We start from the raw sequence: 144,179 nt of genomic DNA on the forward strand, positions 1-144,179 counted from the left end.
TTCACCCGCAACCTCGCGCTTGTTGTTCTGGCATCTGAGAAGTTGGGTTATGGGGATATTTATACAGCGTGTAGTTGGTCAGCCATTAAAGTTGCGACGAGTCACACGCTGTAGATGAGCAATTTAGCCAGTGCCGTACAACTGCTAGCCTGGGGTCTTTAACGTGCACCACGCAGTAGTGATACACGACCGCACGCCGGTACGATGCTCATCCAGATCGAAACGGGCAGGGGTACACACACAGCGAAAAAGTAAACCCCTGGACGTGTAAACCGTTGTCCCAGGGCGGACTCCCCAAATGGTGTTCGTTTTACACGCGAGGCTCGGTGTATTTCGTTTGCACCCGAGGTCTCGTGTAAAATGAACATCTTTGAACGTGTACTTCGTTCTGCGATCACACGTCTAGGGGTGTTTTTTTACAATGGCGGCCGTTTGACGCAAGACTGGTTCTACGAGCGAGGCCCAGCGCTTTACACGGCTTTTCGCCGCAGCGAAAGCGTAGTTTGCACGTGTTCGTTCGTAATCGTCCATACGTGCTGAACTACCGCAAGCATTCACCCCCAAGCGCCGACGCCGTATCCACTACGGCGATTACGCGACAGTGGGAGCGACCGTCGACTGCATCCAGCAGCGTGCTTCCCCATCGAGCAGGTCTCGTTCGCGTGGCGGTTCAGCCGATCGCCGAGGCCTCAAGCCGGTTGCATTGTCACCGACGTTGGGTAATTTCCACAGCAGTTATCTTTTCGCGACCACAGACATGAACTTTATTGAAAAAGCCCGTTTGCCGTGAGCGACGACGAATAGCTCCGACACGGACCCGACCCGACCCGACCCGACCATACCCGACCGGCGTTACCGACGTCCCGCTCACCTCTTTACCGCGAGCAAAGTTGTACGCGACGTTTCGACGTATTCACTCATATCTCGTGTGTACGCAAATTTTGCGGCTTTCCGGGTACGAATCGGCTACCGAGACGGCCAGCGAACGAAGACGAACTGAACGCCGGCGCTATGCGCCATTTAAACACGCGGTTACTTTTCTACTAGACTGTAGCTATGTGGTGTGGTTCCTTACACATAAATGGACTACGTACAAACAAAGCTAAAATAAAATTGGGCGGCTGCTTGCGCCACCTAGTGAGTATGCGGAAAACTACAAAAATGAAGGACATTTCGGCATTTGTGGAAGTGACACGCTCGAACACGGACGGCAGCATACCAACACATACATCACAGAACAAACCACAAGATCAACATTCAAGCATGTACATACACAAACAACGAACAGAGGCACTAACAACCCGACACTCCTACTCAAATATAACAGCAACCCGCTCGGTATATATAGCAGACTTTTTGTTTCAGACGAAGGTCCGGTGACACCCCCCGTATTTTATATGAACGTAACGATATTACACAATTATTACTTCTATAGTACGGCGACATAAATATAATTTGGGAAGGTACACATTTCTCTTAGTCTAGATTATAGCTAAAAGACACCCTATATTTAAAAAAAATGTTTTCAGCTAGCCAAAATGTAGCAAAATCTGGTTTCGTTTTCGGAAGTTCGAGCGCTCAAGGCTGGAATGCGCTAGCGAAGTGTGTGCTTGCTTCTGTCAAACTATAATCTATTGTATGACGCTCTCAAAGCTGCTGGCTGCAGCCCCCGTCTTGGTTTAGGGTTTGATTTACACGCGCTCCCGTGGAAATGAAATTATGCGCGCTCGAGTCGATATTATTGACAGCGTGAAGTATAAACCGAATGTAAACGATTTTGCGAGCGACGAGAAAAGCGACGGCGACCCGCTTCGCTGACGCTCGGTCACTCGCGCGACGACGCAAGCCGCATGAAAGCGGAACGATGTTTTCTAGAAATCCAAAAACCGAGTGACGCGACGAGCGATAGTAAGAAATCTTCGTAATACGTCGCTGACTCGTCGCTGTCGCCGTCGCTCGCTAAATCGCTTTATGCAGTTCAGCCTTTATACTCACGCTAGTGCCGACCTGCATTACCCGCTGAGCCCAAGCAAGCGATAAGGATATTCAAATATGTCACAACAGTGGCGTGCATTCGCTAAGAAAACATATATCTCAAATTCCTGCAGTTTGACGTCGGGATCCGTTACTTGTTCTGCTGTCACCTTGGCGAAACGGTCACTAAAGAGAAACTAGTCAGTTTGTTTTATCGGAGATTATAAAAACCTTATCTAGCCACTGTTATGCACAAAAGCACTCTGGAATTTCATATAAATAGTTTAGAATAAACTGAACACAATCGGTAACTTAATTTTCCAAGCATAATAATAAAAAAAAATCTTAGAAAACAATGTATTTTTAAGGTGTTTCAAATAAAAAAACTGAAAAAGCTTGAGCCTTATTTCAGCTGCACTATCACGTAAATACTTTGGGAAAAAAATATCTATTGAGAAGTAGGTTTTGCAATCTCTAATTTGCTTCTTTCAACTTTCCAGTTACTTTATGCGTACTTGCAGATTGTATCCTGACAAATCTAGACAAAATTGTATAAAAAGTAAGTCTATATAAAATTTATAGCTTAATTAAATTCACATTTGTTTGATAATGTTCAATCTTAAATATGAGTTTTAAATTTCACATCTATTATTACAAATGATTGAATTACATGCTGCTTGATGCATGCTGTGCCCCCCCCCCCCCCCTTTAAATATATATATCCTGTATATTTGCTGGTTAGTTGTTGTAAACCTCTTAATGTCGTGTTACTTGTTTGTTGTTGTAGGTGTGTGAATGCATATGTTGTACCCCACTCCTACTTGGGCCTTCAATGGCCACTAGTATCCTCTAAATAAAATTAAAAAAAACAAGTGAGCAGTAAAAATCTGGAAGACAAAAGTAAACACAGAGCCGTGCAAAAAGGCATTCAGTATATGAAACAGATACAGATATGGGCCTCTGGCGGTCCATCGGTTCAGCCTCCACACCGCCTAAAGACGGCAGTGTTGCAATATTACGAACCAGCGCACAGGTAGACAGTTACCCAAAATCCAAACACAAAAAACTCACATCGGCGCTGTGCGAGTGTATATTTTTGTGTATTTGGATTTTGAGTAACTGGTCTACCTGTGCGCTGGTTCGTAATTATGCCGTACCAACTCGCCCAATCTGCCGTATTAATAGTGTTGCAAAATACTTAGATCAACTATAATGCTAATGACTGCAGTGTATAAAAGCAAGCTACTCGTCGGAACGAGCTTGACGGTACGAGAATAAAGAGAATGTTTTCACAGTTAAACTCAGAGTCTGTTGCACCGTCTCTTCCGTCCTCAAGATCGAAAGTGCTACAGATTGGTGACCTGGACATGATGATTGACTCCGAGCACCTGCTATCCAGGGGAATGTTCTTCGTGGCCAAGGGCACGGCAATGGCTCTGCCTTTTCGGACGAAAATGCAGTAGGCACATATTCAACTTTCTCAGCCTCCACATCTGCAGCGCCTCCGCAACCACCTCTGCTCTTTCGCATCTAGCACCGGCATCTCCCAGCAATGGGCTGCGACCACCTTGCTTGCCCCACCGGCTTGGCAAGTGAATATTCATCGACATCTTCACACTGTTCACAAGGCATGTTGCTAGCCGACCAGGGTCTCCTCATCGTTGCCATGTCAGGCATTCGCTCTCAGTTCGGTTCCTCATCTTAGGGGATGTTGCATCGGCCCCGCAGTCGGCCGGCATCCCCCTTTCAGTCCGAGGCTGTACACTCCAAACTGATCGAGCCGGACTGAAAGCACGACAGGGTCGATTTCCCCCGTCTGCTGCCTCATTTCCTGACCTCGGCGTCAACTACCATGCACGGCTTCCAAACGCTCTCTTTCCTGCTCTCTAGTATGTCATCCTGCTTGCGGTACATGTCAACAGCAACGACACCTCCCTGGAGCCGCAATCACTTCAACAAAATCGTGCCATTCCTCACAGTGCAGAGCTGAGGGCGATAGCTCTGCGGCAGTCTATCGGTTCAGCCTTGGCATCGCCAAAGATGACAGTGCTACTCATACTCGTCGCCACGAGCTCAACGACATGAGAATAAACAATGTTTTTATTGCTCGGAGTCGGTCGCAGCATCTTTTCCGTCCACAACATCGTATACTCTATAGGTAGTAAGCAAGAGACACACTTCAGATGAAAAGAACAAATGCTCAGATCACACATGCTGCGGGTGTCCAAAATTATCCATCATGTTGAATATTGTTTTGGTTTTTTTTTAATTCTAACAGAAGACAAACATCATTATCGCGCAATCAAAATGAATACTTACGAAACACCTAAGTCGCAGTGTAAGTGCTCATCGCTGAGCTGCGGCTGTGGCATATATTTATTTATTTAAAAGTGCACCAATGATAAAACCTTCAGGTTTGGCAACAATACCGAGATTACAACGGTTGTTGTCCATTATAAAATACAAAAGAAATAAAAAATACCGGAAACAATGCAAGGTACAAATCTGCACAACAGGCTTCCGAATTCAACTACTTCGTCGTACTGGAGTTTGTTACAGTAATAACAGCTTTGGATGGGCTGTGAGGACAGCATTCACACTGAACTGGGTGCCTTGGTGACTATCACCAGTGTTGAGGAGTTGCCACTCCAGAGTTGGAACGATTCCGCACTTCCACAACCCTGGAATCGAATGCAAATAAAATGGTGGCAGCACTGGAATGGAATGGGGATGAAATTAGTTGTTACATTTTGCCCAGAATAGAGTAGGAATGGAATAGGCTTTGTTCTAATGCGAGCTGCTTAGATGCCGTCAAAGGGGCTTTCGAAACGGCATTATTGCACTTAGGTAACTGACGGTTTGGTTATCTGACTGCTTATGTTCTTTCGAGGATGAAAGTGGCAACCCCAGTGAAGCAACCCAAACTGTAGAGTTGTAGGCTGACAAGGGCAATTTACTCGATCTTAATCCAGGGTAAGGGTTTTGTACCTCAGCGTTCCAAAAACTACCCGTGCCCAGCACTTTTCAATCTGTGTTGTCACGTGACACGACCCACCGGAGTAACTCGGATCTATTTGGGTAAGATTTGGAACACAGCCAAAGTGTCGTTCCTGGTGCTGCGAGATGCAACCATAAGGCTGTTGGGACCATGTGTGATTACAGCACCAGTTGCAGGCCACCAGGCAGGGACAATGTCACACCGCCCGCACTTCGTTAATACACGTGACTCCTCACTTATTATGTATCTCGTAAAAGTGGAGGACATATACGGTTCTTTTGTGGAAAAGATGGGCGACTTAGATTTCCTCTCTGTTATGAGGCTTTTACACCTGGTGGTGCGATCAATATCTGCAGTGCCCCCATACCAATTGCCACTAGTGCTATGTGCGACCAAAGCTCAACTTAGTAAAATCAATGATTGTGGGTAGGGTTTTGAATTTTGCAGTTGTCTACGCATTTCACAACGCCAGCTTTACGCCGACGTTATTTTCCGGTAACCTAGTACTAGCTGTCAAGTGCCATTTTCACAATTGGGAGGGATTGAGAGGAATGGAATGCAGCAGTTCAGCCATTCCAGGAGTGGGGATGGGCCCAGTTTTTCCTTTCCAGGAGTTCAAAGGAATGGAATTAGTATTAGAAAATTCCAATTCTCTGCAATGGAGTTGGGTGGAATGGGGAATCTTTTGTTTGTTTGCACGCCTAGAATGTTTGAGATGACTCGAGAATCTTGTTTGTTCGAGCTTGGAACCTTCTAGATACCTACGGGCTTACAAAAAGAGCTTCGCATGGCTGCTCGAGTCAGTCGTCCTTTTGTCACTGTCAAAGTATGTGCGGTCTTTGTTACTTTATGTTTCTCGGCACAAGTTCGCTGCATTTAACATTGATCTGAAGTTTTATTAATGAAGTTTGTCTTTGTTCATGACATATTGGTGGATGTGCAGGGTAACGCAGTCTATGTCCATAAAGCGTACCATCTGTGAACACGATAACTCTGGAGACGACGATCGTGAAGGCGACGTCCTTGAAATCATCCGAGGACGACTCCAACTGTGACATCAACGACGACCTCAACTATGGCCTCGGAAGCGACCCGGACAATGAACTTGACAAAGCCCCTGGCTACCACACTTAGACGAAAACATCATGACGACTTCTACGCTGATGATGAAACGGACGACAACTCCAAAGACCAAACCCGGCTACAATGTCAACTACCAACCTGACAACGGCCTCGATGACAAACAGTCTTCAACCGTGGTGACGAGACTGATGACGACACTGATGATGACCCAGGCGAAGACTCAAACAATTTCATGGAAGACGATCCCGACTACGGCTTTGACAGTTATCCAAGGACAATCCGGACGATGACTTTAAAGGGCAACTCCGGCCAAAACTCGAAATTAAAGAAATTACTGGTATCGCTGTAGTGACACAAAATACGACCCCAGCCAAAATATTACGTCCGTGGGATGCCGCATTCTCAACTAATGCCGATAATTAAAATGTGACCCGCCGCGAGCCGCTGCACCTTAGCGGTCGGCTAGCGGGTTGCCGATCACTAAAGCAACATTGGGCCGTGACGTCAGTATCGTTCTTTTTTTCCTCCAAGCGTTACGCGGAGTGCGCTTCTTTGAGCCGCTACCACCGCTAATTGGACTTGTGATTGTCATGTTTAGCCATTGCTTTTATCTGTAGCCCGTGTAGCTTCGGTATAGCCTTTTGTTTATTTGCGTGTGAGGACTCAAAGACTGGTTTTAGCGAGCAACTCGTAGCGCCCAAGACTGCCCAGCTGTTCCTCGAAGGATGCCGAGTAGAACTTGTAGTGCTGTGGGCTGCTCAAACAACCCGCTGCACAACCCGGAGGTGCTTTTTCACAAGTTTCTAACGTACCAGAAATTGAAGAAGGTGTGGGTAAACGCTGTTCGACGAGTGGACTTTGGCTTTTACGCGCCCAAGGAAAAAAGAATGCAAAAACAGACATGTACAGCCCTAACGCAGCAGCCCGTGCCGGAAAGCCTCAAAGCTTCGTGTCTGTTACTGACCCACAGCGCGAAAGCGAGAGGGCCCCCAGTAGTGTACTTTACTGGCAGCGCGTCGTAGAGCAACGCCGCTCCATCCACGGAGCCCCGATGACAATTTAGGCCTAGCGACTGAGTACGGAAGACTGCACACACGGCGACAGCCGCTGAGTACGGTACTGAACGAGTTCACTCGTTTTCCAGTCGCTACCTTTTGGGTATACTAGCGACAAGTATGGCATGGCACACGCACGGCGGCAGCGGCCGCCGAGTACGGCACTGTACGAGTTTACGGGTTTTCCAGTCACTAGCTTTTGGGTATACGCACTAACTCTTCCTACATGTGCTGGATAACTACCACATATACAGAATTGAAATAAAATAAGCTTACCTCCTACCTTTAGACGGCTAGCGCAACAGAAGTAGCTGCTGATCAACCTGCGTACTCGTTGAACGAGAACGATCCTGATGTCACGTTCACATAGCGGCCGATTTCTAGTGCTGCCAGGGCCTCGAGCGGCTAGTTTCGGTTTTGTTGGCCGTGCCCCAAACAAAACTTTGAGGCGTCCATATCTTTAAAACTACGCACAATAACGAGGAAAAAATTACACCTTGCAATTCAGGGACGCTGACTGCACTAAAAACAGTCATAATCCCAAAATTGAAAGTATGGTCCGGAGTTGCCCTTTAACGACAACCACGACTACAAACTTGACGGCGACCTTGATGATGAACCCGATGACGATACCTACGGCAAGTGTGGTATCTGTCACGAAGACGAACAGGACGACGACGCCTGGTATGTCGCTCAACGAACCGAGGAAGTTTGCCAGCTTGGTCGCATTTTGATGCAAGCCACAACTTCCTGACGATGACTGCTACAATCTTTGTCACCACGACGCCCAGTTTCAGCCTGGCTACCCACTGTGAATCTAAACACCAATTCATCGTCGCAGCAAGGAACTGTTAAAGTGGTGCTTCGACCTCAAGGTTATTTGCTACATGAGACCTAAGTTGTAAGTCGTTGGCCAATGGCACATCAACATTGTCACGCTGCCCTCTGCGACCCGTAGGCGATTCACGTCTTCCGACTCAACTGAACTAGGTATGCTCGGTAGGACTGTGAAAATCTGCTATTTACGAGACTCTGTATTTTGTCCTAGTCTTGTTTAAGCTGTTAATTTAATTTTGTGTTGCATAAAGACGATGAGTCTTTCACAAGAGGGGAGTAATGCCACGTGCAAATAGCCGAGTCAGCAGCGTGATCGACTCACATGCCGCTGACCCCGCCAGCGCATGTCCTTCTTTCTTTTGTTTGCGTGACTGGAATGATGAGACGACTCTAAATTTTTTTTTTGTTCGAGCTCAGAAACTTTTAGATACCCACGCGCTTACAAAAGTACCTTCGCTTGGCTGCTTGAGGCAGTTGTCCTTTCGACACCATCAAAAGTCTTTGTTAATTTATGTTTCTCAGCACAAGTTCGGCGCATTACACACTGATTTTAAGTTTAAATAAATAAGTATGTTTTTATTCGTGACAATATTTAGATGAATTTTGATAATTCAATCTTCTGATATTTCAAACTAAAGTGTGTGGCTTCCAGGGCCCGTTTGCTCAAGCGCTAACTGCGGCTAAAGTTAACCGCAGTACCTAGGAGAGGGATTTTGAAATCACGTGCCTGGCTCGGCAGGAATGCAGGGAAACATGGCGGTGCCCCGGTGACTGAGCGCCGCTCGCTTTGAAACTAATATGTCGTTGTAGCTGCAATATTGGGCGCGTTAGTCAGCAATGAATGGTGCCAGAGGCTTTCGCTTTGCCTTACCTCATTTAAATCGCAAAGCATGAGCATATGACCTCGCCGCATTTTTTAGATAGTCTTTCGATTCTGGCCATTCCTAAGCCTAAATGAACGCGATAAATGTTAGCATGGCAATGTCTTTGGAAAGTGGATTGCCTTGACTCAATCGGCCGGGTATTAATAGCACACAAAAGCAGACAGCGTCCCAATAGACCATATTAGACCTTTCTCTAAATTTCCCAAGCACCGAGGTGCATGCTACAAGTGTAGTTACACGCGTTGCACGTGCTGGCGTCTGAAGTAGTAACTGTTCTAAAGCAAAAAGTCTAAAACAAATTTTGTTTTGCACGTGCGTTGGTCAAATATTTATTATGATTATTTACTTCGAATCTTTTATAAGAGGAAGGCCAGTGCGCGCGGACCGCAGAATTATACTTCCAGCGTTCTTCTCGATGCTTGGGTAATTTAGAAAAAGGTCTATACCCGCTGTTTGCTTTTGTGTGCAATCAATACCCGACCGATAGAGTCAAGACAATCCGCTTTCCAAAGATGTTGCTAAGCCGACAATTACCACATTCATTTAGGCTTAGGAATGGCCAGAGTCGAAAGACTATCTAAAAAATGCGGCAAGAGCCTTGCTCGTGCTTTGTGATGAAGTGAGGTAAGGCAAAGCGAAAGCCTCCTGCACCATTCGTTGCTGACTAACGCGCCCGGTATTGCAGCTACAACGACATATTAGTTCCAAAGCGTGCGGCGCTCACTCACCGGGGCACCGCCACGCTTCCCCGCATCCCTACCGAGCCAGTCACGTGATTTGAAAATCCCTCTCCTAGGTACTGCGGCTAACTTCAGCCGCGGTTAGCGCTTCGAGCAAACGGGCCTTGGAGTTTGAAATAATGAGAGTCGACTGTAAAACACTATTTTTGCTACCCCAAGTAGCAATTTATTTTAGTGTAATTTCTGGAATCTTTTATTCAGACCGAACACTTCTTTTTCAATAAGCTTGTCGGCATAAAATTTAGACTATTTTTTATAGCCTAAACGTAGCAAGCGTTCAAAACAAATACAACCTAGTGCATCAGATACACAGAAAACACAATATTAGCAAATGCTACTTTTATTGAACACATCTGGAGTTTCTTTTGGATACATACAGCGCTGTGAAGAAGCACACCATTCTTATATGAAAATAAGCTTCCCACCAGAGAAATTTCTCAAGTTGGACAGCCTTGTTGTAAGTCAGGCACGTTAAAGAGAACCCTGCCAAAGTTTTCATAGACACTCTTACAAAGTTGTTTCATCCGTACAATAGCGGCTTCAAGGTATATGTGTAGAAACTTCCCAAAGTGCAAACATTATGTGAAGAAACTGCATTTCAAAGTTGACGTCCTCGCAACCCCCCCTATCGGTAGCTGCTCTACCGGCAACAATGAAAAGAACTATACAAAGACCGCTGAGGCCACATAACGTAAGACATGGTGTCCAAGATTCGCCATGGACAGCATTGTTGGTAATTGGACTTGTTTGTGCTCACTCTATAGGAACTATTTGTGCTGTAGACATAAAAACATGTACATGCTGCCCCCCCCCCCCCCCCCCCCCTTTGAATCTGGCAGGCGAGACCACTCGAAAATGTTTGAGAGTAGCTGTGTAGAACTGACATGTTCTAACATTCTGATGACACAATTATTCATATTAAAAGGTATGCTTAACCGAAATTCGAAGCTTCCAAAACAACACTGGGGCGGTAGGCGGGACGCTGCAAAACCCCCAAAACATCACACACAGAGCATTATTTCTAACGGATGGCCGTATTTTTGGAAACATGTGGGATTCAACAAGGCCGACGAGACATGTGATGTCGCGATTCTCATTCCCTCTCGCTTCTTCCCCTTAAGCAGGTGAACCGAAGCGGGAATGAGAAAAGCGAGGCCGCTTCCCCTCATTCTAAAGTGTACCAGGAGAAGTATGATGTCACATTTCTTGTTTGATTGTGCCCTTTCCTTTCCAAGAATACGGCCATCCGTTCGAGATATTAATGTATGAGTGATGTTTCGGAGTTTGTAGAGCTCCCATTCAAAGCTTCCGCGGCCTTATTTTATGAAATCCAAATTTTGGTCCAGCATCCTTTTAAACAAGCTTTTTCAAATATTAGCATAATGAACATACAATTGGACAACTTGCTAACTTACAACAGCATCCTCCTGATGATGCCGTACAAAGGTTCTGTCACACGCACCAACCGAGGGTATTGCTGCAAGTCCATCCACCCTCAACTTTTAGTCACCTTTGAGCCTGAAGAACTGCTGTATGAGGCCCGTCCAGCTACTGCGCACACAAAGAGAAACACGGGAAATAACACTCAGTGACGAGCAAAGTCTCTGGGCGGAAAGCCCTCCATGACAAATGAGCACTGTTGGGTTACGGCAACGGCGTAATACACAGGTTCTGCTTCTTCGATGCCTTCACCGCTGCGGTGGGTGGTCGTAGCTAGTCGTAGCAGATAGTGTCACGTTTGTTGCTCGTACCAAAACACCAAAGCCGTGTAGTATTCTTGTTGCCGAAGTTCATAAGCCTACGTTCCCGGTCTACACACACTACACAAAGCCAGCCACGAGCAAAGCTAGCTAACCCCGTTTCTGCTTCGGCAACAAGCCGCCAGGGCGGTGACACCGCCGCTGAAACTTCTGCCTCGGCTCTTCAAACCAGGGCCCCTCAGTGCACAAGCATGACACTTGCTAGGCTGCTCTGCCTGTACCAAGTGACACGCGCCCGCATGTTCCCTCTCATAATTCCTCTGACTGTACGTGCCCCGTCTTGTACATGGCCATACTGTGCACATGGCGAAAGTTCCCTTTTGAAAGTGCTCCACGGTCGGCCTACAATGCTGCGAACACATAGCACATGACCACTATAGGTGACGACACTTGGGACACTTGCCATCCGTCGTTGTGGCGCAAAGTCGCTTTCTCAGTCGTCCTCACAAGGGGCAAGGAAAGGCAGGCACTGCATAAAAAATCAATACATATTATAACACTGGCTGTGGCAAACTAGTTTCAAAGATGATACAGTCATGTCTTCTTAATATGGACACCTCCGTACTATAAAAAGATTTTTTTTCTATAATGTAAGGTGTTTATATGAGAAAATTAAATTTAAAACAAAAATTGGATAACAAGCATAACCAAACAAACAGTTTATTCAGCTAAAAGATAATGAGATGTGAGTTTGCTCTATCGCTTTAGAGCCGTTTAACATGTAGCACTACTTTCGTTTACAAGAACAGATACCCAGGCTGTAAAGTGATGATCGGCTGAATAGCAAAAGATGTTGCACTGTGTGCACAAGCCGGATGTAATTGACACTTAGCTGCCGTCAGTTAGGATCCTATAATCTTATGATCGCAGACGGGAATTACATCTGGTGCCTACGGCTAGAATAATGTCTCGCTTCGTAATAGAAAAAGCACAAAAAAAAAACACAGGATGGAGAAACCGGGTGTCACAAATTCAGGCTTCTCTTCATTTTTTTAAATACTTTTATGATCTTTTTTTTGGACACTTTAAGTGTTGGTACGGTCAAAAAGGGGGAGTGTGGTGCCACTTTTAATCTCAGTTCGTCCCGTCATAGTTCCTTTCTAAGTCCCCAACGAATTTGCTCGTTTGCGGAATGGGTTTTTGTTAACGGGCGACGTAGATCATCCCAGGTCACAGTTTGTGGCTTTGACCTCGCGGACGGAGGGGTGCATATGCTGGCTCGCGTATGGTGCCGAATTGACATGCGGGGGCGCCGCCGGGATACAAAGATGTTTACGCTGGCTAGCGCGCTTTTTGAAGGCGGCGGCTTTGCTCAGTCTGCCGCCTGTCGTGTTCTATGTATCGGCGATAATTTATGTTTTTGGACTCGTACGGGGGAATGGATGGGCACATAGGTTTGGTTGTCTGAAAAATGTAATAGGTTTTGCCATTTGGGTCGTTGCTGTGTAGCTTTGTTTTTCTTGAAAGTTGACTGGCCCGAAAGGCGGGGAAACGGGAGGTTGGTCGGTAGACGAGCCTATAAAAGGGGGTTCGGGAACAAAGAAGGTAGTCCAACCCCAGAGCTGGCTGGGTCGCTGCTCAACGCGGTTACTCCCTGCAGATGAGTCTTGGAACGTGTAATTTTTGGCTTCTGCCCTGCCTGTCGGGCAAGTGTTTGAGTTTGTTGTGCTGAAGCGTGTGTGGCTGTGTGGTGCGCGGTGTCGACCTCATCAAGCCTCTAATTGGACCGCTGGACTCCTAGACGCCGTTCTTCGGCCGACAACTCCAGACAACGGACTGCACTGGACTCAGCACCTACCGGAAAGCTAAGCCTGGTTTTCTAAGACTTGTCTACTGCATTCTCTGGCTCTGAAGTATGAATTGTTGAATGTTGGGAAGATTTTTACACAGTGCTACTTTCTGTCGCGACTGTTTTGGGGGATTATCCCTTGTGTGTAGCGGTAACGTTCGAGCTCCATCTCGGTTTGCTCTCGTTGTTAGTGTCGGGTTTTCGTCACTGTTTTGTTGGCTTATTCCGGTTTTATGAGCGTCGAGTCTTTTTAGTATTAGTTTCTGGCTCGCAGGGCTCCATAGCTTTGAGCTGGAGTGTGGTTTGTGTTGAGTGCTCTATTGCCGTGTACAGCTTAGTTTTTCACTGTATTAAATCTAATCTTTTGTTTGCTTATCCTCCCTGTGTCATCATCTTTCTCTACTGATTATACACCAGGCGTGGACCTAGCGCTAGTCAATGGTCGAACTTAGCTCTCTTGTTCTTTTCCCGTAATTTCTCGTTTATCCTCAGAGTGGATCATTGAATTATTTTTATTAATTTGAACCCCACTCCGTGACACCGAAACAGATGGGAAAGCACCACAACGTATTAAACTCGTCGAACATTAAATGTTGAATTATACCTCACCCATGCTTGCTACGTGATGAAGCCCGAAGGTTAGTTCAATGCCAATCAATATTAAATGTCTTTAGATGGGCACCTGCTGCCCGATCATGGCCTTTATTGCAAAGCACTGTTCACACATTTGCGAGTCCTGCAGTGCCTTGTGGAATGGTGGGCGATACTTGCCGTTCCACAAGGCACTGCAAGACAGATCAGGCTCAACTTTTGAATGTCGACGTGCTTACGGAATGCTGCAGCAAACCAATCATTCGCCGAGGGAAAAAGAAAGGAAGCTGCATGCCTCCGTGTGCTCATTGCCAGTGTTTTCTGCTCTGCTATGTACCCTGCTTGTGTGCTGTGATTTGCAAGCCAGCGCGGGGTATATTTCCTTGATTTGTTTGTCTGTTCAGCTGTGCGAGGTTGTGATCTTTTCATGAAGCTAAGGCTTCGCTCATCCGAACCGGGGACGATGACTGCTGTTGTTTACACGGTTTTCGACAGCTATGTGGAGTGGCTTTGTGTTTAAAATTGCAATCCTAAGTGCAAAAAGAAGTTACCGCAGACTATATTGTTAAAGGTTGATTTCAACTGGCAGGCTCTGGCTACAACCACCTTAATATTCATTCAACATTGTTTGCATTTCTACTTACCCGTGATCGCTTCATTTGCCAAACACGTTAGTGGCCGGTCACCTTACCAATGAAACTAATGTGCTGGTGTCTCCGGCGAAGAATTCCCTCAGGGCTACATGCAATGCACAACCCAGTTTGTAGCCCGTTGTGACTGAAAGCTTTCACACTGGGGAAACGTTGTTGTCACAAACGCAGTCAAAGAATGCGATAGGATTGAGGGAACACGGGGATTGTCCAAGTTGACTGACTGCATGAGCATATGTTTCTATCGCCACCGTGTTTCCTCCACGCAGGCGACGGAGAAAACGATATAGAGACTCCTCGCGCTTGCCAATGCCAAGTTTCTCTAAAACGTCGAAATACGAGACACCCAGCAGCGAAGTGTCGATATTGCCGGAGAGAGCGACGGGACAACGATCAGCGCAGGATCGCGGCTTCGCCACTCTTATGCGACGGTGTCTTCGGTTTCCGCTCTCTGCAGCTTCCACCGGGACGCTAGCCGTGCCTAATTGTGCTAGCTTTGAGCACCACAGTTCATAGGGTTCACAGCGCCAGAGCGAAAGCTCGCGCAAAAGAACCGGCGAGCAGTCGAGTCGTTTCCAATCGACGGGGTGGCTAAACGCCGGTTGTGTGAATCGGGCTTAACGCCTGAGCCAACTTGCTCAATGCAAATCTAACGTTCTTGAATGGCATGTAATAAAAATCTGAGACGTGCTACATTCTATACAAACTTGATAAAAAAAAATCAAACCCTCACCTTCGGCTGCTACGTCCGCCGTACCGCTTCAAGGCAGAAGCAACATGGCGCTCGACGTTTTGGGGTGTTGGGCTGGGGTGTTTTCAGTGTTGCTTACACGCCTAGTCGTGTAAACCGAAACCGAAACACCAATTTTTACTACCCCAAGTAATTTTTTGACGATTTATCACTAGCAGAGCGTGTAAGAATATGCTAACGAGTGAAAATGGGGTGTAAACAGGCGAAATATTACATTTTCGCTAACAGTGTAGGGCTCAAACCCAGGATCCCTGGGTTCGGCAGCGCGAGCTTTCGCTCCACGCGCGTCGAGCTGGGTGTGCGCTTTAGACCACTCGGCCACCGATCCCTGCTCCACCGCCGGAGGACCCCAGAGCGACGTCATCCGCGGTACGAGTTGTCGCAAACCACGTGAACTTACCGCCGCGGTTGAGTGTTTTCGGCTCTACAACACTAGAGCGCACGACACTTGAGCGCCGACATTAGAGCGCCGACAGTAGAGCGCCACGACGTTAGCGCGCGCGACACTAGAGCGCCGCGACGTTAGAGCGCGCGACACTAGAGCGCCGCGACGTTAGAGCGCGCGACACTAGAGCGCCGCGACGTTAGAACGCGCGACTCGAGAGCGCGGTGACGTTAGCGCGCGCAGAGGTCGCATCGCATTTTGAAACGGGGAAGATTATGGGAAGGCGCTCGCTGCGGGAGCTAGTGAACAGCTGACAACATGGTGGCGGCCAACCTCGTCGGCTGCGCGGAGAGCGGTTCCGTATGGTCGCCCGCAATTTTTTTCTGAGAACAAACACGAGCTTTCATTGCGATCATAAGTAAGCGGAATATAACGGAGCTGCTCGATGAGGGCGGCCCCCGTCCAAGCCTTGCGAAGTACGACTTGTGCGTCCGAAGGGGTCCCAAAGGCTTCGGCGCAAGCACGAACGACACCGAGAGCTCCGAGCACTTTAGAGCACTGCATGGTAGCGCAGAACGAGCAGCTCCTACCTCGGTGCCGTTCCTGGCTGCGCAGGAGCCTTTCGGACTCGGGGTCCGGTTGGTCCGGTCGCGGCGAGGTCTGGCGCGGCGAAGCGCGGTGGCTGCGGAAGCTTCCTCAAGGCGAGCGCACACACGTCGCCTTTGGTCCTGAGTGACCCGGTGGCCCGGCCTCGAGCCCGAAACGCTTGGGTTTTGATGTCTCTTCCATCTCGTAACCTTTTCCACAGCACCGAAGACAGCGGGCACGATCTTTACGTTCACTGAACGCGTCCAAAAGCCTCCAGTGCGATGGACCGAAAAACGTAGTGCGGCTGGTGCCGGAACTGCATAACTTCGAGCTTTGACACGGCGTGCGCCACCTTCGTGTATTTATTCATTTATTTAGAACATACTGCGGACCTGTCGAGGTCCATGCAGGGTGGGCGGTAAACATAAATAACGCTACAAAAAACAATGGTTGCACATAAAACAAGAAAACAATGGTGGAAAAACTGCTGCGCAGTAATACAAGATATAAAAAATATACATATATCAAAATCTAGTAAATCACAAAGTTATAACATTGACCCATCAAAATATACTCGGTGCGCATTCATGTAAACGTTGCCGCGTCGGCTTCGTTCAAATATGGTGCCTGGAACGCGTCTCCGACTGGTGTGCTTACCCCCTCCAAAAAAGTGGTCCCTCGATTTCCGCCTGATGACGTCATAGAAGTGTCATGCTGTCGCCGATCCCGATCCTGGCGGCGTCTCAATAGTTGTGGTATGTATGGCAAACGCCTGTTCTGCTGTAGGTCGCTCTGCACTGTGACAGTCCACGGAAGTTAAAGCAGCCGGAAGTTGGGACGACATGACGACAGCGACACTCACGTTCGCTCGTGCTTTTCGCCAGCATTTCTACGGCCAACCGCCAGGATCGCGACAAGCAATAGCATGACACTCCGGCTTCTGTGACGCCGTTCGTTGCCACTTTGGGACCACTTTTGATGTATGGGCGGGATAGGACGCTAAACACACCAGTCGGAGACGCGCTCCAGGCACCATAGTTCGAAGAACGAGTGAAGTCGATGCGCTGAAGTCGCTTTCATGTAAACGAGGCTATATATGCAGTGCTTGCACTCGTCGCGACTGTTGATGAATCTGCACCGCGCCACCAACCCGTACAGCTAAAGCGCCGTTACCTGCAACCGAGCAGGAACAATACTCGTCACCCGTACGCACCGCTTCTCCGGTTGTCGGTCGCCGCGTTCGCTTTTTTTCTTTCGGCTTTGGCTCGGATACGGAATCGGCCGAAAATCAGACTCCTCCAAAAGCTCGCTCCTCCTCGAAGGTCAGACGTCATAGCGAAGTCAAGCGGCCATTGGCGGCGTCCGCGTTTCTTCTTCGGGTGATTGACAGGCCTCGGTGAGGTTTCAGCGAAAAATTGCTCCAGAAGCGAGGACCACGCGCCACTTATTTCGAAGGCGCGCCACTTTTTCGGTCGCGTTCAGACGGGGAATCTGTTTCCCGAAACCTAGTTTCGCGACAAGATTCGCCAACAAGGTGCATCGTGTGAATAGACCTTTAGAGCGCCCGTCACGAGAGCGCAGAACCAGTCTAGCGCGAGAGGCCCGACCGGACCGACCACTTCTGCGGGCATCGCGTGTTTTATGTACAATTGGCAGGGATGTATGCCGCGGACTTTAGCAATGACATTGCGAAATGAGTCGACGAAATGTTTGCATGTGACAAACCAAAATGTGTTACAAAACGCTAACAGAAAAAAAAAGAATATCTGTAGCGTGCATTTTTGCAGAAAAAAAAAACAAAAAACATTGCCGGTGACCTAGCCAAGGTCAGCTGTCATGTCTTTCTCTAATTTGTTTTTTACTTTTTCTCTAACGTTTTCTAAATCAAAGAACTAATGAAGGCTTCAATAGTTCTTTGATTTTGTATATCACAGATTTTCAGGGGAATTTTTCCTGTATCTGTTAAAAGGCTGGAAAGATCTGAATGCGATAAAATTGCACTGAGCTTTTCTTTGATGAGTTTTTTACAGATACTTTTTTAGCGGTGATCTTTCTTCATTACGGACATCGACGTCAGAATACCATTTAAGCTTATGCGAGAGGTGTCTAAATAGCCACCAAATAGATCGAAGCCCAAATACATGTCAAGAATAGACAGAATATTGGAAAAAGTAAACTATTTATAGAATATCCGAGAGGCGCACCGCAGCACTGTGAAGAAATCTTAAACTCGCTGCTGCACTCAACTGCAACCTTTCCCGGTGCCAAAATGCCCCAGCTTACTCCCCTGCCCCCTTTTCTCTCCAGTCTCAGTAAACAATTGGTTAGAAAGAGTCGTACCCTTTTTATTTTTATTAAAGGCATACTTAATGAATCAAAAATCATCAATGCTTCAATCCGATGATCGCACCATTTTGTTCTGTCTGTGGAGCTGCGGGTACATCATATAAGACAGTTTTAGTATAGCGTTGCTGGCTCTTACGTACGCAATACGCAATAGTATAGCGTACGCTAAAAATGACCTGCTCGGACCGAATTTAGCTGTGCGTTACGTTTTCGAGTGAACACCGCGCATGATCTTGGTTAGATTTGCTAGAGCTGCAGAATTCCGCGTGCTTATAGCGCAACCATGCTGCTGGAAAGAAATATTGAAAATGAAAACGTGTCAAATGATTTTATTTCAAATTAAACTAAGCCGCAGCTGCCTCGTCAAGCGCGCTTTTCTGCGGGGTACAGAGGCTACGAGTAAAGGCCGGTTCAGACGCTTTCATTTGAGTGCGTTTGACTGCGTTGCGTCGAGAACCGAAAGCGAGTCACCGGCACATCGGTGCTTCGTGTGAAGCGTGCAATCCAATTCAAAGAATCATCTTAGCACGCGATATAAGTAGCAGGGATGTCCTGGTTTCTCGCTGCCGCAACGCAGTCAAACGCAACTGTCTGAACCAGGCTTAAGAGTGCGTAGCCAAATTCGATCACGGAGCCTCCGTCAATCTTCCCTTTGAAACGGCACCTTTTATCAATGCTATCACGGAATGAAATTCATGACCTACTGATGTCCAGTACATAGCGAGAACTTCGGCGATTTCTTTTAGAGTCGCTCGTCCGTCGGCGATGAACTGGGCGAATAGGTTTAGCGTTGAGCAGATCGCAGCGTTGACGCACATTCCAATTGTATTGTATTGTATTGTATTTTTATTGCACTTTTATTGTAGAGTGCCGCCTGGTGTGCAGGTATTCAGGGAAAGGCAGTGTGCCCATACACGTTTAGTGCCCCTGACACCGACCGGGCGGCGCCATAAATTGAGACTAAAAAAAGAAAAAAAGGGGGGGGGGGACGAAGATAAGTATCGGTCAGGAACAGACAAAAGGGTCCAGGCACACATACTGTACAGTACCTAAAGAGGACATATATGTACACACACGCACTATATGGGAGACGCGATTGCTCTGCACAGCTCCCGAATGTCATCACGGTGGTCGGGGAAAGTTTCTGTCATCTTTGAGGGGAGTGACCTCCAGAGAGTTGCAGCACGTATGAGCCACGACTTGCTGTGGCGCAGGGTCCGCGATAGAGGGGGCTGCAGCCTGCCGGTGCGTTTGTTGAGGCGCAGTGGAAAGGGGACTTCAGGCGGACCAGTGCCCATAAAGAGGCAGAGCAACCTGATTGTTGCCACATCCCTACGGTGTTGTAGGCTCTGCCACTTGGCATGCTGTAGGAGTCTTGCGGTGTGGAGGTCCCTCGAGGCCGTGTGGCACGATGATGGGAACACACGTCTGTAGAGCGTGAGGGCTGCTCTCCGCTGGATACCCTCAAGGGAGCTCTTCAGGGCAGTTGAGGGGGGATCCCATATAGCTGAACAAAACTCGAGTTGAGGGAGCACCAGAGCCGTGTATAGATCTCTAAGTGATGCCGCCGGCATGCCGCGGGTGATGTGAGTAATGAATCCCAATGTGCGCCTTGCACGGGAGGTGGTCTCGTGCACGTGCCTACTGAAATTTAGGTGCTGGTCGAATGTAACTCCGAGAATTTTGCTGTTGCTGACGTTGGGTAGGGGGATGTCACCGAGTGTAAGACTGCAAGTAAGTGATCTGTTATATGATGACACGCTGATCGTCATGCTTTGGCTTTTTTTGGGGTTTATCGGCAGCTTGTGGACCGTAGACCAGTGGAGACAGGCGTCGAGGTCACTTTGTAGGGAGGTAAATGCGTCAGGTGAGTTCAGGGGCTGTATGAGCGTGAGGTCATCGGCATATAATATGGCTTTGGATTGCATCCCCTCAGTGATGTCATTCACATAAATGGAGAACAGCGTTGGTCCCAATACGCTGCCCTGGGGACGCCGGCAAGCACAGTGCAAGGCGGCGAGAGGTGGCCATGGAAGGCCACTCGTTGGGTCCGGCCACTGACGAAGTTCATCAGCCAGTTGGCCAGGGTGCCCTCAATGCCAACCTTCTCCACCTTTTGGGGAAGAAGCGCATGGTCAATCCGGTCGAATGCTTTGGAGAGGTCCAACTGGACTAACTTGCAGGGAGTTCGCTGATCAAGATACGTGCTGAGTGTATGGACAGCCACGGCCAGGGCGGTCTCGCAGCTGTGCCTTCGTCGGAAGCCATGCTGTTCAGGGCTGAACAGTCCATTGTCCTCCATGTGGTCCAAGATTTTCTTATTGATTATTCTTTCGAGCGTGCGGCACACTATTGAGGTTGATGCGATGGAGCGATAGGAGTCCGTGGTGTCCATGTCAAGTCCACCTCCCTTGTGAACAGGTGTTATAATGGACCTCTTCCAGGCCGACGGAACAGTGCCGGAATCCAGGAGTCGCTGGAACATCATGGTCAGAATAGGCTTGATTACAGGGGCAGAGAGCTTGAAAAATGCAGGATGCACTTGGTCTGGCCCAGGGTTCTGGGCTGTGCGGATGGAGGACACTGAGTCATGTACATCTTGTTCTGTGATTGATAGTGACGAGAGAATGGGCTGAGGGGATGATGCAGGGCTGTTGATGATTGAGGCTGGTGCTGGTGGTGGTCTTGAGGGGACTGGGGGCAGGGACGGGGTAGGTGGTTCAGGGGGTGACCAAATGGATGAGAAGTGTTCGCTAAATAGGGTAGCTATTGTGGAGGGGTCGGATACCAATCTATGGTTGTGCTTGAGGGATGGGTGACTGGGAGAGGAGGATTTCCGTTGGGAGCGTACATAGGCCCAGAATAACTTGGGCTCTTTGGCTGCTCGGGCTGCGAAACTCGTGACATAATCCTGATGCGATATGTGCACGAGCCTCTTTACTTCCCTCTGCAATTTCTTGGCTTCAGTGTAGCTGGACTGGCAGTGTCGTTCCCGTGCTCTGTTGAAGAGTTGGCGCTTTCTTCGTGCGATCTTTACGATGTCGTTGGATATCCATGGCGGCCTTCTCCTCTTGGAGGTATGAAAATGAGGGACAGTCTCGGCTTGAATAGCGGCCATAAAGTCGAGCCAGAGCTCGTACATGTCGTTTGGAGAGGGTTCAGTCCCTTTTGAATGTACGAATAAAGTTTTCAACAACAACAACAACAGTCAGCACCATTGACCATGGGGCAAGGTGGAGGAGCTTGCAGAGGTGGGTAAAGTCTGTCTGTGCATAGCGGTGTACCATACGGGCAAAGCGACCCTGGCGGGGAAATGAGGTGTAACTATGGATATGTATGGCCTTGTGATCACATCCAAGTAAACTGTCCTGGGCGTAGCAGTCTGATACGAGAGTGGGATTTGTGGTGAAACACAGGTCGAGTTGGGACTCCTTTCCTGCTGGCGACCGGTATGTGGGGTCGTTGCACAGCTGGACAAATCCAGCAGGTTCCATCATCTCGAGGAGCTGCTGGGACGCTGGGGTGGACGGGATGGGGGACGAGAGATCACTCCAATCGATGTGCACGTTAAAGCCTCCAAGCAGGTAGATGCTTGTGTACGATGAGCGCTGTTCCACAAGTTTGTCGATGAAAATTTGGAGGCTTTCAAATACCAGTGTTTGTTCGTGAGGAGGAATGTAGATACAGGCTAGGAGAAATTTGCTCCGGGAGTTCCGAAATTCTACGAAGATGGCCTCCAATGTATCCTGTTCGAGGTCGTATCGGCGGCGGCAAGCAAGGTGGGATGGGGCGAGCACCATGACCCCACCTCCGCGGGATGTCGAGCGATTTTTCCGGAACACCTGGTACCGGGTGGTGTCGACGATCTGGCCGTCGCATGTCGCCGAGTCCAGCCATGTTTCGGCGAGGGTAAACACAGTGTCGTCTGTTGATTCAAGTAAAGTGTTTAACTCTTTTATCTTGTTTCTCACTGATCTTAGGTTGGAGTACCAAATTTTCAATTGCTTTGCATTCCTTCTCGTTGACGCAGTCAGGACGGTCGGGCTGGGTCTGTCCCCGGCTGTGGTAGGTGATGCGATCGCCGTTAGTGCAGGCTGCTTCGGCGCTGCAGGCTGCTTCGGCGCTTCGAACAGGCTGTCGTCAAACGATGGCAGCTGGCACACGCCGCAGTACCATGGTTCTGTGCAGTTCGACAGACGCCGATAGGTAGGCAGTGAGAGCTGCTCACATTTCCTGTGGACCCAGATGTTGCACCCGTCGCATTGTAATGCCGCTACGCTGTCGTAGAGCGGCCTGCAGCAGCGAGGGCAAGTAGGACACGGTCCGGGGTTGAGCGGTACATCGCCAGCACAGAGTAGAATCAAGCACGCATGAGGTTGAAGGACGGAGGTCGGGCGGCAGTACGTCCGGTTCTTCGCCGGTGACGGGTTCGGGCCGAAGCGGGTAGGCTTAGCGAATCCGCGAGTGAGTGCCGCCGCTGTGCTCCACTCCAGACGATCGAAATATGCTTGACGATGGTCATGTTGCGTCGCGAGGTGTTTGCGTGGAAAGAGCGCCGCAGGCGAAGAGTACCGAAGCGTTGAGAGCGCAAACCAAAGCATAAACAAGCGCACACATTTCAAACCGTGACCGTTCGTCATGGCGCGCGCGTACACGCGCGTACACGTTGAGTACGCGCGTACAAGAGATCCAAGCGGCGAACATTTTCACTGTGCACTCCTTCAGCTGCACGGCGATTTGATTCGACCGCCGTAGGTCCCGGAAAGAATTGCCGAGCTGAACACCACGCAATTTCACGTAACACAGATCTTCGAAAACACCACGTCGCCTTTGCTGCGCCAGTCGAGGTAACCGCCATCTTGAAACTCGCGCTCTCGTTGGGTCCGAGATCTCTCGAGAACGTCCCGCAGAGCCCGCTAGCCCGCCACGCAAAATCCCCTGCGTTGCGTGCGTACGCAATACGCTAGCTCTTCTATTGCGTTCTGCGCACGCGCACTCCCGACCCGCAATTTTATTGCGTACGCAAGGCTTTAGCGTACGATCCACTAAAACTGTCTATATTTTCGGTGTTTGCTCAAATGGGGTGCACTCTCGTGTCGCGCGCTCAACTGGTCGTGCGCTATCGTGTCGTGCGCTCAACTGGTCATGCGCTCTCGTGTCGTGCGCTCTAGTGTCAAGCGCGCTACTGTCGCAGCGCCCACGTGTCGTGCGCTCTAACGTCGGCGCTCTAGTGTCGCGCGCTCTAAAGGCGCTATCCCAGTGTTTTCGTACCCGTTGGGGTCGACGAGACTTTCTGCGGCGACGTTCTGCTCGAAGAAAGCCTCCAGTTTCTTCTAGAAAGAGGGATCGGCATCGCAAGAGGCGTCGCGGAGCTCCAAGACGGACACACAGTCGCACTTGTAACGAACTTCCGACAGGAGGCCCAGCACCTTACGAAAGGCACCGCCGTGGGTCACGCCGAGGAACTCCCGGAGTCAGCTGCAATCGCAGGAATATCAGAAGACCTCTCTTCGTGGCCACCGAAGACAACGCCACCATCGCAGTTTGACATCGACCCAACCCTGCCTACCCCACAGCGACGACAACTCAGTGACCTTCTCGCTGAGTTCAATGAGTGCTTCTCCACGTCGTCAAAGGTGCGCCAAACGAACGTTGCGGAACACCTAATTGTCACTGAAGACAACGAGCCTCTTGTACATCGGTCGCCGTACCGTGTCTCTGTGAAAGAGAGAGAAGTCATCCAGAGGCAGGTCCAAGAAATGCTCGATGACGACATTGTCCAGCCCTCAAGCAGTCCGTGGGCTTCATAGGTAGTCCTGGAGAAATGGAAAGTCGGGGCTTTTCGGTTCTGCGTGGACTATCGCCGACTGAACGCCGTAGCGAAAAAGGACGTCTACCCGCTATCACGCATCGACGGTACTGTGGACCGGCTGCGCCAAGCCCGATACTTTTCGTCGATGGACCTGAAGAGTGGGTACTGGCAGATTGAGGTGGACGAACGTGATAGTGAAAAGACTGCCGTTGTCACGCCGGACGGGCCGTACGGATTTAAAGTGATGCCGTTTGGACTGTGCACAGCACCGGCGACGTTCCAGCCCGTAATGAACACCGTTCTTTCCGGCTTGAAATGGCAAAGTTGTCTCGTCTATCTCGACGACATCGTGGTATTCGCAAACAACTTTGACGAGCACCTGAGATGTTTGCAAGCCGTGCTACAGGCTATCCAGAATGCCGGACTGACGCTGAAGCCGTCAAAATGTAGGTTCGCTTACGGTGAGCTCAAATTCCTGGGCCGTGTCTTGAGTGCTCAAGGTGTAAGTCCTGTCCCTGCAAAGACATCCGCTGTCGCCAAATTTCCGAAGCCATCAGACAAGAAAGCCGTACGAAGATTTTTTTGGCTGGGCGCTTATATAGAGACGTTTCATTTGCGATTTTGCCATGGTTTCTTCACCTCTCACTCGTCTGACGAAGGACGAAGTGAACTTCCAGTGGGGGAAGGAGCAAGAACAAGCGTTTAATGAACTGAAGGGAAGACTCCAGTCGCCCCCTATCCTTGGACACTTCGATCCATCAGCGGAAACGGAAGTTCACACAGACGCCAGCAACGCCGGGCTAGGCGCGGTGCTCGTCCAAACAAAAGACGGAGCAGAGAGGGTGATTGCTTACGCAAGCCGGGCACTGTCCAAGGCAGACTAAAATTACTTAACAACCGACAAGGAATGTCAGGCTGTCGTCTGGGTGTTAACGAAGTTCCGCCCCTACCTGTACGGTATCCCGTTCCGCGTAGTCACGGACAACCACGCTCTCTGTTGGCTCGCCAGCCTCAAGGACCCGTCAGGACGCCTTGCTTGCGGGAGCGTTCGACTGCAAGAATTCGACTTGACCATTGTGTACAAGTCTGGCCGCAAGCAAAATGACGCCGATTGTTTGTCTAGGGCCCCAGTCGAAGCTCCTCCCGACAGCACCGACGACGACGATGACGACCGTTTTCTCGGAGCAATTACAGATACCGACATGGGAGCACTTCAACGAGACGACCCCGAACTTCGCGCCGTGATCGACCACCTCGAAGGCCAAGAAAGTTCCGTTCCACAATTCTTGGCCAGAGACTTTTCAAGCTTCGTTCTGCGGCGAGGCGTGCTCTTCAAGAACAACTTCGGAACCAGCAACCCTGCCTGACTGCTGGTTGTTCCTGCCAGCCTGCGAGAAGGAATCTTTCAAGCATGCCACGACGACCCGACGGCTGGGCACCTTGGCTATAGGAGGACGCTCGCCCGGATTCGTGAGAAGTACTATTGGCCGAGACTCCCGAAAACCGTCCATTTGTGTACATGGTCGTGCCATGAGTGCCAACGACGTAAGAAGCTTCCGACGAAGCCAGCAGGACTCCTGCAGACGGTGTCTGTCTCGACTACGCGCTTCCAGCAGGTTGGAATGGATTTACTTGGACCGTTCCCACATCGACGCAAGGAAACCGTTGGATTATCGTCGCGACCGATTATCTTACACGATACGCCGAGACGAAAACCCTTCCGTCGGGAACAGCGGTGGAAGTCGTCAAGTTTTTCGTCGAATCTATTCTCCTTCGACATGGCACCCCCGAAGTCTTGATAACCGACCGAGGGTCATTGTTGTTGGCTCAGCTCACGCAAGAGATCCTTCGGCTCAGCTACACCAGGCACCGTCGGACCATCGCGTACCATCCGCAGACTAACGGGCTAACGGAGCGACTCAACAAGACGATCGCCGACATGATCTCCATGTACGTCGACGTAGAGCACCAAACGTGGGACGTGCACACACGCCTTCCTCCGCGACGACACCGTCCGCATGGTTTTTCAGCCGCCTTACAACGGAACCTACCGGGTTACCCGTCGCGACGAGAAAGATTTCACTCTACACGTGAACGGGAAGGACATCCTAGTTTCTATCGACCGGCTGAAGCCAGCATATATCCTTTCGGACGAATCAAACAACCCGAGTGCATCCTCAAGCGTCCAGCCACAACCCCCGACACCGCAGCCCACGCCAGTTACTACACGTTGTGGACGTCAAATACGCTTCTTGGATTTTTACAAGCCCTGGGGGCTCTCCACTTCGCGAGGGGGTTATGTGGCGACGCACAATCACCAACATTTTGGCGCACTGCAACTTCGTCGTCGTCTGCTTCGGGGAAGCGCGACACACGCACGCGGGGCACAGGAACGTCCGTTTACCGCCGCCGCCGAGGCAATGAAACCGGCGATCCTTTTTCTATGTTGGGATTCGCTCGTCACCACGACACAGCACGACACGTCACGTTCGCCTACAATACCGCAGCTCAAGAAACAACCGGGTTTACAGCATTCGAGCTTGTGCATGGCACAAAAGTGACGACCATGCTGGACGCGATGCTGCCCCATGAGCCAGTGGATGACGGATGCGACGATGCGCCTGCGGTCAGTCAGAGAGCAGAAGAGGCTCGCCGGCAGTTTGATACTTTAAACCCATGTTCCGGATAAAAAAAACAGGACGCGGGATGGCCAAAAAAACATGCTTTTCGTGCAAGGCTCGTCAAATTATGAGGCGCTGGTGAAATGCAGCCTTCTGCGTTAAGTCCTTATTTCGAACTCTTTTTGTTCGCCTTCCGCCCATTGAAAAGCATGCGGGAAGGGCCTTAGAACGCACCTGGTATCGCTGCGCCGCAGCGTTCTTCCCAACGAGGTAGAGGGCTTTAGAGTGATAAACCGGAAGTTCGGAAGTGGCACCCCCCCAGTTGCCGCCATATTTTACGCAAATGTGACCACTCGTCACGTGACCTCCCAAGAGCCGTGACGTCACAGGTAAGATGGCAGCGCCCAGAGCTGGCGGATGCGAGTTTGTTCGGTGCGCGGTAGCCGTGATGTGCAGCTGCTTTCCGACGACTTCGGGCTTCTTCGTGCTCGCTGACGCTGGTATAATGTGAAAATATGAAGGAATGAGACTTTATACCGTTTTTGCGCAAGATCGCTATGGATCATCTGGATATTAACGCCTGTGAGACAGCATCAGCTCTGCATCGCCGTACCGGTGCTTGGATTCCGGGATGTGTCCGAGGATTGATAGAACTTTGAGTGCTTTTAACATGAAATTTTCGCATTCTCTTAGCTCTGTTTGAACGTTGAAATATCTGAGAATCTACGCGAAATGTATACGTCGCGTTAGGGCCTAAGGGAAGTTGTTTCAGCCCTCCGTCACCGAACAACCATAGCAACTTTTAGCAAGGAAGCTCCTGCGATTTTAACCTTTTGTGCTAATCCACGATTCTACATTCGATCGCTTTTCTTCCTTTTTTTTGTGTGTGTGTGAGTGCGAAGTGCACCCTTATTTTCAGCTACGAGGTTGGCGTTTTATTGAGTATGGGGAAGAATAAATCGTTGCAGGCACCTGCTTCAAAGCTATTCGACTTGCTATAAGAACAACTGTTTTGGTGCATGCATAGATTAACTGCGCATTTTTTCTGTTTTGTAGGATTTATTGCTGCTATACTCTTTTCCATCAAGAGTGCATTGTATTAGTCGCTCAATTATTTAGTTGTTCTAATTACCCGGATAAGATGATTCATATTTGTGTTCATCCCTTGCCTGGAGAGCAGTCTTGTTGAAAAATGTTGACTACCATTCCTTTCGGTCTCTTCAATAGACTCTTTGTAAAAGTGTGGGCTGTCTATACTTCGCATCACCGTAACTTGGAAAAGGCCAACCGCCACAGCCCCCTCGAGCCAATCAGAGAGACGGAGCGAAGGTGTGTGACAAATCTGTGCAGACGAGCACTTTGATGATATGCTGTCATGTGCCTCTCTCCAATGTGCATATCGACTGACCGAGACCGTAGCCTTTGCCGTCTGCCAAATTCTGATGAAACAAATTACAGTAGCTACTACTGTAATTACCCCAGGCTTTCATACTTTGGGTACTTGTTCGACAAGAATGTTATGTCCGCCATCCCTGTGAATTCGGCTCAGCACCTATTGGACTCGAATGCTGCATTGGCGTTCGACGTGAACTGGGGCCCATTCGTGTGCTTTGCGCCGAAAAAAATGGTGACGGTTGTGTTGCTTGATAAGGTTCTGCAAAGGGTCTATTGTGTCATACATATAGGAAGTGTCATGCTATATAACAATGCATCGACACATACTATTGAACTATATGCTCAGAGGTGTGTTTGTTTTTCCAATTAACAAGTTACAGCAGTGTGCTTTAATGCTATTATCATGTGTGTAGTTTTAAGTATCCTCTCTGCAATGCCTACGAAGGCCCCTGGAAGGAATAAATTAATAAATAACATTTTCACATCACTGGAGTTTGTTTTCGGATGCACCACATGTTCAGGAAAGGTTGAACGAGTGCAGCCCCTTGCAAGAAGTCTGCCAGTCTGGTATGACCCCTGTTCGAGGCGGGGTTTGAGCCGCACGTCCGGAAGCTTCCTGGCTCGAGACGACGTCCATTCCCCGAAGTGAAGAACCCAGGGGTCCAGTGGAGGTGGGAGACTTGGTAACGTAACGAACGGTTTAATTACATGGTAGCGATACAGTCGTCAAATCCGAGAGAACAACGGAGCAGCCTCGCGCTCCGCCTTATATAGGGTCCGTTTCTCCCTCACTCTCCGCCAGGGCAGCAGGTGCGATGCAGCAACCCGCCGACAAGTGCGATGCAACAAAGTCCGCCGTCCAGTGCGACGTAGCCAAAGTTCTCCGCAGTTAGGCCATGCCTCTCTCCCTTTCCCGAGCGCACCAACCACCACGCACACACACACGTCCCGCCAAGGTCACGGGCGCGTTGAGACTTGTTGCCGCAGGCCCCGTCACGCAGGCGACGGTCCCAGACTCGTCGGGACTCGTTTCGCGCAGGCCCCGACAAGCGGGCGACGGTCCCGGACTCGTCTTGACTCGTTTCCGCAGCGTTGAAACTCGGAAGAAGGTCGCCGAAGGTTCCATTCTTAACAGCCCCTCCGGGGCCAGGGAAACCTCGAATGGCCGGTGATACTATCGCTGGCCTGAAGAGGTGGGCTTGGAGTAGGCCTTGAGAAGATGCTGCAAGCACTAAGCAAACTCCCAAACCTCTCACAACGGAGGCATCAGCGGAAACGTCCCCCACAACACCACGCCACACCGCAGTCAAACGCTCGGAATCCGCCAGAGACCCGCCAGACTGGATTACGGATTACCAAAATTTGCCAAAACAATGCAATTTAAAACCTTAGGACAATTTCGGGTATCGAGACCCGCTGTCGCCAAAGCAAAACTCATTTTTCCAAAGAGGTCACTATGAACAAAATACAAAAAGACAAAAACTCTTCGCAATTTGTGAGGTCATTTTGGGGTTTTAACGAAGTGCCCCCACTTAGATCCTCATTCCCGTGGATGACGAAAACCTCTGAGATCACCCCTACTCTTTTTGGTGATATCAGAAAAATCTGCTCAACCCATCGGCATTGCTGTTAAATTTGCCTTTCCTCTTTCTTACGCTGAAGTCATAGTGATCGATTTTCACGTGATTTCTAGACGTGAAAATGCGGTCCTTATAGCGCCGATAAAACAATCCGCCTTTTTCATGCCCCGTCACATTGGTCCTAGCAATCTCCTGAGCTGTACCGCGAAACTTTGACACACTAGGGTCGCTCTTCTGCTCGACTGTCAAAGACACTCTGTCTACTCGTAACGGAGGACCAAAGTTACGTGACGCCGGAGCTACGAGAGATCCTTTAATGATCCCGTCTTCCTCCGCCTTTTTCGCCGGCGCGTTGGGACGGCGTACGCTCTTTAGTGCTACGAGGTCGGGCTGTTCTACAACCCGGACCCCCTCATTCCGTTTCTCTGCCCCCAACTTTGGGAGTGCTTGCTCCCAGTCAGCTGCTTCTGGCTCTGGCTTACTGGTCAACAAAGGGGCGAGCTGACGCGATTTGGACCTCGTACATGACTGAACGAGTCCTTCTCCCAGTTGTTGACACCTTTCGCGCAGCAGGAAATCTGACCGGTTAGAAAACAAATAGGGATACTCCAACGGGACTGTTTGCGAGACAGCCGCCTCTGTCACTAGCTCTCCGAACGGGCCAGTTATCCTTACTCTCGCCATAGGCAGACAGACACTGTGCTTCTCGAGCAGCTGCTTGATCCAAACTACCTTTCCAGTAAAGTCGGATGTCGTCACATACGACGGATGAACAACGTCCATCGTCGCTGCACTGTCCCGAAGCACCCTGCACGGCTTTCCGTTTACCTGGAGCTCGTGAAGATAGGGACGAAGAGGGTCCATATCACAAGAGCGAATGACATTTTAGCGAACGGCGACATTTGAGCGAATGGTTGTTTTAGCGAATAACGGGGGCGCGCGTTAACCCATCCGTCGCGCTGCGCTTTACGCCGCTTCGCGGCGACAGTCTGCGGCAACTCATTACAAAAATATGAACTCACTTGGCCCACCCGAAAACGCCGCTTCGCGGCGTCCGACTCTTCGCTAAAGTGTCATTCGATGAAACGTGGGCGTTCGCTAAAACGTCATTCGATCAAGTGAGTGCCTCCCGGACGAAGAAGCTCCAGGTCCCTGTCACTACCGCTCACGTACGAGAACACAACCCGCGGTTTGGTACACCTGGCCGCTGTGTGTCCCGGCTCCTGACAGTTGTAGCACAGGAACGGCTTCCTTGCCTCGAACTGCCCTTTTTGGCTTTTCCGTGCCTCGTCTCCGTTCGAGGGATCTCCGTTCGAGGGATCTCCGCTCTTTTCTGGGACCTTTTGTCCTGTTTCTGGCTTCTCGTGCCTTTTTTCTCGCGAGCCGTTTCCCTGTTGGAAGGGCTTGCGCTGATCGCTCCGGCCGGGTTCGCTGTCCTCTCCGCTCAGCTTTCTACGCGTTGCGTACTCTTCGGCTAGCTCAGCAGCCCTTTCGACAGAGTCGACTCCCACCCTATCCTGCACCCAGAGCTTGACTGACTGCGGAATGCTACGAAAGAACTGTTCGAGGCACACACACTCGACTACCTTGTCGCGGCTTTCGTACACTTCCTCGCTCTTCAACCATTCTATCAAGTTGGTTTTAAGCGCGTACGCGAATTCCGAGTAGCCCTCGCTGCTCTTTTTGGATGCGTTTCTAAACCTTTGACGGAACGCCTCGGCAGAAAGGCGATACCGCTTCAAAAGGCTCGACTTCACCTTGTCGTAGTCGTCCGCGTCTATAGTACTAAGGCGCGCGACAACCTCTGCAGCCTCACAGGGCAACAAAGTCAAAAGCCGTTGCGGCCACGTTTCTGGGGCGAAGCTCAACTTCTCACATGTCCTCTCAAAGTTAACTAAGAATAGGCCCACGTCTTCCCCAACTTTAAACGGCTGCAGGAGCTTCTTCATTTGATACGACTCGGCCTCACTTGCTCGTACAGGAGCCCCAACTCTACTGTTCTGAGAGTTTAATCGCTGTTGTTCAATTTCGAGCTCTAGCCTTTTTAGCGCTCGTTCCTCTGCCGCTGCAGCCTGCGCTCGTTCCTCTCTCAATGCAGCCTGCGCTCGTTCCTCTCTCGCTGCAGCCTGCTCCTGTTCTCGTTCCTCTTTCGCTGCAGCTTGCGCTCGTTCCTCTCTTGCTGCAGCCTGCTCCTGTTCTCGTTCCTCTTTCGCTGCAGCCTGCTCCTGTTCTCGTTCCTCTTTTGCTGCAGCCTCACTTTTAGCGTTCTGAAGTAATTCCCACGCAATTTTAATATCCTCTGCTTCCGCGCTCTCTGAAATTGCTTTACTGATCTCAGATTTCTTCATCTTTTGCTCCACCTCCACACCAAATTCTTCACATAAACAGAGTAAATCTGTTCTCAGTAACCTCATTAGATCCATGATCGCTGCTCTTTAGCTTTGGCTTTGCTATAAAACTTGTCGCGAGGTTGTACACAAACCTAGCGCACGAGTCAAACACTAAGGATTCCCAGCAGTTCAAAATTAATTACCCATAATCTGAAGCCTGGCGAATCTCAAAGCAAAGTCCAAACGCTCACCCACAGATGTAGCACGATGTCGCATGGTCCGATCCCAACTGCTGCCAACCAGTTGTTCGAGGCGGGGTTTGAGCCGCACGTCCGGAAGCTTCCTGGCTCGAGACGACGTCCATTCCCCGAAGTGAAGAACCCAGGGGTCCAGTGGAGGTGGGAGACTTGGTAACGTAACGAACGGTTTAATTACATGGTAGCGATACAGTCGTCAAATCCGAGAGAACAACGGAGCAGCCTCGCGCTCCGCCTTATATAGGGTCCGTTTCTCCCTCACTCTCCGCCAGGGCAGCAGGTGCGATGCAGCAACCCGCCGACAAGTGCGATGCAACAAAGTCCGCCGTCCAGTGCGACGTAGCCAAAGTTCTCCGCAGTTAGGCCATGCCTCTCTCCCTTTCCCGAGCGCACCAACCACCACGCACACACACACGTCCCGCCAAGGTCACGGGCGCGTTGAGACTTGTTGCCGCAGGCCCCGTCACGCAGGCGACGGTCCCAGACTCGTCGGGACTCGTTTCGCGCAGGCCCCGACAAGCGGGCGACGGTCCCGGACTCGTCTTGACTCGTTTCCGCAGCGTTGAAACTCGGAAGAAGGTCGCCGAAGGTTCCATTCTTAACACCCCTTAATTAATATTGAAGGGTCAGAGAAGCGAGTGTCCTCGTAAGGTCCAGAGCGTGCAATGGACACAATTCTCGGTGTGTAGACTCTCAAGGCATGAAGGCAAGCGGAAATATGTTTATCTGGTTAGTGTATCAAATATGTTTATTTCCACTTCATTACATAATTATTGATTCTTAGTAAATGGTTCCATAACGAGTTCTTTCTGCGACAGTCTCGTGTCAGGCGTTCAGTCGTAGTACCTGTGGACCTTGTTGTCGGATGACGCTCCTGGCACGTCGGTGTTCAGTTTGGTCGAGTGGCAACTTTGACCGACTGATGCTGTCTTGTAATCATACGTCATGTGCACTGAAGCTGCAGGGCTGGCTTCTAATCCGAAAAATTTCCTGGTAGTTTTTGGCATCAATGTAGCAAGCTCGGGCATGTATTGCTTACGTGGCTGTGCCTTTTGCTGTACCGTTGACTTGAAAGCTGGCAACAATTTTTGTTTGCTATCCAAGTCTGGTGATGCTTGCAGTTCACTTTTGAGAGCAACCAACCATTCTATTCCTTCAAGTCACTCAGGGGCATTCTCCCTCAAAGTTGGAAATTGTGTGCTTCGTGGAGTGGACACAGAAAATTGGTGTCAGCAAATTTTTAGGTATTGTCCTTGGACGACAACCGACACCAAATCCACTGTCACTGCATCGACGCTCACCTGCTTTGTCGTGCTTACCTCTTGTTGAGGTGATGGACATGAGGAGCTTTGGGGTAATCAGGGATTCAGAATCTTCGATTCAGCACCTTCGGCATCAGGGACAAAGGTCGCCGCAGGTAATCCTTAATCTCCCGTGGTCGCTCCTCGAGACGTAATCGAGGGTCTTTTGGCACGAACCCTCGCCGACCAATTCATTGGTACGGGCTGCTTTGGTAGACAAGGTCGGCTTCATGCAGTGGTAGCAAAGTGGTTTTCGGTCGCACATTCGCATCACCTACGTTTTCCTCGGTGTACTTTGTTGAGCACAGTCCTACACACGATGTCGGGAATGCTTCGGCGTTAGACTGTCTCATTAAATTGGCATTGAATACTAAGGGGCAGCCGGTGGCGGTCGTCGTGCCATTGTGGCGTAAGTTGCCCTTAATTTGTCAGATGCCGCTTCGCTCGCAGAAGTCTCGGTTGAAATACCTGTCAAACTTGTTCCGAAACAATCTCGGCAATCAAAATAAAAGCCGGGCAACTGATGGCAGGAAGTAGCTTCCTGATCTCCTCCCAGACAACGTCGTGGGTGATGTCGTGGATGCCTGGGAGGCTGGCGTCGAAGTAGTAGCTGGACAACTCGAGTGTCGAGACGCCGGGAAGTTGTTCATAGGGGCAGGCTCGGGCATGAAGTGCACATTCCATGTTGGAAGCCTCAGTGATATGAACACTTCGACTGTTGTTGGGGGGTTGCGGACAAGGCTACCGAAGGTGTTGTCCCTCACGTGAGGCGCATGGGATTCTTAGGTTCTTGTCTTCTGTAGCATCAAGGTCGGCGTGGGCGTGGGCGCTCGATCAAGCGCAAAACATCCTCCACAAGTGCGGTGGCGCTCTCATTGGGGCAGTGTCCTGGACAGAATCAAGAATGCGGCTCTCTTTCGTTGATGTTGGCTGACGGATGCGCGCTTCAGCTTGATCATGCAAACTTCCCATGACGTTAAGGAGGATCCATGGTTCTCAGACCAGCGCCGGCGGTTGCTTCCACGAGAAGTATAGGTTCTGAAGGAGCTGGTTGTCTGTCCACCCAATGTGGCGGGCGACACTGTCATATTGTTCAATCCCGTCCTTGACGTCTTCATACAGCTTGCGTGAAAAAGCGTCAGAGTGTGATTTGCGACGGACATGCAAACAATGGTGGGAGGGGACACGGTTTGCTGCTACAGGTTTGTCATTGTTGGCTTAGTCAGCTTCGGATTTTCTGACAGGAGACCGAATTCCGGTGGTTTTTCCTGGTAGCAGCAACTGGCTCGGATTTCAGGTGCTTCGTGGTGTATTTCCGAGGTTACTCCTTGCGGTACTCGGTCGTCTTGCGGTTGTTCTGCCAGGCTCGGGTCAGGACTTTGCCTACGGCTCGACAGGGGTATAAAACGCAGAATAGTCCGCCAGCCGTGTCCCATTATCGGGTAACTCGGCTGAAGAGCCGCCGGGTTCACACAGAGTGAAGGGCTACGGGTAAAGTGCCCAGTACCTCTACCTGAACATACGATTACAGCTGAGCATGACCTGCAGCGTCCCAGAATAGTGAATATTGATAGAAGATAGGACTGGAACAAGGATCCGTGACAGTATAACAAAACTAGCAGAAGAGAATCTATCCTGACCACTGAAGAAGCTGCATTGCTTTAGTGGCATTCTGTCCGAATAAATCCTCTTCTTCGGGGTTTGGCGACTGCCGTGGACGAACTGAACTGAAATGGATGTGGGACCACTTTTCTGGTAATGAGCCACTGCAGACTGTTGCCACAAAGCGGCGTGAGCTGGGTACGTAACACGCTCGGTGAAATGTCCGGACAGCTTGCAATTCGCGTAACGAGTGTGGATGAAACGTTTGTGTTGACGAAACGTGCGACAGACCAGCGGGATCAATACCAACTGCAACACCTGTGCTCCGTGAAAGTGCACGTCTACGCCGGAACAATTTCGGAAGCAGCACAGCATCACCTAAAGCATGGCACAGGAACTACGAGCTTGAAGGCAGCTCTTCGGTGCGCCGCACACCTGTGCTCCGTGAAAGTGCACTTCTACGCCGGAACAATTTGTAAGCAGCACAGCATCATTCAGCACGGCACGGGAACTACCAGCTTCAAAGCAGCCTTCCGGTGCGCCGCACAACCGAAGTGAGCCCTCGGTCATTTGATCGAAGCTGCACCGCGATTGCACACCGCCAAGCACGACTCAGGCAATTTCCGTCGCTAAACTGTGTATCCAAATATATTGCACACGCTTCACTGCAAACCTCGAAGATTCCGATGGTCAACGAGAGCACAGAAACGTCGCCTTAAATTTTATCCTAGCGGTATCCGAATCAACCCGAGGTCCGAGCAACGTAGGTCAGATTGTCTCTTCCGTGGCAATATCCCGGTCGGTCACCAGCGAAATGCACACCGTTTCTCCGTATTTTCACGTTATACCTACGTCAAACACCACGCTGAACTCTGAACTCGCTTTCGACCGGCCTCATACACTCTAATCATGGTAACCTTTAACGTAACTTTTAGTAGTGAGTAACCTATAAAATAAAGGTTACAAGTCGTTTATTTTTCGTGTTTTCGTTATTCTTGCGGTGACTAAAGGTTACAACAGCCAAAATTTGACGATGCAAAGGTTACCATAAGAATTAGAGCCATGTAACTTTTGTGCAGTAACGTATGAATAACGTAGTAACCTATGCAATCTCGTCCGAAAAAAAAAGAAAAAAAGAAAACATCGCCTGATGAGAGTCCCTCTTTCACCAGGAGAGGGAAACAGCAGAGGAGCGCGTCGACAAGGCAACCAAGGCTCCGAGGTTTCATTTTTATAGTTTTAGTTTTAACGCGAAAGAAGTATACTTCTTTCGCGTTGTGTTGCGTTGTTGTTTTTTTTTCGGACGCCTTGCTGGCAGCATTCTTTCGCAATAAAAAGAAGAGCAAAGAAGAACAATGGCTGTGAAAGCCTGAGTTGCTTAGCGGTGTTGCATGCTGGGAAGTCAGTACGGCGGGAATGAGTGACCGCTGTCGCGGCTGTCTCGCGTGCGCCCGGGCCGTTTGAGCGCCATTTTTTGGCGGCACATTTCTTGCGCAATACTCTGTTCGGAGCGAGTTGGAAGACTCTCGGTCTGTTTCGAGAAACCACGGAAGCAGTTATGTCGCTAACCAGCAGGGACATGTGGGGTGTAGTGCGCGGCAGTTGCAGGGAGCCTTTGTGTGACTGTCAGCGCTACGTCGTCGTGTGCCCATCAGACGAAAGCGCGGCAAAGATTCGTTGTGAGTTCTGCAATCACTGCCCAAGCATTCACAGAAGAATCACCGATTTGGGTAAGTGACGTTTCTTCCTAGCGGAACCGTTGCAGTAGCGACGTGCGAGCTCTCATTTTCAAAGCTCGTTATTTGTGTGCATTTAGGACCAAAATGATTCTGAGCCGTTTTATACGAGCGCATGTCTGTCCTCGTGGCACTCTGTGTCGATTTAGCTCTTTTTATGTGTAATGCCTGTAGATGAGCCCTGCCGTAGCTGTCTAGTGTCGTCAGTGAACGGTGTGGTGGTAATGCACGACTAATTACTGCAAGCGCGGTGGGGATATGCGTGCTTTTGTGCATTTTACATAGGCGCAAGCTTGCAATGCACGGCTGCGGTATTATTATTTTTGGTAACTGAATTTTGTAACTCTGTATGTCTTATCACTCCTTGCGGAATGGCTTTTGCACCGAAACTTTTCGCACTACGTTCAGGGTACAAGAAAATATTTAATGTGTGGCATGCAGAATTGATATAGGCATATATCCCTGTTTTAGTCAAGAAATAAAACATCCTGCTCGTTTAAGGTGTGGTGCAGAATGAACGGTGTAGGACAAACAATTATCTCGTTTTGTGGTGCAATTATTCCGTCACGTTTATTTATTTATTTTTATTCTACCAATAGGTGACACAGAGCAAGGACTTACTGTGCCACCTATTCTACCAATAGTTGGCACAGGGATAAATGGACCGAGTGAAGTGCAACAGCCGTATCATCCTGATTGTTCGAAAGGTTGGTGGGCGCAACATGCTCGCAAATATATATTAAAAAATCCCGTTATTTTACTGAAAGTCGCGCCTTAATAGCCAATCACTGTGTCCTAAATGAACCGCTAGTTCGATGCAGATTTTTTTTTTATTGCTTTCTGATTTTTAAGTTTACATTTTACCGGTACGATAATAATTTACCACTAATTACTGCCAGATCACATGCCTTTGAGAAAAGTGGTACCGTGCATGCTTTTAATGCTTGATTTACGCAAGCCTTCAGTGTATCGCTATATAAGTGTTCAAGACGTAAGTTCTAGAATTACGTTCATATTTTCGATGCTTATGGGCTTATTTATGCATGACAAGTTCTTGGTGCTGTATTCCGCGCACGAGGAAAATATTTCTTGCTTGGCTACAGAATGGATGTATGCATGGACCATGCCTTATTTAACATGCAATCCAGCCTGCTCGACTGAGTCATCAGTGCAGCATCGGCGGCGTGAAGCAACCAATAGTAAAGTAGTGCAATTTCCCGCTTCGTTGTGAACTGATCCCATCTGTTTTTACCCTTTGTTCTACCTACGCAACACACACCACGAGAGAGAAGTTGCCGAAGTGCTGCAAGAGAGTGCACAGCCTGGCTGCTCGAAAGATGGCTCACTATGGGTGGAAGCTCCACCTCCTTCGGACCTTCCTGTAGACATGAGCCAGCAACTTGCCATTAATGAAGCTCCTGCGCCATCAAAACCTGCACCCAAGGTCAGCAAACACGTTTGTGTGGCGTGCAGGTTCACCAGCAGGCATTTTTATGCCTTTATGCGACATGTTCGGGAAGTGCACATGAACAAGGTTGCTTTGGTGTGCACTAGGTGTCGGAAGCGATTTGTCTGCATGGTGCTCGTCTTACTGCAGAAGATAACTCTACCTGACACAAAAGTGCCCCGTGGACTGCTCACGAACCGGCTGAAAAATTTGCTCATTATGTTGAAGAAGAACAATTTGTGTTAACTTTTCGAAAGCAAATACCGTTAAAAATAGGTTGCGTCCTGAGATGGGGAAGTAAATGTCGTCTGGTTCCTTGACTTCTTTCTTCTGAATCGCAGAATACTTTTTCTTGTCTTGCAGTGAATGTTGTCATTTTTAAAGTGCCGTTCACTTTAAGTTCACCTTATTCTACCGAATCATGGTTTAGGTTTTACTAACAGGTTCATGTGTTATAGTATAGGGTAAGAGACCATAAACAAATTAACAACTCTATAGCTCATACACTTGTGTTTTCCGTGCTGCCTATATATCCATTTCAGAGCTCTTATTATAGTTTCCCTTTAACAACTGTGATGTACTTTATAGTTACAGTTTTGAATTATTTTTTAGCACTTGTATTTTATGTTCATTATGTCTATCGTACAGCAGCTAAACTGTGTTTACACATCGTTTTACATCAGTCATTTTTTTTCCTGTTCGGTTCTGTTGTACGAGTGCCAGTGTGGTTTCGTAACTATAGATGTAAAGGCCATGCTGGTTAAGCCGAAGCTTCTGTCGAAGTGAGATTTAACGTGAGTTTATTTGCTTTCTTTAAGCGAATTTTCAACTTTTTTGGTGTGCGGCTAGCACTGATATAATATGGCCTTAGATTCTAAAGTGCTTTGTACACCGTTCAACAGCGCTCTTTGTGATGCATATATGCTACGATACCTGCTAACCGCTTACGATAATAGTGCCTTTACATTATGGACGTAATTTATATCACAGCTTTTTATTGATGTATCCCAGACTCGGGAATTTGTGATTATGTATATTGTGATACTTCGGAATCAATTGCCGTTTTTGTATATTACAGTATTTTTTTTTTTGTTCTCTTGTTTTTCACTATTTTATGGGTTGTCCTATTTTTGTACGGGTCAAATCACAAACGAGCAGGATGCTTTTTGGGAATTTTCGCCAAAAATGCCATTTTTAATAAAAGGATTTCTTATTCCAGCTGTTGCTTCACTCAAAGGTTACACGAACACATGGAAGTTACCTATAACTTTCTGGCGGGCAGATACCTTTATAAAGGTTACAATGCTAACGAGATTGTAACCTTTCTATAAGTAAATTAGAGGTAACCTTTGCCACTGTAACTTTTACAAAAGTTACATTAGCAAAGGTTACATTTGTGTAACCTTTAACTTATAGGTGCACAAAAATGTGAAAACGTGCACCTTTACAAAGGTTACCATGATTAGAGTGTATGACGGCTTCCGCGTCTGAAATCAACTCGCCGAGACGAACGACAACCAACAAGGCATCCGACAAGCTCCGGCCCAGCTGGGGCCAGCCGCTGCATGGGCGCTGCCATCTTTCCTGTGACGTCACGTATTTGGTTTGGTCATGTGACGTGTGGTCAAATTTGCGTACAATGGCAGCCTCCTTATGGGGGTCACTTTCGAGTGCAGACCGGAACCCCGGTTTATCGCTCTAAGCCCCTCTACCTCGTTGGTTCTTCCGCATCAAAAAGTTCGTCTGCTTTCCTCGCCGTCACCATGGCAACGAACGACGAATGAATAGAAGCACGGACGGTACCGCCGCGTGAAGCCAGCAACAGCTGACGCCATTTTACGAACGCCGTCTGCTAGCCAAAGCCGAACGCGGTGTGTCAAATCAACCGCCTCCGCCGGTGCGCCGTTGGCAAAGACGACGAAGCTGAGACACGCCGACGGCGATCGAGCAAGCAACAACACCGCGGGACGACTGCAACGGCGGCATTTATTCGGATCAAAGGCCGGCTCCGCCGGTGCGCCGCTAGCAAAGACGACGAAGCTGAGCCACGCCGACGACGAATGGGCGAGCAACAGCACTGCGGGACGACTGCAACTGCGGCATTTATTGGGTTCAAAGGCGCGAAATAAGCAAGAACAATTTTTATTTGAATCATAACACGCGATATCCAAGTTGGGGACCACATACCTTTGCTGGGTCTTTCCTGTGAACTTTTTACAGAGACACGGGGTACCGCATTCAAAACACAGCTCCGTTTGCAAAATATGGGGGCCCTGGAAAGGACCGTTTAGACCGCTACCAGAACCTCTAACTGACGTAACGAGCACTTGACGAGCGGTTGGCGCATAAGTCGTCTTTATGCATGCAGGCGGGTGACGGGCTCAGCGCAGCGGATCCCTCGAAGTCACCGGGGCCGTCAGAATCCTCGCCCTGTCTGCGTCGGGGCTCTAGATTTTGGCGGCGGCTGCGACGAACGACTGGAATCTATCAGTGATTCCGCGCGCCTTGTCTCTCCTTCAAAACATGAACTTTGAGATCTCATCATCTTTCGGTTTCGTTTTTCGAGCACATCGCGCACGTTGTTTAATAAATTAATGTTCAGTTGATTGAGCTTCAGCGGCAGCGAAGGCCGCCTGTAATCCCGTCTTCTAGTCCAAACGGGCAGAACATTTCGGTTGCATTGACGTTTTTACCACTAATTTTATCAAACGAGCTAACGAAGCCGCTAGAAACAGCGAAGTTCCGGAGCAGTGCCAGCAGTGCTACATACACTGGGTAAGACGGCCGCACGGCCGTTTCCGATTTGCGGGACACGCGGAACTACAGCAGTGAAACCACAAGGAATTGTGTCGACGTTTTCGACGTTATGGAAATCGCGGGAACTGCGTCCAAGCCTCAGGCAGGTTTTCCTACCGGCTGCCTGGGTGCCTTCCTTGCCGAGTTCGGTTCTGTTGTCCCGTGCCGAGTGCCAACCGGCGTTCAACGTGATTCTGTATTTCTGCGTGTCAGCAACATCGTCAACGTGGTTCTGTATTTCTGCGTGTCAGCGACATTGTGATGGCAGTGTTGTGGGTTGTGAACAGAAGACTGGAATTATCGCCGATGTGACCATGTGTTCGCGTATCAGTGGTGTAACAACAAGATGAGATGACGTAAACTGTCGGGCATTGATGCCGCTGGTCGGGCCGTGACGGAGGGGGCGGGGTGTCGCAGGATGACAATCCGCTTTACATTAAAGTGTTTAAAACCAATTGAGGGATTAGGTGCAGTCGATCGACGTGTGGATATTCATGTTGGAACGCTGGTCTGAACGGTAAGCTCCTATCGTACCGTGCCCAATGTGACTGTCGGTCCCCGAGAGCTATTGCGCTCTGGGGAAAAGACTGAACAGTACGAAAGTATGACGGAAAGTACGTATATTTACAATGGAAGTTTAGCATAAAAAAATTAAAAACTGGTGAAATCGAAAAAAAAAAACACAAAAAAACCCGCTATCCTTTATTTTACTTTTTAAATATATTACGGTTCCTGTAGAAACTGCCCTCCAAGTGGCGCGCTGGGATGAGCGCTAGAAGTTTTCGAGCTCGCAACGGCGTAACTCCGTACACTTAACAGTTGCCGCAAGTCGAGGCTTTGACTGCATTCAAGTTGATCGAAAAGCGATTTCTCTGCCCGTGAAGCATCACTTCCAGCTGAGTGAATATCCGCTCTACAAAGATTAATTCAAGACGGCAATTGCAGCCGTGCGCGAACAGCACAAATAGAAAAACAAACACTACAATATAAATACTGGCTACGAAGGGCCGTGCGGGAAAACAAACTCATGGCTTGGAACCACGTTGGAGCGGCTCAATTTATTGGCTTTCGAATAATTACGGCATGATCGAGCGTTTTCTTTTTAATAAGAGATTCATTCCCTGAGCCATTAAAAATAGTCTCAGATGTATGACATTGCTGGAAAAAAATGAACATGCTCGGAATATTTTTTATTGCTTAGGGAGTCACCGAAAAGTTCCGTACGTTCAAAACGACCAGTATAAAAGACGGAAACGCAGAGCACGGGAGCAGTGATCGGGGTAGTGTGCTGTTGTATTGATGTTTGTATGTGCGATGCCTGTGTATGCGCTCAATGAGTGTTCACGTGATACTTGCAGTGTGCGTAACGTGTCTTCATGTGGTAGAGATTCCCGAACAAAAGGAAATGCAATTGTGGCGTAAGAAAATTAAAATATTTTTTTTGTAAAACATGAATTGGGCGGAACCTAGCGCCACCTAGAGCACTATATAGCTCCTACGGAGCAGAGTAGCGCAATCCTTTGAACTCCGTGTTTTGCCGACAACATGGCCGACAGAGCGGCTCGGCGCGAGTCACGTGGTACTCAGGGTTCCAGGAGGCGGCCCGCCCTATGGGAGAATACATGGAGATCGACATAACATGGCTGATTAAAAAACTAACGGCGAGTTCACATTGTTCAAAACTAGCCTGTCTTGAAGTTAGTAAAGCGCTAAACACTATCAAAGTTTCAATAATATCGGATGCGTGTGCAAAGTTTGAGAAGGCAATTTCCAAGGCAATGGCGTTTGAAGCAGACGATTTTTGCTCGCAGCGGAGATGGGCTTTTCGGGTTGGCCGGAGCGGGTCACGTGAATGGTGTGACGTCGCCGTGTCGTCTGCTGCATGATGCCGCTCAGGCAATTTTTAAAAAAAAGTTACGTCCTTGTATGGCACAAAACTTATCGCATATTATTCTAAAATGTTTCATTATTATGTCAAAAATGATTTCCATTCCGCACATCCCCACAAAACTGAAGAAACGACGATTTTCTCACGTTCTCCATGCATTTCTGACCGCAGTTGGAACCTCCGGGCGTTCGCCGCTAGTCGCCGAGAGACGGCGTTCTAGATTGCGCTACTCTGCTCCGAAGGAGCTATATAGTGCTCTAGCGCCACCTAGCCTAGCTACTTGCGATTACTCTGCTTGACCCTGCCATCTGGTGGCAAGCGATTTAACATCCTTTTACGCTACGCGGCTACGCCATAATTTCGTGTTACCGTCATTACCGTGCTGAGATAAGCCAAGAGGTTGCTTCGGATTTGCTTTTTTTTTTGAGAGCGGCTTTTGGTTTTGCTGGCGAATGATTTTCACTCGTCCGTGATGTGCGGTTGACGCAACGGTTGACGAAGGAATTGTGGCTCGAGGAATAGCAAAGGTAAGACATACGGTGCTCGAACTGGGTGCCGGTTGTCTCCGTTGAACATCGCACTGCTGACGATGAGAAGGCTGAGTGACTGCATGCTTTCGAAACGTAAGTTTCTTTACCTGCAGGGGTAAAGAAACTTCGGAAATAAATACAGTTCGCGGAAAGCTCGTGTTACGTTTTTATTTGCTGCTCCTCTCGCTTCGTACAATAGACTTAGTGTTCTCGTTAAGCCTTATCGAGCTCGATTTGCTCGATTCGTGGCCGCCATAATGAGATGCAGTCGACGGAGGAACTTTTGCTCCCCTGCTTAAGGGACGAAAGTTTCTCCCTTTCTGAAGGAACATATGTGTCAAGAGCGTTCCTCCCTTCAGGGAGGACTATACTGACCCTTTTTTCTAGAGTGTATGACCTCCAAGATATCTCTGACTGGAAATCCAGATTAACGCCTTTCGTCAGATCAGAAGACGATCGGCTCTCATGGCTTGAAGTTGATTTCATCAGCTACCTCGAGGATATTAAACTCGAAAGTACGAAGTCTCGGGTCAAGTCCCTCACAAAAAAGACCTTTGAGGCACCCGTAACGACAACCAGGTCAACGGTCGCCGTCATTGAGTATCTCCTGACTGAGCAAGATATTGTTTTTTTGACACAAAAACTTGCTTCTAGCATGTATTCTTTCGCTCACATTTTTTCTTTAATTTCAGATTTAAGTATCTTCTGACGCGACTTCTCAACAGGGACCCGGTTGAGTCTCTGTTCAGCAGCTCCCACCAATTCAACGGAGGTAACGACCGAGTTGATGCCAGAACAGCAGTTTTCACGGCAGAAACGTTGCTCAAGTTTCGTTCGTTATATTGCAATCTAACTGATCTTATGTCCGGCGCCCCGTTTCTCGGAACAGTGTCAGTGCACACCAATCAAGTTTTTTAAATAGTCCCAATTTCGGCACACAGGTTGGCATATTGGAGGCTGGCAGATGTGGAAATGCGCCCTCTAGTTCGGAGTGCCAGACGGCGCTGAAAAGGACAGCTCTGCTCGTGAAACAGGAAATCCTGCAGTTACTGAAGCTGTTGGTATGCTTTGGAAAATTCAGCACTTGATGAAGTACAATGAAGTCCCTTCTGAACTTGAGTTCGCACCGCTGACTTACATGGCCGGCTACTTGGCCTTCATTTCCGGACAAAAGGTGACCATTTTTATTAGTAGAAATTGTCTTAATTTGAAAATAATTAGCTGAAACATTCAGCCTAGCAAAGCAATAGAAATGTCTGAATGGAAGCAAGGAAGGCTAATGTATAGAACTTCCTCAACTTCGCATTTGACCTTCCCTGAATGCAAGCTGCAACTTCAGGTAATTGCATCACGTGACGGAGCATATCAGTTCGTGTTTAGCCTTGACCAAGGAGGAGTCAGCTATCCACGACCTTAAGCTGTCTGGCTGTGCGAGCTCACCTGCTCCTTTGTCGAGAGGGCTCTATAGACCGTTTTATCGTGGGTAGCGCCATTTTGAGGGCGAGAGAGAAAAGGGGAAAGGGCTACCGGCGCTTTCCTCCTTTCTGATTGTGTAGAAAGAGTGGAAGTCCCGGATGAGAGGCTTGGCCGGTGTTGGGCGTCTGTAGTGCCCCAACTTCGTTCGCGCTTTCTTCTTTGTTTCAAACTCCCAAAACTTAATTAGAGCCATGGTCTTCAATGGCGACAGTCCCCCGGTCATCGAGACACCATTGCTGGGTGATAAGGTGCACGAATAACGACAGAAAGCGTCGAATACTGTCCGAGGACCTATATGTAGCTCGCATGGAATCCGGCAAGGCGAGTGCGGCTGTAATGTCTTTTAAGCTCCATCGCTTTCCGCATGACCGGAAATGGTGAACCATTTTTCAATTTTTCTTTGCAATGAGCCTATTACAACGTAGCCATTTTAGTAATCAACAAGCGGTACACGAAACGGGAACCTCAATTAACTTTTGTAAACACCCGGAGCTGCTACTGATCGTTTTCCTGCGTTGCTTTTATCTTCGTGTCCGTTTTCTTATATTTCCTTGTAGATGAACGACCAGGACGTTCTGGATGTACTTATATGAAACCACAGTAAGTCTCAAAGCAGCCACAAATAATTTTACTATTTGATGCAATAGTTTGAGTACTCACCTCCAATTTCTATCACTGGCACGTTCGCTGCCGCTGATCCCTCCGTCGTCGCACTGACGGATGATTGACTCGAACAAAGAAACTTGCACACTGGGCTCGAAAACGCAGATCGCAACACACGAGACGTTCCCTGCAGCGACTGTCCGGCGTTTCAAATCGCCCAATCAAAGCAAACAACAAACCAGCGCCACTTCAAGGAGCTCTTTTGCCGGCTCTCTGGTATCACGCAGGAGATCGCGATTCAGGAAAACCGATAGAACTACCATTTCAAAAATTTCCAGCCTCACCCGGTGGCGGAAACGAGCCTTCAACTAAGTGTTGTAGATGATAAAATCGAGTCAGTCACCACTGAAAATTATCAATATTAAGATATATTCAGTTACAAAATTTCACAAGCTCAAACAGCAGTTATCACGAGAAAACTCGCACGCACCTTGCGAGCGTACCCTATGTTCATCGGCGGTACAGCGTTCGGTGCGCGCTCCATTCACAAACTGTTCCGAACACAGTCGAGAGGTTGGCGTTGAGGAAACGCCTTTTCGGTTTACGGACGCAATCCACTGCCGCCTGAAACCGGCGCCATATGGAAAGCGATGGAGCTTTCTACATGATCCCGACATTGCATTGCAAGACATTGCAGCCGCTCTCGCCTTGCTGGATTCCTCGCAAGCTACATAAGTCCTCGGACAGTATTCGACGCTTTCTGTTTTTATTCGTGCACCCTATGACCGAGCAATGGTGTCCCGATGACCGGGGGACTGTTGCCATCGAAGCCCGTAGCTATAATTAAGTTTGAGAGTTTAAAACAGAAAAGAAAGTGCGAACGAAGTTGTTGTACTGCGGGCACCCAACACCGGCCCAGCCTCTCATCCGGGACTTTCACTCTTTCTACAAAATCAGAAAGGGGGAAAGCGCCGGTAGCCCTTTCCCCTTTTCTCTCTCGCCCTCTTTCAGTAAAACGGTCTATAGTCGGCAGAGATTCTTCGTTGTGGACGGTTTTGCAAGGTCCTCTCGAGCGCTGTGCTTCCACACCTTATCGACTGCCCACTGACGTGGTGCACTAACTACTGATCTCCAATAGAGGGGGCTGGATGGCGCATTGAGCAAACAGGTATGAAGCCACCGGAAGTGAGCGGCTTGTCCCGGAAGTGAGCGCTGGGCAGGCTTTGTAACCCTTTCGAGTGCTGGACCGAAAAGTGTCGAGGGCACTGGAGTTTCGCTTGTTCCCTCAAGACAGCCTGCTTGTTGCACAGTAAGAGCGTATGCGGACCCGAGAAGTATCATGGGAAGCCATGCAATGTAAACATTTTGAGATTCTAGTTGATCAAATTGTGAATATGTCCCAAGTTCAAATGCCTCATTCTCGGGATTTAATCCAGAACGGAAGTATTAAAACCCAATCAAAGACACAAAAAAGCATGGTCCAAAATATCGACCGAATGCACTAGGACGCCCAGCGCACGCCTGACTTCCGGGACAAGCACCGAACTTCCGGTGGCTTCACTTGCGCCGGGCTCGGACAGCAGCTAAGCGCCATGCAGTCCCCTATAGTAGAGATCAGTGGCACTAACTGCAGAGACCCGTACCGCAGCGAAGAGCTCTGCGAGCTCTTTCACCTAACACCTCTTTTGGCAAACTGTACTGGTGACCTGAACAATTCTCTAGAGAATATATTGAGGCTTTCGCGGAAGCCTTTTTCCCGAAAGGTACACCGCTTGTGAACTATATGACTTCCTTGACCTGTTTGTGAGCAATGAAGTTTACATTGCTGAGGAGTCCGTTTCTTGTTGTCCTTCACAGATAAATAAAAGGCACAGCTCGAGCGTGCTCCAGCGTTGGTTAAGACTTGAAATTATATGGTCTAGCTAAATCGAACTATGACTCATATATCACAGTTGTAACGAAAACGGGGCAACACTTACGGGAACAACCAAACGACTATTCGCTCATACTGCCAGCTGAATGCGGCTCTAAAGGGGTATCCACACGAAGGAGAAATCCGCCAATTTCCTCCGCGGATCGCGCATCACGTGAGACATACGTCATCCCTTTTTGACGCCTCGCGGCACGTTCTCCTCCGTGGCGGAGGCGCGGAGGCTTTGTGCCGACAGCACGAAAGCTCCGCAAGTGTACGCGGCGGAGCCGGGGACGGAGTTTCCCAGGATGTTGACGTCACGACATCCGTCCGCGGAGTTCTCCTTCGTGTGGATACCCCTTAAAGGGATACTGAACCAAGGAATTTAGTGTCCATAATAAGTGGCGCACGTTCTTTCCACGAGCCAGCAGCCGCCGGTGTGCTCAAGCACACGCAACAAAAATGACGTCACAGACCTCCATTCGCGGTTGAGATGAGAGTGAAATGTATGGGCTTCGGACCAAAGGAGAATAAAGACAAGTTTTTCATCTACACAGTGGTGTCTGGTGTTAAGGTAAGCGATGAATTGGTCTAACAAGCACGTAGTTTTCACTTGTAGAGATGAAAAGCCTGTCTTTATTCTCCTTTAGTCCGAAGCCCATGCATTTCACTGTCATCTCAACCGCGAATGGAGGTCTGTGACGTCCTTTTCGTTGCGTGTGCTCGCGCACACCGGCGGCTGCTGGCTCGTGGAAAGAACGTGCGCCACTTATTATGGGCACTAAATTCTTTGGTTCAGTATCCCTTTAACACGCAGCCTGCAGCTCAGTGAGCTCCTCGCAGGAAGAGTCGTGTGCTTTTATTCTACACAGATTAGTCACATTATTCATGCAATCTGGCATAGACCAATCTCACTGGGCGTTCGGCGCATGCGTGTCGCCGCCATAACTTTAGTTCAGAAGAGGGAGACGGTCGTGCATGCTAGGGTGCCTTCATGTGCGCTTTGCTTAGGGTGGAGACATCTAGCCATTTTGTTCCCACTTTTACATTTATTTTTTGTTCAGAAGCGCGTGAAAGAGCGTGTCCCTGCACGCGTCTGTGGCGCTGACTGTGCTATGGCGACATTTTGTTTTCGGCGATTTCTATGTATTTTCCCCGTGAGCGCGTGCTGTCGGCATCGGGTACTACAAAGGGTGGCATTAGAGCCACTAAATAAGCTGCGCTTAGAGTATCGGCACTCCGTTCCCCGACATTGTTGTGGGCTCCGCCATTTTGGCTCGTATACAGAACAGACGCGACGGCCGATCGTCATGATTCAAAAGTGCGACTTCCTCAGCATTAGATTCGGTGTTAGGAAGGTCACGTAATATTGCTTTGCTCTGTCGCGAACGGTTTAAACATTTGTGGAGGGCGGAAAAGCATTTCCTGGGATTTCAGATAAAGCTTCAGATAACTGGCAACCATGATTTTAAGCCACAAAATGGCCAAGTGTCGTTACTCTGAAGCGTAGCTCATTTAGTGGCACTAGGTGGCATCACTCTAAACAGAAGGTCATTGAGGCACCCTAGTGCATGCGAGATTTCGTGTCGCCTCGTGCTCCACTCGCGAAGACCTCCAGCGGCGTTGTCGCACGTGCAGAAAGAGTAAAGTTCCCTCGATGCATTGCGGCAGCGATGGCTTAAGGGCCACCCACACTAGCGAGAAAACGCGCGTGGCACGCCGATCGCGGCAAGTAACAAAATGTCGCCGAAGCACAGTCAGCGCCACGAGCGCGTGCAGAGACACGCCCTTTATCTTCCCGCTTAACCGATTTATCGGCGTGCCGGGCGCGTTTTCTCGCTAGTGGGGGTGGCCCTTTAGTCAAACTGGCTGGTGAGATCGGTCTATTAAGACTTGCCGCTTCACGAAAAACGATATGAATAGCCACACCGGGTCGTGTCGGGCGGACTACTCCTCCTTCGCCGATAACGAGCGCCATGGCTGGCGCTGCGGTGTAAAGTAGAACTATTATATAAAAAAAAAAAGCGCGAATAAAACACGGACAAGACGGAGAGAACACACAGGACGAGGCGCTGACTATCCGTGTGTTATTCGCGCTGTTTTTCAACATGGATTCATACCAACTCGCCCTACTTCCCATTCTAGAACTATCACTCTCACCGGCGGAATGAAGCATACGGCAGCCCGCTCCCAAGGGGAGTCCTAATGGACCTTTTTCACATACCGACGGCACCAGGCGGTGGCTGCACGAACTAAAAATCGAGGAAGTGACCTACCTGCGCTACCAATCGATAATGGGAGCTACGCTACCAGTTTCTTCGCTCTCTGAGCAGCGGCGCCTGCCCAACGCGACTTGAAAGAGGGGCATCCGTGGCGTCCACCCGAACGTCGTGTTTTCCTTTCCGTCGACGTTCTTTTTTTGTGTAACACAATTATATATATGCTGCAGTTACGTGTTCTGCTCGCTGATATGCAGCCTCCTTCCGAATTTCCTCTATTTTTCGTTCCGACTTCCGCCGCTTGGCATCGGGCGCTCGCGCGTGCGCAGTACCCATCTCGGAAAAGGTCCATTGAGCGGCCGTGACCAGACTCTCGATACCACGACCTACTCTATAGTACTTGCGACCACTGCATCTACTGGGTGAAACAAGGAGACGGCAGGCTCTTTAAATCGACCGCAAAATTCGGTTTCTTAACCTATCACGCTACGACTTTGTGCAGCTTTTCCCACAGTTAGTGCATTTTTTTTTGTAAAATTTGCGAAGAGCGAATTTACCTGAGGAAAAAGTAAAGAAAGAAAAAGGCTTAGCTCCTGTGGAAACGCAGCGACGCCACCGGTCCGCAAACAATCCGGCGTTGTTCGCACGGGAGACAAGAGATGGCGCAGGCGATCGCTACGCCAACTGCCGCCAACGAACGAGCAGACGACGCCGAGAGTCGGCGTATTTAGCAGACAAGGAACTGCAGTTCCTTGCTGTTACCGCGCCTGTTTTTGTTTCTGCGACTGTCGCCGCCTGCGGAACGCGCGCCGCTTTTGAGTCGAAAAGATTGTCTGCTAAAGACGCTGGCTCTCGGCGCCGTATGCTCCTTCGTTGGCGGCGTTCGTTGCGCCATCTCTTGTGTCCCGTGCGAAACGGCGCCGTGTTGTTTGAAGACCGGTGCCGTCGCTGCGTTTCCATAGGAGCTAAGCCTATTTATTTCTTTACTTTTTCCTCAGGTAAATTCGCTTTTTGCAAATTTTACAAAAAAAAAAAAAAAAAAAAAAATTCAACATCTGTGGGCAACCCTGCACAAAGTCGTAGCGTGATAGGTTAAGGCCACGGTCCCACTGAATGTGGCAGTTTAGGTACTTTTTGGCAGGCCATTACTCATCTCCTTTTAAATACTGTTTTGTGGGATTGATGTCATTCGAAAGGCAATGCAATCCTCTTTCATTTGATATTATGTATGTGTTGGTTTTTACTGTTCATGCGCATTTGCAGCGTTGCGAATATGATGGCGCGGACCCTCACTTGCTCCGCTAGTTCATGTTTTATGAACGATCCATTAAAGGTAACACGGTTCCAATATAGCAGTTTTGTTAAGATGATGTCGGAGCAGAATGCAACGATGCACTTTTTTGGTATTTGCACTACTTTGTTTTTTTCATCCCTCCAAATATTGCCCTAAAATTGACATTTTTCAGCACAAATATGTTTTTAATGACAAGCGCTAGGGCAATGAAATTAGCTACAGATGTAGTGCTTATAATTGGTAATATGCAAAAAAAATTTAATGTTGTGTAAATTTTTTTGTTTAGATATTTTATATCAAACGTAGCACTTTTTTGTGCTTCGAGTCATGGTAGTTCAAATGCCGCTGAAGAAATAATTAAACTATGATAAATCTTTTATAACATTTAGAGCTACAATGGTTGCCCAAGAGGTGGACGATGGCTTTTTTTCAGTTTCAAAGTCATAACGCTCCAGGAGCCCTTCAAACTTACCTGTTTTTGACGCATATCTTTTTTGGACATCAAACAGATTTATTGGCATTTAATAACATTTATTGTTTGGAATATATATATATTGCGATGTATTAAATTTTCCCAATAATCTTGCTTTGGTTTCTTAATAGGTGTAGAGCTTAGCTAATTTTAAAAACAATTAAAAACTGTTTGGGTGTTTTGTTGCGCTAACTGGCGGATGGCAGACAAACTGCTGATTTCTAGTGTTCAAAAAATTTCCGAGGGCGGCGTTGGCGTCTGTATCATCATCAATCTCCGTGTCTTTTTACCTTCACATTTAAAAAATATATTGGAAGATTTACTATCGATAAATGAATGGTTTAAGTACTGGGTCAGGCTAATAAATCTAAGACAAATAATTACACAAGCATAGCGTGATATAATGCGTTCATTATTCGATATGATTGAAATCAATAAACAATAAAGACGAAGAGGAAAATAATACACCCGAGTTCACTTTATGCCTAGAGTCACTACATGAGCTATAAAGTATCGGCACTCAGTTCCCCAAAATTGGTTTGGGCGCCGCCATTTTGGGTCTTGCTCAGAGCAAACGCAACTGCCGATCATCATGATCCAAAAGTACGACTTCCTCAGCATTAGATGCGGTGCTAGGAAGTTGATGCAATATTGAAACGCTCTGTCGCGGGTTGTTTAAGCCTTTGTGAGGGACGGAAAAGCGTTTACTGTGTTTTTAGGTAAAGCTCCATATAACTGGCAACCATGATTTTAAGTCACAATTTTAAGCCAAGCAGCTAATTTACTGGCACAAGCGGGAACAATGAAGAAGAGGCAGGTGTCAAAAGGTAGTGGCTTGTGGAATCCACGGGGCTTACGTCATGGCCCCTCCAGGTATTACTAGTGCCACTAGATAAGCTACGCTTATCTAGTGGCACTCATTTAGTGCTCATTTAGTGGCTCTAGGTATTACAAGCCTCTTGAACAAGAGCATGAATAGTGTCATTAAATAAGCTACGCATCAGAGTAGCGACACTTGGCCTTATTGTGGCTTAAAATCATGGTTGCCAGTTATTTGAAGCTTTATCTGAAATCACAAGAAACGCTTTTCCGTCCTCCACTTTAAACAGTTTTCGACAAAGCAGAGCAACATTACATGAGCTTCCTAACACCGAATCTAATGCTGAGGATGTCGCACTTTTGAATCATGACGATCGGTAATTGCGCCTGCTCTACACAAGCAACAAAATGGCGGCGTTCACAACACTGTCGGGGAAGAGAGTGCCGATACTCTAAGCGCAGCTCATTTATTGGCTCGAGTTCCCGCTAAACTCCTTTTCCCTGACTGAAACTGAAAGTAAATATGAATAACACAGCATTATTCTAGCTTATTTAGTTATAACAAAATACACATAATGAGAGGAGGAAGCGGGCGGGTAGGAGAAACGCGGGTTTTATGTGCGACCCTTCTAACCGCCTCAAAAGAGAACGCACGAGCTTGCGATGGTTTAAAAAAAAAAGGCATCAAAAGAAAAGATGCGGCACGCTGTGTTCTTTGTTATTATGCGTCTAATTGCAAATTGTTGTGTGTATGTTTATACAGCCGGAAGTTAGTCTGCCTTAGTGGGCGTCTGGTGTCTCGGCTGTAGATAAACAATTTAGCCAGTGCGGTACAGCCACAAACCTGGGGTCTTTAACGTGCACCACGCAGTAGTGATACACGACCGCACGCCGGTACGATGCTCTTCCAGATCGAAACGGGCAGGGGCGGGGTCGGTTCTGCAGCGCGAGCTTTCGCTCCAAGTGCTCCGAGCTGGTGTGCGCTAGACCATGCACTCGGCCACCGACCCCCCCCCCCCCCCCCCCCCCCCCCCCCCGCTTGTGCGTCTACTTTATATACAGGTATAAGTATTTGAAGATCGACGATGGACGTCGATCGTCTCGAGGTAATGTAACGTAATAACAATGTATAAATAATAAACTTGTTGAAGGACTGAACGACTAAATTTTTCAATTCTTGGATTGTAATATGGCGGTAGCCTATTGTACTTACTGTTGATGAAGAGCAATATGAGGTGACGAGGTAATTATTAATTGATGAGGCTCCATAAGGACGACGACATTAGTGGGTGTCGAACCACAACGTACAGTGCCAGACTTGTTTCAAGTATCGTGTACCCAAAAACTTTCTTCACCCGCAACAGTATAAGGTAGAATCAATGAGGATGCTGCTTTACAACTGTACGTTGAACAGGAAAACTGCACTGTGCAGAAATGTGGCTTGTTCGTTAATATGAGGGACGCATTTCTAGCAGCACTCCCTGATTGACTACTTGGAACAAATGGCCTCGTTGACGTAAAGTGTCCCTGTTCCAAAAGATTCTTGAAGCACAGGGCCGTACCCAGAAAAAAATTTCGGGGGGGTTTTCGGGGACAACGGCGGCCATTTTGAAAGTGTCTATTGTCTTATTTTCGCCTATGAATCATGTGCATCGGTGGCATATAATGGAGAGTTACAGCAAACCGGAGAACCGGTCCCGGTTTGGTACCCGGTAGCCGACCGGCGCCACTGCGCGTGCGCAGAGGTGGAGATTAAAATCGGCTGGCTGCCAGTGCACCGACCAGGGCCGTACCCAGAAAAAAATTTCGGGGGGGGGGGGGGGGGTCAGAACCCCCTATCCCCCCCCCCCCTGGTTACGGCCGTGTTGAAGCATACTTAAACCGCAAAGGATTGTGAGGCGAAAATAAGAAAAAGGAGCCTGGTCTTAAAGGTCCAAATCACCATCATAGCTTCTACTATCAAATACAAGGGCAGTTACACAATACACAAAGAGAGTTTTGTGATTTAGTTATATTTACACTGAAGGGCATTGATATCCAACGTATTCAGAGACATGACACCTCCTGGTCAACCAACATAGAGCCTTTTCTACTCAAGTTTTACATGGGAGGCCCGACTTCCGCTGAAATTCCTCACGTAGACGAGTTGTCCGACCGATTAAACTGCCATTACTCTCTATCTGGGAATCTCTCGATTTTTGTTCGTAGGCCACAGTATTATGAGATCGAGGGGTGTGGCTCTTTGTCCGCCGAATATTGCTTCGGCGGGTTTTTTTTCGTGCAAGATGAGACCGTCGCGTGCTGCCGGAACAAGAACCTGGCGATTCTTCACTGAACTGCTTCTTCCGTAAGCTTCAAAAGGGTTTTTACTTAGTGTTTGAACAGCGCAAAGACGACAGGAAGATAGAAGAAGAGGACAGGGCAGCGCTCGTCCTGTCCTCTTCTTCTATCTTCCTGTCGTCTTTGCGCTGTTCAAACACTAAGTATGAACCAACTAGCCCACCGCAGTACCTTGTTGCACTTCAAAAGGGCTTTTTTTTTTTGTTTCGCACATCATCTGTTCTACTTGCCCGTTAGTTGCAGGATGGTATGGTGCACTAATGTGAGGCCTCTTGCCGGTTGTTTTTTTTTTTCTTCAAAAACTTCTTTATTTTATTTGAAGCAAAATTTTGCGCGTTATTAGAGAAAAGTATTTTCGGCAGGGCAAAAGTAGGTAAAAGAGACCGTAGAACGTCAATGACGTGTTTGGACGTCGTGGCAGGCATCGTGTAAACTTCCAGCCACTTAGAGCACGTATCGCCCATGACTCCGTAGATGCGGATACGTTTCGCCACCCATCGACTGAATAGTGAATCGTTTTCAGTTACTGTTCATGATGGCGTTGGACTCATTGAAGACTTCGAGTCTTTCCACAAAGTTAGCCCAGGTGCCAGGACTTTTGTCGAAAGCGGTAAGTGTTCGAAACGTCGACAACGTCGGTAGCCACGTGTTGTGCTTGACAGTGGACACTTACCATTCGCTGAGAAGAAACTTGCTTGTTCGTCTGCCATGTGTCGTCCGATATCAGGTCATCACCGCAACACCATCTCCCGACAAAACTGGTCTTCATTGTTCGCATGTCCATAGTTAGCAATCACGTCAACTTATAAATTCCCGAACGCTCATAACTTGCCGTCGCTAAACGCCGTTCATTTATAGCGTCTTCATTGCAAATAAACGTCTTCCTATTTCTTCTGATGGTTTTCCTAAGCTGTGCTTACAACAATATGTGTGTCGGTACTTCCGAAAATATTGCAACGGCGTTTGTTTTCCGGGAACTATAATGTAACAACCTTTACAACATCTTCCGGACCCCGTGAAACACAATATTTCGTGACGTTATTTTAGTCGTCATTAAAATTGTGAGGTAAGTACCGTACATCGCGAAGCAGTTTACTTGACGTCCGCTTCCACTGGTTGAGTCTACTGAGCGTGCATTCCTGCAAAGGAAATTTTCATTGATAGAATATTGACACGTCAATCAACATTTGATTCCTTCTTGGTAAGATTTATTGCGAAAGCCCGTTACAACAGCCGTACCGCATGTCCCTAAATCAGAGAACAATTTATAGCCAGCCTGACATTCTCACATACATCCGTTTGCTGGGCCACGCTACTTGAGCTAGCTGAGCACAGCTGGCAGCGGCGCGAGCAATGCCACGAGGGGAACGTGATGGTGCTCGAGCCATCCCGCTGTGAACCAATGTTTCGGCCACCCCACGGGTGCGTGTCGCCATCTATTGGTTGAACTAACGCCTTGTTCAAGATGGCTGCCGTGGGACCGCAGCCTTAAGAAACCGAATTTTGCGATCGATTTAAAGAGCCTACCGTCTCCTTGTTTCACCCTGTAGATACACTCCAGCACGCACCTCTCGTAGGGCCGAGTTTCAGCGGCGCGTCGGTGGCGGGGCCTGGAACTCGGTATTCGTTTTTGCCTTCTTCCGCGCTGCACCAGGTTATGTTGGCCCCTATGGCGTTGGCCGCGCAAACTAAAAAAAAAAAAAAAAAAAAAAAAAAAAAACGCAAATTAAGTAACGTATTGGACTCCTTCCTTTACATAGAGGAAAACATTTTACAGCGTGAACGCGTTGAAACCAGATAGCGCAATCAGCTGGCACGGATAACAGAAGAAGCTGACGAGGTAGGAGGGCCGAGTTTTCGTGCCGAGAACGCCTCTCACTAGGCGGCGCTAAAATTCGGCCCTCAGCCTGGAGCAGGCTCTTCGATAGGGAGCGCTCAGATAAAGTGGTCGTAAGTATAGAGTTGGTCGTGCTCGATACAAAAAGATTACGGCGCAAATATACATACAAATATACAAGCGTGCGCTCCGGAGTAACAGTCTCTATCGGCGAATGCAATGGCCTGAGGAACGCAGCCAGCGCGCGAAAAATCTCGGAGGCCATTTCGGAAGTTGCTTTGCGTGACACTATGCCGCTAGGATCGCCTCGATTTTGCAAGAGGTCTATTGGGGTTTTGACAAAAATCCACCAGAGAACTACCCCGGCGAATATGCTCCACGCGGGTCACGTGCGTCACGTGCCCATGGATAACATTTGGTTCGATTTTCATGGCGACTTGCAGCTGCTCCTTTCTCTTCGTAGCTCACAGACCAGGCCGGTTCACTATGAACGTCTCAACCAACGAAAAAGTGCCAGCCACTGCTGGAACCATAGACAGCAGTCGAATCTTGAGCGTCACCGTGATAGCGTGCCTGATAATGGCGTTTGCTTCCCTGACTCTCGCCTTAGTGATTCTCGTCGTGATGACCGACACAAAAGGAACTGCCCCGAGAAACGACACCAGCTACTGCTGCCCCGACGTGGCATCACAGCTCATCGCGGCTGCCAATTTCACCTTGGACCCTTGCGGAGCTTATACCAAGTACGTTTGCCACAACATGGACGCCCTCAGCAGAAAGAAAGGAGACAACCAATCCTTAGAGGCGCTTCGTATATCCGCAACTATCGGTCTATTCCGAAGTTCCGCCGGGAAATATATCGCCGCGTTTCATCGAAGCTGCCTGTTTACCCTAGGCCAGGGCTCCGATCTGCCCGAGAAAGCCATGACCGCACTTCTAGAGACGACCGGAGTTTCGAAAACCATGAGTCGGACGGACGTTCTTCGCGTTCTGATTCAGCTGTCCGTGCTGCACGGCCTTCACACACCGGTCGCTATAACAGTGCTCCCACTTTACGAAGGAAACAACGTTTTCACCATGGCCCCCCATGTGCAGTCAACCTTCGCCGGAGGTAGATACGATTACGTGCGTCAAAAAGTGCTCACTGCGTACAACGAAATATTGCGGGTCAACGTGTCAAAAGAGGACATGTCGAAACTGCACTCGTCGTCACCAAAAACGAAGCTAGGGAGTGTGACATGTAAAGATGGCTTTCAGGTCTTGCCCACACTCGTTTCAGGCGTTTCTCAGCAAGAGTGGATCGCCATGGCAGCTCCGTTTCACATCGGGCCAACACCGAGTGTTATGTGTTACACGGACATCGACTTCATTTCGGAAATATTGCACGCCTTGACCTCGGAATCCGAACGTCGGGAAGTTCAGCTTGCTCTTCTCTTGGTCATGTGCAGCGTCGACCTCGTCTTGCGTCGCTACGCGCATCAACCGAACACCAATTCTCTATTTTCGAGGTGTGAGAGTTGGACCAACCAACTGACGCCCCTTTGGAGAATAATCGCCCTCGAACAACTAACGGATTCACAGAGGGACCGCGATGTGCGGGGCATTTTCATCGCCACCAAGAAGGCCGTCATTGGTGACGTGCTGGAGCTTTTGCATCCTGCAGACGCGTCATACGCCGAACGCCTCCTGTCCACAGTACGCCTTGTTCTACCAAAACAGCTGATCCCCGATGATCTGCCGCTCCCAGAAGCCGAACCCAACTACTATCTGAACGCCTTTACAATGAAGCTGTACCGAGTCACTGTAGACAAGCGGCTTGAGGCGTTTGTCCTAGACCCGTATGAGTTACACCACGCGTGGCTGGAGACGACCATCAGGCGTCTTCATAACGACGTCATTCTGGTGCCTTCCTTAGCCTACCCCTCGTTCAGGTTCGGCAACGACGTGGATCCCGCCATCAACGCGGCTACGGTGGGCGTGGAGATGGCTTTCGAGATGTGGAGTCTCGTGTTTGACTTCGGCGGCTGGTCTGAGGAAAGTGCCTCCAGAATACAAGAGCACATCGCTTGTTCTTCCGTCGGGATCTCGCAAGGCCGCACTTTGCACACCAAGGCCCGCCTGTCCATCAAATCGGCGTCCGCATCCGTGCGAGCAGTTGGCAGACCCTGGCACCTGCCTCAGTATGTCTGGGGCCACAACCGTCTGTCCAGGGCACAGATGTTCTACATGAAGTTCGCCACGGAAAACTGCGCCGGGTGGATGGGAACGAAATCGGGAGACAACGTGCTTACGAGCCTTCGCGACTTCAGAGAAACCTACAACTGCCCCCTTTCTGCGAGCAAGGCCGTCAACTGTTCTTTCGATTACTAATTTTACGCACAGCACCCGACGCGGCCGATGCTACGATCAATAGGGCCAATCAAACAGCTTCAAAAGTCAATCATCTGTGCTAATCATTTTATGCGTTTGCCATTACCAACTAAACCAATGACGCAGAGTAAATGCGCCGTGATATTGCACTTTTGTTTCCATCTGTGTTGGGGTTTAGCCTGCAATTGTAAACCCACAAGGAAACGAAAAAAAAAAAAAGAAACGAGCGCAGTGACTATGCACTTTAGGCACTGCTTGATCGGGTCTATCCGATGGTAGCGTCAGCTGCACTCGGGTAGAATGTGGAACGGAGTATAGCGCCTCTAAACTTGTCACACACAAAGTTGGGGCTTAAGTTGACGGAGCACACCGATTGGCCTATTGCGGCGACGACTTCGCGCTTTTTTCGCCGACGTCCATTCGACACGCTCCGCGAACTTTCGGCTCCAACTTTGTGTTTTACGAGTTTAGGGCCCAATGTAACTTTGTGTTGTTTGTCTGTACAATTCCAGACAAGATATAATTAATATTATATTATTTTGACGAAATGTGTTTTTTCTTACAACCAGAAGCCGAGGCAAGGAAAGTAATTTCACGCCTCTTTCTAAAACCAAATTTTTAAAGATGATCTAGGCGGAAAAATAAGCTAAATAATTTGTGTGTAAATTTTTATTAGGCAAAGTCGTATTTTTTTGTCTTTAGTCGGTGACAGGTTAAGTGCAAAGTGGAAGGTCCTCCCCCCACTTTCCAATTTACTCAACCTCTCACCGACCAAAGAAATATTTATGTGGAGGGTTGTTTCGATCCTAGTACAGTTTTGTTCTCCCAAAACTGTACTCAGACAATAATTGGGGCTGTTTGGATATTTATACAGCGTGTAGTCGGTCACCCATTTCAAAGTTGCGAGGAGTCACTCGCTGTAGATGAGCAATTTAGCCAGTGCGGTACAACCACTAGCCTTGGGTCTAACGTAAACCACGCAGTATTGATACACTGTAGTAGTGATACATAGGGATGCCGCGAACGTTTTTCGAACTGAAGGTTCGACGATCGAATCAAGCAGTTCGAAAGGTTCGAATAATTTCAAATTTTTGAACTTTTCATATCAAGAAGTTCGACGGAACTCGAATGTTTGAAGTTGTTAAACTAAGGAGTTCGATACCTTTCGAAATTTTAAACTTTGCACGTTTAGAAGTGCAATTTTGTTTTCGAACCTGTGATCTTATTACGATAAAAAGTTCGATCCCCTTCAAATTTTCGTACTTATAATGCTGCAAAATTCGATGCTTATCGAACTTTCGACCTTGATAGAGTAAACATTCAATGATTTTCGAAGTTACGAATTTCTTACACTAAAAGTTCGAAGCTTTTCGAGCTTTCCTACTTCCTATGCTAAGAAATTCGATAATTTACGAACTTCGGAACTTATTTATCAAAAGAAATCGAAAAAATTTTGAACTTTCAAATCCTGAAAAGACAAAAGTTTGACAACTTGAACTTTTAGGGTAAAAGTTTGAAGTTCGTCGAACTTCAAAAGACAGGTGGCGGTTTCATTTGGATTCACGCAGGGAGGTACATTCGTATTTTTTTCCGCATTTTTACATGCGGTGCCGCATTCCTTGCGAAAGACAATGTCGTTTATTTTAATCTTGTGGCATGCTTAGTTTTGAAGAAATGAATTCCCGAAGGAGCGAGGAAGGACGACGGGTTTTTGACAGTTGTCGTTTGTGCCATATTTGAAGCGCGCTATAGCCGAAGCTTTTCATGGTAGAGATGCTAAACTTTTTAAGAATTATCTTTGTATAGCCTAGGTAATTGTCGTCTTAAGATGTGATTATTGTTGTTCAAGACGAGTTTCGAATAAATGTCCCAACCTGTATCTACGGGCAATTATGCGCTAGACTTGGTAATTTGTTCGTCTAAATTGTTTGAGGTATTGCATTAAAATTAACACCACAGACAGTATATATCATTACCATCTGCAGAATAGAAAATAATGTATTTATTGTTCTTCTCACGTTGATGAAAAACAATTAACTCATGGGAGAAGATTTCTAATATTGTTCAAAGTCCGCACGTAAAAAAAAAAAAGACATTTTTAATTTTTGTTTGTCTCATTTCACGTTTCTGGGACGTGTTTCTTTTAGCCTGACCACATTTTGGTAGGAGGAACTTGTTTCGAGGTTCTGGGCCTCTGAATATGCAAGAATACAACACTTCCGGCTGGTTCAAGGTTTTATTTTTTTTCTTTTTTTCCAGCTTTTCATCCCCGCATTTATTGTTATGTTCATTATTTTTTTTTTTTACCAAGGGAATAGATATTTGGGTTGAAAAGACATAGCTTTGAACTTCCTAACCACTAAGCATGTGACGAGTATTGCCATCTGACAACGAGTTTCTAACAATGACCATCTACGCGATCTTTTATGCAGTGAAGAGCGACAGTACTATACATATGCATAAATAACTTCAAGATAAAGAAGCTCGACCACGACCTCTTTTCCCGTACTGTTTTCTTTAACTGTCGAAAATATTGAAATCTTTTGAATTCGAACCTTAGTTCGGTTCGAAAATATGGATACCTTTTGAATTCGAACCTCGGGTGGTTCGCGGCATCCCTAGTGGTACACGACCGCACGCCGTTTCGGCGCTCATTCAGATCGAAGCATCGGGCAGGGGTGGGGATTGAAAGCAGGATCCTTGGGTTCTGCAGAGCGAGCTTTGGCTACACGTGCTCCGAGCTGGTGCGTGCTAGCCCACTCGCTTAAGACGGGGCAATTGAAGTTCTTCCCCGCTGTTCTTACCTTGTTAGCGACTGTCTGGCTGCCCGTGCTGAGCGTCGGATGTGCCTAACTCGTCGTGTCTGAACAGTAGCTGTTAAAGTGTCGAGCTGTATCACCGTCCATACTTTTTTTTTTACATTTGTGTAGTAATACGGCATGTTCCAGAGAAAACCGACCTTGCGCAAGCGGCACAAATTCTTCGAACACATTTTGGCTTCCTTTAAGGCTGCGGCATAGAGTTATTATAATGTACTCTAGAGGTTCAACTGGCGCTAGTGTCTATGCGACTTCCGGGAGGCAAATTGAAGCAGGCAGCAACCAGTCTGCTATTGCGGTGCTCCTGTGCATTCCTATGGGAAAACGCGCCTGAATTGTGTCTCTTCGCCGGAAAATAACATGTATAACTTTAATTATTTTGATTGTACCGGATGGTATGTACCTTTATTAATATTGTAAAAGTGTAATTGCTTTAATTACAGCATTTTTCTTTACCACTGAACGATGTTGCGCTTCGCTATATTTCATACCGAAACCTCTGTTCCATGACAGGTACGTAAAAACGAGCGAGGATTCTGAGCTAAATAACGATCGAAAGGAATGTAGAGTGTGTTCAAGTTTCGCTAGCATTCCGGTGGCGCTTATATATTGCTAATATGCCCGTCCTGTCGCTCTATGAATATGACTCCGTCGTGCATCTTTACGATCGGTTAAAGAACATTCGAATGTAAAAAATAAAGTATGGGGGCTACGAAAGGTGTGTCTTTTTATTGTTTCCTATGTCAGGCAGTTTTTATCGAGCACCCGTTCTCTGACTTCTCCCTATTTGTAAAGATTTGGAGCGTGCGGTTGATGATTTCAACCCAGAACATGCATCTTCGCACATATTCACGAGCAGAAAGAATAAAGCAGTAATATTTATGGCAAATCTGACTATATTACGTGGCTTTCAATTTATTTTGATCGCCTGCATAGTTACTTGTCCAGTGTTACTGCGTAATTTTTGCCGTCTCTCTTGGTTTTCCACATGTCCTTCGGTCGTTTGACACGGATATCCCCCATGGCGGAAAGCGCCGACGCCGTGTTCGCGCTAACAGTGTCCGACAGTGCACACAAATACATGTAGGAAGCGGTTTTAGCACCGTTTTTCATGCCACGAATTTGAAATAAAAACGCCGTAACTGACCAATTATTTCGTCTGCGTGACTGAGGAATGTTCCAATGTGCCTAGTACGTACCAAATATTCGGAATATTTGCTCTTGTAATCGAGCGCAGCGAGAAAATGCACTCGCTTTTTCCCATAGAAAAGCATTACCGGAAGTCAATTTCCGACTGGTTGCTGTCTGCTTCAATTTGCAGCAGCACACTAGCGCCAGTTGAACCTCTAGCGTACATTATAATAACTCTATGGGCTGCGGTCCCACGGCAGCCATCTTGAACAAGGCGTTAGTTCAACCAATAGATGGCGACACGCACCCGTGGGGTGGCCGAAACATTGCTTCACAGTGGGATGGCTCTAGCACCATCACGTTCCCCTCGTGGCCTTGCTCGCGCCGCTGCCAGCTGTGCTCAGTTCGCTCAAGTTAGCTCAAGTAGCGTGGCCCATCAAAAGGATGTATGCGAGAATGTCAGGTTGGGTATAAATTGTTCTCTGATATAGGGACGTGCGGTTCGGCGGTTGTAACGGGTTTTCGCAATAAATCTTACCAAGAAGGAATCAAATGTTGATTGACGTGTCAATATTCTATCAATGAAAATTTCCTCTGCAGGAATGCACGCTCAGTAGACTCAATCTTCCAAGACACCAGTGGAAGCGGACGTCAAGTAAACTGCTTTGCGATTTACGGTACTTACCTCACCGTTATAATGACGACTAAAAAAAGGTCACGAAATATTATGTTTCACGGGGTCCGGAAGATGTTGTAAAGGTTGTTACATTATAGGGGTTCCCAGAAAACAAACGCCGTTGCAATATTTTCGGAAGTACCGACACACATAATGTTGAAAGTACAGCTAAGGAGGAATATGATGAAAACCATCAGAAGAAATAGGAAGACGTTTATTTGCAATGAAGACGCTATGAGTGAACGGCGTTTAGCGACGGCAAGTTATGAGCGTTCGGGAATTTATAAGTTTCTCAGCGAAACTTATAAATTTTCCCATTCAGTTACGGCGAATTGCCGTTTCTTAATATAAAACACAGATGGTGCCAGGTGGGCACATTGATACTTTAGACCCATGTTGTTGTAAAAAAAAAAAAAAGAACTATCTCCAAACTCCGGTCTAAAAACATGTTTTTCGTGCAAGGCTCGTCAAATTATGAGGCGCTGGAGAAATGCAGCATTCTGCGTTAAGTCCTTATTTCGAACTCTTTTTGTTCGCCTTCCGCCCATTGAAAAGCATACGGGAAGGGCCTTAGAACACACCTGGTATCACTGCGGCGCAGCGTTATTCCGCAACATAAAGTTCGTCTGCTTTCGTCGCCGTGACCATGTCAACGAACGCCGAATGAATAGAAGCACGGACGGTACCGCCGCGAGAAGCCAGCAACAGTTGACGCCATTTTACGAACGTCGTCTGCTAGCCAAAGCCGAACGCGGTGTGTCAGATCAACCGCCTCCGCCGGTGCACCACTAGCAAAGACGACGACGCTGAGACACGCCGACGGCGATCGAGCAAGCAACAACAAAGCGGACCACTGCAACGGCGGCGTTCATTCGAACATGGTTAAAATTGCGCACAAATAGAAAGGAACAGAGAAGAGGGAAGAGAGAAGAGACAAGCACCAACTAACAACTCGATGTATTGAAGGAAGAAAAAAGAACAGCCCTCGGTATCAGCTCGAGCCGAGGCCACACTCGCACGGGGGCACCCGAGCAAGCGGAGGACCAGAGGAGGACACACACCATCAACCACACTCGTTTATTCGGATCAAAGGGATTCTGCCTCCAGCCCTCGAGGAGGCCAGACGTGCTCTCGTGAACTCTTACCTGAGGCCTAATCATTGCTCCGATTCGAAGGGGTCTTGGCACCCCTTCGCAGCCACTCTCGATATCGACGACCAACAAGGACGCCACAGCTAACCAGCCGACACGCCAATGGACCCTTGGAGGTCCCCGAAAAGGGAATTTCAAGGGTCCGAAGATAAGCACCGGAACCGTAGCGGCTAGGCCTAAACCTACCACCGCTCTCGTCCAGGCAATTCAGACAAGCATGGACAGCCAGGCGACGTCGGCCGCATCTTCGGGAAACCTCGAAGAGGCGTTTGAAGTATCTGGCCCCTGCATCCAAGGACTTGAAGATATGGACACGACAACAAAGGGATCTGCCGCAAGACCCAAGCCCGCCGCCTCCACGGCGGACAAGGGCTGTCAGATTTCTCAGGCACTTCCAACCGTAGACCACCCTATCAGTGAGCAACTTCCACTCTTACCGACCTGCCCGGCCTCAGACGTAGAGCAAGTGTTACGGACCTTGCTTCGGAGCATTTCACGGGAAAGCCTAGTCAACATTTTCAAGAACATTCTAGAAGACTCAACAGGAATTTCCTCTGCAACGGTCAAGGCATCGACGCGGAGAAAGAAGAAGAATCCGGCGGCCGGTAAAGCCCCGATAGCGCCTGTAGCAACAACAGAGGAAATGGACTTTTCGTCAAATCCAACCACCATTGCATCAGATATTCCAATGCTACGCCAGCCCTGCGGCGCAGAAGGGATGCTGACGCCCACTGACGGTACGAATATGGTGAGCGACGTAGCTGGCGGCGCGCCTGCGAACGACAATGACGGCTCCGAATGGACCCCCGTTACAAACAAGAAAAAGAAGAGGAAACGTTTTCGGGCCGATCCTCCTACCGCTACACAAGGCGGGGCCCCAGCGAAGCCCCGTCAGAAACGCTTCATCGAGTATAAGATCCGCCTTACTCGGACCAGGACATCGATCAAGCCGCTACTACCACAACTGAAAACCATGATCAAGACACGACATGATACGGCCGCATTTACAATGCACTTGATGGAAAAGGCCAACACCATCTCAGTCAGGACTGACTCAGGGGAGGTTGCCAAGTCCATCCAGGAGATCCGGGAGGTTGTTATAGAGCAACAAAATATACCCGTGCAAGTATTCCGGGCATATGGAGTCGCTTATTGCAAGGGAGTCATTTATGACATCCACACCTTAAAAGAAGATCTGCAGGACGAGGTCCTAAACCTCGAACTGGACTCTGAGAAGATTCCTGTGGTAGCAGCCCGGCGCCTGGGCAAGACCACTACGGCGATGCTCACCTTCGACAGTGACAGGATACCAGGATCCGTGTTATACGGAAGACGGTATATGCGAGTACATCCATACAAGCCGAAGGCAGTTACATGCACCAACTGCCATCGCCTGGGCCACAAGCCGGACATCTGCCCCAATGCTTCGGTGTGTGCCACCTGCGGCAACATACATGAAAACATCCTTCAAGACGTCAGCTGCCCGAGCCCCAGCGCCCTGTTTTGTCAAGGGTGTCGAAAGGCAGGTCACATAGGCACTGACCGAACCTGCCCGACGTGGCTGGAGGCAAACAAGCAAATCCGGGAAGAGGTAAAAAACACGAAGAGCTGAATAAGGCACAGCAACAACGACAAGAGGCGAGGGGGGAAGTCAAAGTCCCACTTCCGCCCAATGCCGGCACGTGGGCCGTTATGGTCAAACGCGGCCGCGAACCACCGACATCGCCAGCGGTGCCTGTGACAACACAGTCGGCAGAAGTGCAAGAGCTCAGGAACACATGCGCTTTCCTCAAGGCTGAGCTGGATCGACTCAAGAACATGGTTCAAGCCCAGCAAGAGGAGAACAATCAGTATAAGGCGAAGTTTTCACAGATGAAAACTTTATTTACCAGCCCATTCATCACCACAACAACGTGATTCGGGTCTTACAGTGGAACTGCAACGGGCTCAGCAAACGGGCGGCTGAACTTCGTGCAAACTTCCACGACAAACCCGAAGAGAAACCTGATGTAATCCTGCTGCAGGAAACCAACACGCGCACCATCAATTTTTTTGGATTCAATGTATATTCCTGTCCGTCCATCACTTCCCTTCGCCTTGGCCAGAGAGACGACCCTCCGGTGAAGTCCCTCGTGTACGTGCGGTCGGATTGGGCTGAACAGCACCAGATCGACTTCGGCAATTACTGCACCGAGAGGCAAGAAGTCGTCGCAGTCGGCGTCAGGGTGCACCAGGGCGTGAACATTGTTTTTACCTCTTCTTACTACAGACCCAACCGAAGTAACAAGGAAAAATTGGATCACGTGTGGATCGGGCACTTGCACGCTCTCTACCCGAGGGACAAGAAGCTTTATGGGGGCGACTTCAATATGCAGCACCATCTGTGGGGCTATGATCATAACACCCACTGCGCAGAGAGATTCATTGGGGAAATGCAAGCTCATCGCATACAGCTGGTAAACAAACCAGGAATCAAGACGAGGATCGGGGACGCCCGGAGCAAAAACACAACTCCGGACCTGACTTGGACCTCCAATCCGCACAGCCAATATCACAAGTGGAAATGTCTCCGGGACTCCTGGGGAAGCGACCACTGCCCGATTTATTTTGAGTTCTCCCCAACAAGGAATGTCAAGACAGGCAAGAAACGCATAGCACGCACCATCAACTGGGACAAGTTTCGTCAAGAGCTAGAACAAGGGGACTCCTCCGCGGCGGCATCCTTCGAGGGATTTCTGCACTCAGCGCTGAAAGAGGCAACCACCGAAACTCGCGTCGAGCAGGACGCGCCGACACCGGATCTCCGACTACTGGGCCTATGGGCAAAGCGGCTGCAAGTGATACAACGGTACCGCAACGGCCTCAGGACCCCGTATGCTCGGCGTGCGATTACGCGCGCCACGGTGGAAGCCAAGATCTATGCCAAGCAACTAGACTCCAGCCGCTGGCTCGATTTTAGCGCCTCTCTCTCAGAGAAGACATCGGTAAAAAGGCTCTGGGCGATCAGCCGAACACTTCTGGGGAAGAGGAAGGAGAAGGGAGCCACTTCGGCGATGGTCCTCAATATGAACAAGACCGACGAGCAGCTCGCCAACATGGCAGGGGACCTCTTTTTTCCCCAGCCAGACAGCGCGAGTGACATTCCATCACCGTACGACATGGAGATTCTGGCCCCGGACGACGGCCTGGACCGGTCATTTACGCTGGGGGAGCTTGAGTGGGCCCTCCACAAGGGTAAGTCCAGCACTGCACCGGGACCGGATCGGGTAACAATGACCATGCTGAAAAATCTTCCGGAATCCACCAAACTTCAATTACTTGAGCTGGTGAACCATGTGTGGATTACAGGCATGCTACCCGAGCATTGGAAATACTCTCTAGTCATCCCTATACCGAAGCCCGGCAAGGACAAGGGCACACTGAGCAACTTTAGGCCCATCTCTCTAACGTCTTGTACGTGCAAAGTTATGGAGCGGATGGTTCTGTTCCGAATCGACTGGCACCTCGAAACGACGGGAGCCTTCCACCCGGCGAAAACAGGGTTCCGATCGTGCCTTGGCACTCAAGAAAGCTTGACACTCATCTCCGACGACATAATTCATAATGTGCACCGATCCAAGTTCCGAACCATCGTGGCATGCAATCGACGTGAAAAAGGCGTTCGATTCTGTGCCCCACTCCACAATCATTGGAGAAGCTCGTCGGCTAGGCCTTGCGGGGCGGACTCTCAATTTTATCAAGAACTTCTTGGCTGGGCGAACATTTTCAGTCGGCTGTGGCCAGCATGACAGCGAGCCCAAGCCGAACCGAGTGGGGGTCCCGCAGGGATCCGTACTTTCACCCACATTGTCCAATCTAGCCATGGCAGATCTACCTCATGAACTTAGCAAAATCCCGGGTCTTGGATTCACCGTCTACGCAGACGATGTGTCCATTTGGACCTACACAGAAGATCTAAAGATGCAGCAAATGGTACTAAAAGCTGGACTCGACACAATCGAAGCCCACTTAGCCCGAGTGGGGATGCGGGCTGCACCAGAAAAGACAAACTATACAGTCGTCACCTCGCCTCGCCTATACAACCGAGGTGAAGACTACGCATCAAAACTGAACCTCGTACTTACCGGGACACGCATTCAACCATCGACGTCGGTCAAGATCCTCGGTATTACGATCGAGCCGAACGGCAAGGGTGACATTTGGTTGCACAACACACTCAAGCAAGGCAGGTCTGCGCTCAATGTGATCCGCAGGATTTGCAGCGCACGCGGAGGAGCAACTCAAGCCGTCGCCAAGCGAATGGTCAAGACCCTCGTAGTGTCCCGGGTGTGCTATGGGGCCATTCATTACAAGATTACGGCGCGGCAGTGGAAACAGCTTGAAGCCCTGAACAACCAGGCAATGATCGAGGGTTATTACGGGCCTGCCCCGCTTCACCCCTCTCCCGAAGCTGAAGCAGTACGCGCAACTCAATCAAATTCAAGACCTCGTGCGTGCTAGGAAGGATGCACATGAAGCTCGTCTCTGGACAACTCCGCAGGGCAGGGCCATCCAGAGCCTTCGCGGGATCACACGTCCACATCTTCCCGAACTATCGGGGCCGGTTCCACCCTGGGAGGACCTCCCGGTGATCACTAGCAGCAAACCACAGCTCCGCAAGAAGGACTGCAAACAGCAAGAAAGACGCGTAAAAGCGCATATCAAGATGGTGGAGAGCTGGCAACACTGTAGATCGACAGTGGCCGCATACACGGACACGGCCTTGCTAGAAGGTCCCATCACCCGAAAATCTGCCGCCGTGGTTTTCCCTGACTTGGAGTTGGAAGCAGCCGAAGCCCTTCCACCTGGGGTGTCAACCAAGGGCGGGGAGCTAGCAGCCATTCGGCTCGCACTTGAGATCATCAGTGAGCACTTTGGCCCCCTTCCTGAGAATCTTCGAATATTTACAGATTCTCAGGAGGCAATCAAGGAGTGCCGCACCCACAACAGTCCCAGCATCCAAGTGCGGAAAATTAAGAAACTCGCCTCGGAACTTTGTTCGCGGAGAGGAGTCACGACAAGAATTGAATGGGTTCCAGGCCATGCTGGGATTCCCGGAAACGAAACGGCTCACAATCTCGCCCGCGCGTCTCTTCTAGCTCCTTCCGGGCAACGAGACGATGAGCCACCACATCCACGCATCGATCACCGGTACGACCGGACAACTCGCTCTGAGGAGCGGGCTCTGTCACCCGTCGACTGGGAAAATCAGGAGTATGACCCGGCTGAGGAGAGGGCGAGGATCAAAGAAGACATCAAAGAGAGACTTGAGGAGCGCCTATCCGAACCGGATCTTCCCGGACTCCCTTCTAAGGGGTTCGGTCGCAGAGGGCAAGAGTAAGAACAGACGCCACCCTATCCCCGGCCCGCCTCGCCTTGTGGAGCAAGGGTAGAAGATCAGCTTTATGCTCCCACTGCGACATGCGAGTCATCCGACACTTGATCTGGGAATGTCCCAAATATGAAAACATAAGAGCAATATATAGACCCCAAGACGTTGACTCATTTGAAGGCTGGACTCACCCTCCTGGAAATGAAGACCGACAACGAAAGATTCTGCGAAGCCTGCTGGACTTCATCCATGAAGCCAAAGTAAACGCTTTCATCTAACCTGATTTTTATGAATATGCCAGCACCCAGACCTCGAATTCAGTCACCGGTGCCCTCCCCAATCCCACTCCCTGATTATTTTTTGGCTAATAAATCGCGTTCTAATCTAATCTAATCGGATCAAAGGCCGCCTTCGCCGGTGCGCCGCTAGCAAAGACGACGAAGCTGAGGCACGCCGACGGCGAATGGGCGAGCAACAGCATCGCGGGACGACTGCAACTGCTGCATTTATTCGGATCAAAGGCGCGAAATAAGCAAGAACAATTTTTATTTGAATCGTAACACCCAATATCCAAGTTGGGGACCACATACCTTTGCTGGGTCTTTCCTGTGAACCTTTTACAGAGACACGGGGTGCCGCATTCAAAACACAGCTCCGTTTGCAAAATATGGGGGCCCTGAAAAGGACCGTTTAGACCGCTACCAGAACTGACGACCGGTTGGCGCATAAGTCGTCTTTATGCATGCAGGCGGGTGACGGGCTCAGCGCAGCGGATCACTCGAAGTCACCGGGGCCGTCAGAATCCTCGCCCTGTCTGCGTCGGGGCTCTAGATTTTGGCGGCCGCGGCGACGGACGGCTGGAATCTATCAGTGTTTCCGCGCGCCTTGTCTCTCCTCCAAAACATGAACTTTGCAAGGGGACCAGTGAATTGGTGGCTCTCGCGCCGTCCAGGTGGAAGAGAGTTTTTGACGTGGGCCCAGGTGCAATCCACTGTATTGGCGTGCGCACCAGTGTTCGCGTCGACAAAGTGCAGCTTGTGGTTGACGGTGAGGTGCGTGAAGCGAGCGTCATCCGCAAACTTGCGATAGCCAGCCCAACAATCAGTGATTATTCTTGTTCCAGGGCGGACCCACTCGGCTATTAGCCCTTGCAGGGTTTTAGCGTCACGGGTCTCCTCGGGAACAAGAAAGCAGCACCCGCTGCAACGCTCCACACCGCCGAAAACCCACTGGCTAGGCCCTAAATACCCGCGATGGTACTTGTGCCGACCGCACATACTCTCGTCCAGGGGCTCTGAGCTGGACGCTTGGCGAAAACAACGGCGAGAAATTTGGTGGCCGCAAATGGCCAACGCCACACTTGACCTTGGCACCGGCCATTCATAGCCGCCGAATTTCTCGCCGACTTTTCCGCCAAGTGTCCAGATTAGGGCCCTAGTTCTACAGTCACGCCTTCGCCACCAATCATGTCTGAATGCTTAAAGATGGCATTTACCACAACCTCCTAACAAAGGCTCGCCCAATCAGTTATTGTCTTACTTGCGATATCAGCCTCCTGCTGAATGACGGCGCACGGTAGGTTCTGGCATCCGTAGGATGATTTTCATGAGTTGGAGAAGCTTCAGGTGCGATCCTTCGAAAAAGGAACCGCTCCGTACCGAGACCTCGCCCCGGCACTGAACTTTGATCGGCTTTCTCTTGGGCACCTCGCGAGTCATCCACACACCGACCCCACGTGTAGCCTTCCGCAGATCTGGCGCGGACTTGCAGCTTGTCATCGCAGCTTCGCACTCTGGACACGCACGAAAACCCAGGAGCCGGGAGCAGGCCCATCCGCTGAAGCAAATTAATTGCTTCAAGAGGGTCTTTCATGGCGTCATGAAGACGACACGAGTTGAACGCCATGGCACTGCGATGCTCGCCTCTGGAAGAATAAAGCGCCGAGGGGGAACTGCGAGCTTCTTTGCAATTATTATTTTTATTTCATCCGCCATTTTATACCTCGTGACATGATTCTAACAAATTCATTGGTTGATCGGTCGGACCACACCATCGCGTGACAAACCAATCGCCTAACGTATGTCCACAGACGGCATCGTCAATGAGAAGGGAGCAGTCGAACCCAACAACAAAATGAAGTAACAAAGTGAATAAAAATTAAAAAAAAAATAAGAAGGGAGCCGTTGGAGTTTCGGACGGCGTCTTCTTTGATGAGAGGAGCTGCTCTCGCTGCTCGGAATATTCCTTTTTAGAGCGCAGCTCTTAGGGGCCCGTTTCCGGCTAGAGCGGCGTCGGCGTCGCCGTCGCCGTCGGCGTAACCGCGCGGTGCATCATGGGAAATGTCCCATAATGCACCGCGCGAGCCCCCCACCGGGGTCACGTGACCTGGGGGAATGTCCCATAATGCACCGCGCGAGCCCCCACCGGGGTCACGTGACCTCGTGGGAGGTCACGTGACCCCGGTGGGGGGGCTCGCGCGGTGGGACATCATGGGACATTTCCCATGATGCACCGCGCGGTCACGTGACCTCGTGGGGGGGCACGTGACCCCCCGAGGTCACGTGACCCCCCGAAGTCACGTGACTCCCCTGAGGTCACGTGACCCCCTCCTTCACGTGACCCCCTGAGGTCACGTGACCCCCGCCAATGTCGAGTGACCCCCCCGATGACGTCATCGTCACTGATGACGTCACCGGCATCCACATCGTCATCGTCATCATCACTGATGACGTCATCATCACTGATGACTTCACCGGCATCCACATCGTCATCGTCATCATCACTGATGACGTCACCGGCATCCACATCGTCATCGTCATCATCACTGATGACGTCACCGGCATCCACATCGTCATCGTCATCATCACTGATGACGTGATCAGTGACGTCACTGATGTCGTCACCGGCATCCGCATCGTCATCGTCATCATCACTGATGACGTCTTTAGCGACGTCACTGATGACGTCACCGACATCCGCATCGTCATCGTCATCATCACTGGTGAAGTCACCAGTGACGTCACTAATGACGTCATCGGTACCCGCATCGTCATCGTCACTGATGACGTCATCAGTAACGTCAGTGATGACATCATCGGCATTGGGGGTCACGTGACCCCCAAGGTCACCTGACCCCCCAAGGTCACGGACCCCCCCCTGGTTAATTTAACCCCCCCCCCAGTGCCCTTCCCTCCTCCTCAAGAGCTGCGCTCTAATTCGGCGTTACAGGGAATTGTAAGCGGCTTCCACTTTTTTATTCTTTTTTTTTTTACTCTACAGGGTGCCACGACCCTTATTTGAAGCTGATTTGTTAAATTAATAACAAACAACGCGTTGGAACGGAGGAGGTAGAGCGTCTTGGCGTCATAAATTGACGTGGTAGAAAAGAAAAGAAAATAACGAATGCACAATATATACCGTATGCCAAGACCGTTATACTTCGCACTCGGCGAGGCCTTATGACGCCGCCGACGACCGTTAGGCTATTTATTTTTTAAATAAATAGCCTAATGGTCATGTGATATGGACTGGGGTCCATATCACATGAGCGATTGATGTTTTATCGAACAGCGACATTTGAGCGAATCGACGCTTTAGCGAATAACGGGGGCGTGCGTTAACCCATCCGTCGCGCTGCGCTTTACGCCGCTTCGCGGCGACAGTCTGGGGCGGCTCATTACAAAAATGTGAACCCATTTGGCCCACCCGAAAACGCCGCTTCGCGGCGTCCGACTATTCGCTAAAGTGTCATTCGGTGAAACGTGGGCGTTCGCTAAAACGTCATTCGATCAAGTGAGTGCCTCCTATTTTACTGGTCACCTTGCAAAGTTCATGTTTTGGAGGAGAGACAAGGCGCGCGGAAACACTGATAGATTCCAGTTGTCCGTCGCCGCGGCCGCCAAAATCTAGAGCCCCGACGCAGACAGGGCGAGGATTCTGACGGCCCCGGTGACTTCGAGTGATCCGCTGCGCTGAGCCCGTCACCCGCCTGCATGCATAAAGACGACTTATGCGCCAACCGCTCGTCAAGTGCTCGTTACGTCAGTTATAGCCTCTGGCGGTCTAAACGGTCCTTTTCAGGGCCCCCATATTTTGCAAACGGAGCTGTGTTTTGAATGCGGCACCCCGTGTCTCTGTAAAAAGTTCACAGGAAAGACCTAGCAAAGGTATGTGGTCCCCAACTTGGATATCGGGTGTTATGATTCAAATAAAAATTGTTCTTGCTTATTTCGCGCCTTTAATCCGAATCAATGCCGCAGTTGCAGTCGTCCCGCGGTGCTGTTGCTCGCGCATTCGCCGCCGGCGTGCCTCAGCTTCGTCGTCTTTGCTAGCGGCGCACCGGCGAAGGCGGCCTTTGATCCGAATAAATGCCGCCGTTGCAGTCGTCCCGCGGTGTTGTTGCTTGCTCGATCGCCGTCGGCGTGTCTCAGCTTCGTCGTCTTTGCTAGCGGCGCACCGGCGGAGGCGGTTGATCTGACACACCGCGTTCGGCTTCGGCTAGCAGACGGCGTTCGTAAAATGGCGTCAGCTGTTGCGAGCTTCACGCGGCGGTACCGTGCGTGCTTCTATTCATTCGGCGTTCGTTGCCATGGTGACGGCGAGGAAAGCAGACGAACTTTATGATGCGGAAGAACGCTGCGGCGCAGCGATACCAGGTGCGTTCTAAGGCCCTTCCCGCATGCTTTTCAATGGGCGGAAGGCGAACAAAAAGAGTTCGGAATAAGGACTTAACGCAGAAGGCTGCATTTCTCCAGCGCCTCAAAATTTGACGAGCCTTAACCGAAAAACACGTTTTTTTGGCCATCCCGCGTCTTGTTTTTTTTTTACCCGTAACATGGGTCTAAAGTATCAAACTGCCGACAGGTGTTCAAGAACTGCTTGATGTGCATTTTTCGTCGTGTGGCTCTTGGAACGCCAGATGAAAGCCGGTTTGCTGATCTTGCGGCCCCGGCTGCGGATGCGGCCAAGAGGGATTTTTCTGTCACATGACCAGCTCCATGGGGACCACGAAGTACCTAGCGTCTCTGCCTAATGGTGGAGGAATCCGTATCGCTTCAAGCACAAAAGCCTAATTTCGCTCGCAGAAACTGACTGCAGGGACTTTCCTTATACTGTAGGAGCTGCAGATACAGTTACGGCCAGAAAGGGTGAAAATGAGCCAAAATAAAGAAAAAAACCAGTCGAGATGAAAGCGGTGGCAGAATATTTATATACCTCCGCCAGCACCGACGTATAGTGTGGTCGAGAGGTTAGAGCGGCGCTACTTGCCGTCGCGGCGTCAGAGTCCCGGTTTCAAATCGCGTCAGTAACTCTCTTTTCTTTTTTTTTTTTCTCTCTATTTGACTGCACTCCCACGAAGAATGTAGACAAGGCCATATGAGCTCTGTAAAATCATTGGGCGGGCAGTTCTGACTCACCATTTCGTTGTTCATGACCTCGGAAGAGCGCATACATGTCTCTGGGTTCCTTTAACCGCGATCCAAACCAACACTTCTTTCTGCGGCTGTAGATCGTGCGCGCCCCGGATGTGACGTATTTCGTTAAGTTTTTGCTGTTTCCGGCGCGTTTTCTGAGTCAGAACCATGCGCTTTGGTTTGGACGGGCCAGCTTCGGGCAAGCGCGCACGAGCGCACGCAGGCACGAGCGCACTTTGACGGTCACCTTCCTCGCGTCGGAAACGTGGGAAAAATTCATAGATGCAGCCATACTCGCAAGCAAGCAAAGTGCAACCGGGACAGACTGGCCGGCCAGACGGCGAAGAAACGCGGAGCCGGAACTAGCTCGTCCTCCACTGATTGGCCGGGACACAGGAGCGCCCTACTACGTCACCGTGCATACTTGTGCGCGTTGAGAAAGAAGTTGAAATCAACCAACTTTTTTATGCGCGCCCGGAAGGAGCGAACAACCGGCGCGACGTCACGAAAACGTCACATCCGGGGCGCGCACGACCTACAGCCGCAAAAAGAAGCGTTGGTTTGGATCACGCTTTACCAACTTCCGCCACGCCTCCTGCATCTGCCGTACACTCCGGGAAAGTTGACAATAGGTCTGTTCGATTTGGCCAGAAAGTTCTGAACTTGTTCTGTCCGAGTTCAGAGGAGTGCAGGAGTCGTGCAGCAGCGGCGCAGAACCAGTGCAGCCGCCGCGCTAGGACTGGCGCTGTGATCGGCTTTCCGAGTGGAAGCCCAGAGTGTCGTCTGCATCTGTTGGCTCTTGTTTCTAAACGTCAAGTTGTATGCTATATTTATTTGTTCGTGGGTTGATGTGACAATTCGTGTTTCCTTAGTTTTAAAAATAATAAGGGAACCTTTTCTGTGATTATTTTTTTATTCGCGTGTACTAAAAACGTTTTCTGCACGAAATGTGTCTCTGTCTGCGTTTTTAACGGCCGTTCTGTTCCTCTCATTTTCATAAGCGTTCGTGTACTTCACATTCATTTAGCAATAGTAGATTCATTCCTAGTCTCTCGAGTCTCGCATGTCTACGATATGTTCGCGGCATCGGGATGATTTTGCGTCGGGAGTCACTGGCGGCAGCGCGCGGTCGATAGCGGTCACCTCGAAGACGAAGGCCTGACGATAGCGTTTTGGCCAATGCAGTTATCGACCGTAACTTTGGCGTCAAGCTAAAGCGTTTATGCTGATTCTCAAGAAAGAACTGCGTGGAACTACCAAGCCAATGCCGATTCTCGGCGTCGTTTTTCCCAGGAACGTTAGTGGGCGTCCAGATACCAGCGGACAAAGCACGTAGTATTATGCTCAGCTACGGGGCATGCGAGGGCCAATGTACTAAATCCCAGACCTCTGCAATGAATCGGAGTCGTCAGTACGCATCCAAGAGCAACTGAAGGCGGGGACTATCAAGAGTGCAATACCTTTCCCGTGTCGGTAAGGAAGAATGTCAACACTGTGCATCCCCACATAGCATCAAAAACAAACAATTTACGTGATCCAGTATTTCAACACTTACCACAGGGAGCCAAACCTACACGAGCAGGTGCCTAAAACGCTTTCAGAATATGATCTCAATTCCGCGTCCACCGCGGGTACGTTATTATCATAATTGGGAGGAAATATCGGCGTTATTGTTAAACATCGTAGACATTTGAGCAAGAGCTGCGAAAAATGGCACTGCGAGCAGAGACGGACGAGGAGTGTCGTCTGCTATCGCCGTCTGCTCTTGTCGTCTGCTTCTACACGGACGCTGAACTGACTCTGGAGCCGGTGCAAGATTTTGAGGAACTGGGTCTGAACTCTTTCAGAACTGGGATGAATCGAACGCGCCAGTGCAGCGGCCGGGCAACTTCCGGTTGAATCGAATGCACCAGTTCCTGCACTGCCGAACTAGTTCAGCCAGTTCAGGCGAATCGAACAGACCATCTTCCCATGCCCGTCTCTTCGTTCGCCAGGTAACTGTGCTGCTGAATTTCTCTAGAATTTGTTGTTTCCGTTTTCCAACTGCTCTAATTATTTCCATTTGTTGATCCAAAGTCATTTTAGGTGTTTGCGTTAGAGAGAGGGTTTGCGATGTCGACGCCTAATTCATTTTGGCATTCGGTTGCGATCGTCTGCTATTCTAACTAAAATTCAACAAGTAATGTGCTAATATTACAAAACGATTGCCACAACAAAATGTAAAGGGTAAAACTGTACCTTTTATCACATTCCATGCAACTAAAAGTATATATGATCTCTTTTATTTCGGTTTTACTACTTTCTCAGACGTTTGACTTGCTGCCTTGCCTGTAAGGTTTCACTCAATCAATGCATCCACAACTGCTAGTCTTTTTTTCTTTTTGCTTATTTTGTGCAATTCTTTTTTTTTTTAATTGTCACAAGTGCAGTTTTTATTAGTACTAAACGGGCGTCTCCTTTGATTTGAAGGAGTCGTAGCAAGAGCGTTGTATATTTAAAAACACATAAAATTCTAGTTGCTGGGGAAAGGGTGCTTGTTTCGGCTCCGTTTGTGTGAAAGCCATACCGATGCTGTTACCTTGGTTTCCTTTTAATGAACATTATGAAATGATTGTATTAGCGCGTTAACTTGCCTCGATCTTTTTCTTTTTTGCTTACCAATGTTTAGATTGAACTGGTGGGACTAATAGTAAACACCGTGTAAGGCGCAGTAGTGCAAGTGGATGATTCCCAAAAAGGATCACAGGTAAAAAGTAAGACACGCGCAAAATAAAAAAAAAAACAGTTCCTAGGGTGATTTAAACTAAGACTTTCATGCCATGACGATAAGTACCGGCGCTCTAACCCCTCAACCACAGTAGAAGGCGCGAGACGCCGGCGCTGGCGGAGGTATATAAATATTCTGCCACCGCTTTCATCTCGAGAGGTTTTTTCCTTTATTTTGGCTCATTTTCACCCTTCCTGGCCGTAACTTTATCTGCCGCTCCTACAGTATAAGAGGGCGGTCAATTGGACTCCAGTTGAAAGTCCCTGCAGTCAGTTTCTGCGAGCGAAATTAGGCTTTTGTGCTTGAAGCGATACGGATATCTCCGCCATTAGGCAGGGACGCTAGGTACTTCCTTGTCCCCATGGAGCTGGTCACGTGACAGAAAAATCCCTCTTGGCCACAGCCGCAGCCGCGGCCGCTAGATCAGTAAACCGGCCCAGATGTCAGGGTGTCAGATGCCTGGATGCCCACAGTGAGCGAGCCAGAGATGTCAGAACAACTATACTTGGTTTCACTTTATCTGCGAGCGAAGCCAAGGCTAGGAGCGCGAGACCAGCGCTTTTTGTATTTCTCCCCAGCTCGCGCGCTCGAGCAAAGCCTGAACGCACGGAGCTTTCGTGCTCGCGCTTCCAGCTTTGCCTTCGCTCGCACATAAGGTGAAACGAAGTATAGCGCGAGGTTGCGGGTGCACCACAGCTGCTTTTGCGCGCGTTCTACTGTGCGCCGGTACGACGGTGTTACACATGCCTGACTCGATCTAAATGAAATAGGCGCCATGAAAGTGATTCCGCCATTTCGGATTCCGCCACCTATGCTAACCATTCCGCCACTGTGTTCGTCGGAATGGTTCGACTATATTTTGTTTCAAAAACCACTTCGGTGGCTCTTAAGTGGCAATGATATTAAAACAAAACACAAAACATTAAAAAGTCTCAGTGTCCCTGAGCCAACGCGCTGGCTCATGAATCCATATTTGTGCCCGCAATCTGACAGAGGCCAATCTGAGATTTCGACTGCACCTCAAAAGATCTCCAGTTAGTCAAAATAAACCTGCATTTTTTTTAAGGGCGAAGCTCCTTAGGGGCTAGCCATGTCCGTATGTCCGTCCGCCGTCGGGCACGGTGTAAGATACACTCTTTAGGTGAAGACACGGCGGGGCCGAACGCGCGGCGCGAGGAATCAGATAGTGTTCGTTCGACGGGCATCCGAAAGGCTGCATTATTCCGCGGCCACCGTGCCTGCGGCTGACAGTGTTGCCGCGGCCAAACGGTGAAACTGCGTGAGAGCGAAAAAAAGTATCTCGTTGCCATGACACCCCGGTACAATGTGGTCTTTCTGCGCGAGCGACAACCTCGCTGGAGCTCTGCGCGAGTGGAGAATGAGGCGGCACAAGCCGTCTTTGCCGTGCCCACGGGTCGACGAGTCATCTGCCAACGCCGCTTGAAACCATAGTGAGAGAGAGAGTGAAAAGCGAACTTTATCTGCACTGCGCGAGGAGCGCGCTGTCCTCACCTGAAGAGTATTATCTTACACCGTGGCCGTCGGGTCACCAGCACGTGAGCACGTGCTCCCGTGCTTGTGTAGGGCAAAAAAAGAAAAAGACAACCGCGTCTCCACGTGGTGAATGATGTTGATTGGGGCGAAGCTCTGGTGGTGCTTGTCTGCGTAGACGGTGAGCCGCAGCATGCCGATCCTTTCGATCGCTTTCATCCATGTCAGAAAGAGAATGTGTGGTATGGAGTGTGGTTATATACGCATTTGAGTATTTGACCGCAGCGTGACATGGATGAAGACGAACGAAAGACTCGGGATGCTGCGGCTCAGCGTCTTCGCAGACAAGCACCACGAGAGCTTCGCCCCAATCAACGTCATGCACCACGTGGAGATGCGTTTTTTCTATTGGGGTGTGTTCATTGATTTCTGTTGATTTGGCTTCTGAAACACTAAGATATATATATTTGCTTCGCTTTGCCTCAGTTCGAAGCGCCGCCAACGCTACGAGTTGATGAAGCCACTGAAGCAGCGCCAAGAGCGCGAGGTCAGGCCGCTCGTTCTTCTCCTGTGCCTGCGTGGTCGGGCTAAACTATAGAGCCACTAAATAAGCTACGCTTCGTACACATATTTGTCCGTAAAATGATGATTGTCAGTTATCTGAAGCTTTACCCGAAATCACAGAAAACGCTTTTCCGTCCTTTACAAATGTTTAAACAGTTCGCGACAAAGCAAAACTTTATTAAGCGAGCTTCCTAACATCGAAACTAATAAGGAAGCCGCACTTTTGAATCATGACGATCGGCAGTTGCGTTTGATTTGTTACTAACCACTAACATGGCAGCGCCCACAACAATAACAAGGAAAAGAGTGTCGATACTTTAAGTGTAGCTCATTTGGTCTAGCTCACAAGCTAAACCAAGTGCGGGGGATCGTTGGCCGAGTGTGTTGTGGCACAGCAGACCAGAGCACGTAGAGAAATGCGCGAGTGCAAGCTCCGTTCAAAGCACGGAGCTTACACTGTAGAACCTGTAGGGACTAAATCCCCTTGATGTGTTTGCGTTGGTCTTTCAAGTAACCTCAAATGCACGAGGCTCGTGTTTCGAGGGGCCCTTGGAGACAAATGGCGGCGCAGCAGTAAAATGACTGGCCCTTGAAAGCGAATGGCGGCGGAGCACCCGCTCGTGGCACGTCTCTTCCGCGTTTCCACAACAATGGTTGGCGGTACTTGTAAGAAACGCCTTTCTCAAGGGGCTTTGGCAGGGACCCTGGGTTCTGTGGCCCATCTGCATCCTACCGTTGTGCGATCGTGTACCAGATATACTGCGCAATGCACGTCAAAAACCCTGAGCTGACATTTGTACTCCACTTTTTATAATCTACAACGGGTAACAATGTCGCCCTGAGAAACTCTTGCCCTCTAAAAAACTATCGACTAATTTTGAATGCGCCGTTACATTGCATTTTTAATGTGTGTTCGCGTGTTTGCGTTAATTTTTTTGTCTACATCTTTGATTATACGGTTCTTGCTTATGATGAAACAGACTATAGTTGGCGGACTTGTGGAAAAATATTCTATAACTACGAACATGGCACTTGAACGCAAAAGACAAAAACACACACACACACACGCACACACACACACACACATATGTGCACTTACAAAAAAAATTGAAATAATAGAATGGATTATAATTGTGTTTTAAAATGTTTTAGCGCACCAAAAGGTATACAAGCGAGCTGCATGCTTTGGATGATGCGCTTGTTCACTGGAAGTGTAGTTCAGGGCAGCGTGCTTCCACTTGTATGTTCCTCTTCGCTCGCACAATAAAACCAAATACTTTACTGGTAATGTATTTAGTGAAAAAAACCTTACCTTCTGCGTATAATCAATGCCTTCAGATTTCGCGTGATCACACGCTTGTTTACCATTAATATTTTCGTTTCTCATTGCAATTAAGCTCGTGCTCTTTTGTGTGCTCCATGCATTAGATACCAGGGTAACCCAGGAGCATTCTATTTCGCGGATTATATAAAAAAAACATATGGCAACTTGCAACGTGTGCCACAATTAATACAAAATATTCTAAACTTCACATGTGACAACTTGCCTGAGTAAAAAAAAAATGTTGCTTGTCAAGAAAAATTGCGATTGTCCGAAATCGCATTTGAAACAACTCGTTTCAAACACGCAACAGGTGGCATTCGGTGAATAATCAAAATCGGCGCCGAGATGATTGGTAGTGGTCAGCAGGTGGAGTTTTTCTATCAACCCAGAGTTAGAATGTTCCCTTCTTTTTGTTCCAAGTAATCAGGAGACAACTTACACGAAATCTGAGGGTAATAATGTAGTATAAACATTAAAACATAACGGCCTGAGAAGTATATGTGAAGAAGATTTAGCTTTGATGCACCGTTAATTTTCGATACGCTCAAGGCTAGTGTAAACTGTAGGGATGTTACAGTCTTAATTAGCGTACCAGGTGCGTGCTTACACTATATTTTATTCAACCTCGAACTCTACCCGTCTCCGTCTTTTTCATTTTTGCACCACTACTACTTACGCGCAAAAATCACCAAATTAAGACTGGTATAACAGTAAGAAGCACAAAACAAACAGATGGACGAAAACAGACATGTACAAGCTTTCAGTTTCCTTTTTTACAAGCTTCCCACGTACAAGCTTTCAGTTTTCTTTCTTACAAGCTTCCCTCCCCTTTTCTTCCCTCTCAACCTTCTCCCCTTTCTTTTCTCCCTCTTGCTTGTTCCCCCCTTCCCCAACGACGGTTATTGGTGCAGACTTCGCTGGCGTCTAATATATATTGTTGTAAACTGAAAGCTTGTACATGTCTGTTTTCGTCCATCTGTTTGTTTTGTGCTTTCTTAAGGCCTGTTCACACATACAGCGGAGCGCTAAGTTAGCGCTCATGTGGCGCTTCCAGCGCGTGACTTCGTTCTAATATAGCGCGTGATTAGCGCTTTAGTAGCGCCTTGCTAGCGCTCCAGTAGCGCTTTGCTAGCGCTCCAGTAGCGCCTTGTTAGCGCTTCAGTAGCGCCGTGTTAGCGCTTCATTAGCGCTTCTTGTACCGCGGTGCTGCGGATTAGCGCGTGCACTGCGGTTTCGGTTCCTGTAATTGGGTGGGCATCAGCAGCAACATGGCACCCACCTGGGACGCTAAAATAGAAACGCGACAAATGCTCTTCCATACGCGATTAGTGCATATCTGTGTGGACGGCTTAACGCCCAGAAAAGCCTTCTGGGCAGACTTGTACACGTTACTGAAAAATTGTAAGGAATTACATTTACAATTACTCAAGGCTAAATTGTAATTTTTTACAATTACAATTTCCCTCTCATAAAAGTAACTGACTGTTACTCCCAAAAGTAATCCGTTACTTTCGTGGCGTTACTTTCAACAATATTTTCCTCAATTAAGAAACAAAAGGAAGGTTATTCAATTCTTACTGTTGCCACCTGTCCCATTTATTGACCTTGAGTATTTTGAGCAACAGCTGGCTCTTGGAAGTCTCGTCAGGCATATATTGCGTCATTTCTTACTGAAGATGTCGACTGCTACGCTGAGCACCATTTGAACTGAGTCACTGAATGGGAGGGCCGTATTGTGCCTCACGAATATTTCATGCTCTGCATTGAGCTTCTTCAGCGAAGCAATGGAAGTACTATTTAGCTCGAAGATAGGGCAAAGCTTCATCGTTGCAGCCGTTGCCTGATATTCAAGAGTTTTAGTAGAGTTGGTACCAGTAAGGTAATAATAAAATAATATTTAAGGTTTGGCTCGATATTCTTCTTCATTGATTCTGAGCAGGTCTAGCCTAGGTTGAGGCGCGTTGGTGACTAAGAAAACGTTTTTAATATATAAATATAAGTAAGAGAAAAAAAATAATCAGAACGTCCGTTAAAATAAGGAAATGCAAATGCCTGTTTGCCGTGTGTACCTTTCTTGGTGCCATTCAAAAACGCACGGAGCGCGGACCGATTGCAGTTTGCTCCGGTTTTCTCCAGATAGTCTTCCGCTGATGCCACGGGCAGCGAAGGGCAGAGAACTGAGCCACACTGCTCCCCACTCATGAGTTTCACTCTCTCCTTAAGCCCAGAATCTCAAGTCTCCGTCAGCCACCATTATGTTTTATTTGTAAAGATCTCTTATCTTTTATTTGTAAAGATGCGTCGTGCTGGAATACAAACAGCGAAAAACAAGGAAGAAAATTATTATTTTCGGAGTGATCCCAAAAACCTGACTCACAAAAAGGGTGGCTGAGATGCGGATAACCTGGCTGAAATTCACAAATAAAATGGGCCAACCCTAGAAATTGGACCACAAAAAAGTAAGTAGCTTTCAAAACAGGTTCAAATAATGTGAAAGAAGCAGAAAAGAAATACATCATGTTTTCTACGAGAAGATGATAAGTGTGCAGCAACGAACGAGGATGCTTGTGGCAATAACACCTTCACATATTATCACATCCCTTTAGTGGATTTTAGGGCAGACGGAGAGTTGTCTCGTGTTGTGACATTATGAAAATGGTCGTAGTTACTATTACCGAGAAGGACATTCTTAATTCTTGTCTGTGCACTTACCGCCTAGAGTTTCTCGAAGAGGCATACAATCACTTGGTGTCCACCTCCCCCCGCTTTCGATCGCAAAGACACTAAAAAAAAAAAGCGGGAGCGACCGTGACGCCCCAAGCGGTTAACTTTAGACCTACACGGATGGGGACAACAAATACAATGACTCAGCGCTCGGCCGACATAACCGAACGCGGCGTCAGCGTTCGGTTGGAGTTCGTGTTCTCCGGTGAGGGGGAGGAGGGCCTCTTTTGTTTCCACTCCGGCCTGCATGAAAAATGCAGCATGCACGGTCCCAGTTCAGCACAAAAGCCGAAGTGGGTCAAGCTCGCAATCTTTGAGGATAGATCCGGCACTTAAAGGGGCGGTGCAATGATTTTAACACTGAACAAATGTGCAGCTTGTATTTTTTATATTGTTTACTTCGGCATAAGTAAGAGAAAAAGTGCCACCATACCCCCAAAATACCCCTATTTTGCTGCGTAATCGCAAAAGAAAAAACACTTTTTTTTCCCAACCTGCGGCAACATGGTGGCCGCAAATGGAACCTCTGGTGTGACGTCATTCGGAGTGGTTTTTGTAAGTAATAGTGTTACGCAATCGTAAGCTTGATTTAAGGATAAGTTTAAAAAATCTCGTTGTTTAGGCATGCAGAAACGCTTCAAAAGCCTAATATTGCCGCTAAAAGGGTATGAATTATTTGTGGCGCCATGTACCGCAAGTCAACAGAACCTGCCGTCGCCGTCATCCGTCGACGCCCGTGGCGTCTACGGCGGCCACACGAGCAACCCGGACGTTTTGTCTTTCCCTCGCTCGACGGAGTGCGTTGGTCGTGGTCCGTAGTATCGTGGCATCGTTATTGTTCCTGGTGTCTCGACCTCGACTTTGACTTCGACTGCCCGCCGCGCCGCCATGTTGGTCGGGAATCGACGGGAGAGCGGGAGGGCGGCGAGCCTGGCGAGCCGGCGAGCGCTGGGGAAACGGAAGCCAGAAGAACCCAACCGGAAACCAACGCCACTCCGAATGACGTCACAGGCGAAGCTGGTGCCGCTTCAATGTTGAGTTGAGGGGGGCCAGAGATACCAATTTCTTTTATTTTTTTAGTGAAAACTAGGGCAAGTAGGAAAGAATAGTTTTCTGTCCTTCGTTTTATATGTGGCCGGGATCAATTCCCGCAATTAATTAGCCAAAGTCCGCAAATTGTTGCACCGCCCCTTTAACGTCGCTTCGTCGATTGTTAGTATTTTTTGCATTAAACTGTGCCCCGCGCTCTATTGTAGAAGATGACATGGACATGCCCATAAGGCCTGTCAGCATGTGCACAGGCCTTGTGTTGAGTAAACACCGAGTGTGGGGAAAACAAACGGGTCAGATCTCCGGCCCAATAACTTGCCCCCCCCCCCCCCCACCTTTTTTTTTTTTTTGTAGAAATGCTTATTTGGATTTTATGACATTGTTGTTAGGGTCTAAAAAGAAAATAGATTTAGGGGCTTGGTGTTGCAAAAAAAGGCTTTGCAGAACTGAAGAGTGCCAAGCCTCTCTTTGCGCTGGTCAATGCGCGTGACAGTGTCACTGCGCTCAACTTTACCAAAATAAAAACGACCTTTTCTTTAAAAGGGAGGGGGGGGGGCTGGTCCTGAAAAAAATGTAACGGATTACAAGGAATCCGTTACGTAAAAAATGTAAGGGAATTACTTTAAAATTACTCTAGAAAAGATGTAATTATTCCGTTACTGAATTACCGATAAATGTAAGGGAGTACAAGTAATTTCGTTACTTGTAACGGATTACGTACAAGTCTGCTTCTGGGTGCGCGAAATCTTTCGCCACCGAGATACCGACGGCTACCCGGCGAATCTTTTTCCTAGGCTGTGGGACCGAGACACAGAGCTCTTTCGAAGGCAAATATTTGTACGTGCGTGGCCTTGAAACCAGCGTCACGCATATCGAATAGAAAGCGATGAGGTCGTACCCCATTAGTTAGTCGCTCAGAGTCCATGACTCTGGGTCGCCTGCCTTACCCTTTGCTTAGAGAACGGCTTTTTTACTTCCTCTTCTTTCAATGCCAAAGCAAAACAACAACAAAGGAATCACCGTGCACGCGCAATTCCGCAGCAGCAAGCACGGCACAAGGGGCGTGAGAGCGCTAACATAGCGCTTCTGTAGCGCTAACAGAGCGATAACAAAGCGCTTCTGAAGCGCTAACAGAGCGCTACTGAAGCGCTAACCGAGCGCTACATCACGCGCTAGGAAGCACTACATGAGCGCTCCTTGGAGCGCTCACGTAGCGCTAACTAAGCGCTCCGCTGTATGTGTGAACCGGCCTTTACTGTTACATCTGCCCCAACACGCTCGTCAAAGTCTTCATACGTAAAAGTGAGCATGTCCCGTTCCAGCCTCCTGCCCCAGCACCCATCGTACGACCCCACCCGTCCCTTATCCCACATTCAGCCCTTATCATCTTCGTTTGAACCTACCACGTTCCTCCGTGCCGCCATGTTCATCTCAAGGCAAACCCTCCTCAAGCTGCGCCTCCGGACATTGGGTCTGTGCGTCCGCAAGAATGTTGTGCACCCCTCGGTGTTTCAAGCCCTCTGCTTCCACTCCCACAACTGGTCGTCAGGTCACAGGATCATGCAGATATCACGCAAAGAATTGTCTGAAGAGGTCCGACTGACAGCGGCTGTTCTTCCGGGATTTATGACATCGTGCTTCAGACCATCCTACGGCAAGCACGCGTCGTTTATCTTTCTTCAAGAAGCTGCTGCGCAGCTCTTGGAGTCATCCTGGAGGAATGTAATTGTGGGGGTGGCCACCTCAAGCCGGGCTAACACGAGCTCAGGATTTGACCCGCCAATTAATATTTCCGGTGTCGAGCTCTCTGAAAACACCAAGACCGCCCTTTCATGTGGCCCCAAGTTTGCACCGGACTCCCAGGTGTCGAGAATCGATCAGCTGGCTGCGGTGCATCAGGTGGCATCAACGGTTCCAGAAAAAAAAAAAACGCCACGAGTTCCTGGGAGCAGCGGTACGATCCGTGTGCTCCCACCCTGTGCCGGCGCCCTCCATCAAGTTCTCCGTCAAGCCAGCTGTGGATGAACTCCGATCTTCAGACCTCAAGCTTCTTAAGGCCGACAAGACTGGAGGTTTCGTCGTCATGGGTGAGGACCAGTACCCGCAGAGGGTAGAACAAGCTCTTGACGAAAACTTTCGTCGAGTTAAGGGGCGGCCTTCGGGGTCTGTTTGGTCCAGGGTCAAAGAGCTGTGTTCCGAGCTAAATCTCCAGAAACTCAAAAGTTCCGTCGTGAAACAATCCAAGCAGTACTTATGCCTGTTCTTCTCAGCGAAGACTCACAAACCGGAATTACCCTTCCGCTTTATTGTTTCGGAAGGCGGAAGCTGGCAGAAGCCCCTTGCGCTTTTTCTCCAAAAGCACCTCTCCCTTCTCACCCCTTGCCAGCCGTTCCGAATTCGTAATAACGAGCTAATTACGGTTTTGACGGTTTTGACCCCCCTACATAATGCGCCCGTTCCACTGTCAGTGTTTTCTTTCGACATCGAGGATATGTACTATAGTTTAGACATTCCTTTCCTAATTAAGTGCGTTGATGAGGCCATCAATGAGTTCGGCCTGTGCAGGTTCCAGAACGCTTCAGGCATTCCACTGTCCGGGTTTATCCAGTTGCTCCAGTTGCACCAGTTTTACCTCCGCTCTACAATGATTGAGCAGAACGGAGAAGTGTTTATTCAAAAATCAGGTGTATGCATTGGGTCCTGCCTGGCACCACTGCTGAGTGAAATCTATCTTTTCTTCCTTGATAGGATAATCGACGAAGAACTACGGAGCATCGTGCCCGGGTGTCAGGTAGTACGCTATGTGGATGACTATCTTGTAGTTCACCCCACAGGAACCCCGGTCCATTCTATTTCGCCTTGTTTTCTCAGCGCGGCAGGCAGCCTCAACTTTAAGAGAGAGGACCCCACGGAGGAGGGACTGCAGTACTTAGACATCAGGTTCAATACAACAGCGACGTGTATCTGCTGGGCGTTTCGGCAACGTTCGGAGGAACCAGTTCTTCCCCTTTTCCAGCTCACATTCCAGGTCCGTTAAGACAGGGGTGGTCACTTCGTTGATCTCCTCTGCACGCAGTAGGTCGTGCAGTCACCACTCAACCTCGAGTGTGAAAACACAATTTAACCGCCTTCTCAAGGCAGGTTACCCGATGGACCTACGCAGTTCTGGCACGCAGAGGCTCATTGTAAATCGAACTCCCCGCACTTCACGAGCTGCTCCGGGCGGGGGGATTGCCTGCATTCCCTACATGCATAACGTGCCGCACCGCGGCAAGTCTCTCGCGTCCCGCTTTGGCACCAAGGTCATTTTCAAATGCAGGTTCAAACTGGGTTCCATGTGCAAACTGGTTAACAACGCCAGTCCCCCCCCCCCCCCCCCCCCCCCCAGCGTGTGCAAAAAAACACGGCTCTCAATTCGTTCGATGCGCAAAAGAAAAAGTCTCCTCGATTCCTTTGACCTGCGGTGCGGAATATATCGGCCAAACAGGCCGATGCATAAATGATCGCCTCCGAGAACACCACATTGAAAGCGCGTCACAGCCAGAAGGGCCATTGCATCCTATTATAGTTCACGGTAAGGAGTGCCAGGCATGCACGTCATTGTTCAACGAGACTAAAGTGGTTGGGGGGCACCGGGAGCGCTATGGGAGAGAGATAATTGAAGCTTATAGGATGACTACCACCAAGAAAAACATTGCTTCCCCATCCCTCTCGTTGACTAAACCAGAACTAGTGTTTCTGAGGCCCGGCGTTTTCTCGGACTCCAATTGCACAACCTTGAACAACAAGACCCTTATTCGGCCTTCGGCCGTCAATCCGCTTCGTAAGCGGAAACGCTATCTTCCCTTCCCTCCCCTTTTCTTCCCTCTCAACCTTCTCCCCGTTCTTTTCTCCCTCTTGCTCGTTCCCCCCTTCCCCACCGAACGTTCTTGGTGCAGACTTCGCTGGCGTCAAATATATGTTGTTGTAAACTGAAAGCTTGTACATGTCTGTTTTCGTCCATCTGTTTGTTTTGTGCTTTCTTAAGGCCCGTTCACACGGTACATTTTTCTCGCGCATCTAGTGTCGCGAAACCTAGTTTCGCGAAATGGTTGCGCCGTCTGAACGAGTCTGAAAAGGACGCGCGGATCTAAAAAAAGTTGCGCGCACACCTTACTTCTGGAGCGAGCTTTTGCTGAAACTTTGCCGAGTCCTGTCAATCACTCCGAGGGCGCCGCCAATGGCCGCTCAGAAACGCTCTCACGTGGCCTTTAAGGGGGGAGCGAGCTGTTTGAGAAGACCACTTCACTGCCGGTGTTGTAGCCAAGCCAAATCCGAAAAAAAAAAACCGAAACGACGAACGATGGATACTGCCGGCGCTTCCGCAAGCACGTCAAGCACCACTGAAGGAAAAGTGAGTAGCATATCGGAAAAAAATCCAGCGATGGACAAAGACGTAATTGGTGATGATGATAATTCGTGTCTATTTTTAGTCATAATTAAGAAATAAAACCTTGAGACAAGGAAACAAAAAGGGACGTACAGAGTAGCGTCTCAAAACCAGCACAGCGTACAGTTCTCATTTACTTCCACAACAGTCTTCTTCTTTGTCAACCTCCATCCAAATTATACATATTCAACAGTAAATAAAGTAAATGGCAGTAAATGACAATTCAACAACTAGTAAATGACAATTTGAGAGTAAATTAAGTAAATGGAAGTAAGTGACAGCTGTATGCTGTGCTGGTTTTAAGACGGTGGTGTGTATGTCCCTTTTTGTTTCCTTGTCTTAAGATTTCATTTCTTAATTATGATTGTTCACCAGCTCGCCTGCGTTTTGACTCTTAGAATGCGGCGGGAGATGGAGAACACGACGCTGAATGGCTAATGGTGATGATGATGATGTTGGCTTTCAACTGAAGCGCCACTTTATGGTCAACACCCAAACTATTTTCGCGAGTCTAAACGTCATCGTTGTTGCACGTGAAGCGGTACGTGTGAACGAGCACATTTCGCGAAACTTGAGTTTCGCGAAACTGTTGCGCGCCTAAAAGATGCATCGTGTGAACAGACCTTTACTGTTACATCTGTCCCAACACGCTCGTCAAAGTCTTCCTAAGACTGGTACATTGCTTAAAGTGTGTGCAAAAGCTATCCACAGACCCATAATTTTTGCCAGGCAGGTCATTGCATTTATCACTTAACTCGTATTAAAGTTATTTCTTATGCGAGTTAGTTTTTAACCTCGGCATTCTTGTATTATGACTCCAGCACCACTACTACTTAGGGTTTATCGATCTCAACATCTAAACATGAGTGTGAATTTTGTGTTTTCCAGTCTCGTGGTTTGGCTCAAAATAACTACCCAGCTACCTAAATGAGACACCTGACCGACCAAGAAATAGTTCATTTGTTTTGATTTTTGAGCTATTATCCCTCAAGCTAGAATTTTGGAAACCCGAGTTATCACGTCATCGCGTTTTCCTAGAAATCCACAAAGAACCAAACACATGCACGACAAAAAGGCCGGCCCGTCATATAATTCTGATCACATTGAAATATGTGTAATTGAACTCCGAAATCTCCGATAACGGCGCACAGCCAATTTTATATTTTTCAGCGCGTCGGTTCTTCTGTTGTGCATGTGTCTCTCCATCTGGCTGAGGACGATTTTCGCGTTTTGTTCTGCCCACATTTGCTGGAGACGTGAGCTCGGAGCGTAGGCAACTCGACCCCTTGCACGAGAACTGGCGCAACCATGTGCGTTCCAAAGAAAACTCATGGAGAGAGAAACAAGCAAAGGACCAGGGATGTCAAATTTAGGATATAGAAAAATACCCCAATAAATCGAAGCGCCACCATAGACGATTTCTTGCACTGATGTACAGGCCTGGAAGGCGATCCTCCCGCCATCTCTTGGTTCAGAATCACACTAACCAAGGGTGGGGTTGCACCTTAAAGACCCCAGGATAGCGGTTGTACCGCACTGACTAAATTGCTCATCTCCAGCGAGTGGCTCGTCGCAACATTGAAATGGCCGACCGACTACACGCTGTATAAATATCCACACAGCCCCAATTATTGTCTCGGTACAGTTTTCAATGAACAAAACTGTACGGTGATAGAAACCACCCTCTACATAACTATTTCTTTTGGTCGGTGAAAAGTTGAGCAAATTGCAAAGAGGTGGGAGGAGCTTCCACTTTACACTTAATTTCTCACCGACTAATAACAAAAAAATCCGACTTTGCCTAACAACAATTTACACGGTAATTATTTTGCTTATTTTGCTGTCTAGATCATCTTTAAAAATTTGGTTTTACATCTTGTCTTTTCCAGGTAACGTCTCGACGTTACGTAATCTTGACGGGCAATCACAAAACGAGGCGTGAGATGACTTTTTCCCCCGGGCTTCTGGTTGTATAAAAAAACACAGTTGGTCAAAATAATATAATATTCATTATATTTTGTCTGGAATTCCACAGAAAAACAACACAAAGTTACATTGGGCCCTAAACTCGTGAAACACAAAGTCGGAGCCGAAAAATCGAGGAGCGTGTGGAATGGACGTCGGCAAAAAAAGCGCGAAGTCATCGTTGCGATAGGCCAATCGGTGGGCTCCGTCAACTTCGGCCCCAACTTTGTGTGTGACGAGTTCAGAGACCCTATACACCGTTTCACATTACACCCGACTGCAGCTGCCGCTACCATCGGATAGACCCGATCAAGCAGTGCCTAAAGTGCATAGTCACGGCGTTCGTTTTTTTCTTTTTCTTGTCGGTTTGCAATTGCAGGCTAAACCCAAACACGAATGGGAAGAAAAGTGCAATATTACGACGCATTTACTCGGCGTCATTGGTTTAATTGGTAATGGCAAACGCACAACTATGATTAGCACAGATGATTGACTTTTGAAGCTGTTTGATTGGCCCTATTGATCGTAGCATCGGCTGCGTTGGCTGCTGTGCGAAAAACTCGCAGATTTCGTTCAAATTCAAGTATTTCGATTTTCAAGTTTTTCTCCAAAGTACATTAGGCAAGAGTAGATAACCGATACGTTGCATCGAATAAGACGGGTGTGTAGCGGACGGATCAATCGGAAATATATACTGAAAGGCTGGATGCAATTCCTAAAATTCGTAATCTAAAGAACAGTTGACGGCCTTGCTCGCAGAAAGGGGGCAGCTGTAGGTTTCTCTGAAGTCGCGAAGGCTCGTAAGCACGTCGTCTACCGATTTTGTTCCCCTCCACCCGGCGCAGTTTTGTGTGGCGAACTTCATGTAGAACATCTGTGCCCTGGACAGACGGTTGTGGCCCCAGACGTACTGAGGCAGGTGCGACGGACTGCCGACTGCTCGCGCGGATGCGGACGCCGATTTAATGGAGAAGCGGGCCTTGGCGTGCAAAATGCGGCCCCGCGCGATCCCGACGGAAGAACAAGAGATCTGCTCTCGTATTCTGGAGGCACTTTCCTCTGACCACTTGCCGAAGTCAAACACGAGACTCCACATCTCGAAAGCCATATCCACGCCCACCGTAGCCGCGTTGATAGCGGGATCCACGTCGTCGCCGAACCTTAACAAAAGGTAGGCTAAGGAAGGCACCAGAATGACGTCGTTATGGAGACGCCTGATGGTCGTCTCCAGCCACGCGTGGTGTAACTCATACGGGTCTAGGACAAACGCCTCAAGCCGCTTGTCTACAGTGACTCGGCAGTGTTTCATTTTAAGAGCGTTCAGATAGTAGTTGGGTTCGGCTTCTGGGAGCGGCAGATCATCGGGGATGAGCTGCTTTGGTAGAACAAGGCGTACTGTGGACAGGAGGCGTCTAGCGTCCGACGCGTCTGCAGGATGCAAGAGCTCCAGCACGTCACCAATGACGGCCTCCTTCGTGGCGACGAAAATGCCCCGCACATCGCGGTCCCTCTGGGAATCCGTTAGTTGTTCGTGGGCGATGATTCTCCAGAGGGGCGTCAGTCGGTTGGTCCAACTCTGGCACCTCGAAAATAGAGACATGGTGTTCGATTGATGCTCGTAGCGACGCAAGACGAGGTCGACGCTGCACATGACCAAAAGAAGAGCAAGCTGAACTTCCCGAGGTTCGAATTCCGAGGTGAGGGCGTGTAATATTTCCCCGATGAAGTCGATGTCCTTGTAACACAGAAAACTCGGTGTTGGCCCGATGTGAAACGGAGCTGCCATGGCGATCCACTCTTGCTGAGAGACGCCCGAAACGAGTGTGTGCAAGACCTGAAAGCTATCATTACACGTCATACTCCCTAGCTTCGTCTTTGGTGACGACGAGCGCAGTTTCGACAAGTCTTCTTTTGACACGTTGACTCGCAACATTTCGTTGTACGCCGTGAGCACTTTTTGACGCACGTAATCGTACCTACCTCCGGCGAAGGTCGAGTGCTCATCGGGGGTCATGGTGAAAACGTTGCTTCCATCGTAAAGTGGGAACACCGTTATATCGACAGGTGTGTGAAGGTCGTGCAGCACGGACAGCTGAATCAGAACGCGAAGAACGTCCGTCGGAATCATGGTTTTCGAAATTCCGGTGGTCTCTATTAGTGCTGACATGGCTTTCTCGGGCAGATCGGAGCCCTGGCCTAGGGTAAACAGGCAGCTTCGATGAAAGGCGGCGATATATTTCCCGGCAGGACTTCGGAATAGACCGAGGGTGGCGGATATACGAAGCGCCTCTAAGGATTGGTTGTCTACTTTCTTTCTGCTGAGGGCGTCCATGTTATGGCATGCGTACTTGGTGTAAGCTCCGCAAGGGTCCAAGGTGAAATTGGCAGCCGCGATGAGCTGTGATGCCACGTCGGGACAGCAGTAACTTGAGTCGTTTCTCGGAGCATTCCCTTCTTTTTCGGTCATCACGACGAGAATCACTAAGGCCAGAGTCAGGCAAGCAGACGCCATCATCAGGCACGCAATCACGGTGACGCTCAAGATTCGACTGCTCTCGACGGTTCCAGCAGTGGCTGGCACTTTTCTGTTGGTTGAGACGTTCATAGCAAACCGGTCTGATTTGTGAGCTACGAAGAGAAAGCAGCAGCTGCAAGTCGCCATGAAAATCGAACCATATGTTATCCAAGGGCACGTGACGCAGGTGACGCGCGTGGAGCATAATCGCCCGTGGTCTTCCTCAGAAAACACAGAAAGAATAAAACACACGAAGGACGAACACAGAGACACACAGTGAAAGAACTATGTGTGTCTGTGTTCATCCTTCATGTGTTTTATTCTTTCTGTGTTTTCTGTAGTTTTCAACGCGCTCTGCTACGTGTATTGGTCGGCCTCTGGTGGATTTTTCTTAAAACCCCAATAGACCTTGTAGTATTTACATTTGTCGGTCTTTTTAGTTTTGTCAAAGATGGCATAACAACGGACATCAATTTTGTAATAAAAGAAGGTGCCACACGATGGCGGCCTCGAGGCCAGCGCTCGGTCAGACGTTTTGCCAACACTCGAACAGGACGGTTGTCTTTCCTTTCGCCACCGGGTAAACCGGACAGAGTTCACTCGGGAAGACGGCTTCTCCGGCTGGGCCATGGAACACCGGCACCTCCGTCCGATGAGTTTTCCATAGTTTTAGCGCCCCGTAGGCGGAATAGTACATTTTGGCGACGAGGATGGGATTTCTTTATTTTGAGCTGAATTTTTGTAACCTTGTTCGAGTAGTTGCCAGCGCTCCGCGTCCCGGTCCAGTGGTTTGAAATACTAGCGCGTAACAGATTTTCTTTCGTTCCCTGGTTCCATATTTATTTTCATGTTTTTTTTTTGGGGGGGGGGGGTTTCGAGATTTTCGCACGTTAAATGATTTTGTGTTCTCCTCCTTTAGTGCAATCAGTTCGCGTGGGATATAATTTTTTTCAATCTTCACTGGGGTTCTCAGTTTGTTCCAACCTTCGAGATGACTTCATCTTCCTCTTCCATTGTGGTTGGTTCGATGGCATTCCCACCGCCGGCCGTGTTTTTGGCTGTTCCTTGTCCACTGATAGTTGCTTGGCCAGCATGGAAGCGAGGGCTTTTGACATACCTTGAAGCATCGGGTTTGCAGTGTGTCGAACCGCGTCGGAAAAAAGGCGATTTTATTTTCACTATTGGGTACGGCAGCCCAGCGTATCGTAGACGTATTTCAATTGTATGAGACTCCTTCTGCAGAAGGAACCGATGAGTTCCAGATTTTCTTAGAGGCCGTTGGCAGGCATTTTGAATTTTCTGGTAGTGTTGCTCTTGAGCGCCAGAAACTGCGCGCCTTGGTACAGCGTCCCGGACAGTCAGTCACCGAGTTTCTTGCCGAATTACGACATCAAGGCTCGTTCTGCGCTGATGGAAACGCTCTCGACGAAAGACTTTGTGAGGTGTTCTTGGAGGATTTGGAATCCAGACGCGTTCAGGATCGCCTCCTGCGGGAATGCGAGGGCAGCGAGGTACCGACCATATCTCGAGCTATTCAGTTAGCACAACAGTTTGAGCAGAGGGCGAAAACGGCCGCGAGTTTCCGGAGATGAGAACAATCGCAAAACCGAGACTCGGCGGAGATTCAGCGAATCGGGGAACGACTCCTGCCAGGAACCCAAGATGGCGGCAGAGCGTCGTCATCTTCATTCGAGCATCGCCAAGATGGCTACGTCGGATACCCCTCGTCGCATCAACCTGGCTATTCCCTGTCCCAGCCTGGACTCAAAATGCCTTGGCTGCAGCGGTCGTACCGCGGCATCAATTACGCTGCGGCACGACCGTTGGCAACATGATGCTTCAATGTATTGGACGGTACAAGCTACATTACTCTGCCTTCACATCAAAACATTTGCGACTTTAAGGCACCAGATTGCAAGCTGTTTCAGGGTAGAGTTAGCTGTGACTTTCAGTTCATCGAATGGTGAGCATTTTAAATGAAATGCCCATTTCCTTTGTACCAATTAAAAGGCCAAACATTAGTTATTTGGCGATGTGACGATTCCCTCTGGTCGTCAAGAGAAAAGGGCTCCGAGCTCAGGAAAGACACGTCTACCTCCGAGATTCCATGCAGAACTTCTTTTTCTTTATTATTTTGATCTTTTTCCCAAGCGCTCGCTCGCGCGGCACCGGAGCTCGCACGAGCGGCGCGAGTCGTCTTTCGCGGCTCGTCACAGGCGGGAATACCTAAACCCCAAAAACAAGTTTTTTCCTTCTTTTTTTTTTGTGGAACGAAAGTCATATACTAAAGCCCGAGATTGTTTTAGCATGTTTTTAAGTACCCCAGGTTAACTTCTCTTTTTTTCTTTTCTGCCCGTCTTCTTCCTGACCTTAATCAGCTCGCTTCACTTGTTACTCATTCTTGTGTTCATTTGTTCGACAAACCACCTAAAAGGCAGTCAGAAAGAGATGAGAACCTTACATTTCATCATGGCTGCCAGAAAGGGGATCGGTGGCCTAAGTGAACTAAAGCGCACACCCAGCTCGACGCGCGTGGAGTGAAAGCTCGCGCTGCAGAACGCAGGGATCCTGGGCTCGAGCCCCACCCCTGCCCGTTTCGATGTGGATGAGCATCGTACCGGCGTGCGGTCGTGTATCACTACTCCGTGGTGCACGTTAATTTAGCCAGTGCTGTAGTGGTTGTACTGCACTGGCTAAATTGCTCATCTACAGCGTGTGACTCGTCGCAACTTTAATGGCTGACCAACTGCACGCTGTATAAATATCCCCATAACCCAATTTTTGAGATGCCAGAACAAGCGCGAGGCTGCGGGTGCACCACAGCTGCTTTTGCGCGCGTTCCACTGTGCGTCGGTACAACGGTGTTACACATGACTCGATCCAAATGAAATAGGTGCCATGAAAGTGACTCCACCATTTCGGATTCCGCCACTTATGCGAACCATTCCGCTACTATGTTTGTCGGAATGGTTCGACTATATTTTGTTTCAAAAACCACCTCGGTGCCTTTTAAGTGGCAATGATATTAAAACAAAACACAAAACATTAAAACGACTCAGTGTCTCTGAGCCAACGCGCTGGCCCATGAATCCATATTTGTGCCCGCAATTTGACAGAGGCCAATCTGAGATTTCGGCTGCACATCAAAATATCTTCAGTTAGTCAAAATAAACCTGCAATATTTTTATTGGGGTGTGTTTATTGATTTTTTTTTATTTGGCTTGTAAAACCCAAAGATATAAATATTTGTTTCACTTTGCCTTAGTTCGAAGCGCAGCCAACGCAGCGGGTTCAGGAAGCAACTGAAGCAGCGCCAAGAGTGCCAGGTCAAGCCGTTCGTTCTCTCTCTCCGCCTGCGTGGTCGGGTTAAACTAGAGCCACTAAATAAGCTACGCTTCATACACAAATTTGTGCTTAAAACGATGATTGTCAGTTATCTGAAGCTATATCTGAAATCACAAGAAACGCTTTCCCGTCCTCCACAAATGTTTAAACAGTTTGCAACAAAGCAAAGCAATATTACGCGAGCTGTTGGCAATCAGGTCAGCTGAACACGGAGAAAAACAAGAACACGAAGGAAAGGACTGGACAATAACACCCTTGTGTGATTGCCCGACCTTTCCTTCGTGTTCTTGTTTTTTTTTTTTTTGAGCTGACTTGATTGCCAACAGTGAGCTTCCTGACATCGAAACTAATGCTGAAGAACTCGCACTTTTGAATCATGACGATCGGCAGTTGCGTTTGATTTGTTACTAACCACCTAGATGGCAGCGCCCACAACAATATCGGGGTAAAGAGTACCGATACTCTAAGTGTAGCTCATTTCGTGTAGCTCACAGGCTAAACCAAGTGCGGGGGATCGCTGGCCGAGTGTGTCGTGGCACCGCAGACCAGAGCGCGTTTTGAAATCCGCGAGTGCAAGCTCCGTTCAAAGCACGGAGCTCACCCTGCAGAACCTGTAGGTTCTGCAGTGTGAGCCCCTCGATGTGTTTGCGTTGGTCTTTCAAGTAACCTTAAATGTGCCAGTGCGCGAGGCTCTTGTTTCGAGGGGCCCTTGGAGACAAATGGCGGCGCAGCACTAAAATAACTGGCCCTTGAAAGTGAATGGCGGCGAAGCACCCGCTCGTGGCACGTGTCTTCCGCGTTTCCACAACAATAGTTGGCGGTACTTGTAAGAAACGCCTTTCTCAAGGGGCTTTAGCAGGGGCCCTGGGTTCTGTGGCCCATCTGCATCCTACCGTTGTGCGATCGTGTACCAGATATACTGCGCAATGCACGTTAAAGACCCTGAGCTAACAGTTGTACTTCACTTTTTATAATCTACAACGGGTAACAATGTCGCTTTGCGTAACTCTTGGTCTCTAAAAAACTAACGACTAATTTTGAATGCGCCATTACATTCCATTTTTAATGTGTGTTCGCGTGTTTGCGTTCATTTGTTTTTTTGTCTACATGTTTGATTATGCGGTTTTTACTTATGATGAAACAGACTGTAGTTGTCGGACTCATGGAAAAGTATTATATAACTAAGAACATAGCACTTGAACGCAAAAGACAAAAAAAAAAAACACATACACACACATAGGAGCACTTATAAAAAAATTCAAATAATAGAATGGATTATAACTGTGTTTAAACGCACAAAAATTATTAGCACAGATGATTGACTTTTGAGGCTGTTTGAGTGGCCCTGTTGATCGTAGCATCGGCTGCGTTGGCTGCTGTGCGTAAAACTCCCAGCTTTCGTTCAAATTCAAGTATTTCGATTTCAGAGTTTTTCTTCAAAGTACATTAGGCAAGAGTAGATAACCGATACGTTGCATCGAACAAGATGGGTGTGTAGCGGACGGATCAGTCGGAAATACATACTGAAAGGTTGCACGCAATCCCTCAAATTAGTAATCGAAAGAACAGTTGACGGCCTTGCTCGCAGAAAGGGGGCAGCTGTAGGTTTCTCTGAAGTCGCGAAGGCTCGTAAGCACGTCGTCTACCGAATTCGTTCCCCTACACCCGGCGCAGTATTGCGTGGCGAACTTCATGTAGAACATCTGTGCTCTGGACAGACGGTTGTGGCCCCAGACGTACTGAGGCAGGTGCCACGGACTGCCAACTGCTCGCACGGATGCGGACGCCGATTTGATGGACAAGCGGGCCTTGGCGTGCAAAATGCGGCCCCGCGAGATCCCGACGGAAGAACAAGCGATGTGCTCTCGTATTCTGGAGGCACTTTCCTCGGACCAGTTGTCGAAGTCGAACACGAGACTCCACATCTCGAAAGCCATCTCCACGCCCACCGTAGCCGCGTTGATGGCGGGATCCACGTCGTTGCCGAACCTGAACGAGGGGTAGGCTAAGGAAGGCACCAGAAGGACGTCGTTATGGAGACGCCTGATGGTCGTCTCCAGCGATGCGTGGTTGAACTCATACGGATCTAGGACAAACGCCTCAAGCCGCTTCTCTACAGTGACTCGGTAGTGCTTCATTGTAAGAGCGTTCAGATAGTAGTTGGGTTCGGCTTCTGGGAGCGGCAGATCATCGGGGATGAGCTGCTTTGGTAGAACAAGGTGTACTGTGGACAGGAGGTGTTCAGCGTCCGACGCGTCGGCAGGATGCAAGAGCTCCAGCACGTCACCAATGACGGCCTTCTTGGTGGCGATGAAAATACCCCGCACATCGCGGTCCCTCCGTGAATCCGTTAGTTGTTCGTGGACGATGATTCTCCAGAGGGGCGTCAGTTGGTTGGTCCAGCTCTCGCACCTCGAAAATAAAGAATTGGTGTTCGGTTGATACGCGTAGCGATGCAAGACGAGGTCGATGCTGCGCATGACCAAGAGAAGAGCAAGCTGAACTTCCCGACGTTCGGATTCCGAGGTCAGGGCGTGCGATATTTCCAAAATGAAGTCGATGTCCGTGTAACACATAACACTCGGTGTTGGCCCGATGTGAAACGGAGCTGCCATGGCGATCCACTCTTGCTGAGAAACGCCTGAAACGAGTGTGTGCAAGACCTGAAAGCTATCATTACACGTCATACTCCCTAGCTTCGTGTTTGGTGACGACGAGTGCAGTTTCGACACGTCTTCTTTCGACACGTTGACTCGCAATATTTCGTTATACGCAGTGAGCACTTTTTGTCGCACGTAATCGTACCTACCTCCGGCGAAGGTTGAATGCACATCGGGAGTCATGGTGAAAACGTTGCCTCCTTCGTAAAGTGGGAGCACTGTTATATCGACAGGTGTGTGAAGGTCGTGCAGCACGGACAGCTGAATCAGAACGCGAAGAACGTCCGTCGGACTCATGGTTTTCGAAACTCCGGTGGTCTGTACGAGTGCGGTCATGGCTTTCTCGGGCAGATCGGAGCCCTGATTTAGGGTAGACAGGCAGCTTCGATGAAACGCGGCGATATATTTCCCCGCGGAACTTCGGAATAGACCTATGGTGCGGATATACGAAGCGCTTCTAAGGATTGCTTGTCTACTTTCTTTCTGCTGAGGGCGTCCATGTTGTGGCAAACGTACTTGGTGTAAGCTCCGCAAGGGTCCAAGGTGAAATTGGCGGCCGCGATGAGCTGTGATGCCACGTTGGGACAGCAGTAGCTGGTGTCGTTTCTCGGGGCAGTTCCTTTTGTGTCGGTCATCACGACGAGAATCACTAAGGCGAGAGTCAGGCAAGCAAACGCCATTATCAGGCACGCTATCACGGTGACGCTCAAGATTCGACTGCTCTCGACGGTTCCAGGAGTAGCTGGCACTTTTCTGTTAGTTGAGACGTTCATAGTGAACCGGTCTGATTTGTGAGCTACGAAGAGAAAACAGCAGCTGCAAGTTGCCATGAAAATCGAACCATATGTTATCCATGCGCACGTGACGCACGTGACGCGCGTAGAGCATATTCGCCGTGGTCGTCTTCAAAAAACACAGAAAGAATAAAACTCATGAAGGAGGAACACAGACACACACAGTGAAAGAACTGTGTGTGTCTGTGTTCATCCTTCATGTGTTTTATTATTTCTGTATTTTCTGTAGTTTTCAACGCGCTCTGCTACGTGTGCTATTTGTCCTCTGGTGGATTTTTGTCAAAACCCCAATAGACCTCTTGCAAAATCGAAGCGATCCTAGCGGCATAATGTCGCGCAAAGCCTCTTTCGAAATGGCCTCCGAGATTTTTCGCGCGCTGGCTGCGATCCTCAGGTCATTGCATTCGCCGATCGAGACTGTTACTGCGGGGTGCTACCGTGTATGATTGTATGTATATCTGCGTCGCAATCTCTTTGTATCGAGCACGACCAACTCTATACTTATGACCACTTTATCTGAGCGCTCCCTATCGAAGAGCCTGCTCCAGGCTCATGATGATGATGATGATGTTGCAGCTGTTCCCTTTGTATCGGGCGGTTCCACGGGCGGTTCCGAACCACGTTCGTACCTAGCCAAAAAAAATATATATATATATATATTAAACGAAAAAAAAAACACCTATTTCTTTTACTTTCTCCTTGTCCTTCGCGTTCAATTTGCTTTTGTCCTTCGCCACCAGTCCTCCAGTCTGCTTTTCGTTCTTCCGATTACTTTCCAACTCCGTCCAATCGGCTTCGTGGACGCTGCGGCGCGCGTTTCAACCTCACTTCGAGGGATAGCAGCAGCATCTCTATCTAGAAACGCGTTCAGCGCTGACCCCGTCGCAGGTGATTGGAAGCCGAGTGCTTCCGCCAGCAATTGGGCTTGCGGAAGGGGTTGGCCAGGTGTCTTTACGTTTTCAGGAGCGTAATGCCACTGCACCGGATAGCTTGGTTGCAGGCTTGTGCATGAGAGGACGATGTGTTCGATGGTTTCAACCGCTTCTCCACAAGCCCGGCATGTTGTTGTTTCCACCATCGGACTATATTTCTGTTGGTACACCAGTGTTCTCAGCCCTCCTGCACGTGCCTCAAAAAGCAAGCGGCTGTCCAGGCTGTTATCATATAACTGAGCCTCCGCTGATATTGTACTTTTGATGAGGTTGTACACCCGTAGCGTTGACTTGCTCTTGGCCGCCTTTGCCCACTGAAGGGCCTCCTCCTCATGCACTCTCTTCCGCACCTCCGTTTCCCAGGCACTCACGGGCACTGTGAAGAAACAAAATTTTTTTTCCAGTTGGTATAGCCGCTTCCTCCATCTTGTCTGTATACTTGTAAGGTGGATGTATACGAAGAGTCGCTTTGCCCACCGATTTCGGTTCATGAATCGCAGCCGCCCGTTGTAGCCGATCTTGCTCGTCGCTTCTCTGGCTTCGAAGGATGACCACCCGAGGTCTCCTTGGAAAGTCTCGTTGGCCACCATACCATGGCATCCTACGGCCTGCCTCCCGACGTCTCGCTGACGGCGCTCCAAGATCTCCCGCACATCCTCGGGTACGCAGATAACAGCGTTGGCAAAAGTCAGTCCCGGTACTATGGCCGCTTACCAAAGTTCTCGTGTAACAACAAACCGGTTGCAGCTCTATAAGTTTCGTTTGCGAAGAACGTTGGTGCCTCGTATAGCTGCCTGTCGGAGATGTTGATGGTGCTCGGCCAAGTACTCTTGCTTATTGGTGAGCGTAATACCGAGGTACTTGTAAGTGTCTTGCTCGGGGATTTTTTCGCCATTCAGCACGCAGTTACCTATATTAGGCTCTTGAGGTCCAATCAGCTGCATCACTGCCGACTTTTTGTTGTTAAAGCGAAGGCCTCGCGCGTCCGCCTCCTCATCGCAAATGTATAAAAGTTTCTGTAAGTCTTCTGCAGCCTCCGCCATCAGTACAATGTCGTCCGCAAATGTAAGATCCGGCAGTACCCAATTTACCTCCTCGCCTTCCTCTAAATGCACCAATGAGAACCCGATTCCAGACTGAACCAGGCGCCTCTCCAGTCCCGACACATAGAGGATGTACAAGAGCGGTGAAAGCGGACAGCCTTGTCGGAGACCTCTTGTCACCGTCACTTCTCCTGATTTGGCACCATTTAGCTCCGTTTTCACCATGTTGCCCGAATACAGTCATCGGATGAGCGTTAACCACTGGTGCGGAAGACCAAGCTCTTCTAGGTACAGAACCAGTAGGTCATGAGGCACACTGTCATGGCTGAAATTCGGCTGAGGGCCGAATTTCAGCGCCGCCTAGTGAGAGGCGTCCTCACTAGGCGGCTCCAAAACTCGGTCCTCCTATACCTCGTCAGCTTCTTCTGTTATCCGTGCGTGCGTGCCAGCTGATCGCACTTTCTTGTTTGAACGCGTTCACGCTGTAAAATGTTTTTCTCCATGTAAAGGATATTGAAGGAGTCCAATACGTTACTTTGTTTTGTTTTGTTTTTTTAGTTTGCGCAGCCAACGCCAGGTAGTATTCGCTGCGCCCGCGCGCCGCCAACGCCATAGAGGCCAACACACCCTAGTGCAGCGCGAAAAAAGTAAAAAAAGAATACCGAGATCCAGGCCCCGCCACAGACGCGTCACTGAAACTTGGCCCTACGGGAGATACTTGCTGGAGTGTTTTCATACGGAGTGGTCGTAAGTATAGAGTAGGTCGTGGTAGGGTCATTCCATGTGAAACGTCCCAGACGTTGCCGCTCGACCCCTTCCGATTTCCAAAAAAAAAAAAAAAAATCATGACCATTGGCCGCAATGTCCGTAGCCATGCCCTGAAATGTTTTCTGCGAAAAATTTTTTTGATGACGTGAGCGCAGTTTTAACTTTTAAAACCAGCGTGAAACTAGGCGTCACACAATAATATATGAAAAATCAGCTTTTTAGTGAAAGACCCAAGAATTTGACAGAGTATTTACAGTCGCATGCAGGAAAGCCATAGTTTGTAACAAAACTAAAAATATGCTAAAGTGCTCATATATTCCAGAGTTTTTAAGAACTGCTTCGAGCATACCAAATTCCATAACCATGATCCTTATTACATAGCAGTCTAAATACCGTAGGGTTTTTAGGCAAAAATATTCCAGTGTTCTGTAGAAAAATCTTACTTTTTATTAATTTTTGAATGACTCGTGGTTCCCCCTTCGTTGTGGTAGTTCAAACCGCCATCACCCTATGAAATTGTTTTTCGTAAAAAAAAAAAAAAATATGTTAGACAGGCACCACAAAGGTTACAGTTAAGAGCCATCAATCTTATTTTAGGAATCGGAGGTGGAGCCGGAAAGAGGGACAAGGAGAAGGGGCAGAAAGCTCCGTCCTTTTTTTGGACCTAATCGTGTCAGCTATCGTCGCAGGTGGCGTGCTGTGCGGCGAAGAGGCGTTAAAAAGCGACTACGGGTTGTGGTTCAACTTCAGAAAGTCTGTTCTCGCATTAAACAAAAATTACTTTGATCAAACTTTCAGAATCAAAATATTATCGATTGTTCTTCCAAACCCACTATATTTGTATTTTTACTTGAACCACCTCAGGGTGGTTCAAGTAAAAACTTTAGCAATTTTTCTGCCGTGAAAACTGCTGTTCTGGCATCAACTCGGTCGTTACCTCCGTTGAATTGGCGGGAGCCGCTGAACAGAGACTCAACCGGGTCGCTGTTGAGAGGTCGCGTCAGAAAGTACTTAAATCTAAAATTTAAAAAAAAAAAGTCAGCGAAAGAATACATTCTACAAGCAAGTTTTTGTCTCACAAAAACCCTATTTTTCTTCAAAAGTTTGTTTTCTCAAGAGGTCAGTCAGGAGATACTGAATGACGGTGACCGTTGACCTGATTGTCATTACGGTTGCCTCATAGGTCTCTTTCGTGAGGGACTTCACCCGAGACTTGATACTTTCGAGTTTACTATCCTCGAGGTAGCTGATGAAATCAACTTCAAGCCATGAGAGCCGATTGCCTTCTGTTCTGACGAAAGGCGTTTTTCTCGATTTTCAGTCAGAGATGTGGAGGTCGTACCACATTCCAACCGTTTTCATAAATGTGATGGTTGAGGTCCAGACCTGGAATTCTGGAGCCCTCTCGTGGGACTGAAGATTCTTCTGCAAGTACTCGAGGGTGCTAATTACTACACATGAAAATATTAACGTTGCGCGGCACACTTTCATCGTGTCTAGATTGTTTGGTTCCACATGAGCTTGGCTCAGAAGTCGCACTGATTTGACCAAAATATTCTCTTGAATGTGTAAGAGGGCTTTTAAAAAAAAAAAGCCAACTTTCAAGATCTGTGTTTCATTAAACATGTCTCTTTCTAGCAGATTCATCCTGAGGTTTTTGCTGAAGTGATTTGGGTCAAAAGAGTGGAACAACGGTTTACCTTCACGGGGCGGATGCGGCACAACATGCTGGAGCGTGTTGTCGTCAGACATCTGTCGAAACACCGCGGTGTTGGTATGGTGGTTGTCAGTGACGATGCGAACTATCCGAAATCCTGCCTCTTCAACCGCCTTCATGACATCGAGCGTAATAATCCAGAGCTGGTCGTGCTTCAAATTTCTTCTAGAGAGGTAGCCGAATAGAATCACGTCAGCTGTGCAAAGCCCACGTAGCACGAAGCAAAGGAGCCTCTTGGCTACTTCAGTGACCCTTCATCGAGCTTCGCATCAGATGTACACAAGCCCAAAAATTCTGTCAACTTGCCGATCATAAACAATTTTTCTACTTGATCAACATTTCGTCAGTGATGAGGCTGCAGTAGGGCTCCTCCTCTGAGCGCAGACCTTATCTCTCCACCTGCAGCCGTTCTTTGATAAGGGTCGTGACCCCGGTCTCTCCCGTAGGCGATCCGACAAACTTCTGCAAGGTACTTCGGCAGGGCAGTTTAAGGAGTTTCCTTGCGCGTACGTGGTCATATCTTTTACATGATGTCGCTTCCCTTAGTACGCATTCTCTCAGCGTTGGTTCTTGCCATGCTGCTCTTGCCTTGTCAAAATCCATTATTTGTTCCATAACAAATGTTTCAGTCTTGTCACTTTCCGATGCGGCTTTTGAAACATTCATCAAGGCCTGCACAGCTCTATCCTCTTCATACTGCTTTAATCTCTCTTGAAATTGGTCGCAGGTTTGTCGCAGTTTTTCCATTCGCTCCTTCAGTCGTTTGGCTTGCATTTGAAGGCCGGGCGCGTTTTTCTTGGCATCTTCCATGAATCCTGTCAAATTGAATGACGTCTTACATTCTTCCATTTTAAACTCTTTTTTCAGGAAAGGTTCAATAGCCTCGCAGTCATCAACAGCTGGTCTTCTTTCTGCAGGGGACTGCATTTTTCGTTGTTGACTTTTACCGCTCGCATGCGACTTGGACGCATTAGGTGGCACACGAACAAGCGTTCTGCGCTTCTTTGAACCTGCTGGTTGCATGTACAATGAATAGAAGGGAAGTGAGTCGGCACCGCTGTTGGTCGCAGCAACTTTTGCTTGATCCCTACTTTGTGGTCCTGCTCCTTAAAAGGAAGGGAGCACACGACGTTCCTGGAGCTCGGATGTCACTGGCTGCGCTTCTCGCTACCTTGTCGCGAAATGTTCTTCAACCAGGATAGCTAGGTTCGACATTGTACATGTACCTTTTTTAGTACACGGAAGTGACGTCATCACGTCTGATTGGTTGGAAACAAAAGTGACGTAATTTCCCTAGAAAAATGTGGGCGGAGTCGGCAAAACTGGGCGGAGTCGGCTACCGGACGTGACAACAAAATGACGTTTCGTTTTGTACCGAGTACGTTTCAAAAGGTACTTGCTCGGAACTAGGTGTCATTGGCAGCATGTGTTCGGCGGCGAGGCGTCGCCGTCTCGTCAATTCGTCTTTTTCTTTAATAGAGCTTTTTTTTTTTCGCCAGAAAGGCTGTATCGGGAACACCGCGATGCATTCGAGCTCCCGGAGGAGATCTTTTGGAAGCTATACCGCCTGCCCAAGATCGTGGTGCGGTGGTTGTGCGACGAACTTCGCGAGGAACCGGAGGTGGGGAGAGTGCGTACCTCGTGGACGGTCATGACTGTGGAGCTTCAAGTGTTGTGTGCACTGCGCTTCTACGGCACGGGGAGCTTCCAAGGCATGGTGGCGAGCGACGAACACGTAGCGCGGGACCAAAAGACAGTCAGCGTTGCGGTCCGCGCCGTGTCCGTCGCTATCGTGCGTCGTCTCGGGGTCCAGCGTGGCTGGATCCACTTCCCCGAGACGCCGAGCGAGAGGTTCGACGCGGAGAAGGGCTTCAGGCTGTTCGGCAGGATACCCGGCGTAATCAGTTGCGTGGACGGGACCATGGTCTCCATCGTGACGTAGGCGGCGTACTGGTGCCGCAAGTACTTCTACGCCCTCAACGTGATGGTGCTAAGTACACTCATGTCACGTCGTCAAAACGCGCCCCAAATCTCTAGAAAAAAAAATAAACGTATTGCCGATACGGTTTAAGTATGCCGTTTTATGACTGCGGGCTGTGGGGTCTCACGACTGCGCGAGCGTGTGCTCTACGTAGCATGTGAGCCGTGAGACGCTTCTCCCAAAAATAATACTTGTCTGTTAAGACGTGCAAGCTTCCGTAAAAAAAAACAAAAAAAAACAACATTATTTTTGTTTTAAAATAGTTAGTTGTACCTTGCATCCAGGAAGGTGTGTTGACATGCATGTGTCAGACAAAATAACTTAAAAGGTTCTGAAATTGCGACTGCTTTGTGAACCATAAGAACAATCTACTACTTGTGGATTCAGGTAATTACATGTCAATATCTCTCTCACTTTCAGGTGTGTGACGCCGACTCCCGGATAATGTGCACCGACCCACGGTATCCCGGGTCGGTGCACGACTCCTTCGTGTGGCAATTTTCCTGGCTCCGAAGCCAACTCGAGCAAGGGCAGGTGCCACGCGACGGCCGGTTCCTGCTTGGTGAGCATACTAAATTCATTCCTTACGCACACGGTGGCTCCCACTGCTTGAAAGCCACAGTACCACACGTACTGTGCTTGTTGTGAGGCACACAGACACAGTTGCTGGAACTCCTTGAAGTGAGACAACACCCAAAGTTTGGCCATTAATCTCTGTTTATGTCCACATAACTCTCACACTCTGCAGGCTACGAAAGCCACACTAGACCAATCTCACGACAGTGATAGACTATGCAAGGCATGCAACCGCAGTGCGAGTCGTTGTCCGGTTCGGCCCACTCACTGTTACTGTCTGCCTGTACCCTCTTGCTGGTTGGTTTTTGCATGAAGTTGGAGCTCTTTCGCCGATCCCTGAGGGCTCGCCTGGTCGCTTTGACGGTCGTCAGTTTGTACGGAATGGGATCAATTCCTCCTTGGCCACTTGGGGCTCGCCAAATCTGTCCTCGGGTCGTCTCCGTCCCACACACTGGATTCTTTTCCCTGACCCTTCTTCTTCGGTCTGCCTATATAGCTCCTCCTATTAGACCCTCCGTGTCCCAACAGGACCTGACTCCTTTCCAATCTAACCACCCCCTCTCTTTTCCCCATCTCCAACTCCACCGAGGATTAGGAAAGAGGTTGGTCGAACTGGCGCCTTATCCCCTTGCTTGCCAAAGACAAGGCCAGCGTGTTCTGCTCTGCCCGTGCCTAAGGTTACGGCCACACTCCCAAAAGCAACAGAGCTTTTATCTGTCGGATGCAAGGGCCTAATAATGCACTTGCATACAACACAGCACCCCTAAGGAATCGTGCACACATCCCATACAACCCACCAGGAAAACACATAGTTACATGAAATAACAGGGAGTTTGCAGGCAAGCTGGTGCTAATTAATCATAATGTAAACTGATACTGTAGTGCAGAAATATTAACACACTTTTAAGTCACACTTAAGTTACATTATAATTGACATAGTTGCACACAGCTGTTTTCTTGCCTTTTATTTTAAAAAGTAAAGAATGTAATATGTTCCATCCTCTACATGTGCAGGTGACAGCGGCTACCCCTTGGAGCCTTGGCTCATCACCCCTGTCCCCGGGAACCACGCGACCTCCACCGCTTGCGGCCGGTTTAATAAGGCGCATTCCTCGATCAGGTCTGTTGTGGAGCGCTGCATCGGGCTGTTGAAAAACAGATTCCGGTGTCTGCAAAGGCGCCGGGCTCTGTATTACCACCCTTCAACAGCCACCGCCATTATTTCGGCATGTGCCGTGCTCCACTACTTCTGCCTTGCATCGAGCGAGCCAGAACCGGAGTCAGACTTTGACCCTGAAGAGTCAGAGTTGGAGTCTGAGCCGAGCTCGGACGGTTCTGAGCCGAGCTCGGACGGTTCTGAGCCGAGCTCGGACGGTTCTGAGCCGAGCTCGGAGAGGTCAGCGTCGGCTCCCGAGAGGCTGGCTCCTGCCGGCCCTCCGGTCGACCTTCCGGTCGGCCTCTCGGACAGGGGGAAGGCTCTGAGGCAGCGCCTTGTCGCCCGGTTCGGAACCCGCCGCAGACGTGCCCGTGCGGAGCGCCACACGCAAGGGGTCCGCCGCCACGACGGTAGTCCCGACCACCAGGGACTCCGTCGGGAAGCCCCTCAGCGCCCTCGCTGCGGTGGTGCCCAGCAAGGACGCCGCCAGCGACAGGGAACCTCTCGCCACCACGACTGAGGTCCTGACCACCAAGGACCCCGTCACATTCTTGCCCTCAGTGAAGCCCTCCCCGTGGAAGCCGTAAAGTGCACACTTCGCTTCCTGCTCCACAGTCATGGCCGTCCACAAGCTACATACTCTCTTCAGCTCCTACACCTTGTGAAGTTCGTCGCACAGCCAGCGTGCTGCCTCCGGATACGTGTCGAGTGCATCGCGGTGAAATCGATACAGCCTTTTTTTTATTTTTATGAGCAGAAGGCACGAGACGCAGTCGACAGTGACAGAAAAGGTTCGGAGGTTTAGTTGCCAGACCAACAGGTCATCTGGATTGCCCCTGCAAAGAACTCAGAAGTAATTTAGACTACCTCTAGAAAGAAATGCTTGCTTTTGCAGAGATTGCTTTCTTAGTTGCTGATTGAACCAGGGATATTGTTGTCATGGACATTGTTTCATTTTACAAATGCTTCAAAGCGTCTTGCCTTCTGCTCCATTTTATTATCTCTTTTATGGTACTTCATCAAAGTTAGGTGATTGTGTTATCTCAAGACAGTGCACATGTAGTTTGTTTTGAAAATTGCTTTATTTCTTAAAGAAAAACCTGTGACTTCATGAATAAAAGTGTGATAACATGGAATGTAATATTTCATTCTTGGAAGTAAAACTGAGCATCGACTGGAACCATGTAAGCAATTGGGCAATCTTAAGTATATATCACAGATATCTTGTTGAACACTCTGGTCTTATTTGAGCACAATAGTTAAATTTCGAAAGGAAAAAAAAATATATATATTCTCTGACTAGCATACCACCATATAAACACTGGACCACTTTGAAAGAATTATCACAGATGTTGCGCCAAACATTCTTATTTGAGCACAGCAATAGCAAGTTCTCGAAAGATAAAAAAATTGTTTCTGACTAAAGCAGCCGTCACTCGCGCGCTCCCCGTTGGTTCCGCCGACCCCTCTGCTGCCCCCGGCACACCCGGCTCCTCGTGGTTCGACATTTTGGTTTGAAGAAGGCGCGTAGCGCACATCCCGCATAATATTGGAACAACTTTCTCTCCAATTAATTCTTAAATGTATTGCAAAAGGACACAAAAAAGCGGTTTGTTTTAAAAACGCCCAAAAGGTTTTGATTGTTTTTCAATACTTTTACCTGTACTAGAACAGATGCGACGGCCAGCGACGCACAGGATTGGTTGCCGTTCCTTCGCTAAACGCAGGAACTGCTCCCCGCGTCGTAGTAAATCCTACCCCGTATCCCGCGCGTAGGGACGCCTCAGGGAATGCGTAGCTACTTCCGCTCGTCGGTGGTTGGCTCCGGACGTCGCTGAAACGGGTGACGGGTGTCAAGTTTGCGATGACGTAGCGGCGTCAAAGTGGGCAGAGCCGCCACGTGAGTGTTGCTAGGATACGCTCCTCCTTTGCATTACGTCACTTCCATGTACCTTTTTTCAAATGTCCAACCTAGCGATCCAGGTATCCCGGAAGTTCTCTCCAGAGGGCAGCTCGTGAGAGCAGAGTTCCCGATTTCTCGCAGCACTTGACTTACAACGCGGAACACAACACTGTTTAGGCATCGCGGGCTCCGTAGCCCATGTGCACACTTTTAAAACTGTGGAGAGACAGACAAAAGGCGGCTGTCTACGTGTCTTCTTCATTCTCATCCATGAGTGGCTATTGTCACAAAACTGTACTTTCTTTCATACTAAGTGTGCAATGCTGTCAAAGCTACAGGCGCGAGCGTGGGGCTTGATCTCGTTTATCATTTGCACGCGATCTCGCACAAACAAAACCATAGATGAAGCCACACGTTCGTGCCAGCAGCTTTGACAGCTTTGCACACTAAGTATGAAACAGAGTATATAGTAACGCAAAAAAACGCCACTCGGTGAGATAATCTCATCTTGAATGGATGATTGGGTCTTGAAGAAGTATGATGCTAAGCATATGCATTTTCTAACTATGGGTCGGTCGAGCAGCAGTCATTTCCCGAGGCAATCGTCCTGTCGTGGCCGACGTAATCGGATTTTTTCTATACACCAACTCATGTTTACAAACAAACCGGAGCGCCCGGAGCGCCCCTAGCGGACGCCACCGGCGCCGCTAGGGGCGGTGGCTCGCCGTCGCCCATAAACAAACCATTGAAATGTGGTGTTGTCGGCGTCGGTCCGAGTCCCCGCGCTCTTTTTGGCGTTGGAATTGTTGATTCTACGTCCTCCTAACGATATCTGACTACTTGAGCGGCGTCAGCGAAATCACAGAGGCTCGTTACACCGGAAAACTTCGCGTGAATCATCTGACATGTGGCGATTCATTCCGCGTGGACGCCGCAGAATGTACGCTAAAGCCTGATTCACATGGTGAGATTTCGCTCGCAATTTTCAGTAGCGACGTCGCTCATACTTCAAACGCGTGAACCGTAGCTGAGATGTCGACGTCTATACTGAAAATCGCAAGCAGAATCTAACCAAGTGAATCAGGCATAACAAGTCGGTGATGGCCACTGGTAACAATGATCAACATTTCCTTGTATCTACTGTTTGCGTCCAGCGTGCTTACCAACCTTCAACCTTAAGTTTTTTTAGGCCTGCACTTACTTCTTATCGCAAGTACCAGGCCCACGTTTGGTCTACGGGCCGGTGTCCTCTAAAAGAGCAGACGACAAGGAGAAACGTTTGAAAAAGCAGACGACAGTTCGAACGATCAGGCGGCCGTTCGAACTTGAAGACGCACTGAACGTAGTCCCCAGGTGGTCCGTACAACTTGACGGTTTTCCGGCGTTCATTTTGGAACAAAACATAAATTTGATGATCAGAAGTATCCATGAATTCAACCCAGAATGCTTCCCGCCCAAGCAATCGTGGTCCGACGGCGTCTGGTTTCCCCTTTTCACGGCACATATCCACATTCTCGGACGAACCGAGCACATGAAAACTGACCTTCAAACCTTTATCGACACTTTTGGTACAGCCCCAGTCGCAGCATTTTGACCAGAAGGCAGGTTTTTGTCTGGTTCCTTTCAAAACAACGAGGGAATACACGTCTCATATGGGCACTTCCGCCCACAGCCCCGGACCGGAAGTGCGTCCGACGCGCCACCACCGCGGCGTGACGTAACAGAGATGAGTTCGTGTATAGGGTGTTTTCACTGACGTAATTTTGTCCACCATTTTGTTGTTGTGAGCTGTCTGGTGTGTGCCAAACTCGAGCATTCCAAGGATTTGCATGCCCCCTCAAATGCGTAGAGCACAGAAGCTTATGTCTTATCACGCTGACATCATCTCAACCGGTTACGATGTAATCTTTCAATGTAGTGAATTTGTTTGAAAACACAAACTAACAACAAAATGGCGGATTGACGTCATGTGCAAACAACCTATAGGAGCGAAGCCCGAAAGTACAAGGACGGTACGTTCGTCCCACGAAGCGGCCGCCATCCCGGCGGCGCGAAAAACCACTCGCTTTGTCCGTGCACCTACGATTAGCAGCTCTCGTCGCCCGACAGTCCCCGGGCTGCAAATCGTCTCACTTCACAGAAGAAACAGGCACCACTCCTCCAGAGGCCCTTGCCGTACCGCCATGCCAAGCGTCTTTTACCTAAAAGGATAGAAGGGTAGGAGAGGGCATGACGTCGGCCGCGTAGCCTCCACAAGCCAAGCTCCCTTGACGCCTCGCCTCTTTCTCATTTTCCTTCTTACTCTCCTCACTTACCATGCCAACGTGACCACATTACGTGACCGTAGCTATACTCTGTTTCACCTTATGATGTACCGCAGGAAAGGCTACAAGCGCGAGCTCCTTGCTCTAGGGCACATCTCGGCGGCACAAGCTCTGGTGTGTTAAGAGCAGCCCCCAACGCTATGAGCTCGCGCTTCTAGCCTTCTCTGCGGTACAACATAAGGTGAAACGGAGTATATCCTTCGACTTGCTATGGGGTAATAATAATTGGGTTGTGGGGATATTTATACAGCGTGTAGTTGGTCTGCCATTAAAGTTGCGACGAGTCACACGCTGTAGATGAGCAATTTAGGCAGTGCAGTACAACCGCTAGCCTGGGGTCTTTAACGTGCACCACGCAGTAGTGATACACGACCACACGCCGGTACGATGCTCATCCAGATCGAAACGGGCAGGGGTGGGGCTCGAACCCGGGATCCCTGGGTTCTGCAGCGCGAGCTTTCGCTCCACGCGCGTCGAGCTGGGTGTGCGCTTCAGCCCACTCGGCCACCGATCCCCCTTGCTATGGGGTACTAGAATACACCACAGTCTAGCCTTCGATCTGATAAAACCTACCGGACGGAGCGCGCGCACGTGACATGTCTCGCGCACCAATCAGCAGAGAGATCTGCGGTTACGCTGGGCACAAAATCGTTTAAACTTTTTATGACTAGGCTTTACCAATATTGCAACGTGCCCCATCCTAGTACTTATAACCTCCTTGCTACACTGTTTCCTTGCTTTTAAAACTTTTCAATGAACGAATGGAGATATCAACTAGAAAAAGCTTGCCGCACGGCGTCGCTAGCAGTACGGTTACCATGGCAACCTCCCACGCCCAAGATGGCCATCACCAGGGTATTGAACCGAACCGTGAACCGAAAACCGGAAAAAAAAACCTATTTTCGTTCGAACCGGAGTTGAACTGGAACGAAATAATATTTTTCGCTCCGGAGAGGAACCGATGTGTTTTTCATGCGGTTTTCGGTTCATACGAGAAGTCAGGTCGCGTGAAAAGTGCGTGGCGAAAAACACAGTAGCCGAAAAAAATCAACCAAAAGTGTAAAGAAAAAAAAATCTTATTTTCGCGCAAACCGGGGAAAGCGGTGCGCTTGTTTAGAGACTACGTGTCTAATGTGTTCTGCCCCTGATCAGAAAGCTATAGTTTTGAAGAAACCAATGCTTGATTGTCGAACGCGGTGGATGTCCACGCTGCATATGCCTGCAGGCTACTTGAACTAGGAGGCTTCGCTGGAGGGCTGCTCTCAAAAGAAGAAAGCTCCGGGTCGACTGAAGACGTATGGGCGGAAGTCGAAAAACTCGCAGTATCGCTTCGTCCGGCAGAAGTGGCGACGACGACATCGCAGAAGGAACAGATCTCTGATTTCTACGGAGCATGGCTGACATATTCCATGGACACATCCAAGATATCCTTGCCGTTAGGAAAGGCCTTCGTCCAGTCAATGAAAAAGAGGGAGCGACAACATCTTGACGCGGATGTCTTCTGTGCTGCACTGTACATGGATCCCCGCTATCGCCTTCGTCTCACCCCTGAGCAAAAGTACCGGGCCACGTTCCATTTGACAAAGACTTGGACGCGGATCACAGCTCTGCAATGCGAGCAAGATTCTACCCTGTCTTCTGAAACTGCGGCGGCTTCAGACGATCCGGAAGACGGAAGTGCTCCTCAAGGAAAGAAAGGTTGAGGCTGGCGTGCACATTCGCGGTACCAGTAGCCTACTTAATAGCTCTTGTCCTGTATACTTCTTGTTCTTGTCTTTTTTGCGTTATTTTATATGTTTAACTAAGCTGAACCACTTGATATAGCATGGCTCCTGGAAATGCTAGACAAGGAGCCGCGGTTTTCGAGGCACGCAACGTGTTACAGTTTTGGAAGGAATGACGGGAACGCCATCCAGAACTCTGCGGATTGGAGCAAGTAGCCCTGGGAGTGTCTGCTACCCAGGTCAGCGTGGAGGGAGCCTTTTCTGCACTGAAGTTCAATCTATCGTCTCAAAGGTGCCGTCTTTCCCTGGATATGCTTGACGACGTCCTGCTTCTTCGGTCGGTTGCCTGACATTGAACTGCGCTTTTACCTACCGTCCCGAAATGCCCCAGCACTAGCGCGTTCGTTCCACACTGTTATGTGAGCCTTTGCTTTTTATATGTAACACTTGTATCAAATATGCATAGTTTATCGTTTGCTGCCGTCAAATGATTTTGTAGCATATGAGTACGAACCGGTTCGAACCGGTTTGAACCTTTATTTTTTCACTCCGGAGTGGAACCGGAGCTGAACCGTTTTCCCTGAACCGGAACGAAAACCGGAACGAAAGACACTTCGGTTCGACACCCTGGCCATCACTATAGGTATTCCTGACGTAGTGCATCTAGATAATTTTGCGTCGTGTCGCTACTCTGGCAGCTAAGCTGCCATTTACAGTAGGGTGCATCAATGTCCTTCTGTTTAGAGTGATGCCACCCTTTGTAGTACCCGATGCCGACAGCACGCGCTCACGGGGAAAATACAAAGAAATTGGCGAAAACAAAATGTCGCCATAGCATAGTTAGCGTTAGCGCCACACACGCGTGCAGGGACACGCCCTTTCACGCGCTTCTGAACAAAAAATAAAAATAAAAGTGAGGAACAAAATGGCGAGATGTGTCCACCCTAAGCAAAGCGCACATGAAGGCGAATATAATATACAGTGGCTCAAGTGTGCGCTAGCCCACTCGGCCACCGATCCCCCTCTTTTATTGGCGTGTTCACAAGACTCTCGATACAAAGAGATTGCGACGCAAATATACATACAAACATACACGCGTGCGCCCCGCAGTAAGGACTGGTTCACACTTACTGCTAATCTGCTGCCGCCGAAGCGGAATCAGCCGCGGCAATGCACAGTGGACGCTACGCCGATTCGCAAGTGCGAACCAGGCCTAATTCTTGCAGATTCGCCCGCCGATTCGCAAGTGTGAACCAGGCCTATAACAGTCTCTACCGGCGAATGCAATGACCTGAGGAGTGCAGCCAGCGCACGAAAAATCTCTGAGGCCATTTCTAAAGATGCTTTGCGCGACACTATGCCGCTAGGATCGCTTCGATTTGGGAAGAGGTCTATTGGGGTTTTGACAAAAATCCACCAGAGGACGACCCAGCGAATATGCTCCACGCGGGTCACGTGAGTCACGTGCCCATGGATAACATGTGGTTCGATTTTCATGGTGACTTGCAGCTGCTGCTTTCTCTTCGTAGCTCACAAATCGGGCCGGTTCACTATGAACGTCTCAACCAACAGAAAACTGCCAGCCACAGCTGGAACCGTCGATAGCAGTCGAATCTTGAACGTCACCGTGATTGCGTGCCTGATGATGGCGTTTGCTTGCTTGACTCTGGCCTTAGTGATTCTCGTCGTGATGACCGACACAAAAGGAACTGCCCCGAGAAACGACACCAGCTACTGCTGTCCCGACGTGGCATCACAGCTCATCGTGGCCGCCAATTTCACCTTGGACCCTTGTGGAGCTTACACCAAGTACGCTTGCCACAACATGGACGCCCTCAGCAGAAAGAAAGTAGACAACCAGTCCTTAGAGGCGCTTCATATATCCGCCACCATCGGTCTATTTCGAAGTCCCGCCGGAAAATATATCGCTGCGTTTCATCGAAGCTGCCTGTTTACCCTAGGCCAGGGCTCCGATCTGCCCGAGAAAGCCATGACTGCACTCGTAGAGACTACCGGAGTTTCGAAAACCATGAGTCCGACGGACGTTCTTCGCGTTCTGATTCAGCTGTCCGTGCTGCACGGCCTTCACACACCGGTCAATATAATGGTGATCCAACTTTACGGAGAAAGCAACGTTTTCACCATGACCCCCGATGTGCACTCCACCTTCGCCGGAGGTAGATACGATTACGTGCGACAAAAAGTGCTCACTGCATACAACGAAATAATGCGAGTCAACGTGTCAAAAAAAGACATGTCGAAACTGCACTCGTCGTCACCAAAAACGAAGCTAGGGAGTATGACGTGTAGCGATAGCTTTCAGGTCTTGCACACACTCGTTTCAGGCGTTTCTCAGCAAGAGTGGATCACCATGGCAGCTCCGTTTCACGTCGGGCCAACACCGAGTGTTATGTGTTACTCGGACATCGACTTCATCGGGGAAATATTGCACGCCCTAACCTCAGAATCCGAACGTCGGGAAGTTCAGCTTGCTCTTCTCTTGGTCACGTGCAGCGTCGACCTCGTCTTGCGTCGCTACCCGCATCAACCGAACACCAAGTCTCTAATTTCGAGGTGCGAGAGTTGGACCAACCAACTGACGCCTCTCTGGAGAATCATCGCCCACGAACAACTAACGGATTCCCAGAGGGACCGCGATGTGCGGGGCATTTTCATCGCCACGAAGAAGGCCGTCATTGGTGACGTGCTGGAGCTCTTGCATCCTGTAGACGCGAAGGAAGCTGAACGCCTCCTGTCCACAGTACGCCTTGTTCTACCAAAACAGCTGATCCCCGATTATCTGCCGCTCCCAGAAGCCGAACCCAACTACTATCTGAACGCTCTTACAATGAAGCTCTACCGAGTCACTGTAGACAAGCGGCTTGAGGCGTTTGTCCTAGACCCGTATGAGTTCAACCACGCGTCGCTGGAGACGACCATCAGGCGTCTCCATAACGACGTCATTCTGGTGCCTTCCTTAGCCTACCCCTTGTTCAGGTTCGGCGACGACGTGGATCCCGCCATCAACGCGGCTACGGTGGGCGTGGAGATGGCTTTCGAAATGTGGAGTCTCGTGTTCGACTTCGACAACTGGTCCGAGGAAAGTGCCTCCAGAATACGAGAGCACGTCGCTTGTTCTTCCGTCGGGATCTCGGGGGGCCGCATTTTGCACGCCAAGGCCCGCCTGTCCATCAAATCGGCGTCCGCATCTGTGCGAGCAGTTGGCAGACCCTGGCACTTGCCTCAGTACGTCTGGGGCCACAACCGTCTGTCCAGGGCACAGATGTTCTACATGAAGTTCGCCACGCAAAACTGCGCCGGGTGGAGGGGAACGAATTCGGTAGACGACGTGCTTACGAGCCTTCGCGACTTCAGAGAAACCTACAGCTGCCCCCGTTCTGCGAGCAAGGCCGTCAACTGTTCTTTCAATTACGAATTTTAGGAATTGCATCCAGCCTTTCAGTATATATTTCCGATTGATCCGTCCGCTACACACCCATCTTGTTCGATGCAACGTATCGGTTTTCTACTCTTGCCTAATGTACTTTGGAGAAAAACTTGGAAATCGAAATACTTAAATTTGAACGAAATCTGCGAGTTTTTCGCACAGCAGCCAACGCAGCCGATGCTACGATCAAGAGGGCCAATCAAACAGCTTCAAAAGTCAATCATCTGTGCTAAACGTTGTTGTGCGTTTGCCATTACCAACTAAACCAATGACGCAGAGTAAATGCGTCGTGATATTGCACTTTTGTTTCCAACCGTGTTTGGTTTAGCCTGCAATTGCAAACCGACAAGAAAAAGAAAAAAAGAAAAAACGAACGCCGTGACTATACACTTTAGGCACTGCTTGATCGGTTCTATCCGATGGTAGCCTCAGCTGCAGTCAGGTATAATATGAAACAAAGTATAGGGCCTCTGAGCTCGTCAAACACAAAGCCGAAGTTGACGGAGCCCACCGATTGGCCTATCGCGACGATGACTTCGCGCTTTTTTCGCCGACTTCCATTCGACACACCGCGATTTTTCGGCTCCGACTTTGTGTTTGACGAGTTTAGGGCCCAATGTCACTTTCTGTTGTCTTTCTGTGCAATTCCAGGCAAAATATAATGAATATTATATTATTTTGAGCAACTGTGTTTATTCTTACAACCAGAAGCCGGGGAAAGAAAAGTCATTTCACGCCTCTTTTTGTCTTTTTGTCAAGATGTAAATCCAAATTTTTAAAAATTATTTAGACAGAAAAATAATTTCCGTGCAAATTGTTATTAGGCAAAGTAAAAAATTTTTTCTTGTCTTTAGTCGGTGACACGTTTAGTGTAAAGTGGAAGCTCCTTACACCTCTTTTCAATTTACTAAACCTCTCACCCACCAAAAATATATTTATGTGGATGGTTGTTTTGATCCCAGTACAGGGGGGCTAAGCTCGGCGCGGCGAGATCGAGGCGAGTTCTCCGCCAAACTCGCCGACCGCCGCGATTGGTCGGCGCCGTGCATGACGACACGCGCCGACACTCCCTAGATCGTGACGTAAAACGGAGGGTTTGAGGCAGAGAGTGGCATATTCGGAACTCGCGGCGAGATGCGGTGACGTCGTTGTGACGTGACAGAAGCCGCCGCGGATGGGAAAAGCTTGCCGGCTCCGACCTAGGCGAGTTTGGGCGAGTTGGGCGCGAGATCAGGGAGAAGCGTCCAAAATGGCAGTGTTTTCGTTCGTGTTTTGCCGTCGGCATAGGTATTTAAACCACGCCAATGTGTTTGACATGGACGACGTTCATTTTCAACAACACTATCGCCTCTCGAAATACGCGGTAAGGTGGCTGTGCGATGAACTGCGCGGCGAACCGGGCTTGAGGCGATGGAGCCGTGAATGAACCGTCGCCCCCGTCGTGAATCCTACATCCAAATCCTACAAAGTGAATCCTAGAAACAAATGTGTTTTTACGGCAATCTGCAACCAGGAACGCAATTTACCATTACCTTCAGGCTTTTACAATTATTTTGATGGGTTGCTGTGCTGCGTAGATGCAAGATAAACGCACTTGATAAAATTCAAACTAAAACAGATGATAGAAGAAAAGAAATACACATGAATGGCGCAGACTAACAACTGTGTAATTTCTTATCTTTCTTCTTCCACACCGTATTTTGACAAACTAATTGGCCGTTAGTTGTTTATACAGCAGGAGAACATGCCAGAACATTGCGACATTGTCACCTCCTGTAGATAAGCAATTTAGCCAGTGCAGTATGACTGCTAGTCTAGGGTATTTAACGTGCACCACGTAGTAGTGATACACGACCGCATGCCGGTACGATGCTCATCAACATCGAAACGGGCAGCGGTGGGGATTGAACCCAGCATCCTGGGTTCTGCAACGGACCTTTCGCTCGACGTGCTCCGAGCTGGTGTGCGCTAGCCCAGCCGGCCACCGATCCCCTGATTTAAATAAAATAAAAACGCTTCACTGCGCAGCGTAGGAAAAAATCGGAGCTACGCTGGGGAACTCGCCGCCGCCGAAGGGGTCGGAAATGTAAGAGGGGGAGTGGGAAACTCGCCGGGGCGGAGTCAAAAGAAGCTCCTCCCCTCCCTCGTGACGTGGATCGGAGAAATTTCCGCCGGAGGCAAGCTTAGCCCCCTAGACCCTCGTGACGTGGCATCGGAGAGATTCCCAGCCTGTTCTTTGAAAACTGTACTGAGACAATAACTGGGGCTCTGTGGATATTTATACAGCGTGTAGTCGGTCAGCCATTTCAAAGTTGCGACAAGTCACTCGCTGTAGATGAGCAATTTAGCCAGTGCGGTACAACCGCACTGACTAAATTGACGTGCATGACGTTTTTGGTGCTTTTTTGACGGATTATAACTTTCTTTCTGTGTATCTTACAGTTATAAAACTAATGTCATATTGGAAGGCTGTTTGTTTTAAATACTTGAATGTCTCGATATTACCATTATTTTCAGTCGTTATTTAATTATTTAGCTTTTAATAAAGCACAGTCTCTAATATTGAAAAAAAGATATATTTCTCGAGTTAGAACGTCCCATCGCCCACGATATTTTACCTGAGCGTTCTGTTGGATAGAATTAATTAAAAAAGTAAGCAACGATCTGTACAGATGATGTATACATTAAAATAAAAAATAAAGTTTAAAATTGTTATAATTTATGGCGCTATAAAAATAAAATCACGTCAAAATAAGGAGACATTAAATTACGAAGCATCCTTCGATATTACGTTTTCTAGAACTTCCATATTGATACATTACACGCTAAGAATGTTATTATACCTCAAACTTTCCCCATTCAGTTAAGGCAAATTGCAGTTTCTTAATATAAAATACAGATGGCGACACGTGTTCAAGAACAGCTTGATGAGCATTTTCCGTCGTGTGCCGCTTGGAACGCCACGTGAAAGACAGAAATAGCGCCAGATGTCAGGGTGTCAGAAGGCTGGATGCCCGCAGTGAGCGAGCCAGAGATGTCAGAACAAGCGCGAAGTTGCGGGTGCACCACAGCTGCTTTTGCGCGCGTTCTACTGTGCGTTCGCACACATCCCTAACGCGATCCAAATGAAATTGGCGCCATGAAAGCGATTCCACCAGTTGGGATACCGCCAGGTATGCAAAAATAATTGACTTTTTTGTCATTTGCAGAAATAATTTTCGCAACCGAACTGTGCTTGTTCGAATGGTTCGACCAAGGTCTACTGTAATCCTGTCTGTCTATGCTGGAAAAAGCGATAAAGAAACTTCATCGTGACGTCGCCGGTGGGAGGAGCCTAATCTCAATCGGCGACGAACTCAACTGGCAGGGAACTTCATCGCGGCGCGTTGATGACGTCGACGGAGAATGGCGATTGAGTTGAAACTTCATCGGGATTTGTCCCCAAAATATGTCCCTAGAGGAAAATGCGCAACGCCGCATCGAAGGGTCTTGTAAAAGCAACATTTTTAACTTATGAAAATGTAGAATGCGGTACAATTCATATACAATTACCGGCGTTAAGTCTAGCTCGCATCACTTATGTCTTTTTACATAAGTGAAACAATTTAGATGACCGCAATGCGTGAGCTGCATCGCGATCGTGATGAATCGTCATGGCCGACGGTGGACGTCGCGCGTAAAGTGCTCGTGTGTCTGTACGAAGATTTGCCTCACTTTTGGAATTTTTGCTGTCAAGTCGGGCTTCTTTAAAGGTTTTCAAAGGTACAGAATCTTCCATATGAGAAAGGTTCCTCGTAAAGAGACGGAAGAAGGCGCATGATTTCGAGGGCGGACGCGCCTCTTCCGTCGCCACACGGCATCTCGGCTGCAGTGTCGGTAAGTGCATGGCATTTCAATGGGCGGTTTTAGCGTACCGTTGCCGTGCGCAGCGAAATTTCTACTGCGAGCTCGCGCTGTAACTTTGAAGCATGCTTTTCAGCGCGCTTAAAGCCTTACCAGCCGCACCGTGGCCACCGCAGAACACGGTAACGGTCTCCTAAAACTTGCTACTTGTAGTAAACAAGCACCGTGTTTTTTTTTTTGGTCTTATTGACTTTTCACGAGTGTGCTGCCTCGTGATGTTTCTTTGAAAGCTCGGATCGTTGCGCTCAAGCTGACGAGTTAATTTCTCTAGATCTGTGCATGAGGCACTCCGATACCTGAATTCTAAAGTGTAGGCAATGGGCATTATATCAACGCGGAACCATAAAGGCTGCCAATTTGTTGTGCGTTAACTTGTGTTTGATTGGATGATGCAGGACTCATCTGCTGTGGCCAAAGTTGCTAGTGAGGACCCAGCACAGATGACAGCTCCACCACCACCAAATGGTAGGTATAAAAACAAGTCTGGATTCATCTCCATAATGCGTGGTTTGCGCCTGTGTCAGGACATGTATTATGCATGAGTGCCGTCGGTAGCCTCATGCTGGTGGCCATTGATGTTGTGGGGTTGCAGCTTTGCTACACTGTGATCATGGTGAACTGCGCTGGCTCCAGTGGCCCACAGTGACAGCTTTTGTACCCATCTCAGCAATTGCACAAAAATGTGAACATGACGTGCACTGTGCATAACTGTGAGGAAGGTAGATGATGCTGTCATTAACATATTGTGCCTGGTCGGTAGCTCCCAAGGTGGCTGTAGGTCCAACCGTGTTGATGTTTGTAGCAAGGTGACACCTCAGCAAGACTCACAAAATCTTACGTGTACACATGGAGCAGAGACAATCCACACATGGTTACTCGAGCTTTGTGTCGGACAAGACACAGATCCAATTAATGAGACTGTGTCAGTAAAAAAAACGGTGCCTCCGGTCCTGTTTCCCAACAGCAACCTGCTATCACCAAACATTCCCGGCAGCACCACATCTAGCCACCGCCCTGAAATTGACAAGGAAATGACACTAAGACAAAACTGGCTCACCAATTCCAAAACCGGTGTCTGCTATTTATATAAAAGGTCCACTTCTAGAAATATTTGCTGCAAAGGGCAGTGGAAGCAGGACGCACCTGGCTGGGCATTGCTTGTTGAACTCGGCAAAATCATGGGCGTGCAGTTTTGTATACTTGTCTTAATTTTTTACACTCAGGTATTCACGTCCTCCACCTTTGGCTAGATATCACAATCTTTCACAGTTGAGAGTAAGTAGCAGATGGTTCTCGCCACCACACAGAGCAATATTTTCTGCGTACTGAACTGGACGAACACGGACAAACTTTGTCATCATCACTTGACAGTTTAAACTTCTGCCTAGGCTTAGCCCAAGTGCCTGCACTAGCACATATTTCCCCGAACGTCTTCGAGCAAGCGTGCCCGTGGCCGAACGGTTCTCGTGCTTGGTTTCCAGACAAAGGGCCAAGGTTCGATTTCTGGCCGCGCATGCACCTTTTTGTTAATGTCCCGCACCTCCACCAAAATTTCACGAATGACAGATGATCAGGTGACGAATGAACAGAAACGAAACGTCTAATTTGGCAAACTTGTGCCGAAAACAAAAATACAAAGAGGTAGCATCACAGGCATCAAAGGACGGCGGAGTAGCAAGATCGAGCGCAAGATCGAGACTTTCTCCGTATCGCCACGCAGGGCCCCTCATGTACATGCGTGGACTTCTGGAACAATCGGCATAGAAAGTTCGGTGCGTAGAACATTCTGACTTTGAAGAAGCAACGGGATTCTTGAATTAAACCAGAATGCAACATTTACAAAAATAACAAAAAGGTGCATGTGCGGCCAGGCATCATACCTCAGCCCTTTGTGTGCAAGCTAAGCGCGATAACCATTCGGCCACGGGCAAGCTTGCTCTGAGACGTGCATGGCAATATGAGCAGCCTCTGCCATTAACCATATCTGAGATGTACCAAGTGGTGGTCACCAACACGGTGCCCTTCGAAGTACTCAAAAGACTTGTCTTTTATACTGACATGACATTACCTGCGAACCATCTATGCGTGCTACTGAAACTGTGTCATGTCAGCTGTGCACCAGTCATCGGTAGAGCTGCAGCGGAAAAAGATAAGCACAAGCGACCAACGACCAACGACCGGAGCAGCAAAATCGCGACGCACGGTGGTGGCCGGCAGAAACCAGCCCATCCTAAAGCTTGCATTTCGAAAGCTATCTTACCCCTCAATTCTCTGGCAGCCACCCACACGTTGATGACTAGCACTTGCTATCGGCGCGCTCGGGAACAATAGCACTGCCTGTCGCGATTTTGCTACTCCGGTCATCGGTCACTTGTGCTAATCTTTTTCAGCTGCAGCTGTATACTGCCACCCTGGATAATGAGGAACTGAACTGCCCCCAGCTGCACTGTTTAGGACCTTTAGCCCACTCAGCAGGAGCAGCTGGTTGCATTGTACATGCTGCTGGGAACCCAACATTGCAGCATGAGTGCCCTAGATGTAGAGAAGTGCAGTCAAGGTCTAAAATTGGCTGGCAAGCATTGTTTAGAGAACCGTGGAAAGAAAACCTGTGTCATATGGCACTAATGAATTATTTCAGACCGAGTTTCTTCGTCCTTGCTTTATTCAGTTACATCCAGAGCAGCTTGTGCTCACAGTCTTTGTTGTTTGCTCAACGCAATGCGGAAGAGCTGGACTTCCACAGCACCAAAAACATTGACGGGAACAACAGTTAACTTGTCATTGGAAATCAGTTATGACAGACAGTTATAGCACAAAGGAAAGTGAATGAAAGACTCTTCTGTTTTCGCTCCTTTTCATTTTCGGACCTTGTGTTGTGTTTCGAAGTGAGTGATTTCCAACTCCTCGCTTTCGATATTTCATGTGATTGACAGAGCAGGCCTGTCTGCTGCAAAGTAATTGGATCATGCTAGGTGCACATTGCTCAAGGCTGCTTGCTTCATAGGTTGTGTGTTGTACTGGAAGACCCACAGCATGAGTGTGCTGGTCTGAGCAGTTCCTTGGTTGGGAAGGTGCCCGCATAAAGAAAGTGTCTTTCAGGAGTTTCGCATTCTTGATATTTCCAGCACTGCATGAGAGTTCTAAAAGAAGGTAAAAGCAGTGGTATGCCATACACTACTGCTCACCACGCCCCTGGGATTCTCTTGTTCTATGTAATTTCTGTAACATAGTCTTTAAAGGGGCGATGGACCAATTTTTGTATTTTGCACATTTACCGCTTAGAACGGATCCCTGACGTTAATGACCTATGAAACACGTGTTCGTTTTTCACCCCATGCAATTGAAGACCCAGAAAAAAATTAAGGAAAAACGAGCAGCGTTCACACCCTCAACTCGCAGCCAGAATAAGCGGCCACGTGATCTGGAGCTGATTATATGCCGCCAGTGTTGATCATAGCCACGCGCTGGGGTTGGCAAAGCATAGGACGCGCGCTGAGTTCCAGACATTGTTATGGCTCGGCTATTGTCGTTATTGCAACGATTGGACACGGGCCAGTACCCGAATGCTTCTCGAGCTAGTAATTATCACGAGCCCAAATCAAGTGCTCACGCAAGGCTCGGGTCCAATCCATGAACCGCATTCAAATATCGTCATTGGGGTGTACTGCGATCCCCACGTTACGTCATCAAATTTTGCAAAGGAGAGATTGAATGAAAATGATCGCTTTTGTCCTTGAAATTACACCGCAACAAAGGAGTTTCTTGGCCAGTGGCGTTGCGTGCGAGTATCCTTGAGTCCCACTAGTGCTAGTGAGCTCGTGTAAAGTGAAAAACATTCCAAATGAATATCGTTTCACTGCTCCTCTAAAAATGCTTGTTTTTATAAACATTCACCCTTTTCGTGTGCTTTGTTTGCAGGCTGTGGAGGGACAAGCAGCTGCACATACCCAGCAGTCATCTTCACTAACCACACTCGTGCTGCCCCTCATATGGGTGCAGAATTTCCATCCACAATAAAACATGCTCCCTAGGCACCATTGTGCGTCTGTCATGATTTCAGTGTAGCATGGAAAAGAAGATTTTGCAGCACTACCTTGGTCATACCCGACAAAATTGTCATACATCGAATAGAAAGTTTGGGTCAGGAAATTTCGGTGCAATTGTTTATGTGCCGGGACTCGTATCTCGACTTCAGATGTCGATGTATATTTCATATACAGGCAACCAGAAATTTCACAGATAACGGTGACACGTCGGTGCAAGTTCAATCGTCCAGATACCAGCAACCACAGTTGTTCTTCACCTTTTCTTTCTGCTTGGAACAATATACTGTTAGAGCCAGAATGTTTATGCAGTCAATGGGAAACAAGATGCCACCAATGAGGAGGCCCTCTTTTATTCTCTGTTGTAACGCCTCGACGTTTCGCTTATGCGGTTTGCATTTTTGCCAGGTTACCCTGCCAAAAACATCGTGTTATAAAGCTTTTTCAGAAACATCAACTTATTACAAACTATCGTTTTTAGGTGCCATACCAAAACTCCAACAGCACACGCTTGGTGCGGTGTTTCTTCAGCCCAGGCACCACAGCAATAAAAAAAAAAGTACTTGTCATGTCTATCTATTTCTGTCTGATATGAAACACCATTTTCTGAAATACCAAACTTGTCTGCCATAGGCTTCGGGTAAGTTGTTTTGATGCGTAAGCAATATCTTCAGACCAAAAAAAGTGCCCTTGTATCAAACTACTCTCGGGGTCTATAAAAGACCCCGTGCGAATTGAATGCTGCTTGAACTGTCTGTTAGGTAGACCACTCTGCAGCCAAAGGGACTTACCATGTTTACTTGATTTGGCAAGTTACAAAGTATGACAAAACATTGCAAGCGGATACACACAAGTATATTTCGCAGATGTGACGAGAGACAAAGCTTGTAGTAGCCTCAACAGCTGCCAGGCTTTAAGTTTGAGCAAGGAGACCCTGGTAGGCAGCACATACTTGCAGAGGCGGCCACCTCTCAGATTTTCAGCACTGCACAGCTTGTCCTCTGCTGCCAAAGCTTACACCGTCCTCGCGGTCAGACTCTTGGGGCTCAAGGGGGAGGCCCCAAAATAGAGCTATACAAGCCCGCATTGTGCAGAAAGTCAAGTGATGTTGCTGTGCTTAGCACCTTTGCAACCACCGAAGCCTGCTTTTCAGCATCCTATTCACTGCTCTACGACAGAATCTTAAGCAATGCTTTTTATAAAGCTTGGCCTCAGGACAGCACAGCATCCATTGGGGTTGCGGGGAATTGGTGTGCAAGCATGGCTTCAGGGTTTTGTCGCTGTCACCAGCACACAACAGTGAGGCGGTATCTGACATGAATGTTTCATAACCTTTTCAGTTGTCCAAAAGAACATCAAGACTAGATAAAAATTCTATATGCTAATGCAGCCTTTACTTGGAGCTAGTAGTTGCATAGCATTCCGAAAAGGCTGAAAATGTAGTAATAAATAGGCTAAAAAAAAGGTGGAGGTATTCCACTTGTCTTGCACAATACCCAAAATTACGCTTTCAGAGCAAAGAGGTGTGAATTGAGTTGATAATCTCTTTATTTTCCTTTATATACAAAGGTGGGAGATGGAACATATAATGTCAAACGTCCAGCTGCATCGCTTGCAGCTTGACGAGGTGCCCTACCCGGAGTGGCAGAAAAGCAGCAGTAACGTTTCAGACAACACAAGCAAAGAACAAGATACTGTACCACTTTGAACCTGCAATCGTAAAATGGAAACGTACACAGCGTGCTGCAGCAGAACAATTTCCAGATGTTGAGGCCCGAGACATTTGGATGATACACATGCAATCAGGAGTAAGCTTGAATCCGTGCGACTATCTCGCACGATACTCATCACGGTGAATGAGGCACCTGTTTTCTACCGGGAGCTCTCGTGCAAGCGCACTGAGAAAATGTTCTATTCAGACTGTGGGGGGGATCGGTGGCCGAGTGGGCTAGCGCACACCAGCTCGGAGCACGTGGAGCGAAAGCTCGCGCTGCAGAACCCAGGATCCTGGGTTCAATCCCCACCCCTGCCCGTTTCGATCTGGATGAGCATCGTACCGGCGTGCGGTCGTGTATCACTACTGCGTGGTGCACGTTAAAGACCCCAGGCTAGCAGTTTGTACTGCACTGGCTAAATTGCTCATCTACAGCTGGGAGACTCGTCGCCCCTGTGAGGCAGACCAAGTTCTAGGCTGTATAAACATACACACAACCCAATTATTATTCAGACTGTATTAGAACACAGCGTATTGAGCACTTATCGACAACACCGCTGAATTCGCATCGCTGAACTTCTTGGTCGTCGTCTTTCCGTCTTCACTTGGCGCGCAAAGCCCACCCACCTTCAGCCCCGGGTTATCGATTATCGCCTCTGTAGCATCCAAAGAATGCGACTGGCAGCACACCGACGCACGGTGACGTCTTCGTCGCAGCAAAATGTGCCGCCAGCAACGCACAAGGAGAGCACTTGCTGCTCGGCGGTCACCATATGGGGCCCCTCGAAACGCCGCTAAAGCTTCCACGGCAAATGTCAGCACCAACGAGTGTCAGGCAGTATTCCCCGAGTACGTCCCTGACGAACCTTGAACATAAAGAACGTAGCGATAGTCCGTGAAAGCTCGCTGTGGCCTGCCCCGTCCGCGAGCATGAACGTCGCCATCTTCATTGACTTTGGCAACTTTGGCTGACCGACTACTACAAAGTTATCTCCATCGCCAAACTCAATCGTGACGACATTTTGACGTCCACCAATAACTTTATTATTTCACCAGCATAGCTCGAACTCCACGGAATCCGTAGGGAAAAACTCAATCGCAACGTCACATCACTTGACCAAAAGGGCAGCCAATCAGCGACCGATTGAGTTAACTTTATCGTTGAGTTTGCGATCTAGCATAGACAGATTGAACTCAAACTTTCACGCCGTGACGATAAGTACCGGCGCTCTAACCTCTCAACCACGGTAGAAGGCGCGAGACGCCGGCGCTTGCGGAGGTATATAAATATTCTGTCACCGCTTTCATCTTGAGTGGTTTTTCCTTTATTCTGGCTCATTTTTACCCTTCCCGGCCGTAACTTTATCTGCCGCTCCTACAGTATAAGGGGGCGGTCAAATTGAATCCAGTTGAAAGTCCCTGCAGTCAGTTTCTGCGAGCGAAATTAGGCTTTTGTGCTTGAAGCGATACGGATTTCTCCGCCATTAGGCAGGGACGCTAGGTACTTCATTGTCCCCATTGAGCTTGTCACGTGACAGAAAAATCCTTCTTGGCCGCAGCCGAAGCCGCGGCCGCAAGATCAGCCAACCGGCCCAGATGTCAGGGTGTCAGATGCCTGGATGCCCACAGTGAGCGAGCCAGAGATCTCAGAACAACTAGCGCGAGGTTGCGGGTGCACCACAGCTGCTTTTGCGCGCGTTCTACTGTGCGCCGGTACACGGTGTTACACATGCCTGACTCGATCTAAATGAAATAGGCCCCATGAAAGTGATTCCGCCATTTCGGATCCTGCCACCTATGCTAACTAGAGCCACTAAATAAGCTGCGCTTAGAGTATCGGCACTCCGTTCCCCGACATTGTTGTGGGCCCCCGCCATTTTGGCTCGTATGCAGAACAGACGCAACGGCCGATCGTCATGATTCAAAAGTGCGACTTCCTCAGCATTAGATTCGGTGTTAGGAAGGTCATGTAATATTGCTTTGCTCTGTCGCGAACGGTTTAAACATTTGTGGAGGGCGGAAAAGCATTTCCTGTGATTTCAGATAAAGCTTCAGATAACTGGCAACCATGATTTTAAGCCACAATATGGCCAAGTGTCGTTACTCTGAAGCGTAGCTTATTTAGTGGCACTAATGCTAACCATTCCGCCACTATGTTTGTCGGAATGGTTCGACTATATTTTGGTTCAAAAACAACCTCGGTGGCTCTTAAGTAGCAATGATATTAAAACAAAACTCAAAACGTTCAAACGTCTCAGTGTCTCTGAGCCAACGCGCTGGCTCACGAATCCATATTTGTGCCCGCAATCTGACAGAGGCCAATCTGAGATTTCGACTGCACATCAAAAGATCTCCAGTTAGTCAAAATAAACCTGCATTTTTTTTAAGGGCGAAGCTTCTTAGGGGCTAGCTAGTGCCGGGCTAGCCATGTCCGTATGTCCGTCCGCCGTCGGGTCACGAGCACGGGAGCACGTGCTCCCGTGCTTGTGTAGGGCAAAGAAAAAACAAAAAAAACAAAAAACAAAAAAAACAACCTCATCTCCACGTGGTGAATGATGTTGATTGGGGTGAAGCTCTGGTGGTGCTCGTCTGCGTAGACGGTAAGCCGCAGCATGCCGAGCCTTTCGATCGTTCTCATTCATGTCAGAAAGAGAATGTGTGGTATAGAACGTGGTTATATACGCATTTGAGCATTTGACCGCAGCGTGACATGGATGAAAACGAACGAAAGGCTCGGCATGCTGCGGCTCACCGTCAACGCAGGCAAGCACCAGCAGAGCTTCGCCCCAATCAACATCATGCACCACGTGGAGATGCGTTTTTTCTATTGGGGTGTGTTCATTGATTTCTGTTGATTTGGCTTCTGAAACACTAAGATATAAATATTTGCTTCGCTTTGCCTCAGTTCGAAGCGCCGCCAACGCTACTGGTTGATGAAGCCACTGAAGCAGCGCCAAGAGCGCGAGGTCAAGCCGTTCGTTCTCTTTCTCTGCCTGTGTGGTCGGGCTAAACTATAGAGCCACTAATTACGCTACGCTTCATACACATATTTGTCCGTGAAATGATGATTGTCAGTTATCTGAAGCTTTATCTGAAATCACAGTAAACGCTTTTCCGTCCTTTACAAATGTTTAAACAGTTCGCGACAAAGCAAAGCAATATAAAGCGCGTCGAAACTAAGGCTAAGGAAGTCGCACTTTTGAATCATGACGATCGGCAGTTGCGTTTGATTTGTTACTAGCCACCACAATGGCAGCGGCCACAACAATAACAAGGAAAAGAGTGCCGATACTCTAAGTGTAGCTCATTTGGTTTAGCTCACAAGCTAAACCAAGTGCGGTGGATCGTTGGCCGAGTGTGTTGTGGCACCGCAGACAGAGCACGTGGAGAAATGCGCGAGTGCAAGCTCCGTTCAAAGCACGGAGCTCACACTGCAGAACCTGTGGGGACTAAATCCCCTCGATGTGTTTGCGTTGGTCTTTCAAGTAACCTTAAATGTGCCAGTGCACGAGGCTCGTGTCTCGAAGAGCCCTTGGAGGCAAGTGGCGGCGCAGCACTAAAATGACTGGCCCTTGAAAGCGAATGGCGGAGGAGCACCCGCTTGTGACACGTGTCTTGCGCGTTTCCACAACAATGGTTGGCGGTACTTGTAAGAAACGCCTTTCTCAAGGGGACCCTGGGTTCTGTGGCCCATCTGCATCCTACTGTCGTGCGATCGTGCATCACATATACTCCGCAATGCACGTTAAAGACCCTGAGCTAACAGTTGAACTGCACATTTTACAATCTACAACGGGTTACAATGAAGCCGTGCGAAACTCCTGCTCTCTTAGAAACTAACGACTACTTTTGAATGCGCCATTACACTGCATTTTTAATCTGTCCGCGTGTTTGCGTCTTTTTTTTTTTTTGTCCACATTTTTGATTATGCGGTTCTTACTTACGATGAAACAGACTGTACTTGACGGACTTATGGAATATATTATATAACTAAGAAAATTGCACTTGAACGCAAATGACAAAAAAAAAAAAAAAGAAAAAAAAAAAGAAAACACGCACATAGGCGCACTTATAAAAATAATTGAAATAATAGAATTGATTATAATTGTGTTTTCAAAGGTTTGAGCGCACCAAAAGCTATACAAGCGAGCTCCATTCTTTGACTGATCCGCTTGTTTACTGGAAGTGTAGTTCAAGGCAGCATGCTCCCACTTGTATGTTCCGCTTCGCTCGCACAATAAAACCAATTACTTTACCGGTAACATAATTAGTGAAACAAACCTTACCTTCTGCATCTGTGCAATAGTCTCAGTTTTCGCGTGATCGCACGCTTATTTATCATTATTGTTTTTGTTTCTCATTGCGATTCAGTTCTTGCTCTTTTGTGTGCAACATGGTAACCCAGGAGCATTCTATTCCGCGGATTGTATAAAAAAACCTATGCAACTTGCCACGTGTTCCGCAATTAATACAAAATATTCTAAACTTCACATGTGACAACATGCCTGACTAAAACGAAATGTTGTTTGTCAAGATAAATTGCAATTGTCGGAAATCGCATTGGAAAAACTCGTTTTAAACACGCGGCAGGTGGCATGCGTTGAATATTCATCATCGGCGCCGAGATGATTGGTAGTTGTTCGCAGGTGGTGTTTTTTTATCAACTCAGAGTTATAATGTGTCCTTCTTTCTGTTCCAAGTAATCAGGAGACAACTTACACCAAATCTGAGGGTAATAAAGTACTATAAACATTAAAACATAGCGGCCTGAGCAGTGTATGTGTACAAGCTTTAGCTTTTGATGCACCGCTAACTTTCGATACGCTCAACGCTAGTGTAAAATGTAGGGTTGTTTCAGTCTTAATGAGCATACCCTGTGCGTGCTTATACTATATTTTATACAACGTCAAACTCTACCCGTTTGAATCTTTTTTTTTTTTTTTTTCATTTTTGCACACCACAACTTGCGCGCAAAAATCACCGAATTAAGACTGATACAGTGCCTAAACTATGTGCAAAAGCTATCCACAGACCCAGAATTTTTGCCTGGCCAGTCATTGCATTTATCACTTAACTCGTATTAAAATTATTTGTTATCATTTATTGCTAGGAGTTAATTTTTAACCTCGGCATTTTTGTATTATTACTCCCGCACCACTCCTACTTTGGGCTTACCAAAATCAACATCTAAACATGAGTGTAATTTTTTTGCTTTCCAGTTTCGTGGTTTGGGTCAAAATAACTATCCAGCTACCTAAATGAGACACCTGACCGCCCGAGAAATAGTTTATTCGTTTTCATTTTTGAGCTACCTAATCCCTCAAGCTAAAATTTCGGAATCCCGAGTCTATCACGTCATCAGGTTTTCCTGGAAATCCACAAAGAACCGAACACATGCACGACAAAGGGGCCGGCCCGTTATATAATTCTGATCACATTGAAATATGTGTAATTGAACTCCGAAATCTCCAATAACGGCGCACAGGCAATTTTATATTTTTCAGCGCGTCGGTTGTTCTGTTGTACATGTGTCTCTCCATTTGGCTCAGGACGATTTTCGCGTTTTGTTCTGCTCACATTTACTGGAGAGGTGAGTTCGGAGCGTAGGCAACTGGAACCCTTGCACGAGAACTGGCGCAGCCGCAAGCGTTCCAAAGAAAGCTCGTGCAGAGAAAAACAAGCGAAGGACTAGGGATGCCAAATTCAGGATATGGAAAAATACCCCACTAAAGCCCCTCGATATGATTATACCCAACTGTATCGAAGCGCCACCACACACGATTTCTCGCCTTGATGTACAGGCCTGGAAGGCGATCCCACCGCCATCTCTTGGCTCAGAATCACACTAACCAAGGGTAGGGTTGCACTTTAAAGACCCCAGGCTAGCGGTTGTACAGCATAGGCTAAATTGCTCATCTACAGCGAGTGACTTGTCCCAACTTTGAAATGGCTGACCGACTACACACTGTATAAATATCCACACAGCCCCAATTATTGTCTCAGTACTGTTTTGAGAGAACAAAACTGTACTGGGATCGAAACAACCATCCACATAAATATTAGGGGCGAAGCTCCTTAGGGGCTAGCCATGTCTAGAGCCACTCGATATGGCAGCGTAGCTGCCAGAGTAGCGCCACGCTTTTCCCTGTGCCGCCTCTCACCGCGATTGGCCACACGCGGTACCATAGCAACGAGCTGAGCTGGCTCGGTTTCCGTAGCAACCGAGTGACGACTCGTCACGTGACCTCGCAAGAGCCGTGATGTCATCGGTAAGATGGCAGCGCCCAGAGCTGGTGGATGCGAGCTTGTTTGGTGCGTGGATTCGTGATGTGCCGCAGCTTGCCGACGCTTTAGGGCTTCGTGCTTTCTGACGTAGGTATAACGTGAAGATCTGAAATAATGATACTTTATAGCCTTTCTGTGCGAGATCGCTCTGGATATTAGCACCTGTGCGATAGCATCAGTCATATCGTCTTAGCGGTGCTCGAATTTCCAGATGTGTTTGAGGATCGATAAGACATTTAGCATGCAATTTTCGCATTCTCTTAGCTTTATTTCAGCGTTGGAGTGTCTGAGAATCGATGCGAAATCTATGCGTCGCATGTTGGGCCTTGGGGAATTTGTTTCTGCCCCAGGTAACCGCATGATCACACACTTTTAGCGAGGAAGCTCCTGCGATGTTTACGTTTTGTACTAATCAACCAGGGGTTCTGGGTTCAATCCTCACCTCTGCCCGTTTCGATCTGGATGAGCAAATGTCCCGGCCTTCGGTTGTGTATCACTCCTGCGTGGTGCACATTAAAGATCTAAAGACCCCAGGCTAGCGGTTATACTGTATTGGCTTAAACTGCTCATCTACAGCGAGTGACTCGTCGCAACTTTGAAATGGCTGACCAACTACGCGCTGTATAAATATCCACACAACTCCCAAGTATACTAACCAACGATTTTACGATATGCGTAGCGCAAGTTCGTCTGCTTCTTTTAGCAGGCGCTGTGGTGACGTCAGAACGCCGAGCTCTGATTGGTTCTGAATAAAGAATAGTGGGTAGACCTCAAGGCAGCTTGCCTTGGGGTCTACCCACTATCTTTCAATCGGAGCCACTCAGATCTCGGCGTTCTGACGTCAGCACAACCCCTGCAAAAAGAAGCAGACGAACTCGCGCTCCACATAGCTTTTGGGATAAAATTTTCGCATTTTTCTAGCTTCTTTTGAAAGTCTGAATTTCTGAGAATGAAAACAAAAGCTATACGGCGCGTGTAGGGCCTAAGGGAAGCAGTTTCAGCCCTGGGTCACCGAATAATCACGGCAATATTTAGCGAGGAAGCTCCTACAATCTTTAACCTTTTCTATACTAATCGCCAATTTTACGAATTGGCAGTTCTGAAGATTTTTATATAACTTGCTTTCGTTGCAATAGCTTGCATTTGATCGCAGTGTTTTTTGGTTTGTTTTTTCAAGTGACAAGCTGGCGTTTGCTCAAGTGACGTATATGAAATGTCCTGCTCTATAACATTGCCTCAACACATACCATTAAACTTAGATGCTCAGAGGTGTGTTCATCTTTGTAATTAACAAGTTATAGACGTAATTATTTCTTACGAGTGCAATATTTATTTTCGGTAGCTGGACCCGTTTTGTGCTCCTTAATGTCAGTGTGCTATGACGTTATCATCATGTGTGTATGGTTCTAAATAGAGCCACTAAATGAGCTGCGCTTAGAGTATCGGCACTCCGTTCCCCGACATTGTTGTGGGCGCCGCCATTTTGGGGCTTCTGCAAAGCAGACGCAACTGCCGTTCGTCTTGATTCAGAAGTGCGACTTCCTCAGCGTTATATTCGGTGTTAGGAAGCTCTTGTAATATTGATTCGCTCTGTCGCGAACTGTTTACACATTTGTGGAAGACGGAAAAGCGTTTCCTGTGATTTCAGATAGAGCTTCAGATAACTGGCAGCCATGATTTTAAGCCACAATATGGCCAAGTGTCGTTACTCTGAAGCGTAGCTTATTTAGTGGCACTAGTTCTAAATATCCTCCTTACAATGCCTACAAAGGCCAAAATGACGTCAACCGACCCCAACTCACGCATTGGACACGAAAACTGCGTCGCTCGGATGTATGTGCTCGTCAGCAATCAATTCGTCCATGGATATTTAAATTCGCGTTCCTGACCAATGAGTGCCCTGACAGAACTTATCATCACTTGCGAATGCCAAGTTCTCCGGTGTGCTTAAAAAGCACGGTGGAAACTTGGGGTCATCGCACCGGTGCCCTAGCATGTCACGACTGCGTGATTTCAGAGTTCGCTTTTGAGTTGAGGATTACAGGTAAAGAAGAAGTTTAAAAATAATTTCATGGCCCCTTTAATACGTATATGTGTGCTACACCAGATAAAAATATTGACTTTTTGAATGCCGGGAAACTTCCGAACGACCATTTGGCCTGTCGGCAAGAACACCTCATATCCGGCGTCCGTCTCTTTTGATGGCGTTAACAATCCTTTTGAGACCACCATGCCGTCCTTCTTGGTTGAACCCCGTCGACTTCGCTCCTTCGCCAGTCAGTGAGAAAATCTCATCTTGAAGGGATGATCGAGTCTTGAGGAAGTATGATGCTAAGCATATACTCGCTCACTATGGGGCAGTCGAGCAGCAGTCATGTCCCAAGCCAATCGTCCTGTCGTGGCCGGCGTAATCGGATTTTGTTCCATCGGAGCGAAGTCCGAAAGTACTAGGACGGTACGTTCGTCCCACGAAGCGGCCGCCATCCCGGCGGAGCCGAAAACCACTCACCTTGTCCGTGCACGTACGATACCATAGCAGCTCTCGTCGCCCGATAGTCCCCGAGCTACAAATCGTCTCACTTTTCAGAAAAAACAGGCACCGTTCCTTCAGAGGTTTTTGCCGTACCGCGATGCCAAGCGTCTGATACCACTTTTCAATGAACGAATGGAGATATCAACTAGACTAAAAAAGTTGCCGCCCGGCGTCGCTAGAAGCACGGTTACCATGACAGCCTCCCAGGCCCAAAATGGAGATCACTATCAGCGCTTCTGACGTTGTGCATCTAGATAATTTTGCGTCGTGTCGCTACTCTGGCAGCTACGAGAGAGTTTGGCCATTCGTTGGGAAGTATAGGAGCCAAATGCGGAGGCGCCATTGGCCGAAAGCGGGCTGGGCGTGTTCCAGGGCGTCTTCAGAAATTCGAATGTGACCAACCAGAAGCCGGAAATAATACCCTGGTGGTGGTCGCGAGAAACAAACCTGATAACTGCATTGGAGTAACTCTCGATGGCTGAAAATATAGTACACGTGATGTTTCAATCACGCTCATCCAAAATGATGGTGGATGGTGCGACTAGCGGAACGATCGACATAATCCGTACGCCAAGCGCCGAGGGCCGGGAATCTGCCGTCCGAGCGGTCACACTCTGTCCGCGCAAAACAGATTTGAGTGGGCATTCGTTTCTTACATCTTTCTACATGATCATGATCAAAACAGCACGTGCACCCTATTTTCAACCACAAAGAGTTACTGCATTTCACTCTTATGCGCTTATAAAAACCATATACGAACATAGACCTTTGATCAGAACTGTTTCTCGCTACCACCGCTAGGGGATCCTTTTCGGCTTCTGGTTGGTCAAGAGAGCAAGCCAAGCCCTCTTTCCGAGTCTGCCACACGCCCTGCACTCTAAGAAAAAATGGAGGAAAAAAGTAGCAACGGCGCGTCTTCCTCCCTTCTACTGACGCGCCCCCAAGCGGACACGAGAAGAAGGGAGGAACGAGACGTTTTCCTCCTTCTCCAGGCAGACGGGAGAAAGCTTTCGCCCTCTCGACTCATTTTCTTTCGGTTTCGTTTTTCGAGCACGTCGCGCACGTTCTTTTATAAATTAATGTTAAGTTGATTAAAATTCAGTGGCAGCGAAGGCCGCCTGTAATTCCGTCTTCTAGTCCAAACGTGCAGAACATTTCGGTTGCATTGACGTTTTTACCACTAATTTTATCAAACGAGCAAACGAAGCCGCTAGAAACAGCGAAGTTCCGGAGCAGTGCCTGCAGCGCTACGTACACTGGGGGATGGTCGTCTCCGGATTGCGAGACTCGCGCGGCGCGGAACTACAGTAGCGAAACCACGCGGAACTGTGTCGACGTTTTCGACGTTATGGAAACCGCAGGAATTGCGTCCAAGAGAGGCAGGTTTTGCTGCCGGCTGCCTGGGTGGCTTCCGTCCTGAGTTCGGTTCTGTTTTCCGATGCCGAGTGCAACCGGCGTTCGACGTGGTTTTGTATTTGTGCGTGTCAGCAACATAGCTGCAACATCGTGATGGCAGTGTTGTGGGTTGTGAACAGAAGATTGGAATTATCGCCGATGTGACCGTGTGTTCGCGTATCAGTGGTGTAACAAGATGAGATCGTTAACTGTCGGGCATTGCATGATGCCGTTGGTCGGGCCGTGATCGGAGGGGGCGGGGTGTCGCAGGTTGACATTCCGCTTTACATTATAAAGTTTAATACCACTTGAGGGGTTACGTGCAATCGATCAACGTGCGGATGGTCATGTTGAAACGCTGGTCTGAACTGTGGAAGCTCCTATCGCTGTCGTACAGTGGCCAATGTGACTCTGAGAATTGTCTCGACCCCGAGAGCGATTGCGCTCTGGGGCAAGGACTGAACAGTACGAAATCGTGACGGAAAGTACGCATATTTACAGTATGGAATTTCGGCATTAAAAAACAATAGTAGGTAAAATCGAAAAAAAAAATACAGCTACCCTTTATTTTGCTGTTTAAATATACTACGGTTCCTGGAGAAACTGCCCTCCAAGTGGCGCGCTGGGATGAGCGCTAGAAGTTTTCGGGCTCGCCACGGCGTAGCTCCGTACACTTAACACCTGCCGCAAGTCGCGGCTTTGACTGCATTCAAGCTAATCGAAAAGCGATTTCTTAGCCCGTGAAGGATCACTTCGAGCTGAGTGAATATCCGCTCTACAGAGATTAATTCAAGACGGCAATTGCAGCTTTGCGCGAACATCACAAATAGAAAAACCAATAGAAATACAGGCTACGGCGTGCCGTGTGGGGAAACAAACTCATGGCTTCGAACCGCATTGGAGCGGCTTGATTCATTGGCTTTCAAATAATTACGGCATGATCGAGCCTTTACTTTTTAATAAGAGATTAATCCCCTGAGCCATTCAAAATACTCTCAGAGGTATGAGATTGCTGGGAAAAAATTAACACGCTGGGAATATTTTTTATTGCTTAGGGAGTCACCGAAAAGTTCCGTACGTTCAAAACGACCAGTATAAAAGACGGAAAGGCAGAGGACGGGTGTAGTGTTCGGGTTAGTGTGGCGTTCCGTTGTACTGATATTTGTGTGTGCCGTGTATGTGCTCCATGTATGTTCACCTGATGCTTGTAATAAGCGTAATGTGTGTATACCGTGTATACCGTGTATAGTAGAGGATCCCCCAAGCACAGTAGTGGCCTAAAAAAAGCAAATTATTTTTTGTAGAACATGAATTGGGCGGTACCTAGCGCCACCTAGCCTAGCTACTTGCAATTACTCTGCTTGACCTCGCCATCTGGTGGCTAGCGATTTAACTTTTCACGCCACGCGATAAACAGCGGCTTCGAATTTGTTCTTTCGAGAGCGGCTTTTGGTTTCGTGGATTGAGTTTGCCCTTCTCTGTGATATGCGGTTGACGAAGGAATTGTGACTCGAGGAACACCAAAGGTAAGACGCAAAGTGCGCGAAGTAACTGGGTCTCGGCTGTCTCCGTTTAATATCGCAGTGCTGTCGACGAGAAGACTGAGTAACTGCTTTCGAAACGCAAGTTTCTGTACCTGTGGGGAGAATCTGGCTTCGGAAATAAACACAGTTTGCGGAAAGCTCGTGTTACGCTTTTATTTGCTGCTGCTCTCGTCCCGTACAAGAGACGTAGCGTCCTCGTTAAGCCTTATTGGGCTCGATTTGCTCGATTCGGGGCCGCCATATTGAGAAGCAAGCGACGGAGGAACTTTGCTCCCCTGCTTCAGGGACGAAGGTTTCTCCTGTTAAGAATGGAACCTTCGGCGACCTTCTTCCGAGTTTCAACACTGCGGAAACGAGTCAAGACGAGTCCGGGACCGTCGCCCGCTTGTCGGGGCCTGCGCGAAACGAGTCCCGACGAGTCCGGGACCGTCGCCTGCGTGACGGGGCCTGCGGCAACAAGTCTCAACGCGCCCGTGACGTTAGCGGGACGTGTGTGTGTGCGTGGTGGTTGGTGCGCTCGGGAAAGGGAGAGAGGCATGGCCTAACTGCGGAGAACTTTGGCTACGTCGCACTGGACGGCGGACTTTGCTGCATCGCACTTGACGGCGGGTTGCTGCATCGCACTGGCTACCCTGGCGGGGAGTGAGGGAGAAACGGACCCTATATAAGGCGGAGCGCGAGGCTGCTCCGTTGTTCTCTCGAATTTGACGACTGTATCGCTACCATGTAATTAAACCGTTCGTTACGTTACCAAGTCTCCCACCTCCACTGAACCCCTGGGTTCTTCACTTCGGGGATTGGACATCGTCTCGAGACAGGAAACCTCCGGACGTGCGGCCTAAACCCCGCCTCGAACAACTGGTTGGCAGCAGTTGGGATCGGACCATGCGACATCGTGCTACATCTGTGGGTGAGCTTTTGGACTTTGCTTTGAGATTCGCCAGGCTTCAGATTATGGGTAATTAATTTTGAACTGCTGGGAATCCTTAGTGTTTGACTCGTGCGCTAGGTTTTTGTACAACCTCGCGACAAGTTTTAGAACAAAGCCAAAGCTAAAAAGCAGCGATCATGGATCTAATGAGGTTACTGAGAACAGATTTACTCTGTTTATGTGAAGAATTGGGTGTGGAGGTGGAGCAAAAGATGAAGAAATCTGAGATCAGTAAAGCAATTTCAGAGAGCGCGGAAGCAGAGGAAATTAAAATTGCGTGGGAATTACTTCAGAACGCTAAAAGTGAAGCTGCGGCGAGAGAGAAACGAGAGCAGGAGCAGGCTGCAGCAAGAGAGGAACGAGCGCAGGCTGCAGCGAGAGAGGAACGAGCGCAGGCTGCAGCGGCAGAGGAACGAGCGCTAAAAAGGCTAGAGCTCGAAATTGAACAACAGCGATTAAACTCGCAGAACAGTAGAGTTGGGGCTCCTGTACGAGCAAGTGAGGCCGAGTCGTATCAAATGAAGAAGCTCCTGCAGCCGTTTAAAGTTGGGGAAGGCGTGGGCCTATTCTTAGTTAACTTTGAGAGGACATGTGAGAAGTTGAGCTTAGCCCCAGAAACGTGGCCGCAACGGCTTTTGACTTTGTTGCCCTGTGAGGCTGCAGAGGTTGTCGCGCGCCTTAGTACTAGAGACGCGGACGACTACGACAAGGTGAAGTCGAGCCTTTTGAAGCGGTATCGCCTTTCTGCCGAGGCATTCCGTCAAAGGTTTAGAAACGCATCCAAAAAGAGCAGCGAGGGCTACTCGGAATTTGCGTACGGGCTTAAAACCAACTTGATAGAATGGTTGAAGAGCGAGGAAGTGTACGAAAGCCGAGACAAGGTAGTCGAGTGTGTGTGCCTCGAACAGTTCTTTCGTAGCATTCCGCAGTCAGTCAAGCTCTGGGTGCAGGATAGGGTGGGAGTCGACTCTGTCGAAAGGGCCACTGAGCTAGCCGAAGTGTACGCGACGCGTAGAAAGCTGAGCGGAGAGGAAAGCGAACCCGGCCGGAGCGATCAGCGCAAGCCCGTCCAAAAGGGAAACGGCTCGCGAGAAAACAGGCCCGAGAAGCCAGAAACAGGACAAAAGGTCCCAGAAAAGAGCGGAGATCCATCGAGCGGAGATCCCTCGAACGGAGATCCCTCGAACGGAGACGAGGCACGGAAAAGCCAAAAAGGGCAGTTCGAGGCAAGGAAGCCGTTCCTGTGCTACAACTGTCAGGAGCCGGGACACACAGCGGCCAGGTGTAACAAACCGCGGGTTGTGTTCTCGTACGTGAGCGGTAGTGACAGGGACCTGGAGCTTCTTCGTCCCTATCTTCACGAGCTCCAGGTAAACGGAAAGCCGTGCAGGGTGCTTCGGGACAGTGCAGCGACGATGGACGTTGTTCATCCGTCGTATGTGACGACATCCGACTTTACTGGAAAGGTAGTTTGGATCAAGCAGCTGCTCGAGAAGCACAGTGTATGTCTGCCTATGGCGAGAGTAAGCATAACTGGCCCGTTCGGAGAGCTAGTTACAGAGGCGGCTGTCTCGCAAACAGTCCCGTTGGAGTATCCCTATTTGTTTTCTAACCGGTCAGATTTCCTGCTGCGCGAAAGGGGTCAACAACTGGGAGGAGGACTAGTTCAGTCGGGTCCATATCACAAGAGCGAATGACATTTTAGCGAACGGCGACATTTGAGCGAATGGTCGTTTTAGCGAATAACGGGGGCGCGCGTTAACCCATCCGTCGCGCTGCGCTTTACGCCGCTTCGCGGCGACAGTCTACGGCAACTCATTACAAAAATATGAACTCGCTTGGCCCACCCGAAAACGCCGCTTCGCGGCGTCCGACTATTCGCTAAAGTGTCATTCGATGAAACGTGGGCGTTCGCTAAAACGTCATTCGATCAAGTGAGTGCCTCCCAGTTCAGTCATGTACGAGGTCCAAATCGCGTCAGCTCCCCCCTTTGTTAACGAGTGATCCAGAGCGAAAGGCAGCTGACGGGGAGCAAGCACTCCCAGAGTTGGAGGCCGAGAAACGGGATGAGGGGGTCCGGGTTGTAGAACAGCCCGACCTCGTAGCACTAGAAAGCTTACGCCGTCCCAACGCGCCGGCGAAAAAGGCGGAAAAAGACGGGATCATTAAAGGATCTCTCGTAGCTCCGGCGTCACGTAGTTTTGATCGTCTGTTGCGAGTAGACAGAGTGTCTTTGACAGTCGAGCAGAAGAGCGACCCTAGTGTGTCAGGGTTTCGCGGTACAGCTCAGCAGATTGCTAGGATCAATGTGACGGGGCATGAAAACGGCGGATTGTTTTATCGGCGCTATAAGGACCGCATTTTCACGTCTCGAAATCACGTGAAAATCGATCACTATGACTTCAGCGTAAGAAACAGGAAAGGCAAAATTTAACGGCAATGCCGAGGGGTTGAGCAGATTTTTCTGATATCACCAAAAAGAGTAGGGATGATCTCAGAGATTTTGGTCATCCACGGGAATAAGGATCAAAGTGGGGGCACTTCGTTAAAACCCCAAAATGACCTCACCAATTGCGAAGTTTTGTCTTTTGTATTTTGTTCATAGTGACCTCGTTGGAAAAATGAGTTTTGCTTTGGCGACAGCGGGTCTTGATACCCGAAATTGTCCTAAGGTTTTAAATTGCATTGTTTTGGCAAATTTTGGTAATCCGTAATCCAGTCTGGCGGGTCTCTGGCGGATTCCGAGCGTTTGACTGCGGTGTGGCGTGGTGTTGTGGGGGACGTTTCCGCTGATGCCTCCGTTGTGAGAGGTTTGGGAGTTTGCTTAGTGCTTGCAGCATCTTCTCAAGGCCTACTCCAAGCCCACCTCTTCAGGCCAGCGATAGTATCACCGGCCATTCGAGGTTTCCCTGGCCCCGGAGGGGCTGTTAAGAATGGAACCTTCGGCGACCTTCTTCCGAGTTTCAACGCTGCGGAAACGAGTCAAGACGAGTCCGGGACC

General features: G+C 48.8%; 1 pseudogene; it reads left to right on the forward strand.

Moving 5' to 3' along the window:
- The first annotated feature begins 141,365 nt into the window (after positions 1 to 141,365).
- Positions 141,366 to 142,792, forward strand: LOC121833918 (annotated as a pseudogene).
- The last annotated feature ends 1,387 nt before the right edge of the window (positions 142,793 to 144,179 follow it).

The sequence above is a fragment of the Ixodes scapularis genome, unplaced genomic scaffold (assembly GCF_016920785.2).
Source record: "Ixodes scapularis isolate PalLabHiFi unplaced genomic scaffold, ASM1692078v2 ptg000058l_1__unscaffolded, whole genome shotgun sequence".
Classification (NCBI taxonomy): domain Eukaryota; kingdom Metazoa; phylum Arthropoda; class Arachnida; order Ixodida; family Ixodidae; genus Ixodes; species Ixodes scapularis.